Source organism: Grampus griseus, assembly GCF_964374135.1.
Source record: "Grampus griseus genome assembly, chromosome: 6".
NCBI lineage: Eukaryota > Metazoa > Chordata > Mammalia > Artiodactyla > Delphinidae > Grampus > Grampus griseus.
This window is the reverse complement of record NC_139000.1, coordinates 64149999-64262571: the sequence shown is the minus strand read 5'-3', so window position 1 is coordinate 64262571 and position 112573 is coordinate 64149999. Positions and strand designations below refer to the sequence as shown.

At 37.7% G+C, this 112573-nt stretch overlaps 2 protein-coding genes across 7 annotated transcripts; one reads left to right on the top strand and one right to left on the bottom strand.

Annotated features, from left to right (window-relative positions):
- Positions 1-2763: 2763 nt before the first annotated feature.
- Positions 2764-44270, top strand: PSIP1 (PC4 and SRSF1 interacting protein 1). Of its 5 annotated transcripts, XM_082656034.1 has the most exons (17): positions 2764-2877; positions 3410-3622; positions 6805-6881; positions 18606-18744; positions 20995-21099; positions 21883-21945; positions 26601-26697; positions 28093-28168; positions 32014-32242; positions 33180-33298; positions 36054-36109; positions 36708-36778; positions 36995-37096; positions 37201-37414; positions 38873-38984; positions 39796-39891; positions 44203-44270. In XM_082656034.1, the coding sequence occupies exons 2-16, from the start codon at positions 3551-3553 to the stop codon at positions 39854-39856; spliced, it is 1593 nt and encodes a 530-aa protein (XP_082512160.1). In that variant the 5' UTR covers positions 2764-2877; positions 3410-3550; the 3' UTR covers positions 39857-39891; positions 44203-44270. The 5 variants fall into 5 exon arrangements, with proteins under 5 accessions (XP_082512160.1, XP_082512159.1, XP_082512161.1 ...); XM_082656033.1 differs by lacking the exon at positions 44203-44270 and having other exon boundaries at positions 39796-41477; XM_082656035.1 differs by lacking the exons at positions 36054-36109; positions 36708-36778; positions 36995-37096; ... (2 more) ...; positions 39796-39891; positions 44203-44270 and adding an exon at positions 34750-35260.
- Positions 44271-44462: 192 nt separating this feature from the next.
- SNAPC3 (small nuclear RNA activating complex polypeptide 3) lies at positions 44463-88556 on the bottom strand. Of its 2 annotated transcripts, none has more exons than XM_082656038.1 (9): positions 88228-88556; positions 87480-87557; positions 79531-79615; positions 64240-64344; positions 62269-62418; positions 53675-53757; positions 52300-52464; positions 49344-49451; positions 44463-44797 (listed from the first exon to the last, which is right to left on the bottom strand). In XM_082656038.1, exons 1-9 carry the CDS (start codon positions 88545-88547, stop codon positions 44650-44652), a joined length of 1242 nt encoding a protein of 413 aa, XP_082512164.1. In that variant the 5' UTR covers positions 88548-88556; the 3' UTR covers positions 44463-44649. The 2 variants fall into 2 exon arrangements, with proteins under 2 accessions (XP_082512164.1, XP_082512165.1); XM_082656039.1 differs by having other exon boundaries at positions 44464-44797; positions 88453-88556.
- Between the last annotated feature and the right edge of the window lie 24017 nt (positions 88557-112573).

Here is a 112573-nt window from a genome sequence, read left to right as displayed (position 1 = left end):
TCAAGCTCCTCCCTCAATTCATTTAGATCTCCTTTCCCCCTCCCCCTTGCTTCAGTTGTTTTGGAAATTGTATTTTCTCCTTACAACTCCCTTCATTGCTCCTCTAATCTCTATCTTGCTATACTTTTCCTGGCATCCCCACTAAGAAGGCTGACTGTGGGGGAGGGGTGCTTCGAGCTTGGCTGGAGAAGAGCACAAGCTCACAGTAGTTCTGAAAAGCTCTCCAAGGGGCTCTGATGAGCCCAACACTGGCGCCTCCCTCTCCTCTCTCCTCTCCCCTCCCCCTCCGCTCTGGAACTGCTGCTCCCAGGGATCCTGGGCTTTTGTTCTCTAGAGGCTTAAACTACCACCTGTTTTGCTTTGACTTATTGTTTAAAGGGTATCGCCCATTGTCTACAAACTATCAAAAATAGAAACTGCCGAAGCTTAAAGATAGCAAGAGCTAAGTTTGTACTTTCTTTCTTTCTTTCTTTTAAAATACTAACACTAAAACATCAATGTTTTTTCATTTTCCCTCTATTTCCATTCCTTTTCTGAGGACCTCCCCACTCCCAATAATTTTACATGTTGGTACCATCATTAAGCACTAATAAAAAGTTATCTTTTAATATTAATTATAATTTATCTATTAATATATATCTGTCTTCCCTACTTGATTTTGAGTTCCTATGGCCTGTAGTATCTTGTACAGCAGTAGTTTCTCAAGCTTGAATATGCATAAGAATCATCTGGGGATCTTGTTAAAATGCAGATTCTGATTAGCAGTTCTGGCAAGGGGCTGCGTTTCTTCTAACAAGCTCCCAGGTGAAGCCCCTGGACCACACTTGGAGTTGCAAAGCCTTACTGGGTTTAGAACAAAGGAGGAACACAAGAAATGGTTGCTGGATGATGCCTTGGTCTCTCCTACTCAGTGCTTGGAATTTTCTTCAATACATCTTTTCCACTTTTTCCTGTGCACTATTTATGACTAACTGACAATTATTCCTTTGTGTACTTAGCTGTGCCCTTCCTTCTCCTTTTCATAGTCAACAGTCTCATCCAGAAACCAGTCACTTAAGGAGTACAACAGTAATCTCCAGCCTCTTTCTACTGTCATCTACTTTGTAGCAAGCAAGAATAACTTTTTAAAGAATCATCTTTACCTTTGTTGCTCAGCAACCTATAGTAGCTCTCTAGTATACATCGTATCAAATTCAAATTCACGATGAAAAGCTTCAAGACATTTCTCCAACCCTTCCCTCTCGCTTGCTAGTCAATTTCTCTTTTTGCAGCACTTGGAACTCTTTGCATATTGCTGAGGTATGAGTCAGTCTCCTTGCAAGACGTTTTGCATTGCGAATGTCTTCTTTCATTCTTTTTAAAGGCCTATGTGTATCTCTTTCAAAAAATTCTCAATTTTTATCTATTTAATGTTAAGTTTTGCTTGATTTATTTGTGAGTCCTTCGTTTAAAGGAGTATGAGCTACATACTATTATTTATTTTTATTTTTTTTTGCTTTTTTCATATTTTGGTTCAGTTTTAAATGGGAAGTGTCTGTGCTTGCTGTTCATGGTTGTATCCCTAGCACATAAGAGTGCTTGACACACTAGGTACTTTGGGAGGGGACTCAGTGAAGGATGAAACACAATTTAAGATCAGCTTTTATTACTTTTCAAAATGCTTTCTTTGCTACATTTATTGGGAAACTGGGTGAACGTTAATGGTTAAATAAGACAATTCTGGTGATATAATTCTGGTACAGTAAAAATATTAAAGGATCAATTCACATCAGAAGGCTAGTAATAACTACCAACACATTTAAAAATGTACTGGCTACAGGATAAAAAAATAATTTTAGAAATCCCTTGAAGATTATTTTGAGAGATAAACATTTGAGGTTTAGCAGCACTTTACACTGTACTACCTACAAGCTACCATTCTACTAGGGAAATAAAATTTAGATGCATTTAAAATACAGTATGGGCCCAAACCCACATCCTATCGAAAAGGCTTATGCTTTCCTATCATTGTTTTCTATACTGCACGTTTTGCATTCGTTAGGACTGCCTATTTCTTAATAGTTCTTGGTGCTTTAAATTTAAAAGAAAATAAATGGGGCTTTCTCATATTACAGTTTCAAGGAAAAGGAGACTGCAGGGCCCCTTCAGCAAGGTTTAAGAGGCCTACAAGCTGCACACCCGTGCAACCGCCTCATGCTCCGATTTCATCTATGGGTTTTTGTACAGTTCTTTTTTGGATGGTGCAAACCGCGCAAGTGCAGCATTAAAAACCTCTCCACCCTGGGAAACGATGCAAGAACATGCAGCTTAGGCTGCCAGATTGTCTCCAACACACAGCCAAGGGCTGGAGGCCCGTATACCCGCCCCCAAACCCCGTCCACAACAATCGTTTCCTCCCTCCCCGCCTTTTACATACAGTACACATACAAATACACACACGCAGAGCAGCCAGCAGGGGCGGGCCGGGCCCGACCACTCCGCAAACCGCAGGGGGGAGCCACAACGGGCCAAGCTGTTTGCTCCCCCTTCTTTGTTCCTTCTCACTCTTATCTCTCTCCATCAGGCTGCACCTGTTAGGAAAAAGCGAACTTGGGGATCTAGGATCTCCTGAAGTCCCGTTTCGAAGCCACATACCTTCAGCGGGTGTTGCGTTATCCCCCCTCCGTCGGCTGGCAGTTGGTCCCGCCCCAGTGCTAGCGGGCGCGGAGCGGGAGCCGCGCGGGAGCAGCGCAGCGACGGCGGCGGCAGCGGCGGCGCGGTTGATATTCGGAGACGTTGAGACGCCTCTGCGGCAGCTGGTGGCGCAGGTGGCTTGCGTGGACGCGGGCAGAGGCGGCCGGCCCGCCACCGCAGCCTCAGCGCCCGCGGCCCCGGCAGGTGAGCGGGCGGCGGGGACTCGCCCCGCCCCCCCCCCTCCGGTGGCCTCACTCCTGGCTGTAGCGGGGAAGTGGCCGCGGCCCGCCCGGGAGCAGAGGTTCGGCCCGGGGCTGCGATCGTAGGGAAGAAGGCTGGGGGAGAGGCGGTGTGTGGCTGGGAGGGGAACGTTCCCTTGCCTTTTGCCATCTTTTTCTTCCCCCCGACCCCCCACCCTCTTGGGGCTTAAGCTTGGGAGAAAAAAGCCAGAGGAAAGATGGGGCGGAAGAAAGGGGAATTCGGGGCTGAGAAGCATCTCTGCCTCAGGTGGTGGCGTCTTTTCGGTCGTCGAGCGGTGGACCTTGCGAAGCCTGGAGGGCTAGCTCTCGGGCTGCGGAGGCCGCGCACTGGCGCGGGAGGCGGGAGGCGGCTCTCCCCTCACTCTCCCACCCCCTCCCCACCCCTCCCCCTCCTCCTCCCCTTCCCCCGTCCCTCCCTTACGGCCCCTCCCTTCGGGTTTCTGAGCTTTAACCGCCCTCCATGCTCTCCCTCGCAGGCGCGTCGGGACACCCCGAGGCATCCTCCCCCTCCCGCCGCCGCGGGAGCCTCGGCTGCCGTCCGCCTTCCCGCATCCCCTCGCAGTCCGCACCGTCACACCTCCTCCCTGTGCTCGGACCCCCGGCCTCGGCCCCGAAACATGACTCGCGATTTCAAACCTGGGGACCTCATCTTCGCCAAGATGAAAGGTTACCCTCATTGGCCAGCTCGAGTAAGTGATTCTTAGCCTTCGCGTTTAGCGGTGCTACATTCCTCAGAGGCCTACTTCCTATACCCTCTTCTCTTAATTTTTTTTTCTCGTGTCCTTCTCTCCCTCGCTTTCACTTAGTCTCATTTGTAACCTGACCTTTTATTTTAGTTTTTTGCCCACTAATCTTCCATGTAATTTAAAAATTCAGGTGTTTATACATACTTAGGTATTTTCCTGTGGTTTGTTTTTGACAGACTTTGGCAGGTTTTCTTAATATGAAATATTTCAAGGTGATGCCATTAGTGTTCCATTGTAGGTGAAAATAATCAAGTATGGATTTTGTGTTTAAAAATTAAGGGAACAGACATTTTCTTAACTTTGAGTAAAATGCAAAATACCAGTGAAATCTATGCCAACTATTGGGTGTTAAAGAGTTCTACGTGATTAAATTAACATAGGTATTTCCTGTTTTATGGTTGATGAGACCTTCTGGATTGACTTGTTTAATACGATAGAGGACTGGATATTCTTGAAAATTTTACAATAAGGTAGCATCACGGAACGTCTAGAAAGTTTATTTTCACGTTTTTATTGGTGAAGTTTGCCTTATGACCTTGAAGAAGTTGTTTTACCTCTTTGATTGTTTCCCACAAGCAAAAGGAGGAGTAGACCCATATTCCTGGGTTCACATGTAGTGCAGAGAGGTGATTAAGGACTGAGGGTTTTTTGTAACATTTAGGAATTGAGACTGTCTAAAATATCTAAGTACCATTTTCAGAAAAAGATCTTTTAGGTTATGGTAGGACTCAGGTTCTAAGGTAGTGATAGAACCTAGCAAATGTTGAGCTCAATTAGATTAGTAAGCTCAAGGTCCTTCTTAAATATAAACATGAGGTAGTCTAAAGTTGTAATTTCCACTAATTTACTCTTCATTGAGGGCTGTATTTCTTAAAGATAATTAAATCCTGTAGTTTTAATTATGTCAGTTGGGAGGAAGAGTAACCATTGGTTACAGAGAATCATGGAGTGAGTTGCTGAGTGCTATCCAAGTATAAAATATTCACTGTTTCTTAATTTTTCCCATCCAGCTCTTTACAGACTCAGGTTTACTGGTTTCCTTCCCCAGCCTGGAAAGATTTTTTTTTTTCCCTAGTCTATTAAATCTACCTTTTCAGTGGAGTCTTATTGAAACAATCCTTAATCATAATTCGTCTGTATATTTGATACTTTATTTCCTTTGTGATAACCTTTTATTTTAACTCTTATGTGCATTCTTTGACCTCCAGGTAGTTTGTAAGCTTTTCCAGAGAAATAGATACAAACTGAATTTCCTTATTACACACCCTCCCAATCCTTAGTACATAAATCATACGCTAAAAAACACCTTACTTCATGTTTAAGTAAAGAGCATAGGGAAACTGAGCAGGTTTAAGGCCCCTGCAAAATACTTTTTTGTGGTTTTAGCATCATTTATTTTGAGGTGTTATAAAATCCGAGCATATGGGGTACATCTTTATTCAGATTTCTATGCGACAGTGCAGTTAAAAACCAAATGAAAATGTTTTAAAAATTATCTACTCTTCTAAATCATCTTCCCTACATGCTGCAGTCTGTTAGGTGACTAAGAATGCTAATAAAATCAAACCTAGAGTAGCCTTAGGAGGACCAGAGTATTTTCTTTCTTTCTTTAATAAATTCTATATTTAACATTTTAATTTGGATTGAAATGGGAAATTTTAGTCTCTTTCCTTTTCCCTTTTTTTCTTAGAAGCAGTTGAACTTAGTTTTGATATTGTCTGTGTCTAAGAATTATGTTCCTTTTTCTATCTTCTCTCCAATCTTACGAATTCTAAGTCTTTGCTTTAGAGAGTTTAAATATGTATTTAAGGTCTCAGCTGTGAAGGTGACAATCATTGTTCCAGTTTTGATTTTAATGCTTTCTGTCTGTGTATCCAGGCTTCATTACTTTTTAAGTCTTGCACATTCTTGTAATCCTGTACCAGTAGTAATTGTTTTTAAAGTCAACTTTAAAAAATTGCCTAGCATTTATTAAACTCTTTAGGTGCTAGATATTTGCATAAACTTTTAAAGCTGTTTGCTGGCAGAAAGCATATGAGCTGAGGTGACAAATATATCCCTTATCTTAAGGCCTCTAAGGATTTTCACAATTTAACAATTTGTCACAAAGCCGAAAAGACAGTATAATCTTCATATAGGTGGGGAAGTTAAGTTCCCAAGGGTGTTGGGTGCTAACGATTCTTATTGATGTCTGAAACTTTCAGATTGCCAACATCACCCTCATGGTCTTCTCTTAAACATGATAATGCGTGTGGAGCACCATAGGTCTGCTGGTGGTCTGTTCCCTTCTTAATAGTCAGCTGATTTTTTAAATTAAAGTGTCTTTGAAATTATGAAAGTTCTGAAATAGAAATATTATTATGAAGTTTAAATAAATAAATAATGAAGTAGAAATGTTAAATTCTGGCCAGATACTACTGCCTGATGGCCTTAACTCTAGTAAGCAAAAGTATCAAGTATTACAGATGTGTTAGACATAACAGTACCTGATACTTTCTTCCTTACTTAATTAGAAGTATTAAAGTATTAAAAGAGAAATGGAAAAGGAACAGGTAAGGTAACCTCATGTGATTCAGCCATGTAGGTCTAAGATCTTTTCAGAATATGTGTTTCAGACTTGGAGAAATACTCTTTTAAACTTGTTAATGTCTCCTATATTTGGATAGCCTCCCTGTGGAAATAGAATTTAAAATTTTTGAATAGGTTCAGACTCTTATCTGGAATTCTTAGGGCCAGATGTGTTTAAAAATTCAGAACTTCGGGATTTTAGAAAGGTAATGATGGTACATATGCCATATATCTTGCTCCTAGTAGGGTCTGGGATGGCACATGGTAATCTAACACGATATTTCTGTGGAGAAGCATCACTAGAAATGCTAGGTGGATAAAAGAAATGATGGAATAGCTTCAGTGTCAATCCAGGTTTTGCTACCAAATGAGTTTTGAGAGAAATAATTGGTTTTCAGAGCTTCTTGGGTTTCAGAACTGGAGGTAAGGGATTGTGGACCTGTAGAACTGGTCCATTTTATAGCAGATCCCTTTTGGATGTCCTGTTTTCAGTTTATTCTGATGTGTTTAGGTGCGTATGATTTAAAAGATTTTAATTTTTCTGATCTTTTTTTTAGGTAGATGAAGTTCCTGATGGAGCTGTAAAACCACCCACAAACAAACTACCCATTTTCTTTTTTGGAACTCATGAGACGTAAGTCCTTTTAGCTCTAAAAGCAAATCAGAGTTAATTTAGCACGTTCATTAGGCATATAATGAAAAACAAGTAGAGATTAATTCAGAGAGAAAATAAAGTTACAGGAGATGTTAAAATCATCTTTGAACTTGGAAAAAAATCTTCAAGTTTCCTTTTAAAATGTATTTTTATGGTAGAAAAATTAGACACTGTAGATTGAACTTTTATTGAAATGGATGTCCTTAATCATAAAAGAAAGATGTACATTGGTCCTCTCATCAATCAGAAGAATAACTGATGGATGAAAATATGTAAGGGAAGTTTTAACAACGCATTCAGTATTCATATTTAGTATAATTAGTGCTTTTCATGACAGTCTGGCACCCTATTTTAGGCTTTGATTTTAGCCACACAAATGGTATATTGTGGGAAAGGTGAGAAGAAATCTGGATAGTTCCTTCTGTGTGTATTTATATGGTCCTGAGAGCCACTGTTACTGCTCTGCTGCCCCTGGTGGATTTGTGGGCAGAGAACTGATTTGGTGAAGCAAATTAATTTTTCAAAAATTGCAAAAAAAAAAAAATTTCCAGTAGAATATTGAACTGTTACTTCTGGGTACAGAGGATTACTCCAGGGCCTATCTCATTAGTTTTGAAAAATAATATACTATGTGTCTGTATTTTAATAGCCTTACAAGTTGTATATAATCTCGTTGATTTTGAACTTTAAGTTTAGAATTTGCAATAATTTTGGTAAAGTAGACTTGTTTACCTGGGATCAGGTGAAATAAAACTGGGGGTACTCTAATTAGAATTATGTATTCCTTAGAATGTGTACAGTGGCAACATTGGTTTAATGTTGCTTAGCTACTGTATGAACTGTCACATAATTTTAAGAAATAGCTTTATTAATATGTACTTTACATCATAAAGTTCACTTGTTAAAGTATATAATTCAGTGGATTTTAGTATATTTATTTCCATAACCATTAGCAGTCACTCTTCATTCCCTCCCCCTCCAGCCCAGGATACCCACTAGTTCACTGTCTATTTTTGCCAATTCTGGACACTTCATATTAATTAATTAATTTATTTTTGTTGTGTTGGGTCTTCGTTTCTGTGCGAGGGCTTTCTCCAGTTGTGGCAAGCGGGGGCCACCCTTCGTCACAGTGCGCGGGCCTCTCACTATCGCGGCCTCTTTTTGCAGAGCACAGGCTCCAGACGCGCAGGCTCAGTAGTTGTGGCTCACGGGCCTAGTTGCCCCATTCATATTAATGATATCGTACAATGCCATGTAATTATCTGCTTTAAAATATAGTTTTGAGTCCAGAATTGTATTGGCCTTCACCGTAATTACTTTGAGTTGGATCCAGGTATATTCTCTGAATATAAAAATTCAATTTGTAAAAAAATGATGAGTTTCTGATTCTCTGGGATAATCTGTTTAAAACTCTTCCATAAATTTAATAGAGAAAGGTATCTTTTAATGAAAAACTGTGTACTCTCTATATGAGTAAGGGTTTTCAAAGTGTGGTACCAGGTCAAGCTGCACCCCATATGGGAACAGCACATGGGAACTTCAGATAGTAGGCATGCAAATTCTTCGACCTTACTTGAACCAGAAGCTGAGGTTTGGGGCCCAGCAGTCTGTTCTAACTAGCCTTCCAGATACTTCTGGTGCCCGTGAAGTTTGGGAACACTTTATCAGAGTAAAGTGAATAGACGTTCCCTAGAATTTTTATGTATGCTTATAGTACCATGGAACACATAGTTAATTTTTATGCTAAATTTAGAAGAATGATCATCCCTTCCCCAACATTTAAAAATGAGGATTTTTATGTTGTAAATATCTGTGAATTATACATCAGAACAGACTACACCAAATAATTAAATTTTCATAAGCATTGTTTGGTTAATAACAAAACAGTGGTATTAAGTGGTTAATGAAGACAGTGAATTACTAATATTCAAGAATTAGAATATATTCAGGAAATTAAAGTATAACTTTAAAATTAAGCTAATGGGGCTTCCCTGGTGGCACAGTGGTTAAGAATCCGCCTGCCAATGCAGGGACATGGATTCGAGCCCTGGTCTGGGAAGATCCCACATGCCACGGAACAACTAAGTCCGTGAGCCACAACTACTGAGCTTGCGCTCTAGAGCCGGCGCTCCGCGACAAGGGAGGCCACCGCAATGAGAAGCCGGTGCACCGCAGCAAAGAGTAGCCCCTGCTCGCCTCAACTAGAGAAAAACCCGGGTGCAGCAACAGAGACCCAGTGCAGCCAAAAATAAAAAATAAATTAAAAAAAAAATTAAGCTAATGATAGTAAATTTTCACTTCAAAATGCACTTGTAATTTTTGTGCATTAGTGATCTCATAAGTACACCATTACCTTTGGAAAGGCGGTGCTGTTGTATCTATTGGCCTGGTGACTTAACTTTTTGGTATTTAAGGTTGATTTTTAGAAACTAGATCTCACTGGTTATTTGCCTTTCCCCTCCCTCAAAAGTTGGGAGGGCAGTTTTGTGAACCTTTCAATTTGGAATTTGTTTAAATGGGAGTTTTTTCTAACAGCCTGTAGTTAGGGAGATGGGAAAGGAAGAACATAGAAGAAGAAATGGCAATTTAGAAAACTGTACTTATTCATAGCTTATTTATAGATTAAGTTTTTTAATTGTTAATTTGGAGCAGAATCCTTTTGTATGCATTCTTTTCCTGACTTGCAACCATCTGACTTTTCATAGTGTTTTATACCTTTCACAGTAAATTCATCCAGCCAAGTTTTGAATATTAGATAACAATGAGCCCTTATATATACCAAACATGATGGTCTACTAGGTATCTTAAAACTAATATATTCAAAACAGATTCTTAGTAAATGAGACAAGGATGCAGTGCTTTGCTGGAGGCAAAAATCGTGGTGTCATCCTTGATTTCCTATTACAGTCTTTTCCCTTTCTCCCCATATCTAGTCAGTTAGCAAGTCTTGTTCTTTTCCTTTAATGTGCATTCTGATCTTTTTTCCATCTCTTCTACTACCACTTAAGTTCATACTGCAGTTAGTTTCAGAAATAGTGTCCTACTCCTATCTTTTTTTTTTTAAATAAATTTATTTATTTATTTTTGGCTGCATTGGGTCTTTGTTGTTGTGCGCGGGCATTCTCTAGTTGCGGCAAGTGGGGGCTGCTCTTCATTGTGGTGCGCGGGCTTCTCATTGCAGTGGCTTCTCTCGTTGGCGGAGCATGGGCTCTAGGCACGCAGCCTTCAGCAGTTGTGGCGTGCGGGCTTCTGTAGTGTGGCTTTCGGGCTCTAGAGCGCAGGCTCAGTAGTTGTGGTGCACGGGCTTATTTGCTCCGCGGCATGTGGGATCTTCCCGGGGCAGGGCTCGAACCCGTGTCCCCTGCGTTGGCAGGCGGATTCTTAACCACTGCGCCACCAGGGAAACCCCCTAATCCTATCTTTGTCTCAGTTTTCACTCTTAATGTATAGTCAAAGTGAACTTGATATTCCAGTCAGATCATGTCATTTCTCTGTCCAAAACCCGTCAATGGCTGCCTTATTACAGACAAAACTCCGAAGTTTTGTCGACAAATGCTATTTATGAGACCCTGTATGAACTAGTCTGTGTTTACCTTTCCAACCTCATCACGTTTTTTCACCGTTACACAAATATATTTCATCTTGTCTCAAGTCCTTCTTGGCTGTTTTCTCTGTTGGGAAAGGTATGTCTTCAGATTTTCAGTCATTTAGATCTTAGCTCAAATCCTCCTTTTTGTGCTTTTTCTCCATTGCACTGATGACTGAAATTTTTTTCTTTTCCTTCACCCACAAGTGAAAAGCTTGGAGAGCAGGTACCTTGTCTATCTTGTTTGTCATCATTTGCTTAAGTGCCTGGCACATAGTAGCTGTTAAATAAATGTTTGGTGAGAGATTGACAGCTTTATGACCTAGATAAAATCATTTATGGATTATGAATTTGCTGTCCATTAGCTAGCATTTGTATAGTTTTTAAGACAACTGATCGTAAGGCTGTCTTTGAATCCTGCCATATATCTGCTGTATGACCTGCTGTATGGCAGGTTACCTAGCCTTGTGTCCTTCCCTTCCTTACTTGTAAAATGGGAATAATAAAATATTCGACCTCAGAATTTGAGGTGCAAACAAGATACTACATGAAAGATGCTTAGAACAGTGCTTGGCATGTATTAAACACTAAGCATATGTCAGCTATTAATAGTTAAAGGTAATGTTGCATATTATTTTTTCACGACTAATACTTGTGTTTATTAAATTGTTTGCAGTGCAGTTTGAGTTTTGCTGACTAATTACCATTGCTAATTGAGGGAATACTCTCATCTAAGGTCTATTTATTTCTCTAAAGTCAGAAAATTTTAAATGAAGATGGTGTTTTTGCCGCTTTTATCTCCTTACTGCTCTTGTCTTAATTCAAAGATGTTAGATGCACAGTTCTAGGAACCTTAAAAATATCCATCACAGGCTGTTTCAAAACCTGCCTAATGTACAGTTTTAGGAGTGAAGGTGAATGGGGGAGGTACTGCTTGTTGGTCGGTTTTTTGGTATAACCTGTCCACAAGAAAGGAATAAAGAAATGAATCATAAGGATAGGATTTTATTTTCTTCTACACTAGTTTTTCTATACAGTTTCTGTACTACAGACATCACTGTATGTGTTGGTGAGGGGCTTGTACGGTTTCTCATGAGCCTTATATAATGAGAGGAACTGTTTTTTCATCTCTATACTGTCAGGTTCGTGGCACATAGTAGATGTATCAGTTGTCTGTTGCATCATCTTCTATTATAAAATAGTGTGTGCTGTTATAAAATCTAGTTTAAAACAGTATGTTTCCTATTTTGTGATTAATAATAATAGAGAAATGAAACAGCAAGTTAGAATCAATGTTTTAAAAGGTAGACGTTTCTGTATTATAATATGACTTGGCAACAGTTAAATGAGTTTTGAGCTTCATGTCTTTAGCTCTGATAAGCATTCGCATGCCATTTTTTATATGCAACTTTGGTTTGCTTTAAAGGAAAGGTTCTAGGTATGTGATAACTGAGTTTTGTGAGACATATATGTGTATGTTTTCATGGGTATGTACATTGTTTCCAAAAAGTGACTTTAGAGAGAGAACTGCTTTTCTGTTTACTTACATTCTGTGAAAATTGGGATACACAGGAACACACTTACGGTCTTCAGGCATAGGCCACATAGGAAACACACTTGCAGGCTTTAAGTTGCTTGACAATTATAACATTAGTACTGTAGTTAATGGTTTGCTGTTTTCTTAGGACATTTTACATGAGCTTTGATCCTTGTGGGCTTTGACATTGGTATTTGGAATGAGTTCATACGTATAGGGATATAACATCAATAGTTTATTAGTAGATATTTCAAAGACTATATTACAGTGGTTATATGAAACCCTGAAACCTTTTTAAGGGAACATTGTACAGAGTGGAGGCTATGCTGTTTAATAGCTAGATAACCTTGCCTGTGTCAGTTAATCTTTCTGGCCTTCAGTTTTCTAATCTTTAAAAGGAGGATCTTGGTGATCCCTAAGTGTTCCTTTCAGCGCTGGAATTTGGTGGGTAATATACTTTGAATTAATGTATATCTTTTCATTGTAAAAATTTTAAAAACAATGTTAAAAGAGTTCTCTACAAAGGAAACAGTCATTTTTACTACTATTTTTTAGAAACAACCCCTAAACCTGTTACTGTCTTAGTATATTTTCTTTGAGATTTATATGTCATTTAAAAATGGAATGCTTTGAAGAATGAATCAGAGCCACAGCCACATAAGGTTGTGCCCTTGGGGACTAGTGCTGGCTGTTTAAAAACTAATCTGCGCCCTGTGTACCAAACCTGTGGGATTGCATCCCTGGGGAGGATTCTTTGTGTGTGTATGTGTTTTCTTCTTTTTTTAAATTGAAATGTAGTTGATATATATTGTATAAGTTTAAGGTGTGTTGATTTTGATACACTTATATATTGCAATATTACCACCATGATTTGATATATTTATATATTGCAATATGATTACCTGCCACCATAGCATTAGCTAACATTTCCATTAGGTCCCTTAATTAGTCATTTCTTTTTTTGTGGTGACAACATGAGAGGATTCTTTTTTCATCCACCATAGTTTTTTGAGTCTCATTAAGGAGCTCTGTAGTCTTGAGCATATCATTTGAGCCAGCAGTTCTAATTAGAATTTATTAGGAAGATACGTGAAAAGATTGAGCAATACATTATTTACTGTAGCTGCATTTTATAATAGAAAATTTGATACAGAAAATGGTCCAACAATAGATAAATTTTGGGAAAGCTATTCAATGAAATAATATTTAGCTGTTAAGTAATTGTTGACATGAAAACATGTTCATTATAATTTGAGAAAGTATTTATGGATGAGTATGCATCATATCCATTAAAATGACATGTTTATATCTGTATATATGCAACAAACAAGTGGGTGAAAACAGTGGCTATCTGTAGTTGGTAAAATTCTGGATCATTTTTGTTTTCTTTGATGGGATGTGGTATTCACTGAAAAATATTTTAACAGCTTTGTTGAGATGTAATTCATATCCCAAACAATTAATCCAGTTAAAACGTACAATTCAGTAGATCTTAGTATATCCAGAGAGTAGTGTAGACATTAGCACAGTTTTAGAACATCTCCATCATCCCAAAAACAGACCCTGTACGCATTAGCAGATACTTTGCATTTCTCCTTTCTCCCTCCTGTCTTGCCATACGGAACCACTAATCACTGCCTGTTCTGAGCATTTCATATAAATTGAACTATACAATATGAGGTCTTTAATGACCTTTTTTTCTTTTAACTTAGCATAATGTTTTTGTTTTTGTTTGCGGTACGCGGGCCTCTCACTGCTGTGGCCTCTCCCGCCACGGAGCACAGGCTCCGGACGTGCAGGCCCAGCGGCCACAGCTCACAGGCCCAGCCGCTCCGTGGCACGTGGGATCCTCCCGGACCGGGGCACGAACCCATGTCCCCTGCATCGGCAGGCGGACCCTCAACGACTGCGCCACCAGGGAAGCCCTAGCATAATGTTTTCAAGGTTCATCTATATTTTGTAGCATGTACTTTGTCTTTACAGTATTGCCAAATATTCCATTGTATTGGTCTGTATTTATCCATTCATCAGTTGATATTTGGATTGTTTTTACTTTGGACAAATATAAATAATGCTGCTATGAACATTTGTGAGCAAGTTTTTGTGTGGACATGTGTTTTCTGTAGGAGTGGAATTCCTGGGTCACATGGTAACTGTGTTTAATCTTTTGAGGAATTGCCTGGCTTTTTTTTTGTTTGTTTTTTGGTTTATTTGTTGGCTTTGCTAGCTCTTAGTTGCGGGACGTGGGATCTTTAATTGTGGCATGTGGGATCTAGTTCTCTGACCAAGGATCAAACCCAGGCCCCCTGCATTGGGAGTGTGGAGTCTTAGCCACTGGACCACCAGGGAAGTCCCTGCAAGACTTTTCAAATCAGCTGTGCACCATTTTATATTTCTGTTAGCTATGTGTGAAGATTCTAATTTCTCTATATCTTTGCCAAGACTTGTTATTGTCTTTTTTATTGGGTGTGAAGGTAGTATCTTATTCTGGTTTTGATTTACATTTCACTGATAGCTAATGACACTCAGCATCTTTTCATGTGTGAATTTTTTTTTTTTTTTTTTTTTTTTGCGGTACGCGGGCCTCTCACTGTTGTGGCCTCTCCCGTTGCGGAGCACAGGCTCTGGACGCGCAGGCTCAGCAGCCATGGCTCATGTGCCCAGCCGCTCTGCGGCATGTGGGATCTTCCCGGACTGGGGCACGAACCCGTGTCCCCTGCATTGGCAGGCAGACTCTCAACCACTGCGCCACCAGGGAAGCCCATGTGTGAATATTTTTTTAACCATCTATATATAACATGAATTATTCAGATTTGCAAAGGTCTTCTCTCAGTTGGAAAGGCATAGTTATTTAATTTTTGGTATATTGATAAGCATGTAAATTTAAGTATGACTTATAATATGAACATAATAGTAAAATAATAGAAAGTAGTGCTTGAAAACCTGACTGGAGGAGGAGCAGGGAGAGAAGTTTTTTAAAACCTATTCTGCAAAATTAAGAATAAAGGTTAACCAAGTGTAATAAAAATGTATGTGTAAAACAAGGTGGTATGAATAAGACCAAATATAAGTGACTACACTATGTGAATAGAATTCTCTGTTAAGACCTTTTGATTGGATTAATCCTATTAAACTACCTGTGTCGTATTTTCTGAGACAAGGCTCAAACAAGTCACGGCCAGGTAACAATATAATGTCACAAAGAAAGCAAGAATGGGACCATTGCTGTCTGATAAAAGTAGAATTTAAAGTCAAAGCATGAAGAGGAGAGAAGGATACAGGCATTCCTTAGCTTTGCATAGTTCTAGTATGTTTAAATTTTGGTCACCATGGTTTAGGTAAACAGCGCCAGTCCCCGCAACAATGTTTCAAATTTCACTTACTCTGGAATACTAACTGTAACTATGTAGACTACAAAATTTGTTGCTAGTTCTTCAGTCCACAAATCAAGATGTAAATAACAGATGCATAGCATGTCACTTTTTTTTGAAGTTTCTTGGTGATTGGTCAGTGTGCATCTGTTTCTCACTTCAAGCATATATAGCACAATGTGTAGTAGTGTTGTTGCCTCTTTGTCTTTCAATGATATACCCACCCAGGTTACATTTAAAGAAAAAACAAGATGGGGAATCGGCCAACAAAGAAACTGATAATGCCAGAAGTGAAATTTGAATTGAATGTAAATGCAGTTATAGAATAAATAGCCTTGTGAATAATAACCTTGTGAATGTAGATGTGCTGTATATAGGGAGACTAGATACACAGCCAGAGCAGCTTAGGGAAGGCAAGCTTATCAACATAAATGAGGAAAGTGGTTGTAATAAAAAGGATGAAGATGTCTCAGAGGAAGTGACACCAACAAAAAGCATTAAAGATATGCCATAACATTGAAAATACAAAAGACAAAATGTTAGAAACTGATCAGATTTAGAAAGGAGTGTGACACATTGCCTTAGGCATAGAAAATATGCTTACTCCGTGTCATAAGTTATGTGATCAGAAGGGGCAAGCACTGTTAAAACTATTAAGTTTTTTACAAAGACATGAAACACTTTAATCTCAGTGTTTCTAATGTTTTAAATTACAGTGTACTAAATAATTAGTATTAGTTTTACTATATTTAAAATTTCCTTACACACTGTCAGTAATAGTGCATTTAGTGTTTTGACAATTTTTGAAGGTTTTGGAACAATTGTAATTTTTCCCATTGTTCAGTAAGATTGCCTTGCACAGTCAATTTTGTGTTCTCTCATTGTCATACAAAGTGAGGACTGCCTATTTTGGGGAAGGAAAAATTATATAAATTGAACTGTCAAACCTTTATATGCTAAATAACATGGTAGAATCAGTTTTCTCTTTTGAATACTTTTTTTGTTTAGAATCATATCTAAAAATGACCCATGTTTGAAGTTTTACGACATTTTTCTGCAATTTTATTAAGTATTTAAGGTCCCTTCCACTTCTTCAAGTTCCTGATGCCACCAGTTTTGAACCCTTTGGGGATTTTGAACTATAAATTAGGGTACTGGCTCGCTTTCTTCTATATTGCTGTTTAGTATCCAACTTTCTTAGTCTTCCCAGCTTTCAAACCTGTTGATAATGCCCCTTGTCATCTTTAGCCTTATGAGTTATGGGGTTTTAGGAGAGAGAGTTGCTTTGCTCTAACTAGAAGTATGTTTTATTTTTGATGGTGTTTTTAACTCGAGTCATCTACTTGGAATTTGAAGCTGATTATGCAGGAGGAATTGCTTTACTGTTTTAACTAAATGTGTTAAATTTTCTAATTTTAGATTATGGGTAGGAATGAATGATGCCTAGTAAAAGTCTGAATTTTTAGATCAAATGCAGTCATATAGCAATGATGATTTAAATGTGCCTTAACTGATGTGCAGTTAAAATACATGGATACTTTGAGTATTTATAAATTGCAGAATTTAAATAATAAAGCTGACTTATATGCATTTGATTATATTTAAGTAGAGCCCTAAGTCTCTTTTTTATTGAAATTTTATCTTAAAGCCTTTTAAAATATTCTAAACTGGAATGTGAGCTATAGTCATTAGGTCCCTAATTCTTAAAGAATTTCAGCAGATATGGAATTTGTGATAGATAATTAGTAATTAATAATCTTAAATTGTAGCATATTTTAGAGGAAATGAGTAGTAATTTGATTTTCCTCTTGCTTTGGAGAATACATATATATCAGCCATTATAGCAAAAAACTGGTACATTCTCTGCATCTACCTTTATAGGATTGACAGACTTCTACAGAACTGACTGACATAGGGAGATATATAATGGGGCTGTTTTGGGGATTATATCTAAATATATATGTATATATACACACACAAAAATAGTTGTCATCATTCACGGGTTCCATATTTATTAATTTGCCTGCTCACTAAAATGTATTTATAATCCCAAATCAATACCTGTGGTGCCTTCATGGTCATGTCTGTGTGTGAAATGGCAAAAAATTTGAGTAACTTGATGCACACATTCCTAGCTGAGGCTGAACCAAGGCCATGCTTTACCTTGTTTCAGCTCTCATATTGTAAACAAGTGTCCTTTTTGCAGTCTGTGTAGTGCCACGGCTTTTGTATTTTTGTGCTTTTTCGTGGTCATTTTGCCGTTTATAATAGCACCCAAATGTAGTACTTGAAGTGCCATTTGGTGTTCCTAAGTGCAAGAAGCCTGTGCTTTGCCTTATGGAGAAAATATGTGTTATGTAAGCTGTTGGCTCTAAGTTCAGTGTTAATGAATTACCAGTGTATATTAAATAAGGTGTCTTTAAACAGAAACACATAAAACAATGTTATGTACTGATTGGTTGAAAAAATGTTGTGACCAGAGGAACCTACCCTGTATTTACCCTGGAGCAGTGGTACAGTATTCCTTAATTCAGTGTTCATGGTGTTCATCATTATAGAATATAATTACCATGAATACAAGAATTGACTCTAATATATATGTGTGTGTGTGTATATATATATATATATATATATAAATGAACAAAGCAGTTACAACATCTGATTCCCTCATTGAATAAAGTAAAAGTCTTAACATACTTATTTTCTAAAAATCTACATGTATGTATATACAAATATTAAAACATACATATAATATACCTTATTGACAATGTTTTGAGTTGTATATTCCAAACTACTTTGTAGTAAAACTATATTTAGAATGCATTTAAATGTATAGATTAATGCAGTCTTGTGACACTCTTTTTTCATTTTTATGCATTTTTATAGTAAAATCTGTAAAATTATAGCAAAATTTACCATTTTACCATTTTTAAGTGTGCAGTTTAGTGGCATTCAGTACATTGACATTGTCGTGCAATTTGTGTGTGTTTTTTTTTCAATTAGGATTATGGATCTAGGAGTTTGTGACTGAATTTAATAAAAGCATTTGGAATTAAATATTATTTGTGACTACCTTTAATTTATGTATGATTTTTAATGCGTTTTAGATTAAGAATTTTTGATAATTGCGTTCATAGGGTAGTGCTATTTAATCACTTATATTTGAGATTGCTTTACACTCACATTTCCCCCCCCCCCTCCTGTTTTAGTGCTTTTTTAGGCCCAAAGGACATATTTCCTTACTCAGAAAATAAGGAAAAGTACGGCAAACCAAATAAACGAAAAGGCTTTAATGAAGGTTTATGGGAGATAGATAACAATCCGAAAGTGAAATTTTCAAGTCAACAGGTGCGTCATATTACGTAAAATTTAGTTTAGTATTATTTACTCAGTTTTGGAGAATAATCACCATTCTAGCTACAGGAAAATGATTGAAGAGCCTTATAAATTTCAGATTAAATTGTTCTTATTTGTGAGGTTGAACCTTGGACTTTTGTATCTAGATAACTGATGAAATTCTTGCCTTCGTGGTCAAATAGATCTCAGAAAACTGGGAAACACTCAGTTATTTAAATCCTGATTGAGGGTTTATTTAATGTATTGAATTTAAAGTCACATGTACTGTTTCCTTAAATTCAGGTTTAATAACTTGAAGGGTGTGTTTTTTTCTCATTTTAATTTCTAAATCCATAAAATTTATTAGAATATGAACTTCATGTGGGTTAAATTAAATATGTGACAAAAATACTTATAGCACTATGCAAATTATACTTATTTTTGGTTTCTAGAAGAGCAACCTTTAAACTTTTTTTATTCTGTTCTGTGTGTGTGTGTGTGTGTGTGTGTGTGTGTGTGTCTCCAGACTTGAATTAGTAAAAACTAGGATGAGTATGAGTAAACCTAAAGAAGGAAATAACACACTGAAAATTTTGCAACTTTCTACCTTTAAATCTATATAATTTTTAGTTCTTTGCATGTACCATGCTTTTTTCTCGTGTTTGAGAACTCTTCAGATGCTGTTCTGTCTGGAACATTGAAATCTTTCATTGATGTTCCAGGGCTGCATTAGATGATCCTAAGTGCCTTCATTATCCACCCAAAAGTTATTTGTTACAGTATTCATCATATCACATCATAATTGCTTCTGTACTGTGTTGACTGCCACAGGCTTATTAGTTCCATAAACAAGGAAGTTGTATGTGTCCTGTGTGCTGTCATTCTTACACGTGTGGAAGGAATAGTTACCCACTAAATGTTGCACAAATGTAAGAATGGATGAATGGTTTCCCATCCTTATTGCCTTGGGAGTCCAAGGAGACTGAGTTGATTGTTTCCTGAAAATAACATTTTGTAACTTAACTTGGATCGTACATCCTATGATTGTGCTTTCAAGGTCGTTTTCATCCTCCAGATTGCCTAGCATAGTCACTTTATCCTTTGTTCCTATCTACCTACTTAATCTCCAGGTAGTTTTCACAGTACATACTTGGAATTTTCCATTTCACAGTGAAATTTTTCGTTGGTTGTGTGCATAAAACCCAACAATTTTCTGTTCTTAACAAAAGTATGAATGATTATGGTGGTGTGATGTACTCTGTGTTCCCAGCCCAGACATCCCCAGTGGCACATTCCTGTGGTTTGGTGCAAGCTTTGATGCCCAAGCCTATACAAAAGAAACAACAAAAAAAAATTGGCCATCATAATTTATAAATATTTCTATCATGCTATAAGTAATTTTGGGCACATTTTTACATTTTTTATATACCTTTATAATTTGTGGGTTATCAGCATTGCCTTTTTTTTACAGAAAAGGAAATGGGTTTACAGTTTAAAGACTTGCCGAAGGAAACAGCTAGAAAGGTGCACAGTTTGGATTGCAGTCCCTTCATCTTGTAGATTGGGAGCTTTACTCTCAGCTCCCAATGTATACTGTGTTGCCTCTGGTATTCATCATTTTGGTTAGTTTTATGAAAATCTAGGGACCCTAGGTTACATGCTTAAGTATCTCATATGGGGGTATTTTTAAAATTTAATGATTACTGGACTCTCCCACTCAGCGTCTGTTAAATCAGAATTCATTTAAGTTTGAGTCTCAGGAATCTGCATTTTAAATAAAACTAAGTTTGAGATATAGATCAATAAGAGTCCTTAAAGTTGTGATATATATATCCTTTGTTAAGGCTGTTCGTCTTAGAGTACATAGGTTAGCTTCTTTATCCAGAATATTTCAATAGTTGAGTACAGTGTAGGTCTGTGCTCCTCTAAATCACCTTACATTGTATCTTGTTGGGCATTTGCTGGTTAGAACATCAGAATGGTATTCTTTGTAATTGTACTTTTAATTTCTGCCTCACCATTTTATCTGCTGAGATTGTATGCATCAATTGCAGGAATATAGTTCCATGTAAGACTTTCCTAAATAAAATAGTAGCATTTAAAACTTTTCAAAATTGTGTATATTAAAAGTATCCTGTGCAACAGAAATGAGGGTACTTTTCTAGCTTTCTTACAAACAGGCTTTGATTTTTCATGGGTACAAAATTTTAAAGTTGGCGTAAAATATTATTTTGTGAAACTAATAGACTTGATTGTTTATAGGCATCAACTAAACAATCAAATGCGTCATCTGATGTTGAAGTTGAAGAAAAAGAAACTAGTGTTTCAAAGGAAGATACTGACCATGAAGAAAAAGCCAGCAACGAGGTGTGTTTAATTTCTCTTGCATTCTAAACCCATTTTGCTGTAAGGAAGAATTGTAAAATGAGTTGATTGTGGCACAGTAGAAAGCAATCTTTAAAGTAGTTGAGTAATGAATGGGAAAATATTAAAGGCTTATTTCCTTGTGTAAATATTAAACATAGTATTGTAAAATAATTTTTGCATCTTTAAGATGCATGGGTATTTTTATTTGAAGTTACGTTGCTGTGCAAAATATGAGGTACAACTGGGAGAGTCGCTTACTGTTTGTTAGGAATATTTTTAAAGTGAGGTATTGTTGGATGGATGTACGGGAAAGGATATTGAACCGAAGTTTTTAAAACCTAGATTTATTTCCAATTCTGTATTTGATTATCTGAGTGGGGATACTCATTTAGCCTTTCTAGGCTTCATGAAGTTGTTACTTGATCTCCAGAGTCCCGACCCTCTTAACATTCACAATCCTAAAACTGAGGATTCTACTGTAGAAAGAGTGTTTTGTAAATTTAAATAGACAAACCTCCCAGTGTACGAGCAAGTGTGACTTTTATATTTGATCTGGCAGAGGAAAGCTTTTTTTTTTTTAGGTGAATATACTGGTGATTACTTCCACTTTATAATGAATTAATGTTAAGACTTTTAATGTTTATAATTTCAAAGGTCAGAGAAGCAAAACAAGTTTCCATAGTACTTTTAGTGAAACGTGCTTGTGATTTTTAATTTAAGAAATTTTCTTTCAGTCGTGGCATAATTATCAATTTCATCTGTTGTGTTTTGTTTTTTTTTAAGGAGGTGACTAAAGCAGTTGACATAACCACTCCAAAAGCTGCCAGAAGAGGGAGAAAGAGAAAGGTAATTCTACTGCTTAACCACAGAGATCTTAAAAGAATTTTTATTTTAGTTGGATTGAGGGAGTGTAGATAATGAAACGGTACCATTTAATTTAGACTTAGCCCTTCACTCTAAGTCCTTTAATTTTTTTAAAGGATAGGTTATGTTGTTCACTTAACAAAGCTATGTTTCTTTTCTTAGTGATACAGCACCCTTAAGTTGAATGGTATACAAAATAAAATGCACCAATTTTCATTCCTTTTAATGATGCTGTCTCAAGTTTTCTCTATAAAATGGATAATATATATACTCATAAGACTGTTGAGAGAATTAATGAGTTAATACATGTAGAATATTTATAATAAATCCTGGTACATAGTGCTTTGTAAGTGTCCATTATTATGTTGTTATTACTTTACAGCATTGTTGCATGAAATGAGAGTATGTGACAGTTTAGGACAAAGTACCTCTTATGCTTTTAATTAGTGTTTCTTCTTCCCTATGTGAAGTTTTGTTCATCACACCTTTTTCTGACCTGTTTATGTCTCAGACTGTTATTATATGACAAAGCTACAAAGAAAACAAGAGTTCAGTCTTTAAAAAAATTTTTTTTGTAGTATTCTGAGTTCAGTGGCTTTCTATTCCCTGTGGGGTGTGTGTGAAGGGGCTATGATAACTTTAACAAGATTTTAAAAGATAGGCAGAATTTTAGGCAGATGAAGGAGGAGGAGAGGAGCATGTGAGGCAATTACAGGGGCATAGGGAGAATTTTGCTTCAAGCATTTCCAGTATTGCATTTCAGTATTATCAGACCATAAAGTTTGAGGGAAACAAGTACAAAAAAACCCAATGTGTTACCCTGAAGAACTTGAACTTAGAGAAGGGGTGGGAAGCCATTGAATCATTTTAAATTTCAGGTACTTCTCTTCTTAAAGCAGTGTGAATGATGGGGATTGGACTGGAGCAGTGAGACCAGTTCACTGATAAATTCATGCAGAATTTTGGTCCTCACTTCACTGGCCCAGACAGAAAATCAGCAGCAAATAAGGAAGATAAGGTCTCTGTACTTACTGAACTTATATTTTCGTTGAGACAGACAATAAATACATAAAACAAGAGAATTAAAATGGGGAGCTATGATTGGGACTTGGTAACTAAATTATGAAAGGCCTTTGTAAAGAGTTAGCATGACATTTTAGTGGTGTAGATGAGAGAATTTTAAGAGCACCTAAGGAGGTAAAGTTAATAGTTGATTGGAAGTGGGTGTGAAGTGAGGGGGAGGTATCTAGGATGACTCAGGGTGTCGGCTTGGATGACTAGATTATACACTGAGAATGTAGGAGATGTTTTGGGAGCAGAGGCATGAGGAGGAGGATGTGAAACACCTTTGAGAAGTAGACTGAAGATACATATTTCTCTGACATCAAAGGGGGGAAAGGTAGAAGTTACAGTTGCAGTCTCTGACATAAAGATAGGATTTAGATAGGTAGTCAAGGGAGAAAGTTTACTGAGAAGAACGCAGAAAACCAGAATCCTGAGAGATTATAATGGCGATGAAAGGCTGCCTTGTAAAATTATGGCTGAGAATGAACTGTCAGGAGAAAAATCTAAGAGAGGATATCAAGCTGAACAAGGGAGGAGAGAATTTTAAGAATGAGGGAGTGGTTAGTAGTATCCTGATGCAGAAGGGGTCCAATAATAATTGACAATTAGGATCCCCCAGGATACCTTAAGGTCAAATGGTAAGAACAGATGAAGTAGGTTAAAGAATAAAATGTTTAATGTTGAAATTACACTGTGCTTTTGAAATCTTTGAAGGGGAGGAGAGAGAATGCAGCAACAAGGATTTGCATGGTTAAGGGAGGGTGTTAAAAGTGGAAAAATATAATAGAGGCTTTAACACTTTTTCTTTGCGAGACCAGGAAAGATCAAAGATGTGGAAAGAGTATAAAATTACTGTAAGTTAAGAATAATGCTGGGTGAGAGAAAAGGGAGGACACATTTGAGGGAATTGACTTGATGGGAAAGAGATGGACATTTCACCTTTTTTCACATTGAAGGGAAGGATGGGCAAGACTATTACAAACTTCTAGGGAGACTTGGAAATTAAGGGAATCCCTTCCTGCTGGCCTCAGTCTCTCCCTTCTCCCTCACCAAATTCAAAGCGAGACTGCATGTGTGGTGTAAGGCAGAAAGAAAGGATTGAAAGTTTATGCTAGAGAGAGAAGGAAAGGGCATGACAAAAGACAGGGTAAAGGATTAATGGATGGCTTTGAGATCACAAATGAAGTTGCATAAAATGAATGCATGTTTGTATAATGTTTTTTCAGCAGGGCTCAGCAGCAGGGAATAATAGAGCAGGGAAGGTAGAGTTTTATAGTAACTCTCTGTTGGAGATTTGCGGGACAGGTGCAGCAAAACGAGAATGCAGATGAATAGTAGTTCCATGAGGTTTTTGAGGGATGGGGGGGGGCCTTTATGTAAAGTCACGAAGGGAGTAGAGCTAGAAAGTGAGGTAACAGATGGGGAGAAAATTTGTCAAAGTCTTAGAGGTCTCAGTGAGATAAAGTAAAATATGGAAGAAATTAATCTAGAGTCAATATTTGCATTTGAGATATTTAAATATATATGAAATAACTTAATAGTCCTTTCTCTAGATAAAATATTTCTTTGAGTTAATATTTTCACGAGGAATGGTTTTGACTTGCATGATTTTGCTGTAGTAGTCAAGAATATATGTCTATGGAAGGGCTGTATTTTTGCTTCGTATAGTGTTTATTTATGGCATTAGTTATTGATGACCTTGTTACCTCTTATTGGTATCTCAAAAAGATTCATACCTGTAATTCTTATGCGATGTCATGATTTATTTCCAAAAGTTGAAAGTGTAATTGAAGAGGGGATTTTTTTGCACTGAAGAGTTCATCAGTTTGATCTGAATTTTGGAGAACTTTTGCCCTCTTAACTGCTCACCCTCCTAACTCAATAGAAGAGCTCTCATACAGTCTTGGGTTCTCAACCTTTGGTATAAAAACAGATGCCCAGCTCCCTACTCCAGAGCTATCATCAAATCAGGATTGGGGTGGGGGGTGGTAGGTGGTCTGTAAGTTCCTAAAATTGGAAATACAACTTGAGCTAATGTTTTTGAAGCAATTTTTGTAATGTTCCTTGAGAACAATTCAAGGGTTACCTTAGATGAGTTTCTTGACTTTTAATAATGCTTTGAATATACATTATTATATTGCAATTACAAAGGCAAAAATAATGTTTAAAAACTAAGAAAGAAATGGATAAATTCTCAGAAGTGGGATTGCTGAGTCAGATTTGCATATTCTGTATTGCTGATATAATGATCAGAAATGTATTACCAGTTTATTGATTTGATCACCATTAATCAATATATGAGTAATTCTCCACATTCTTACCAAAATTGGGCATTACCTCTTAAGTGTTTGCAAATCAGATTGATTAAAAGATTAAAAAAATTTTTATCAGTAAGGTTGGATTATGCAAGTTTTGGCATGATGCTTTATTGCCTTTATTTTTATTGAGGTAGTTCAGGCTGAATTCTAAATAATTGGGTGTGGGGGAGCAGCTCATAGTAGTCCTCCCATTCTTCTCTTTGCTATTTATTTTCTCTTCTATTTTTTTTAGATGTTGGGGGTAGGAGTTTATTAATTAATTTATTTATTTTTGCTGTGTTGGGTCTTTGTTTCTGTGCGAGGGCTTTTTCTAGTTGTGGCAGGCGGGGGCCACTCTTCATCACGGTGCGCAGGCCTCTCACTATCGCGGCCTCTCTTGTTGCGGAGCACAGGCTCCAGATGCAGACGCACAGGCTCAGTAGTTATGGCTCACGGGCCTAGTTGCTCCGCGGCATGTGGGATCCTCCCAGACCAGGGCTCGAACCCGTGTCCCCTGCATTAGCAGGCAGATTCTCAACCACTGCACCACCAGGGAAGCCCTGTTTTCTCTTTTCGATTATGATGTTATGTTTGCATTTCCTTTCTAATTGGTGGTTATTAACCTTTGTTCTACTCTAATACTTGAATTGATTAAACTGATTCTCGTTTGGGGCTATTGTCTCATTACCTGGGGCATTATAGTTTGCAAAGGGTCATTGCGATTTCTTTACAGTAGTAAATCCTTCTTTATGGAAAATCAGAATAACTCCTAGGGAAGAACAGCAGATGTCTCAGTTCAAAAATAAAACATGTACATATTAACAAAGTTAAAGAATGGAAATATCAGCAACTGAATTTCTTGCCTTTTCTAACATTAATTTAGGTTGTACATCATAAGTACGCAATATAAAGTGTTAGCATTTTGAGATACTCAATGAAAGTACATTTATAAGCAGTGTGTGGGATATTACACTGTAATTACATTATACTTTAACATTTTACATCAAGAATATTCATTTTATTTTTATAAATGACTTTTTTAGGTTGAGAATATCTAAAAAGTGAGTTTTTGTTTCCTAGAATTACTTACTAGAATTATAAGCTAAATTTGAGGATATCACTCTGATGAGTTAACTGTTGAAAAATAATGAAGATCAATATATGTTATGCTTGTATTTGAACTTGTTATCCTGTAGTGGCACGTTTTTGCCATTGAACTAAATTTGGAATGCCTACTATGTGCTAAATAAGTTAATTTAAATCTTTGTGATTCAGGCAGAAAAACAAGTAGAAACCGAGGAGGCAGGAGTAGTGACTACAGCAACAGCATCTGTTAATCTAAAAGTGAGTCCTAAAAGAGGACGACCTGCAGGTAGGATTATTAATGTTTAAATAGCTGTCTTGTGATTAATATTCTAATCCATTAAAGTGTTGTACCTCAGCTACTTTGGAATAGGGGAATAGGTACTTGGTTATGTGTAATATATAAATTTCAAAGGAGATAAACATTAAGGTTTCTGCTCTTTGTAATAAAGTATTTAAATTTGAAATAACTGCTTGAGACTTTTTCATTTTCTGTTTTATCCCCATTACATTTTCCTTTAATAGCAGCAAATGAGGCTGTGGTGAGATTTAAAATCCATGAATGATGGGTTTATTTTACCTCTTACTTTAGAAATATTAAGCTTTCCAAATGGAATCATAATGAAAACAAGAGAAAAACAGCATTTGAATAATCAAAGCTATTAAATTATTGCATTCTTTCTTTATTAGGGCCTGTACAATATGCAGATGTCTTCAGCACTGCCTATTTAAAGTATTTTCCTAATTTGGCAAATAGGAAATAGTTTGGAAGGATCTGTCTCTAATACAAAGTAAAACAAAGAATATTAGCCAAGATAGAGCCAATTTTTTTTTCTACTTCATAACATAGTATTCTGTTTTCTTTCTTTTTCTTGGCTGCGTCTGGTCTTAGTTCGACACACGGGCTCTTCATTGCGGCACACGGGCTTCTCTCTAGTTGTGGTGTGCGGGTTTTCTCTCTCTAGCTGTGGCATGCAGGCTCCAGGGCTCCTCGGCTCTATAGTTTGCAGCACGTGGGCTCTCTTGTTGAGGTGTGCTAGCTCAGTAGTTGAGGCACGCAGTAGTTGCCCCGCAGCATGTGGGACCTTAGTTCCCTGACTGGGGATCGAACCCGCATCCCCTGCATTGGCAGGCGGATTCTTTACCACTGGACCACCAGGGAAGTGAAGTCCCATAACATAGGATTCTTAATGAAACAGGAATAAATGAGTAATACCCCAAAAGAAAAAAAACAATTTACCTAATTTTTACTTTGGAATTTAATAGTGTAATGGATCACATTAATGGTGTTGTTAGAAAATTCAGTGAATTCTGATAACAAATTTTCAAATATGTGAGCATACATATACAAATAATACTGTAATATGTATTTGAATATAAGTGCTGCTATCTACTATAAAGTTGAATTTTGTGACATTCCTATTAAACAACAATGAGGGATGTTCTTTTAAGCCCTCAGCCATACTAAGGACAGATTGAAAATACTCTTGATTCACCTTTGTAAATTTTCTGCTGTTAACTCATTTGAACCACTGGAGGGGATATGACTTTTAAAACCTAAAGTAATTGTTATCTGTAATAAACTAATATTCTTAGTATATATCATTTGTAACTTTTATATGTGAGATCTACATCTTAACGGGAAAGCTGGTAGTTACAAAATTTTTTTTCCTGTGAATGTCAGCTACAGAAGTCAAGATTCCAAAACCAAGAGGCAGACCCAAAATGGTAAAACAGCCCTGTCCTTCGGAGAGTGACATGTGAGTATAATTAGTTATGCAGTAAATGAGACATTTCACTTTCAATATGTATAAATTTCTTTGCATTTTTACCAGTTTTATTTACAGGGTGTTCGTTGCTATTACTATTTTGTATTTCTAAGAATTATGGGCAAAACAGTTGAAAAATAGTTTTCATTATGTAAAAAGTTAAAATTGATAGGGAATCAAGAAAAATCTGGTACGATTATCATTTCATTAATCTAAGACATTTTCTTGTATATTAGGATATAAGATACTTGGATAATGCAGGGTAAAATGTATAATAGTTCCCTTTGTTTAAGGGAATTTTTAGACAAAGTATTTTTGAAGCAATTTCCACAAATCTTGCTCCTCCAGAATAATCTTTATTTAAAAAATAATAACACTTAACATTATTTTTGTAAATTTAAAGTTTTAAAGTATTTTGGAATGATAACTAGTTATTAACAAAATAATCAGTTCTTTTTTTTCTTGCCATCTTTCTCTTCCATTATGGATCTTGTTTGTGTTGGATTTTCTGGGTAGAAACTTCACCAGCAGGAATATATATTTAGACAAAGAGGGCAAAACTTTGTAGCTATTGTGTTTAAAGATTTTATAGAAAAGGCTTAAGTGAGTATGTCATTTAAGAATGGATTTTACAGTGTTTTGAATGAAAATATTTTATTGGAAATTTCAGTTATAGAAGTGTTGGTACTTTTCAGCCAATATATGTTTAAAGAGTTTTATTTTACTGCCAAGCTAGCTGTTTAAATATTCTCGAAAATAGTGGCCAAAAATTACAACATGGTTTTTACTACTATAGTGAAATTAAGAAATTAGGTACATGCAGGTGAGTTTATGTTTTTAAACATACCAAGTAAATCTCACTTATCTCCTCCCTAAGATGTCTTCTCTAATAAGGGCATCAAGCATCAAGTCTAGGATTTTATGATCAACATAAGGCCTTGATCTAGAGACTTAGGAACTGAAACACAGATTATCTGCTCCCCTCTCCCTTTTATACATGCACATTGATCTGGGAGGGATAGGGAACCATAATAAATATTCCCAAGGAGAAGATTAAGAGGCACACAGCAGTCATTGTTCCCCAGGAAATCTGTTGGGAAAATACTGTGAGATCCCCGTTTTAGATAATAAGGAATATTTCCTTGATTAGGTCCGTCCCAATTTTCCCTGAGAGTATCTTCCTAGTCCATTTCTCTCCATGGCTTTTGGCTGATTCTTGGACTGGAAAGTATTAACCCTCCTTATTAGCTGAGCAGCTTTCTTATTCTGCTTTCATACTTTACAGAGTTGGGCCCAAGATTCCTTTTTAAATCTCCATTAGTTTCTCTTAATGCAGCCTAGCGTCCCTTTTGGTAGTAATAATACTTTATTGTTAGTGTGTGTCTGTTTAATTCTAGTCAGCTTTATGTGCTGTGGTCTCTCTCATAAGACTTCTCCAGACATGATTATCTTTTTATACTTAACTAAAAGCACTTTTGAGTTTATAGGTTTTCCTGAAAACCTACTCCCTGGTTTCTTTTTCATAGAACCATTTGTTCATCAGAAGGATCAAGGTATCCCAATTTGAATTCTTAAGGAAAGGCTGGCAACTTAACAACCTTGATTGGATCTTTGACTCCAGTCTTTGTCTGAATTTGAAAATCTTTTACTGGATGGAAGTGACTTTCAACACTGAAATGCATGGGATTTTTTTCTCCTTCCTCTGTTGTCCTATTATTTTTTAAACTTACCTCTTTCTTGAAGTACCCTATCAAATTTATGTTGATAACAATCAACTCAAAATGCCAATATTCTATTTTGAAACCTCTTCACCCAGAGCCACAAGTTCACTGAATAAGTTTTCTCTCCAGTTATCACAGATGACAGTTTTACCAATTGTATAATATATTAGGGTTTCAAATGCAAAGCAAGTGTCAAACGTTTTAGGTTTTGATGATGGACAACCCCAAAATACCAGTAGCTTACAATATTTATTTTTCACTTGTGCTATATGTAGGCTGGGCATTGGCTGTTATAGATACTGTCAGCTTTGTATCTGGGCAAAAACCCAGTGGAGTGTAGAGCAAAACTATATAAGCTCTTCTGAAACTTAAGCTCTCCACCATGAGAACAGCGTGTATCTGCTAGTGACAGCTTCTTTGCTGTGGGTCCTGAAATGACAAGACAGTGGATAAAGTCCAGAAGAGCTGAAACCATCTCATAATCCTCATGTGAAGTAAAAATATTTGTTATAAGCCACTGAGATATCTTGGGTTGTGTTTGCATTAATTTTTGCTATTAACATGTATTTATAATTTTCTTTATAACATTTTAATATGTTTCCTATTGTACCTTGACCTATTGAAAAGGGAATTACCACCATGAGGTCTGTTTTTCATGGAAGATGGTAAGGAGGGAGGGCCATTGGGAAAAGACTTAATTGCAGCAAGCAGTGACAGTTACGTTTACGGGAGTTCTCTGCTTTGACACTGTTTTAAAAACTTTGAAATAATAATCCCATTTCTTAAAAACTTAACGATACACTTAAATCTACCTTTAAAAAAGAAAAACAGCTGCATGGTATTCCACTGTGTATGTATCATAATTCTTAAAAGTTTATTTCTTGTATGGATACATTTTTTTAGACATTGTCATGTGTCGTTTTGTACATGTGCAAACGTATTGGTTAGAATACATTGCTAGAAGCAGATTTACTGGGTTAAAAGGATATTTTTATTTTTAATACCTGCCTCTTTGCATAGGGGGTAACATTTTGGGGGAGGCAGTTCATCAATATCTATTAAGAGCCATGGGAATGCCTTTTATATTTGATTCTCTATTCCCATCTCCACAAAACAATCATTATTAAAATATTTGCCCCCTTGTGGAAGTATTGAATAAAGTTAAGTGATTTTACTTGCCTGCTTTTTCTTCCATTGATTAAAAGTAAAGGATGAAACCTATATAACATTTAAAAATAAACATAGCCAATGGTAGTTACGTGACAAAAAATTTCTAAAGAAATAAAGTGATTTTTTTTTTCTTTTCCAATTTAATAATCTTAAGGGTTCAAGGAAGCAGTTGTCTGGTAGGTCAGTGGATTTGGAATTGAGATATTGGGCTATTTGACCTTTTGCACCATCATTTTCTCATTCGTTAAATGGAATGGGTTGGACTAAATGATCTGGGGTCCTTTCCAGCTTTCAAATCCATTGATGTAATTACATAATATGTGTAAGTCTCAATGAAATTCCTTGAACAATTTAATATTAAGGTTAATTGGCCATATATTTTACCATTATATGTGTCAGTTGGGAGCCTTTTACATTACAAAGCATATTTCTTTAAATTTTAAAATGACCCTATTTCACCATTACGCAGTTCGATTCTGCAATTGTATTTTTCCCAGCATGGCTACTTTTATAAATATGTAGAATATGAGCTCCATAAAATCTAGGCATCTTACACATCTTATACACGGCTGTTCCCCAAAGTCAAGAACGGTACCATGGCATATGAGATAGTACTCAATATTACTTTTAAGTGAATGAGGCACATTACAAAAAACATGGAAAACAAAGGGGAAAAAAATCACTTTTCTATTACCCTAATGCCACTGTAATTTTTCTATCTTCTAACTCATATTAAAAGGATGTTTTCCTTTTATGATTGGTTGATAATGACACTCCATTATATTTTACTTAAAGATATTTAAAATTTGTTTTTAAATAAAAAACAAACTGCATGTAGCTTATTGTTATCCAGAGTACTTACTCAGTTAACTCAGAGAGGTGGCTGAATGACAAGTACTAATGATACATAAAAGATTATTTTTCATTGTTGTGCCTGTGAAATAGGGTAACTGAAGAAGACAAAAGTAAGAAAAAGGGGCAAGAGGAAAAACAACCTAAAAAGCAGCTTAAAAAGGATGAAGAGGGCCAGAAGGAAGAAGATAAGCCAAGAAAAGAGCCAGATAAAAAAGAGGGGAAAAAAGAAGTTGAATCAAAAAGGAAAAATTTAGCTAAAACAGGGCTTACATCAACCTCTGATTCTGAAGAGGAAGGGGATGATCAAGAAGGTGAAAAGGTAGAACGTTTGCATATCAAATAAAATATTTGTTCTATTTTAGTTTCCTATGTAGTTCTTAATCTTTAGGAAAGTTTCAGTATCTTTATGAAAGTCTATAAATGTGATTAAAAGTTAAAATGAATTTCTTTACCTTTCTGAATAAACTTGAATTACCTGTGTTAAAAAGCATATTTGAAACTTTATTGTACATCCTAAGTTTATCTTACCTTTTCACAATTACATGGAAATTAAATGTCACATGATAAACTTCCAGTAACCCCACCTACCTATTGACAGAAAAGGTAGGAAAGTAGCGAATTAAGCCAGATAGGTTGTGACCAGTGAAGACAGATGTAAAAAGGTACATTTATACATAGATTTTTATTATTTACCTCAATGAAATTCTTAACACTTCAGGCCTATTTAGGGTACATTTTATTGGTGGTACTTTATTTGAATACAACAGTTGTTTAGGAATTTCATTAAAGCTGTACGTTCTTTTCTGTATAAAAACACAAGTTTTGTGTATAGCCTTGGAAATCTACAGACCCAGGTTGTACAGGCCTTTCATTTATGTTCATCTAATTTATTAGTACTTCAGGACCCCAAAACTAAATTCGGTAGGTTGAGCAGGTACTTGTCAGTAAACAGGTACTGAAGTCAAAGTCATAGTACAGAGGCAAATAGCCTGAGGTACTTCATTTTAACTCATCTTAACCAAAGCATATCATTCCTATAGCAGTGCAGTAAATAGATTATAAATCCCAAAATCATCAAGGGGAAAGTTAAATTTAGATAGCAACAACATGTAATTATGAGGGTTTTATTTAAATTAGTAATTTATTCATCCCTTAAGAAAACTAGTTGCTTCTTTTCTCCCAAGATTATAATCATAGAAGCATTAGTCACTGACTTGATAGTTAACTAAAAGCATCCTAATTCTCAAATAAAACAGAAGAGAAAAGGTGGAAGAAACTTTCAAACTGCTCATAGAAGGAATATGCTGAAAGGCCAACATGAGAAAGAAACAGCAGAAAGAAAACGCAAGCAAGAGGAACAAATGGAAACTGAGCAGTAAGTATTTTCTTTTTCTAAATTTCGATTTCTTTTTTTAAGCTAGCATGAAATGTTTAAACAATAGAATCTCGTTTTCCAGACTTTCTGAAGCCTTTTAAAGAAGTGACTTTTCCAGTGTGTTAGAAAAATGTCCTCAGTATATGATAATCATGTTTCAGGCTTCATTCTTTCCTGAGTAAAGAGGATGAAATTTACTGAGATAATCACCCTGTGAATTATTTTTAATTTAAACTGAAAGTGCAGATAGGGCTTAACTGTTATAGTGGCTTTGTAGAAAATGTCCTTATCCTCTACTATTTTCTTGTATAATATTAAATAGAGAAAGATAATAAATTGGTGGAGAAGGAATGAAAGAAATACCCATATTTGTCATACCACCAGCAGCCCTCCCCCAGAAGACCAGCAAAAATAACAAAAGCACAGTTGGAAACCCAAGAAGCCAGTAAAAGAAAATTTAAAGGCTGACAGGGTTTGCATTAGATGTGTGCAATATAAATCAAGTTCAAGCTAAGAAGTTTTGATACCTGGAGACAATATACTTACCATGGGGAATTTCTTTCCCCTTTAAGTTTATTCTATAAAATAATTTTATAAGAGAGAAAATAGCAATGCCAATGATGATTAGGCTTCATGTTTATTACATTTGTTTTCCTAGTTATCTTTAGACTGTCACTTCTGAGTTCTTTCTCTGAAAGGCCTTTCTTTCTTTGTGAAGCGTCTTGCATTATTCTGACTAAACTGTTTTTTTTGTTGTTTTAGTGAGGAGGTGATTTTAAAAACATGCTCTAGGTCACTAAGACAAACTTAATAAAAAACAGTGAAATTCTTAAAACTATTCTTAAGTAATTTTGTACTTTTTTTATATATAATCTGTAAGCCGAAAGTCTTTCTTGATAAGTATAGCATTTGACCATCTGCTTTCTTAGTTTTTTTGGAGGATATATAAGCAGTTTTAGCTACTTGAGGGAGTAATTTAAAAATTGATCTAAAGCTCAGAAATGTTACTCCCTTTAATGTTAAACTTTGACCATTTATGTAAATACTAGAGTTATTTTTTGTTACCTATCCTTTCCTGTCCTTTCACTGAAAAGTTGTTGGACTGTTTGTTGCTTTTAACTTTATTGTGCTCCCCAAATTAAGATATAAAAATAGCTGTTGCTTAGTAAATCTAGCCCAACCCTTCTTCAGTATCTCAGTTAATCTTTATGTGTTTCAATTTCTTTTTGAATGTCCTCCGAATGTAACTTTCTCAAATTCTAATATTTGTGTTTTCTTTCCTTCTCCTGTTATTACAAAACTTTGTACTTGGACAGTTTTGCTCTGTAAAGCATTTCAGATGCAGCTTGTATGAAATGCATTATGCAAAATAAAGTTTATTGTATTGTATTCCCAGCCAAACAACATGTAATCTACAGTAATAAAAAATATATCTCATTTTGGGCTCAAAGCATTAATCCAGTTACTGAAAAGAGAATACAAGTGGAGCAAACAAGAGATGAAGATCTTGAGACAGACTCATTGGACTGAATTTCCCCCTCCCCCCCCTTGATGGAAGAATGTTCCAGATTCTAAATTGAGGACTTCATTAATGGCATTATTACTGTGTTAATGATTGTTAAAAAACATTTCCTGTAAGATACACACTACATACTAAGGTCGGCCATCATTCCTGTTAAAAAAGTTTTTTACCAAGCTTAAAATGAAGCTTTGTGTTTGAAAGTTATAATAAGCTCAGATGAAGATGGTGGTTGTACATTATTTCATTTAGAAAATATAAAAATTCATTTTGTTTTGAAGCTAGGTGTTAAACTGGAGTAGCTACTATACCCCCAGAGAATGGGGCAGTTGTGCCCTTCCCCTTGACATTCCTTTGTTGTTCAGTTCTTTAGAAGATTAATCATTGTTTTTTAATCCTGAGAGATTAAACAGTAGACTTGTTAAGAAAACAAAAATGAAACTGTAACCAAAATTTTAAAATAAAGTTTTTTAAAAAAAATACCTGATTTTTAGATATTTTTTTGTTCTTGTCTATTTCAATTGGTTTATTATAATAGGGCCCGAACTCCCAAGTCAAGGTACTAGAAATTATTAAGAATTCATTTTTAAATAGTTATTTTTGTGATTTACAGTAAAATGGTACCTTTTCATTTGTGAAATGGTATGTAAATGTTAGTGAATGTCATTTAAGTTTGATATTTTGGCACAAAAAAAATCCCACACCATTTTAATCTAGTAGTATTATAAACAGTCTATTTAACCCTGAAACTAACTTTGAACCCCTCAAATTATCTACCCTTGGGAGATGTGGGAACAATTAAATCAGTCTATTTTGATGTGCTATTTTAAAAAATAATTGTGATGTAGAATTCATGAAACATAGGCATTCTCTTCCCACTATGGCCTGTTTATCCACTGACCCTAAAGTTGGTCTTTTAACATTTAACACAGTATTGTTGGAACAAAATTTCACCGAGGCAGCCATTAAAATTTATTTGTAATGCCACTGTAAAATTAAATTGTTAGATTACTTTAGCATGTTAATTTTTACGTTTTGAGTTTTGCTTATATTTATACTAATTAATACTAATGTGGCATTACCGAGTTCTAAAAATTACAGTCAATTCCTTGTGATCTAGGCCACTGACTATTTTAAATAAAAAAAATTTTAACTTTTACATAAGGGATTGTGGGCATTTGGTAACCAGTCACAAAGTTCCAATGTTTTTGAAATATTTGTGTTAACATTTGGTAGGCAGAATAAAGATGAAGGAAAGAAGCCAGAAGTTAAGAAAGTGGAGAAGAAGCGAGGTTAGTTATTTCACTTTCTAAGATGTATAAAATTGTATTCTACACAGAAAGGAAGTTTTACAGACACTTAACTGTATAGGTTTTGAAACTGGTCATTTTATGTTCTTATCCTCCAAGTACACATTTCACATCCCTAATGGATTCTATATACCTTGCATTGTTTTTAAGTGTTATCAGGTGAACTTGCTAAGGAGTCGTTTATTATTTTACTGCTCAATATATGATGAAGTCAGATTTTTATAACATGGCCTAAAGCTAGATGTTTTACAATTTCTGACAAATCTAGTTTCAGATGGATTTTTTAGTTTTGGTTAAATGTGTAAGGATGAAGCAGTGCCTTAAGGATTGCAGAAGAGGAGTTATTGGATGCAGACTGGTTTTTTTTAGCAACATGCAGCTAGATGGTGATTCTTTGCTTATATGATGAATGTTGGTTTCCTAAATACTAAAAATGGCAGATAACTTCTTAATGATGTAGGCAGATTACAAAGAACATTTTTATAAATTTACCAAATCTTTCCATTATACTTTGCTTAGATTATACAAAAATACTGGTTTTGGAAAATCTATTTACTGTGTTTCACATTTTAATTTATAGAAACATCAATGGATTCTCGACTTCAAAGGATACATGCTGAAATTAAAAATTCACTCAAAATTGATAATCTTGTAAGTGTTTAATACCTCATTTAAAAATACAGTGCTGCTTTTATAGCTTCATATTTTATTTTCTCACGATTTTATAAGTGTGTAAATTTGAGATAACAGACTATTACTGGTTATTTTGTACTGCCTTGTTATTTGAGATTTTAAAAGTAATCTCTAGAAATAGATTATATGGGTTGTGGTAATTAACAGTTACGAAATTACTATTTTGTCATGAAGGATGTGAACAGATGTATTGAGGCCTTGGATGAACTTGCTTCACTTCAGGTCACAATGCAGCAAGCTCAAAAACACACAGAGATGATTACAACACTGAAAAAAGTAAGTGATCTTGAGTCATGTGGATTTTTAAAATTTCCTCATTATCACCACTTCATTAAGTAACATTTAAAAAATTAAGAAAATTATATGTTTTGTTTTCTCAGATACGGCGATTCAAAGTTAGTCAGGTTATCATGGAAAAGTCTACAATGTTGTATAACAAGTTTAAGAACATGTTTTTGGTTGGCGAAGGAGATTCTGTGATCACACAAGTGCTGAATAAATCTCTTGCCGAACAAAGACAGCATGAGGAAGCAAATAAAACCAAAGATCAAGGGAAGAAAGGGCCAAACAAAAAGCTAGAAAAGGAACAAACAGGTATGTGGTAACTGTTCGCTGGAACTACTTTTAAAAAATGGCTTCAATATTTAATCCTATTAATACCTTATCTATACTGAATGATGAGAAAGTGTCATAACGCCCTTAGCAGAACATGATCAGCCTTAGCTTCTGGGTTTCTTTTTCATCAAGTTTAAATTAGTAGTAGTAGTCGTTGCTATTCTTTTTCCATTTAAATTAGGAAACATTTCTAACCTACACAGATAGTCGAGGGAAATGAACTTCCCATGTCCCCATCACTCAGCTTCTGCAGTTATCAATACATGAGCATTGCTTTTTTATATCCCCATCAAGTTTCTCTGTGACACCCCTGAAGATTACTTTGAAGCAAATTCCAGATACACTATTTCAATCATAAATATTTTAGGATGTATATATGACAGACGCCTAAAACAGAATCCATAGTTACAGGCATACCCCACAGGTTTGGTTCCAGACTACTGTAATAAAGTGAGTCACATGAGTTTTTTGGTTTCCCAGGGTGTATTAAAGTTTTTTACCCTATACTGTAATCTGTTAAGTGTGCAGTAGGATTATGTCTAAAAAAACAATGTACATACCTTAATAAAAAAAATACTTCGTTGCTAAGAAAATGTTAACAAATCTGAGCCTTCAGTGAGTCATGAGTCATAGTAGTAACATCAAATATCACTTGACCACAGATCACTATAACAAATATAACAAGAGTCAAAAAGTTTGAAATACTGTGAGAATTACCAAAATGTGACACAGAGAAGTGGAGTGATCAAATGCTGCTGGGAAAATGGTGCTGATAAACATGCTTGATGCAGGGTTACCACAAACGTTGAATTTGTAAAAAAAAAAAAAAATGCAGTATCTACGAAGCACAGCAAAGTGAAGCGCAATAAATCGAGGTCTGCCTGTACCATTAGCCACTTTCCCCAAAATTAGCAGCTTCCCCAATTCCACGGTACTAAAACATCTTAGCAGCAACTGCTTAAAGTAGAAAAAAAATGTTCCAAAGGAGTTGAATTTTGTTTACTCACTTATTAGGGAATGATATAGGTCTCCTTAGAGATTTGTTAATGAAATAATATTTACTGGGAAGCCCTCATCATTTTGTCATAAGAGACGAAATCATGTTAATTAACTACTTTGCCACGTTTTGTTGTTAAATACAAAATCTTACTGTGATTCACACTGCTTTTTCTAAGAACTAGAATAAATCATAATGCTCCAAAGAGTTGTACCACCCTTTCGTGTTCCTGATAACAGTAACAAATGGAATAATCAGATTAGTAACCTACTTCTTATATGGATAGATATATGTCATAACCCCATTTCTTATTGTGCCTTGTCTACCCAAAGGATTACAATGTAATTTCAAATAAAATACAGTATTAGAAACTTTGGGACTATGTTTTATTTTTGATTTTGGGTCTCTCTAACAGTTTTTCCATTGAAATCTTTATAAAGGTTCAAAGACTCTAAATGGAGGATCGGATGCTCAAGACAATAATCAACCACAACATAATGGAGACAGCAATGAAGAAAGCAAAGACAACCACGAGGCCAGCAGTAAGAAAAAGTGAGGACATGTTTTAGTGGGTTGTGATGTATGTTTTAATTTTTAAATCACATTGCTGTTCCAAGATTATTTGTGTAAGGGATTTATTTTCATCACTCACTTCCTGAATTCAGGATTCAAGACGCGAATTAAAATGGCCAAGCCGTAAAGAAACTTCGCTTGAAACTAATATGCCACTGTATTCAAGGGAATAGAGCAAGGCAGGACTCCTGTTAAAAAAAATAACTATTCCTTGGACTTCTTCCACTGATAGTACCTTTAATAATGACCCATGTCCATACTTCTTGAATTTTGACAGGATACAGAAATTAGATCTAGAATCATAGGCTGTGTTGTATTATCATACCCACTCTAAAATAACTAGGTATGTAACCGTAGTTATCCAAATCTTGGTTTGTCCACCGTACACTTTACGGACTTGGAATCAAGCATCCTTTAATTCTGAAATTCAGGGAAATCTTGTCCGTGTGTATATTACCCTCTCTTCTTAAGATGTATAATATGTTGGTATCACAGGTATAACACTTCCATGTTCTTTAAAGAGAATTCATTTTAAAGCTGGAAATGGTGGGAAAGGGCCTGGGCCATGATGCTTCCCTGAGTTATTTTGCTTGATGTGCGTATTACTTTGTGAAGAAGACACAACATGGTAAAATAAGATTTTGGACATAAAATAACAATTAATAATAAGTCACGGAAAAAATTCTTTCGGTGATTTTCAAAACAAATGCACAGACTTAATATCTTTTTTCCTCCTGAGGAAAAAATCCTAACCCTAGTTGTCACACCTTTCTTTCCCCCTTTTCTTTAGGCCATCCAGTGAAGAGAGAGAGACTGAAATATCTCTGAAGGATTCTACACTAGATAACTAGGTTGACATACCTGGAATATAAAGAACATTTGAGAAGTTTGTAATGGTTTTCATTCGAAATATTTAGACTGCTGAAAGTTTTAAATTTTTATAAGCATAGGTTTTGATGTTTAAAACTTGTTTTGAGGGAGGAATCTCCTTATCTTTGTTTAAAAGTGACTAAACATTGCTGATTGTACTTGTGCAGTATTAACAGCTACATTATACAGTAAATGTGAGGGAAAGTCCATTTTAGGAAATGTTAAACTGCTTTTCCAGACATTGGTTGTAGTATATTTTCAATTAGTGTGTGTATGTAATTGATAGTAGAAAAAGGTTACATTTTTAAAACTGCTACTTGTATAAACCTTTCCTCTTTTCCCAAATACTGTGGGTTTTGTGCATAGTTTTTACAAATCTTGGATTTACCAGACTGTCTTTTCATTGTTTGTGGGTTTTGTAGAAGTTAATCATTTTTACGGTAGATAAAATGTTACTTCTATACAAGTATTCACTCCCTCCCTTTTATCAAAAGTTAATTTTAATCGCAGTCTACATTGTGCTACATTATCCTGCTGCTTTGTAACAATGTGTGGTCTGTATGCCTTTTTGTATGACAACTAGATATCCAACTGACGTTGAACTGTTCTACGGGGTACAAAACTCATGTTAACTTTTGAAGGTAATTTAGTTTTGTGGCTGGGAATTCAGTGAAGTCACATGAGTTTCCTGCAGCGTGCAGGAGTATATATAGGAATGAATCTGGCTTTAGGGTTCAACCATTTAAGATCCTTTACAGGCACTAGTAGCTGAGACTGAAAACTAAATGATAAAAGTTTATTTTTGAGAAATGTCTCGAGTTTCTGAATTTTTTAAAAAGTCACACATTAAAGAAGTCACTAAGTATTTTTTTAATTGGAAAAAATGCAATCCATAATACTTTTGCAGTAAATAAAAGTAAATACTATATAAGGAAACTAACCCATTTGAAAACATGGCTATACCAGAAGGGAATTTTTATTTCTATGTCATACATGTGACAGGATTGCAAAAAGTGGAAACACAGTAGACAAAAGTAAAGGAGTTGTCTGTATATTCATGGATACGGACTAAATCAGGGTGAACCAAGGTTAACACAAAATTTAAGGGTAACTTAGCATTTCTAAGGTATTTTGAATACTAGGTCAGTTGGTGGTTTGCAGTAGCTTAAAAAGACACTTCTCATGTTTAGAAACTGAATATGGGGAAAAGGCTTAATTACCAGTGTTTGCATGTGACATGCATCTTATGCTTTGACCTCTCGAGTAATTGTTTTCATCTACAGATGAAAAGTTTGAAACATTTCAGTAATTGGGAGTTTTGCTTTTGAGAGGTCTTACAATGGAACTAGGACCCACTGTTTTGAGGGAACTCTTGCTATTTTATCTGTTTGGTCCTTAATACAATTTAAATTTGGACAGATTTATTCTAGTTAAGCCATAAGTGTCAACATGTAAACTTGTTTTGATTAAAGAATTTTTCTATCAAAGTCTACTAGTATATTACTTCTTTGCCATTTATAAAACTGTGCTGGAATTCTGGATTTGTTTCCAAGAGAGTATACTTGGTCATAGAAACTGTATTATTTGGGGACACAGGGTTACTAAAACATAAGCTCAAAATGCTAAAAATAAAGGAAATGTTATCTTTTGGTTTACCCTTCCTTTTTTTTCGGTGACCCAAAGGATCTATATAGTTTTACCAAGAAACCACAAACTATTCAAATGCTGGAGAGAAATATAGTAGCATTCTGATTATTTATGTCTGCTTTTATGGGCTGACCTTGCTCTAGCCAGTTGGTTCATGTAGCGTTAAAACACTGTTGCCTTCTCTTTACCCTCATTTCAAGAAAAAAATTTTTTGTCATAGGTTGATTCACAGATAACTACTATTCTCAGAACTCTTAAGAAAAAGTCATATAAACAGGTATCAATTTTCGGGAGCACTGGCTCAATTTAAATTTGTATTTGACCAAAACTACACAGCTGAACAAGCCAGTAAGAGATACTTTAAATGAGATAGCCAGCCCCAACCCAAACGTACTTTTTTTAATATATAAGCAACATCTCTTGTGATTTTTTTTTTTTTAACCATCAGATAACATTTAAAAGAGTAAGTTACACATGACTTGGCAGAATCAGTTGTTGCATGTTTTCTCAGCTGCTCTAGACAAATTTCAGCTGTATCATCTAAATTGGAGAACCTGAAATAGCTTGACTGGAATGATTTCAAATAGTAGGATGACAGATTTTATCCAGTTTTTGCTGACACATTGATTGTAGCGTACCCATACACACTTACCTGGTTAAAGACGTCAGGTCAAGATCAGGTCTGCCATCTAATCCTGTACAAGAGCAAAGGCTTTTACAGGGCTCTGTGAGGGCTTCACTAATACAACTTATCCAGAGAAAGGATCTATTGGAAATAGCAAACCCATAATTACATATTAAGAAATGGAGAAGCTGCTATATAGTCCAAAAATGTGTTTACATATTTATGCCGTGTAATTTTCCAACCTCAGAGATGACAGAGGCACTGAAATTTGATTGGGAGAAAGGTCAAATTATCCTTAAAGGATACTGAAGCCTAAAATAGGCATTGCTTTTCTAGGTAATCATTTTGTGCCTGTCCATCCACTAGTATATCAAAATTTCATTCATTTCTAACTACAGAGGACGTTGACTAATAAGTTCATAACATTTTCATATTTGGCTTCTTTAGATAAAATGTTGACTGTAGTTTGTCATGTGTTTAAAACTGAATTTTACAGCTACAAAATCCCTGATTCAAGACATCTTAAATATGCCTACTTCAAGTTAGGGGTTTCTTTTGAGCTCAACATAGTGGGAGACCTGTATAACTGATATGCAATACATTGGCAAGTTCTGAGAATAGTATGGTAGGCCTTTAGACCTCACCAGGAAATGATAATAGAAAGGTATCCGAGCCTTTGTAACTTTGGTGAAGAAGTTAACCTTAAGAACCAGCAGAAGAATAATCTCAAAGAAGAACAAAATAAGAATTTCAATAGCAGTAATGTTTTAACTGACAGCCTTCTTTGCCAGTAAAATAAATTGATTGGTGGGACGCATGGATTAATGCTGCTTTATGACAATCCACTTTCTGGAATTTGCTGTTTTGAGATATGAAATGATGAAAATAAAAGTAAACAGTCCCTTGCATACTAATGGAAGACCTATAAGGAATGCAGTTTAAAAATAAAGGAAGCAAAAATTCATTTTTACCTGTGGAACTTTAAAGAATTAGATAAATCTTTGGTTTTCCAGCAGGATTTTCAATCTGTTCTAATTCAGCATCATTGGAAACATGAAAGTAAACATGTAGGCAATAACAGCCAGCCAGCCATGGAGGGACCTCTTATTTCCTTATGCTGATTTTCTGGTGTATTGACTGAATCGGTGAATATGACCACCGCTAGAAACAGGTCCTCGTCTTCTACAAACCAATCGACTTAATTGACTTATGTGGCATTTAAGTCCATAAAACATTTCACTGTCAACCTTTTAAACACACAGTCTTTTAGGCTTCATCAGTTTTTGATTTATATAGTAAATGTTCTTAGCCATCCAGGGAAAGCGGAATCCAGCCGAATTTAAATATAACCTAGAAGAGAGAACGCGAAATTTAAGTGCAACACATTTAAAGTGTTTAATTCTGTTTAATATTTGTCCAGCATTCCTAAAAGTATTAAACAGAATTAAATTTTCCACCAATAAAGATTGCCAGAAAACGTTTCAATATAGGTAGCTACAATTTTCTCTCATGGATCTAGACCTCAGAATTTATCAAAGTTGCCCTTTGGTCCAGAATGAGAATAGGATAACTAGAGTATCATAACCAGAAGAATGAAGAGCTGGGATAGAAAAACAATTGTATTCTTGCATACAGGATGCTGTGTATTATTGCCTAAGAATCGTGATCCACAGCTAGCAATCCAAAGGATCTTGATTTCCCATGTCCATTCATTGGTCATATTAGATAAAATCTATTCCTTTAAATCATGAAAATGTTAAATTGACATACATTTTAAACTAATAGCATTTGTGATTCCAAAACTTCTGGTCAAGAAAGGAAGCTTCAGTTTAAGTGTTATTTCTGTAAGGTATGAGTGTATACTCAAGATCTTTATACATTCGTTATTCGTGTAGTGAGTCTTTCTGAAGTGTTAAGTGTGCCTAGTTTCTACCAAAACAAAACCTAACATTACAAAAGCGCTCAGTGTAAGATTAAATTACACAATAGCTACTCTTAATATTGTATTTATTAAATAAGCTGCTTTTATTAACTTCTCCCTCATTTTTATTACAGATATTTGGAGGATCTTTACCTTGGAAGCCTCATGGTACAAGGTGTAGCGCTCACATTCTTCAAAGAATTTTCAAAACACTTCCATCACTTGATGTATAATGATAGATGAGCAAAAAGCCCTCTGGACAAAGAGTGAATAGGCATACTACAGACTGGGAGAAAACCAGAATACTTGTATCTGACAAAGGATTTGTACGCAGGATACATAAAGCACTCCTACAAATCAATGAGACAACTCAAAAATGGGCAAAAAAGCACTGAATAAAAACTATGCTTTGGAATATTAAAATAATTTAATATATTTCAAAACATTTAAATACATTCAAGTTGCTTAATAAGACCTGTGATTTGAACTTTCTTTGCTGGGGTGGTAACTTCAGCTGATGGTCTCAGGTAGATCCTGCTCCTCGTGGCATTTCTTGGAAGTAAAGGGTACACATTTTGATATTAACTAAAGGTTCCAGGATCAACATAAGGATAAGCGAGGAATTCCCCCAGTTTGTTGCCTTCTGAATCATAGTGGAGCATTCGGAAGCAAACATCACAAAAGAAACATGGGTCCTCTGGTGCAAAACTGTCATTGTTCGTCACCCATCTGTAGTTAAAAAAGATGTATATTATTATAATCGACTTTTTCATGCTTTAATATGCTGCAGTAGTTATGACCTGTAATAATATGTATACATAACATTCCCACTATTGCCTTATTTTTGCTTATTTATATAGTACTTTATATAATTTTGTATACACATGTATACATAAGACATATCACTACCAATACCCTACAAGGCAAAAGGACAACTACATTCTGAAAGACTTCTCCTTAAAGGTAAGTGGAAAAGAATGTAAATTCATACTTGAAAGCATCACATACTTGCCATGACATACCTATCCTTCAAATAACTGTTAACATAAACACAAATGTTTTCTTCTAATAGGCCATCTTGAAAATGCATAATATTAGATATACTACAGGTTTGATAAACTTTTTGCTTAATCTTTCTAACTGGTAAATTAGTACTGGTTAACTTGAAAACTCCAGCTTTTATTTTTTTTAACATCTTTATTGGAGTATAATTGCTTTACAGTGGTGTGTTAGTTTCTGCTGAATAACAAAGTGAATCCGCTATACATATACATATATTCCCATATCCCCTCGCTCTTGGGTCTCCCTCGCACCCTCCCTATTCCACCCCTCTAGGTGGTCACAAAGCACCCAGATGATCTCCCTGTGCTATGCAGCTGCTTCCCACTAGCTAGCTATTTTACATTTGGTACAAATCAATGCCACTCTCTCACTTCGTCCCAGCTTACCCTTCCCCCTCCCCGTGTCCTCAAGTCCATTCTCTATGTCTGCGTCTTTATTCTTGTCCTGCCCTTAGGTTCTTCAGAACCATTTTTTATTTTTTAGATTCCATATATATGTGTTAACATACGGTATTTGTTTTTCTCTTTCTGACTTAGTTCACTATGTATGTCACACTCTAGGTCCATCCACCTCACTACAAATTTCGTTTCTTTTAATGGCTGAGTAATATTCCATTGTATATATGTGCCACATCTTCTTTATCCATTCATTGTCGATGGACACTTAGGTTGCTTCCATGTCCTGGCTATTGTAAATAGTGCTGCAATGAACACTGGTACATGTTTCTTTCTGAATTATGGTTTTCTCAGGGTATATGCCCAGTAGGAGGACTGCTGGGTCGTATGGCAGTTCTGTTTTTAGTTTTTTAAGGAACCTCCATACTCTTGTCTATAGTGGCTGTATCAATTTACATTCCCAACAAGAGTGCAAGAGGGTTCCCTTTTCTCCACACCCTCTCCAGCATTTATTGTCTGTAGATTTTTTGATGATGGCCATTCTGACTGGTGTTAACTCATTGTAAAAACTCCAGGTTTTTAACCTAGAATTTAGGATTAAAATGTGACAGAGTGTATACAAATGGGAATATGGGCAACATTATTCAAATGAGATTTTGGTTTTTGACCTGAAATGTCACATTAAGTGAAAATGACATTTTTCAGTCTATCTGAATTCTGCATCCCATGGAATGTTTTGACATCCCCTGATTTCCATTTCGATCTGATAACTGATCTATCATGTTTTCCTATTGATCATTTAGAAAAGCATACTGTGAATATATGCAAATCAATCAATGTGATACACCATATTAACAAACTGAAGGATGAAAACCATACGATCATATCAATAGATGCAGAAAAGGCTTTCAACAAAATTCAACACCTATTTATAATAAAAACCCTCCAGAAAGTAGGCATAGAGGGAACTTACCTCAACATAATGAAGGCCATATATGATAAACCCACAGCCAACATCGTCCTCAATGGTGAAAAACTCAAACCATTTCCACTAAAATCAGGAACAAGACAAGGTTGCCCACTCTCACCACTATTATTCAACATAGTTTTGCAAGTTTTAGCCACAGCAATCAGAGAAGAAAAAGAAATAAAAGGAATCCAAATTGGAAAAGAAGTAAAGCTGTCACTGTTTGCAGATGACATGATACTATACATAGAGAATCCTAAAGATGCTACCAGAAAACTACTAGAGCTAATCAATGAATTCAGTAAAGTTGCAGGATACAAAATTAATGCACAGAAATCTCTTGCATTCCTTTACACTAATGATGAAAAATCTGAAAGAGAAATTAAGGAAACACTCTCATTTACCACTGCAACAAGAAGAATAAAATACCTAGGAATAAACCTACCTAAGGAGACAGAAGACCTGTATGCAGAAAACTATAAGACAATGATGAAAGAAATTAAAGATGATACAAACAGATGGAGCAATATACTATGTTCTTGGACTGGAAGAACCAACATTGTGAAAATGACTATACTACCCAAAGCAATCTACAGATTCAATGCAATCCCTATCAAACTACCAATGGCATTTTTCACAGAACTAGAACAAAATATTTAACAATTTGCATGGAAACACAAGACCCCGAATAGCCAAAGCAATCTTGAGAAAGAAAAACGGAGCTGGAGGAATCAGGCTCCCAGACTTCAGACTATACTACAAGGCTACAGTAATCAAGACAGTATGGTACTGGCACAAAAATAGAAATATAAATCAATGGAAAAGAATAGAAAGCCCAGAGATAAACCCATGCACATTTGGTCACCTTATTTTTGATAAAGGAGGCAAGAACATACAATGGAGAAAAGACAGCCTCTTCAATAAGTGGTGCTGGGAAAACTGGACAGCTACATGTGAAAGAATGAAATTAGAACACTCCCTAACACCATACACAAAAATAAAACTCAAAATGGATTAAAGACCTAAATGTAAGGCCAGACACTATCAAACTCTTAGAGGAAAACAAAGGCAGAACATTCTATGACATAAATCACAGCAAGATTCTTTTTGACCCACCTCCTAGAGAAATGGAAATAAAAACAAAAATAAACAAATGGGACCTAATGAAACTTCAAAGCTTTTGTACAGCAAAGGAAACCATAAACAAGACGAAAAGACAACCCTCAGAATGGGAGAAAATATTTGCAAATGAAGCAACTGACAAAGGATTAATCTCCAAAATTTACAAGCAGCTCATGCAGCTCAATATCAAAAAAAAAAAAAAAAAAAAACCCAATCCAAAAGTGGGCAGAAGACCTAAATAGACATTTCTCCAAAGAAGGTATACAGATAGCCAACAAACACATGAAAGGATGCTCAACATCACTAATCACTAGAGAACTGCAAATCAAAACTACAATGAGGTATCACCTCACATCGGTCAGAATGGCCATCACCAAAAAATTTACAGACAATAAATGCTGGAGGGGGTGTGGAGAAAAGGGAACCCTCTTGCACTGTTGGTGGGAATGTAAATTGATTCAGCCACTATGGAGAACACTATGGAGGTTCCTTAAAAAACTAAAGACAGAACTACCATACGACCAAGCAATCCCACTACTGGGCACAGACCCTGAGAAAACCATAATTCAAAAAGCATCATGTACCACAATGTTCATTGCAGCTCTATTTACAACAGCCAGGACATGGAAGCAGCCTAAGTGTCCATCAACAGATGAACGGATAAAGAAGATGTGGCACATATATACATGGAATATTACTCAGCCATAAAAAGAAACGAAACTGAATTATTTGTAGTGAGGTGGTTGGACCTAGAGTCTGACATACAGAGTGAACTAAGTCAGAAAGAGAAAAACAAATACCGTATGCTAACATATATATGGAATCTAAAAAGAAAAAAAAAAAAAGGTTCTGAAGAACCTAGGGGCAGGACAGAAATAAAGACGCAGACATAGAGAATGGACTTGAGGGGGAGGGGGAAGGGTAAGCTGGGACGAAGTTAAGAGAGTGGCCTGGACATATATATACACTAACAAATGTAAAATAGATAGCTAGTGGGAAGCAGCTGCATAGACCAGGGAGACCAGCTCGGTGCTTTGTGACCACCTAGAGGGGTGGGATAGGGAGGGTGGGAGGGAGATGCAAGAGGGAGGAGATATGGGGATATATATACATATAGCTGATTCAGTTTGTTATACAGCAGAAACTAACACACCACTGTAAAGCAATTATACTCCAATAAAGATGTTTAAAAAAAAAAAACATACTGTGGTGGGGAACCCAAAACAAACTTATGATACTAAATTCTTCCCTTTTCATCTAAATGGCTTTTGACTCTGAGCCACAGTTAAATAAAATCTAAACATGCAAAACCACAACATTTTATGCAACCATATTCTGACCTCATTAAAAATGAGATGCAGTGTTATTTTTATCATCGAGAAGCTGTGGATGAAGCCAACTTTGTAAACTGCTAACAAGAGGCAGAAAGAATATGGCTCCCTGATGACATACATCACCCAGCATAAATTATCAACCAAACTAAAGTTTGACCTAATCCCTAGACTTCCATTATACATGATTCCTTATTGTCTAAAACATGGCTCTAACCTACTAAACTGATTTGTACTACTGTTTGTACTGCTTTCCTACTAGATAAAACCCTGTATATTATTTATATTCCGGAGTGTAAATCCTCAATTCAAAACAGAAAAAAACTGAAGTACCAAAAATCTAAAGTACTTGACTGTTAAAAACCAATACTTTTCAAGGAAAAATGAGAATCACTTACCTAGCTGTGTACATTTTACAAACAAAACATTTTCTGGTCCACAGCCAATGCTTCTTGATAAGAAGGGGATAGAGTGTCTTATCCAGGCAGTCATTATGATGCACAAGCCTTTTGTACATGAAAAAATAAATGATATTGTAGTGCAAATTTTTGTGATCCGTAATGAAATATATCCTTACCTCAAAATTAAGAACACAGTAGGTATATTTTTCAATTTATTGTGTTCCACAAAACACTTTCTCCAAAAGAGCATTTGGGATTAAACAATGTTTTCTTTCCTGTGAAACTTCCCAAATCCCTTTTTGGCCATGTGCACTATGACTCTTAAGAGGGAAATACGGTAGGCAGCATTTCTTGAATGTATTCCTTCAGAGAATCCTTGCTTTGCTCAACACGTAGTACACAGTCTGAGCAAGTGTACTCAGTACTATTTTACCTAGATTAAGTGGTTTTGTGTTACAAACATGGCTCTTTTTTTGCTAAAAGAGCTCTCATTAAAATCCAAATCTGGCTTCTGTTATAATGTGAATTGGTAGGACTTTAGTTTTAGGTGTCAGAATTCAGAAATTTTAAGTGGGAGTCAGTTCTCACTATGCCACTAATCAGCTTAGTGGGTTTGGATAAATCCATTAACCATGCTGGACCCCAGATTCTTCATCTGAAAAATGAATGGAATGCACAACAGTATTTTAAAGGCCCCTGATAATTATAAAATTTGATTTTTTTTTTAGTAAGAAAGGGTAGCAATACATTAACTTCACCATCAGAAAATGATTAATAAACTTTTAATAGTTTACCAACTATTAAACTATGGAATGGCACTGAATGATTAAATCCTCCTGTAAGACAAAAATTACTTGCAGTCAGTTACATTAAAAAACTCCTTAGGAAAGCCCTACAGTGCACATGCTTAACAAGTGTAAATTGTTTTTCCAAGTTGCCTTGAATTTAAGGAATGACACTACAGCAATATGCCTACACTGTAAGAAATGTAAGGAAACTCAGATCACCAGAAAAAAGTCGACTGTCTTCCATCTTATGCTTATACTGAGGCACACTCCCCCTCATTTGAGTGAAGAGCAAGAACATTTTATAAAAACTTAAAGAACACTTTATCAAAGAAGTAAACCCATATAATTTTTTTTTTTTTTTTTTTTTTGAGGTACGCAGGCCTCTCACTGCTGTGGTCTCTCCCGTTGCGGAGCACAGGCTCCAGATGCGCTGGCTCAGCGGCCATGGCTCACGGGCCCAGCTGCTCCGCAGCATGTGGGATCTTCCCGGATCGGGGCACGAACCCACATCCCGTGCATCGGCAGGTGGACTCTCAACCACTCTCAGCCACCAGGGAAGCCCCCATATAATTTTAAGTCATATAAATCTATGAGGTTTATGAGCTCTCCTGGCTCTTGCTTCATTAATTCTTCCGTAGAGGCAACTGTTTTCTATTCTTTTAACTGCCTCTTTTTAATTTAGCTCAACATCCCTCTGCAGAACTACGAAACTTTGGTTAACTAGATATTTAATGTTTAAATTATGACAAATGAATTAAACATCCCCCTAAACCACAGAATTGACTATAGGTTCATTTTACTGTGTAACACTTTTGTTTTCTAGCTACTAATTCTCTCGTTCGCATTTGCTTAGGTTTCAGTGTACCTGTCACTAATTCAGTTCCTTATTTGCTGACAGAATGGTAAAAATGCTTTCCAAATGGACTACACACCAATGGGAGGTCTAGCAGTCTCAGGACATGCTTCCTTTGTCCCCTGTCCTGCTCCAATCTCTGGACTAAGCTGTTCTCTAGGTCTGTTCTACAGCCATCATTCTGGGAGTTTGCTTTCCCATCATTCTGAGAGTTCCTTTTATGTCTTTCTTATCTATTCTGCTTTGCATTCCATGTTTTCTTTTTTCAAGGTTTACTCTTTGTGTAAAGTACTTCTGGTAGCTTCCTGAGAATGAGGGCATGGGAGGTAAATTTTTAGAGACCAGTCACTAAAACCCCAAAAAAGTGGAAGCAGGGACTTTCTAAAACCATCAGAATGAGTATATCATTGCTCCATAAAACAATCTGAATCGTCTCTCAGAAGAAATCAAGCCTAGGATAGAGCAGGGCTTATTCCTATATAATGGTCCTTCATAAACTGAGAGTTCCTAAATAAGGAAATGAATAGCCTTATTCATTAGAGGTACCAGCTATACAAAATTTATAACTAATCCCTAAATCTCATTTTAGACTATTTCATTCCTGACCACTCTAAATCTTTATCAAAGCATTAAAGCCTTCACATTTGTCAAATATTAGAATTACTCTTCTCTTTCCCCAGTTACCTTTTACCTCCTTCAAATTTGGGCAAAAAGAGAAGAAACCTAGAAATATAGCTGCAGATTTGCAAAGCAAAGGGCCTATCTGATATACAAAGTGGATGACTATTACCTGAATAATAGCTGTCCAATATACAAAGATACTTACTTTTATTTACAGATTTTTAACCCTTTAATAAACAGTAAAGTATTTCTTTTTTTATAATAAATATCCAGCTTGTATTGTTTGTCTTTATACCAGCACTGTCATAAAATATAATTTTTAAATATTTTTTAATGGAGGAAGGGGCCCATGGAGACTCACAGAAGTCATACACTGTCCTCGGGCAAAAGAGAAGCTTCAGTTATTTTTCTTTATTTTTGGCATATTCTACCATTACAAATGGCTCACACTGGTTAGTCACTAAAGTAATTATTACAGATTTCCCAAAAGACAAACAATAGAAGACGCAAATGGATGCAGAGTTGGTCACTGCATAGCAAGCAGTTATTTTTGCTGCTCCTGAACGAAGCTGCAGTGATTACCTTTATTCCTCTTATTTCAAACAAACAAAACTACCTGTGCTTTTATACTGTGAAATAAAGAAAAGGAAAACAGGACAAATAACAAAATGTTCTGAGTTCTACCACTTACCTTATGTCAGTAATGACAACAATGTGTTCACAGTCTCCCTGGTGACAGTATAAGTAAGGAAAACCCAGTTTAATACACAAGTCATTGAAAGTGAAATCTTCCATCTTAGCAGTCTGAAACTTTCCATACCCTCTATCATGGGACTCTGACCACTCAATGATGGTTCTGAGGAGGAAAACGGCAAGGATGTATCACTGCTCCAAGCGGTTTGCAACTGCATATTTCACAAAAGCCAGCTCACCGAATTAACTGGACAGCTACCAACTTGAAATGAAAACCAGAGTGGATGATACATGTTGCAAGTAGGAAGGAACTCTGAATTTTTCTGTATCCATTAGAGCAGCAGTTCTCAAAGTAAGGTCCTGAGACTCCCACAGAGGTTTGTGAGGTCAAAATTATCTTTACGGTAATCTTAAAACTCTTTTCAATTCTTATTCTCTCATAAACGCCAGTTATCTGGAGGCTATGTGATGTGTGTTATCACTTCAGATTGAATGGAAAATGTATAACGTCACTCTTCTCACTATTTTATTTTGTTCTGGAAAAGTTATTTTTCACAAAATTGTTATTAATGGTAACTGGAAAATTTAAATTAGTTAATAAAGTATTTCTTAGTTTCAATTTCTAATACAACTTACAGCTATAACCCACATAAACAAAAGCTCTTTGGAGTCAATTATTTACAGTATAAAGGAGTACGGAGACCAAGTCTGAGAACTGCTGCATTAGAATATAGATACAGATGGCTATAATGAAAGAGTTTACATAAACACTCAGAAAAAATATACATATGTACTCTATTTGCCAGGATACCAATAATAAAAGTATGGTAATACTTTTATGTAGATAACATGATGTCAGACATAGATTTTTCATGTTATGTACATAAGCAACCTTACATACACATATCCACTCCAAACAGTATACACTGGACAAGCAGAAAAAATAGTGAAAGATTAATTTACTATCACCTAAACATGAAGAACAGAGATTAATAAAGTGTTTAAGTGGGATTTAATCTTTTTTTTCAGATGTATCTAAGGCTCAACACAAGATTTACTATAATTTCTGGAGGAAGAAATAATTCTAGATAGCTGGCAAAGATCTTGAAATGGTCTATGTATGTCTTTGGTAAGAAAATTTTCTTCTTGGGGTAAAAATTTGATTAACTTACTATAACCTAGGCCAACCAGATAACTTTGAAAATATTTTAAAAATTCAGAGACACTTTTTAACCCCAAAACAAACAAAAAACAATCTAACAAAATAATTCCTTGGCAAAGATTCTTAAGAGACCAACAACAGAATTTGTGGTGATAACCCTATTTTGACAACGGGAAACAGGAAAGACTTTAGGATTTTTGGAAAGTTATACCTGCTCAAATCTCTGCATTCAGGGAATCTTTTATCATTGTAAAATGTTCCTTCAAAATAAAAGAAGGCTGATTTATATAGGTCCTGAAAGAGAACAGATGGTATTGAGAGAAAGTACAGTATTAACAATTATAAAATTGCTCTAAGTATTAATTCCACATTTGTGTGTCATAAAATCACACTAATATGTTTTACAATAATGTCATGCAACTTCATAGAATATGTTCAGTTCATTAATTTATTATTTAACAGGAACCTCCTATGTGGGAAGTATTATGTTGGTTACCAGGGATAAAGATATAAAGACACAATCCTTGCTGCTATTTTCAATTTTATCCTTCTGTAGTTTTAATCACTAGGTTTGATTTAAATTTGTACATTGAGATTCATGAAAGGAACCCAATTAGAAATGAAATAAACTTTAACATTATTTTATTATATGCATACACGGCAGTGACAGTTATTTTGGATACCAGAACTAAAAACTAAACAAAGCCACATCTTTGATGTTTCCCCAGTGTTAATGACAATGATCGTGGAGCTATGTTGTTCTGTCCTCTTTTGTATTTTCAATGGGCTTTTATAAAAATTCCCCCTATACATTTTCAGTAACTCTTAGGCAGGCAGAATGTGAATATCTATTCTTATTCAAGCAATCTTGCCCAAAGTACCATAGAATCCTCAGGTTTCAACTTTCAGACTACCAGACTTTCCATCAGAGGGGTGGTCTCTTAATCCTGACCTTATAACAGAATCATAAAAATACCACGGACCAAGTCTCACCTCAGATCCATTAAGTGAGACTCTCTGATGATGTGGCTCAGGCACCAATATTTTCCCAACCCCCTCAGGAGATTCAGATGTGCAACCAGCGCTAAGAACCACTCTGTTAGACTCGTCCTTCACCATTTGCTTAGAATTAGACCCCTGGGTGAGAGTCAGAAGACCTATGTCTTTTTCCTACACTTACTCCTCAGACCTCAGTTTCCTCACCTGTACAGTACCTGCCATGCTATGCTATCTTATAGGATTGTGGTGAGAATCAAAAGCAGTTTATGAACTATAAAAGATATATAAGTTTCAGGCATTAAAATAATATCACCCTAAGATAGCCTAATTTCCCTCCTTCGAAGCTTCGATTTTTCTTTCTTATTTTTCTTCATTCCCCCACTTACAGACACCTGGCACTGGTATCAGACACCCTTCTAAGACTGGCTACGCTATTTCTTCTCAGACTACTCAACTGAACCTCCTGACCCTTTGTTTCCCCGTGTAAAATCTGAGTAAAGCCAATACGTTCTTCCCATGTGGTTGCAGAGGTAAAAGGATATAACGTACTATAATGCCATGCCTAGCTGCTGTAACACAAAATACACCACTTACTATACTTCTAAACCTTCAAACAGGTAAGCTAGGGTCCAAAATAAAGATTCTGAAAGAATCACTACTGCCTTATTTTGGAAACAAAACAAAGTTTAGTGTATATAAAAATATGTTCATATAGAACTTCATCTCTTAAGTGATTCAGGCAGCTTAAACCCTTTGGTGTAATTATTAATTAGAATGGGGACTCTAAAAGAACAATCTTTTCATTATATCTTTTTATTATATCATTATATAAATGGCTAGAAAAGAAGATGTGAGTAATCTCACTATCAGTTACTTTTCATTTTCAATGGTAACCAGGGATCCTCAACTAACTAGTTTCCCTATTTGTCAGCTAGTTTAGCTGACCAAGTTGCAAGGGAGGGAAATAACCAACTGACTTGGAAAAACTATAAGAAGTATAAGAAGTTACTTCTGTTATTAATCTAATGTAACCTAAAGGTCTACCTGTTACTATTTCAAATTTATAAACAAAGTAACTATGGATAACTAGTATGATCATTTGAACGAAGTCATTATCTATATGTCATTTTAAGCATCTAATAATCATGTACTCTCTTGCTATCATTCAAGTCAGCTGCGTTAGAAGCTCAGCAACATTCCTAAGATTTGCTGTGAGAAAAATAGTAATGGGGGAAAAGAAGTGTCAGAGAAGGCTGGGTAAGAAAATTTTTACAACTTAAATTTATGTTACCATTTTTCCTATACCCAGGCTTTACTTATAATAAGTAACAATAATGTGTGTGTAAAGTATTTTCTCAGAGTTCCTCTAAGTAAGACCCTTAAGAGACTATTGACAAAAAGAGATTGACTAATCTGAGCTATGTTAAAAAGATTGACAGATCAGACATTAAAACCTGAAGGACCATTAAAAACAGACAAACAAAAACAAACCTGAGCAGAAAATACTGACACTGATTTTATACATATATTTTAAAAATGTACTTCATTCTTGAACTACTATAGTCGAAAACAAACATTAGCAAAACATTATTTTAGACATGGCTTTTCAAAGAGATTTAAATACACTGGCCCAATTCTCCTAGTCCTCTCACACACCAAATTCATCAAAGAAAGTATTTTGTTCAAATTTTGTTTATTGGCTGGAAATAAGATTCTCATTTCCTCAGCTACAAGAGCTGCAAGTCACTAATTTGTTCCAGATTACCAGTGAAATACATGCCAAATGTCTCCCTGTCAAAAAAACCATTATAATAACTTAAGGACCTATTTTCAGTTTGTTAGGTGTAAAAATGGCATGGGGTAAACAGATGAAATAATTCTGGCAAAATGCTGAGAACTGTAATGGATACATAAGGGCTCCTTATACTATTCTCTTTTACATGTGTATGTTTAAAATTGTCCAAAGCAAAACTTTTTTTTTTTAAAACACTGTAAAATACAAATGCCAATCATTGAAATAAAAATCTTTCCACAGGTCAAACAACTATGAGTTCACCTTTCTAAAACATAGCTTAGAAAAAGGAGGCAAATGAAACAGGTCCCTGAACAGGCAAAGATTCCACAAAGCCCATGTACTAGAATCTTGCCGTTAATCACAGCACAGCTCAAGTTTTCACTCAGTGCTTGTTCACCAAATAAATAAAAGGGTAGGGAAAGATGTCTAAAGCCAAGCATAGTACCAACATGGCAAAGAACGTACATGGGGCTTTGAAGGCAAGCTGGCAATGGTCTGAATCCAGCCTCTACCACTGCTTACTGAACACAGGTAACTCATGACAATGCTTTGACCCATCTTTTTCTTACCTGTAAAATGGTGATAATTCTTTCCAAAGATCCTGTACTATCAACTAGTGTACTATACAACTGGCACACGGTAAGTGCTAAATAATCAGAGGATATTATTTTAATACATGGAAGAGGCAGAAACAATAAAACAGCAGATGGATAAATGGGACTATGGGTCATTTAGTCCCCTGCTTAGAAAGCTGCTGAAGGCATGAGCACTGATGTACAAACACAATAAACTAAACAAGTCTGGTTAAAAACACTCTCCAGGATTCCTGGAGCTAAGACTGATTCCCAGATCTGACGCATCGCTGTGAGCGGTCATGACATGGTCAGAATAAGTAGGGTGAATTCAGATTTTTCTTCTTAAATTGATCTTATAAACTTATAGCTACACCTTGTTATTCTTTTTTCCCCCAGAGTGGAGAAACTTTGCAGAAGACTGCTTCTCCTTTAAAAGATAAATCTTCTATTTCCTGGTGTGCATACAGCCTTGAGATTCCACTTGTTTCTCTTTAATGTTTACCTTCAAAAGCGCCAAGCTGGCAAACCTGAAGAACCCAAATATCTTAAAACCACTTTCAATATAACTCAAAAACTATGCTGGTCTCCATGCCAGTCACCCAAAAGACTGGAATACAGCCAGCCTTGTGGGGCAGACAAACATATCAAATGGTATCAGCATATTATTATAAAGCACTATAATGGACAAACGAAATGGGGCCAGAGTGGCAAACAGAGGACAGTCAAGAAGAACCTCATATAATAAGTGAGAGAAAGGGCTTCCCACCCATGTTCAAACACTCAGAGGCATAAAAAAGTATGGTACGCTTGAGCCAGATAATTTCATTGTGGCTGAAAGATAAGGTGTAAAAGCAGGGGGTGAACAATATAGAAAGTTAACTTGAGAATCACCATTACAAAAGGCCTTATATGTCAGCCTAAGGAGCTTGGACCACAGGCAACAGAGAACCACTGAGACTTTTAGATTGGAGAATGACAAGATCAATTAAAAAAAAAAAGTTTTCAAAAAGAACAGACTTATTCTTTTAGAGCAGTTTTACGTTTATCATAAAATAGGGAGGTACAGAGGCCTCCCATACACCCCCTACCCACCCCACACGCACAACCTGCCCATTATCAACACCACTCACCAGAGTGGTACATTTGCTACCAAGGAGGAACCTAAACTGACACATCATAATCACCCAAAGTCCACAGCTTACTTTACAGTTCACTCCTGGTGCTCGATTTGTTTTTGAAAGACATCTTCAGTGGCAGGTATGGGACAATCTAAAGGTGGGGAAACCAGTTAAGAAGTCTCTGTAATAGTTCCAGGAGAAGATGCTGAGGGCCCAAACTAAAGCATACGGCAGTGGAAAAAAAAAGTCTGGAGCTATTATGGCAGGATAAACAGCAACGGAAAGGGAGAGTTTCATCTGAAGAAAAAGGGAGATGGTAGAATAATGAGTTTAAGACTAATTGAGCTTGAGGTATCTGGGTTCATTTATTCAGCAAAGACTCGGGCACTTCCTCTGTGTCAGACATCATCACAGGAATACATCATTGAACAAAACACAGTCCCTGCCCTCATGATTCAAGGGAAGGAAGACAGATAAATATATAACATGATGTTAGGTAGTGATGAGTGTTCTTAGCATGTCAGGGGAAGAGAATACTAATACAGGGAAAGACCTCTCTGTCGACGCAACATCTAAAAGAAGAAGAAATGAGGGAGTGAGCCATCTGAATACCTGGTGAAGAACACTCCAGGGTGAGGGAACATAAGATACAAAGGCTCTGAGCAGGACCCTGCTTAGCATACATGAGAAAGAGCAAGAATGGCAGGTTGTTTGAAGGCAACAAGTGACAAAGAGGGTGTTAGGATATGAAGTTGGGAGGCAGACAGGACCAGATAATGGACCACAGTAAGGACTTTGTATTTTATTCTAGATATGAGAGAAAGCCACTATAGACTTTCAAGCTGAAAAGCAGCGGGATCTGACTGATACTTTACAGTATCATCTGGCTGGTACAAAGGATAAACAGAAGTGTGGAAAGGGGCAGGAGGAACAGTCACTAGGCTACTGCAAAAGTCCAGGCAAGAGATGATGATTTAACCAGCCTGGTCCTGTGAAGGAGCAAAGACATGGGCAGATCCTAAACATGATTTGAAAGTAGAGCCAAAGCACTTGCTGATGCCTTCAATGTGGGATGAAAAGGAAGCAAAGATGATTCCAAGGTTTTTAGCTAAGTCACCAGGTGTAGAATGAGTGTATTTACTGAGATGGGAACACTGGGGAAAGTACAGATTTGAGGAAGAAGGGAGAACTAGAGTCTGTTTTTGAACAAATTAAGTTTGAAACGGCTATTAGACATTCAGTAATTGTCAAGGAGGCAGTTGGATAAAATAAGTCTGGAGTTCAGAGAAGATGTTGGGATTGGAGATAAAAATCTGGGCTAGGAATCTGGATGAGATCGCCTAGGGAGTATACACAGAGGAGAGGTCTGAGGATTGATTCAAAGGGCTCAATAACATTTACAAGTCACAAGGATGAGAAGCATCCAACAGAAGAATTAAAAGTCAGATAGGAAGAAAATTAGGTGGGTGTTAACATCTTTTTTTTTTAAATAAATAAATTTATTTTTGGCTGCACTGGGTCTTCCTTGCTGCGCACAGGCTTTCTCTAGTTGTGGTGAGTGGGGGCTACCCTTCGTTGCGGTGCGCAGCCTTCTCATTGCAGTGGCTTCTCTTGTCGCGGAGCATGGGCTCCAGGTCCATGGACTTCAGTAGTTGTGGCACACGGGCTCAGTAGTTGTGGCTCACGGGCCCTAGAGCACAGGCTTCAGTAGTCGTGGCACACGGGTTTAGGTGCTCCGCGGAATGTGGGATCTTCCCGGACCAGGGATCGAACCCGTGTCCCCTGCATTGGCAGGCAGATTCTTAATCAGTGCACCACCAGGGAAGTCTCGGTGGCTGTAACATCTTAAAAGCCAAGTAAAGAAAGTGTTTCAAGTAAGAAGGAATATTCAATTGTGTCACGTGCTGATGAGAGGTCAAATAAGATGAGAACTAAGTCTATGGTGGCATCAGTAAAGTGATTTTGGTGGAGTGGTGATGAATAAAAGTGAGTGTAAGACAAAGTGGGGGGAGAAAAAGAGAAACAATGAATTGAGGTACTATTATTAATTCTTCTTCTTCTTAACTCATTAACTCTTGAGACAGTTTACTGAGAAGAAAGCAAAAAGATGAGATGGTAGCTAGAGGAAGATACAGGGTCAAGAACAGGTTTAGAATGGGAGATGGGAGATATTACAGCCCACTTGTGTACTGATGGGACAGCCAACAGAATGGAAAAAACTGATGATGCAGGGAAGAGAAGGGATAAATACAAGAACAAAGTCCTTGGTTATGCAATGGCGAATGGAATCCAGTAGACACCTAGATTGGCTTTTGATAGCAGCAGGTTTAGCCCATCCATTGTAACAGGTGCGAAGGCAGAATGCATGGGCAAATGGGTAAATGTGGGTAAAAGACAATGGAAAATTCTTTTCTGATAACTTATTTTCTCAGTGAAATTAACAGCAAGGTTTTCAGCTGAAGGTAAGCCACAAGGAAAGGATGTTGGCAGTTTCAGAAGGAATAAAACAGTTACCTTGAAAAGTGGCAGAGTGTATCGACTATAGAGAGGTGGTAAAAATGCCGGGCAGCACTGAGGCTAAGTGAGAATGCCCAGTGACGCTTACAAATAATGGGTTTGGAAACCAAGAGAGAAAGAGATTTACAAAGATTGGAGTACACTTAAAACCATGAAAACTGCGGGGAAAGCCCAGAAGAACAATTTAGAATAAGAATTAAGATGGGGCTTCCCTGATGGCGCAGTGGTTAAGAATCCGCCTGCCAATGCAAGGGACACGGGTTTGAGCCCTGGTCCGGGAAGATCCCATATGCCACGGAGCAACTAAGCCCATGCGCCACAACTACTGAGCCTGCGCTCTACAGCCCGCGAGCCACAACTACTGAAGTCTGTGTGCCTAGCGCCTGTGCTCCACAACAAAAGAAGCCACCACAACGAGACGCCCATGCACCACAACAAAGAGTAGCCCCCACTCACTTTAACTACAGAAAGCACGCGTGCAGCAACGAAGACCCAGTGCAGCCAAAATAAATAAATGAAATTTATATGTAAAAAAAAGGCTGATCCTGCATTTATTTAAAAAAAAAAGAATTAAGATGTAACCTAAGTTATAATAACACCTATATGGCTGGTGATAAAGGAATGAGCCAAAAGAAGAGATTGTGATGGTTCTTGTCCAAACTCTTATCTCCATTCTAGTTGTTCCAAACATGCTGCCCGTCTTAAGTATGCCAGTAAATCTGAGGTCCTCTGCCAGAGTTGTACCAGGTAACAGAATTAGGTCAAGCTTGCTCTATGATGAAATTCAGAAGGATCAAAGCCCTACTGTTATTGAGTAAGCAATCCCTTCTGGAAACTGTAGGTGGCCAGTCTGTCACTTGGGTCCTTTCTATCCTGATCCAATGAGTATGCAGGGTTTCTCTGTCCTTTTGAGAGCAGCACCCTGGGAAACACCAGCAAGGATCATCACCAGATATTATATCCCTGTATGCTTCGATCCTTGAACTAACAGGTTCTTCTATGGGCACTGATGCTCTCGGGTGGACTCCAACGCTTTGCTGGGGGCAGTTATGACAGACAAACTCATAGAGTTTGAAAGAGAAGGGTGAACAGCAACTTCCAATGCTACAGTGATGTCAAAGTGTATGAACATGGAATAGAGACCTATTGGTTAGACAATTAGGTGGCCTATGACCTTAGAAAGAAGAGTGTACAGAAAATGGTTGAGAAATAAATGGGAAATGAAGAAATCAAAACTGAATATAGCCTCATCTTTAAAAAGGTCTTGATGACAAAAAGAAGGGAGAGGGACTTCCCTGATGACGCAGTGGTTAAGAATCCGCCCACCAATGCAGGGGACACAGGTTCGAGCCCTGGTCCAGGAAGATCCCACATGCCACAGAGCAAATAAGCCCATGCGGCACAACTACTGAGCCTGCACTCTAGAGCCCACGAGCCACAACTCCTGAGCCCACGTGCCACAACTACTGAAGTCCATGCACCTAGAGCCCATGCGAAGCAACAAAAGAGAAGCCACCGCAATGAGAAGCCCGCACACTGCAATGAAGAGTGGCACCCGCGCGCCATAAATGGAGAAAGCCTGCACGTAGCAATGAAGACCCAACACAGCCAAAAATCAATCAATCAATAAATAAATTTAAAAAAAATAGAAGGGAAGAGATAAGCTTGATGGAATGGCATAGAAGAAGAAAGCATTTACCAGAATGTTTATGAGCCTGTTCACCTAAAAATCACTATTTCCTTAGCTTATTATTATTATTTCCACTTGTTTTATGAGTGTTAGAAAAAAAAATCACCTTACTTTGCTGATGTGTTCAGGGGCTTGGTCAGGAGTGTTGCTGAATTCCCCACCAATCTGGAGGTCACTGACACAGCAAATTGAATCCCTCAGTTCCGTGAGCTTTTGACTGCCCAGTACCAGCATCGTCTGGTATGGTTTGTGTTCTTTGTGCTACGAGTCAGACAGTAAATAAATCAGTGTTCACTTAGAGACAAAGCAATTAAACTACAAATCCTGTCACGACCAGATCTAAATTAAGTTACTAGTTTTCTTACTTTAAGTTATTCCCATAATACGGTGTCCTGTGTTTTCTTAGATTCTGCATTTGTCTACTCAGCATCGATTAATTATAGCTCCAAACTAATCGCCAAAGTTGTTTACATCTCACCTGTGATCCAGAGCCCATACTCTAAAACCATCTCTTTTATCTAACTCTCATATACCAAGTCGATATTTCCCCTGTCCTAAGTCAATCCAGAGCCAGGTACCAGAAACCAGGGACAGCCTGATAGCCCAGAGCCCACTGGAATTATTCAAGATAGTCAACCCTAAACTGTTTACTCTGCCCTGCCATGTCTTTCCCATGGAAACCCAATAAAGGCTGTGGCCTATGCTTTTCCCTTGCCTCCTGAGTGATACTGGCGCTTCCCCCTGTGGCACTGCATGATGTGGCATACCCTTTCCCCTCAGGAAATGTAAACAATAAAAATCTTTCAATGGCACTGGCCTCTAGTGCTGTCACTCAGTCACCTCCATAAATTAAAATTCTATGAGTACAATTGAGATACTTGGTGCTGTGGTCTGACTGCTCATGTTTGTCCAAAATTCACACATTGGAATCCTAAGACCCAATGTGATGGTGTTAGGAGGTGGGGCCTTTGAGGGTGATTAGGTCATGAGGGTGGAACCCTCATGAATGGGATTAGTGCCCTTATAAGACAGAAGTATGTAACCCAGAAGAGGACCCTCACCAGATGCTGGCATGCTGATCTTAGACTTCCAGCCTCTAGAACTGTGAGAAACAAGTTTCTGTTGCTTATAAGGTACCCAGTCTGTGCTATTTTGTTATAGCAGCCAGAAAGGACTAATACACTTGGCAATAAAACTTTTTTTAGTTTAAGCTGAATTTTATAATCAAGATGCTACTAAAGTGACACTGACATGAAGAGCCTTTGGAATATAACTTCACTATCTTTTAAATTTTCCTGGAAGTTACCTCATTGAAGTCAAGCAATCTATACACTACCCGCATGTTATAAATGCAGAGGTTTGGTTTTATTGGTTTTGTTTTGCTTTGTTTTGATTGATAATTTGAGGTCTTAATCAAACAAGGTAATTAGTACTATTTCCCAGATAATTCATAAAAGTCTATTCACAAGTGCAATTTATGTAGAGTAATATTTCAATGAAACCTTTCAAAGTTTATGATACATGTATTTGGAGAATCAAGAATATATACACTCTGGGCTGAGATAGAGTTCTCTTTATTAGAGACTCCTAAGGAATTCCTGGATACCCCTGACCTGTTAACTTTCTGCATTTTCATCTAAGAAGAGCTGAATTTAGCTAGTTCAATAACTTCCCAAAAATTTTGAATTGGTGAAAAAAAAAAACCCACCCCCCTTCCTTCACCAGTTTTTCTGCAAAAAAAAACAAAAAAACCCCCGATCCTCAAGAATTCATATTTTCAGAATCACTGTGGATTTACATACCCTTCCAGTTGCTACTAATACAGAAATCAGGTATACATTCCAACAGTGTAACTGTAATCCTATTACTCAAGAGATAATTTGAAATCTGACCTAATTTACCATATTCCTTATATAAACAAGAACCCAAGAATATAGACAGAATGTCATATGAGACAGCATATGCTTGCATTTATTTTGGTTCAAATAAGGTTCACATAATTAAACTTCAAATAATTAAATTCTTTGACAAAAGTCAAAGTCACTCACATTATCTGTGAATCCAAAAGGTTTTACTACTGACCTTATGAAATATAACAGGGTACAAGATATTCACAGATAGGATAAGCTCTCCTTCTTCAATCATGTCTGCTGGATTTTCAGGCTTTTTTCCTATGGCATGTGACTCCTGAAGAAGGAAAATAAGTTAATAAGACATTAAAATCAGACACTGTGACCCAGATCAGAGGCAGTGTAGAATAAGGGTTATAAGCAAGGGCTTGAGTCAGCCCTGGGTTTGACTCCTAATTCCACTTCAAGAAAATTGTTAAAAACCTCTGTAAGCTTTAGTTTCATCATCTATAAAAAACAGAAAATACTTATTTTACAGAATGGATGCTGGAAATGTATAATAAAGCATCTAATAAGACATTTGGCACTAAGTGCTTAGCAACTGATGATAAGACAGGAGTATCACCTAATGTTGGTATAATACTGGCAGTTACTAACACTTTTACATGCCTCCTCTCATATTATCATGAAAGCTACTTGATGGATGAAGCTTAGGTTCACCAATTTACCCAAGGTAAATCAGAGTTAGAATGCAAAAACAAATCTGTTTGACTCTAAAACCCGTTTTTTACTACACTGTCACATCTTTAATCCATCAATACATCACACTCTCTTTTATATGTGCTTAATAACTATAAAATAGAGGCCAGCAGGGAGGACTGGTTAAGAAGTAAAGGTGCAAAAGATGTTTTAAAAACAGGTGGTAGTGACATTGTGCAAAATGGCACAGCAGGAAGCTCTAGGGGATCAGTCCCTGCAGCAAAGCAACCATTAAGATGGAAAGAGACTGGAATCAACTATTTTGGCACTCTGGAACCTCATCAGACACTTGTATCAACCAGGTAAGTGCCTGATGAAGGAGCAAGCTGCTGATCTTTCCTAGGTAAGCAGAGGGTGTAAACTAACTACAATGGGCTAAAAACTACCATCATTGAGCCCTGTTGCAGACGTGGACACAGCAGCCTGTGGTCTTGGAAAAGGTGGCCGACACCAGGACGAGCAGTGGGATCTTGTTCTCCCAAAGCTGGGAGTAGTGTGTTTTGGTTGGTCTGGCAATGCCCTGAGGGCCTGGTACAGATACTTGCTTTCAGTTTTACCAGCAGTGGCTTCCCCCAGCAGCATCTACTGGAAAATTTAAAGACACAGGACCCTTTGTGAAGTCAGATATTTAAGGAAATCTTGGTCAGGTCACTGGCTGACCAAAGTGATAATTAATCAGAAATATCAGTGACCACACGGGCACACCTTGGAGATATCAGAGGGTCACCTCCAGACCACCGCAGTAACAAATACTGCAATAAAGTGAATCATATGAATTTTTTGGTTTCCCAATGCACGTAAGTTATATTTACACTACACTGTACTCTATTAAGTGTGCAATAGCATTATTATGCCCCCCCAAAACAATGTACAGACCGTAATTTAAAAAACTTTTTGCTAAAAAATGCTATCTTCTGAGCCTCAACAAGTTGTAGTAATAATGTCAATGTTCACTGATCACAGATCACCAAAATAAATATAATAATGAAAAAGTTTGAAATATTGTGGGAATTACCAAAATGTGACAGAGACATCAAGTGAGCAAATGCTGTTGGAAAAATGGTGCCAACAGACTTGCTCAATGGAGGGTTACCACAAACATTCATTTTGTAAAAAAACGCAATATCTGTGAAGTATAATCAAGTAAAGTGCAATAAAATACAGTATGCCTGTACACAAGGACTACACATTGGAAAAATAGTTTGGAAATGTCACAAACAGGTCCAGCTCTCAACAAGTAAAAAACACACTCAGAATGTCTAGTTCTCAACAAAAACTTATGAGATACACAAAGAAACAGGAAAATATTGCCCATTCACAAGAAAAAAAAGAATTTGACAGAAACTACCATTGAGGAAGCCCAAACACTGAAATTACTAGTCTAAGATGTTAAATCAGCTGTCTTAAATGCACTCAATTAGCTAAAGGAAACCATAAACAAAAGAACTAAAGGAAATCAGGTTCCTCAATAAGATTAAACATGATTTCTCGGGACTTCCCCAGTGGTCCAGTGGGTAAGACTCCATGCTCCCAATGCAGGGGGCCTGGGTTGGATCCCTGGTCAGGGAACTAGATCCCACAGGGATGCCACAACTAGAAAGTCCACATGCCACAACTAAGATGTCCACATGCCGCAACTAAGGATCCGCATGTCGCAACTAAGAGTCCGCATGTCGCAACTAAGTTTCCGCATGTCGCACCCGGCACAGCCAAAAATAATAAACAAACAAACAAACATTGTTTTAAAAAAGATGGTCTCTCACCAGTAACCATGTAGATAATAAGGCAGTGCAATGATATATTTAAAGTTGTGAAAAAAAAACAAAACAGTCAACCAAGAATTCTACACCCTGCAAAACTAGCCTTCAGGAACAAAGAAGAAACTAAGCCATTTTCAGATAAACAAAAGCTAAGGGAGTTCACTACCAGTAGACCTGCCCTATAAGAAATGTTAAAGAGAACTCTTCAGCCTGAGATAAAGACACTAGACAGTAACTTGAAACTATAAGAAATAAGGAATACCGGTAAAGGTAAAAACATAAGTAAATATAAAAGTCAGAATTACTGTACTTTTGGTTTGTAACTTCTTTTTTTCCCTATGTGATTTCAAAAGCAAATGCCTAAAACAATATTTATAAATTATGTTAACAGACACAAAATATATAACGATGTTATCTGTGACAATCACAATATAAAGGGAAGAAACGGAGAAATATAGAACAATATGTGTATATATATATATACACACACACACACACTACTGAAAAAGTTGGTATTACTAAAACTAGGTTGTTCTATATTTAAGATGTTAATTTTAATCTGCAAGGTAACCACTAAGAAAATAAGAACACATACAGAAGGAAACAGAACGGAATCAAAAGGACACACCACAAAAATTCAGTTAAATACAAACTGAATGGAAGTAATGGAAGAACTGAAGAACAAAAACCATATATGACATACAAATAGCTAAATAGCAGAGGTAAATCGTCATCAGTAACTACTCTAAATGTAAATGGACTAAACTCTCCTATTAAAAAGGCAGAAGAGATCAGGGAAGATGGCGGAAGAGTTAAGACGCAGAGATCACCTTCCTCCCCACAGATACACCAGAAATACATCTACACATGGAACAACTCCTACAGAACACCTACTGAATGCAGGCAGAAGACCTCAGACCTCCCAAAAGGCAAGAAAGTCCCCATGTACCTGGGTAGGGCAAAAGAAAAAAGAACAGAGACAAAAGGATAGGGACGGGACCTGCTCCAGTGGGAGGGAGCTGTGAAAGAGGAAAGGTTTCCACACACTAGGAAGCCCCTTCGCGGCAGAGACTGTGGGTGGCGGAGGAGGAAGCTTCGGAGCCACAGAGGAGAGCACAGCAACAGGGGTACGGAGGGCAAAGGGGAGAGATTCCCGCACAGAGGATCGGTGCCGACTGGCACTCACCAGCCCGAGAGGCCTGTCTGCTCACCCGCCAGGGTGGCCAGAGCTGGGAGCTGAGGCTCGGGCTTTGGTTGGAGCACAGGGAGAGGACTGGGGCTGGCGGCATGAACACAGCCTGCAGGGGGTTACTGCACCACGGCTAGCCAGCAGGGAGCCCAGGGAAAAGTCTGGACCTGCCGAAGAGGCAAGTGACTTTTTCTTCCCTCTTTGTTTCCTGGTGCACGAGGAGAGGGGATTAAGAGCGCTGCTTAAAGGAGCTCCAGAGACGGGCGCGGGCCGCACCTAAAAGTGCGGACCCCAGAGACAGACATGAGATGCTAAGACTGCTGCTGCCACCACCAAGAAGCCTGTGTGCGAGCACAGGTCACTCTCCATACCTCCCCTCCTAGGAGCCTGTGCAGCCCGCCACTGCCAGGGTCCCGTGATCCAGGCACAACTTCCCTGGGAGAACGCACGGCGCGCCTCAGGCTGGTGCGACGTCCTTTTGGCCTCTGCCGCCGCAGGCTCGGCCCACATCCGTACCCCTTCTTCCCCCCCAGGCCTGAGTGTGCCGGAGCCAGTGAATCAGCGGCTCCTTTAACCCCATCCTGTCTGAGCGAAGAACAGATGCCCTCCGGCGACCTACACGCAGAGGTGGGGCCAAATCCAAAGCTGAACCCCGGGAGCTGTGCGAACAAAGAAGAGAAAGGGAAATCCCTCCCAGCAGCCTCAGAGGCAGCGGATTAAAGCTCCACAATCAACTTGATGTAACCTGCATCTGTGGGATACATGAATAGACAACGAATCATCCCAAATTGAGGAGGTGGACTTTGAGAGCAAGATTTATGGTTTTTTTCCCCTTTTCCTCTTTTTGTGAGTGTGTATGTGTATGCTTCTGTGTGAGATTTTGTCTGTATAGCTTTGCTTCCACCATTTGTCCTAGGATTCTATCTGTCCGTTTTTGTTTATTTCCTTAAAAAAATTTTTTTTCTTAATAATTATTTTTTATTTTAATAACTTTATTTTATTTTATCTTCTTTCTTTCTTTCTTCTTTCCTTCTTTCCTCCCTCCCTCCCTCCTTCCCTCTTTCCCTCCCTCCCGCCCTCCCTTCTTTCTTCCTTCCTTTCTTTTTCTCCCTTTTATTCTGAGCCGTGTGGATGAAAGGCTCTTGGTGCTGCAGCCAAGAGTCAGTGCTGTGCCTCTGAGGTGAGAGAGCCAACTTCAGGACACTGGTCCACAAGAGACCTCCCAGCTCCACGTAATATCAAACGGCGAAAATCTCCCAGAGATCTCCATCTCAACACCAGCACCCAGCTTCACTCAACGACCAGCAAGCTACAGTGCTGGACACCCTAACGAACACAACCCCACCAATTAGCAGAGAGGCTGCCTAAAATCATAATAAGTCCACAGACACCCCAAAACACACCACCGGACGTGGACCTGCCCACCAGAGAGACAAGATCCAGCCTCATCCAACAGAACACATGCACTAGTCCCCTCAACCAGGAAGCCTACACAACGGGAACTACGAACCTGCAGGCTGCAAAACGGAGACCCAAAACACAGTAAGATAAGCAAAATGAGAAGAGAGAAAAACACACAGCAGATGAAGGAGCAAGATAAAAACCCACAAGACCTAACAAATGAAGAGGAAATAGGCAGTCTACCTGAAAAAGAATTCAGAATAATGATAATAAAGATGATCCAAAATCTTGGAAATAGAATAGACAAAATGCAAGAAACATTTAACAAGGACCTAGAAGAACTAAAGAGGAAACAAGCAACGATGAACAACACAATAAATGAAATGAAAAATACTCTAGATGGGATCAATAGCAGAATAACTGAGGCAGAAGAACAGATAAGTGACCTGGAAGATAAAATAGTGGAACTAACTACTGCAGAGCAGAATAAAGAAAAAAGAATGAAAAGAACTGAGGACAGTCTCAAGAGACCTCTGGGACAACATTAAACGCACCAACATTCGAATTATAGGGGTTCCAAAAGAAGAAGAGAAAAAGAAAGGGACTAAGAAAATATTTGAAGAGATTAGAGTTGAAAACTTCCCTAATATGGGAAAGGAAATAGTTAATCAAGTCCAGGAAGCACAGAGAGTCCCATACAGGATAAATCCAAGGAGAAACATTCCAAGAAACATATTAATCAAACTGTCAAAAATTAAATACAAAGAAAACATCTTAAAAGCAGCAAGGGAAAAGCAACAAATAACATACAAGGGAATCCCCATAAGGTTAACAGCTGATCTTTCAGCAGAAACTCTGCAAGTCAGAAGGGAGTGGCAGGACATATTTAAAGTGATGAAGGAGAAAAACCTACAACCAAGATTACTCTACCCAGCAAGGATCTCATTCAGATTTGATGGAGAAATTAAAACCTTTACAGACAGGCAAAAGCTGAGAGAGTTCAGCACCACCAAACCAGCTTTACAACAAATGCTAAAGGAACTTCTCTAGGCAGAAACACAAGAGAAGGAAACGACCTACAAAAACAAACCCAAAACAATTAAGAAAATGGGAATAGGAACATACATATCGATAATTACCTTAAATGTAAATGGATTAAATGCTCCCACCAAAAGACACAAACTGGCTGAATGATACAAAAACAAGAGCCATATATATGCTGTCCTCAAGAGACCCACTTCAGACCTAGAGACACATACAGACTGAAAGTGAGGGGATGGAAAAAGATATTCCATGCAAACGGAAACCAAAAGAAAGGTGGAGTAGTAATTCTCATATCACACAAAATAGACTTTAAAATAAAGACTATTAGAAGAGACAAAGAAGGACACTACATAATGATCAAGGGATCGATCCAAGAAGAAGATACAACAATTGTAAATATTTATGCACCCAACATAGGAGCACCTCAATACATAAGGCAAATACTAACAGCCAAAAAGGGGAAATCGACAGTAACACATCCATAGTAGGGGACTTCAACACCCCAATCTCACCAACGGACAGATCATCCAAAATGAAAATAAATAAGGAAACACAAGCTTTAAACGATACATTAAACAAGATGGACTTAATAATTGATATTTATAGGACATTCCATCCAAAAACAACAGAATACACATTTTTCTCAAGTGCTCATGGAACATTCTCCAGGATAGATCATATCTTGGGTCACAAATCAAGCCTTGGTAAATTTAAGAAAATTGATATTGTATCAAGTATCTTTTCCAACCACAACACTATGAGACTAGATATCAATTACAGGAAAAGATCTGTAAAAAATACAAACACACGGAGGCTAAACAATACACTACTTAATAACAAAGTGATCATTGAAGAAATCAAAGAGGAAATTTAAAAATACCTAGAAACAAATGACAATGGAAACACGACGACCCAAAACCTATGGGATGCAGCAAAAGCAGTTCTAAGAGGGAAGTTTATAGCAATACAAGCCTACCTTAAGAAACAGGAAACATCTCGAATAAACAACCTAAACTTGCACCTAAAGCAATCAGAGAAAGAAGAACAAAAAACCTCCAAAGTTAGCAGAAGGAAAGAAATCATAAATATCAGATCACAAATAAATGAAAAAGAAATGAAGGAAACGATAGCAAAGATCAATAAAACTAAAAGCTGGTTCTTTGAGAAGATAAACAAAATTGATAAACCATTAGCCAGACTCATCAAGAAAAAAAGGGAGAAGACTCAAATCAATAGAATTAGAAATGAAAAAGAAGTAACACCTGACACTGCAGAACTACAAAAGATCATGAGAGATTACTACAAGCAACTCTATGCCAATAAAATGGACAATCTGGAAGAAATGGACAAATTCTTAGAAATGCACAACCTGCCAAGACAAAATCAGGAAGAAATAGAAAATATGAACAGACCAATCACAAGCACTGAAATTGAAACTGTGATTAAAAATCTTCCAAGAAACAAAAGCCCAGGACCAGATGGCTTCACAGGTGAATTCTATCAACATTTAGAGAAGAGCTAACACCTATCCTTCTCAAACTCTTCCAAAATATAGCAGAGGGAGGAACACTCCCAAACTCATTCTATGTGGCCACCATCACCCTGATACCAAAACCAGACAAGGATGTCACAAAGAAAGAAAACTACAGGCCAATATCACTGATGAACATAGATGCAAAAACCCTCAACAAAATACTAGCAAACAGAATCCAACAGCACATTAAAAGGATCATACACCATGATCCAGTGGGGTTTATTCCAGGAATGCGAGGATTCTTCAATATATGCAAATCAATCAACGTGATACACCATATTAACAAATTGAAGGAGAAAAACCATATGGTCATCTCAAGAGATGCAGAGAAAGATTTCAACAAAATTCAACACTCATTTATGATAAAAACCCTCCAAAAAGTTGGCATAGAGAGAACTTTCCTCAACATAATGAAGGCCACATACGACAAACCCAAAGCCAACATCCTCCTCAATGTTGAAAAACTGAAAGCATTTCCACTAAGATCAGGAACAAGACAAGGATGTCCACTCTCACCACTCTTATTCAACATAGTTTTGCGAGTTTTAGCCACAGCCATCAGAGAAGAAAAGGAAATAAAAGGAATCCAAATCGGAAAAGAAGAAGTAAAGCTGTCACAGTCTGCAGATGACATGATACTATACATAGAGAATCCTAAAGATGCTACCAGAAAACTACTAGAGCTAATCAATGAATTTGGTAAAGTAGCAGGATACAAAATTAATGCCCAGAAGTCTCTGTCATTCCTATACACTAATGATGAAAAATCTGAAAGTGAAATTAAGGAAACACTCCCATTTACCATTGCAACAAAAAGAATAAAATATCTAGGTATAAACCTTCCTAAGGAGACAAAAGACCTGTATGCAGAAAATTATAAGACACTGATGAAAGAAATTAAAGATGATACAAATAGATGAAGAGATATACCATGTTCTCGGATTAGAAGAACCAACATTGTGAAAATGACTCTACTACCCAAAGCAATCTACAGATTCAATGCAATCCCTATCAAAATACCAATGGCATTTTTCACAGAAGTAGAACAAAAAATTTCACAATGTGTATGGAAACACAAAAGACCCCAAATAGCCAAAGCAACCTTGAGAACTAAAAACGGAGCTGGAGGAATCAGGCTCCCTGACTTCAGACTATACTACAAAGCTACAGTAATCAAGACAGTATGGTACTGGCACAAAAACAGAAAGACAGCTCAACGGAACAGGATAGAAAGCCCAGAGATAAACCCACGCACATATGGTCATCTCATCTTTGATAAAGGAAGCAGGAATGTACAGTGGAGAAAGGACAGCCTCTTCAATAAGTGATGCTGGGAAAACTGGACAGGTAGATGTAAAAGTATGAGATTAGATCACTCCCTAACACCATACACAAAAATAAGCTCAAAATGGATTAAAGACCTAAATGTAAGGCCAGAAACTATCAAACTCTTAGAGGAAAACATAGGCAGAACATTCTATGACATAAATCACAGCAAGATCCTTTTTGACCCACCTCCTAGAGAAATGGAAATAAAAACAAAAATAAACAAATGGGACCTAATGAAACTTCAAAGCTTTTGCACAGCAAAGGAAACCATAAACAAGACCAAAAGACAACCCTCAGAATGGGAGAAAATATTTGCAAATGAAGCAACTGACAAAGGATTAATCTCCAAAATTTATAAGCAGCTCATACAGCTCAATAACAAAAAAACAAACAATCCAATCCAAAAATGGGCAGAAGACCTAAACAGACATTTCTCCAAAGAAGATATTCAGACTGCCAACAAACACATGACAGAATGCTCAACATCATTAATCATTAGAGAAATGCAAATCAAAACTACAATGAGATATCACCTCACACCAGTCAGAATGGCCATCATCAAAAAATCTACAAACAATAAATGCTGGAGAGGGTGTGGAGAAAAGGGAACACTCTTGCACTGCTGGTGGGAATGTGAATTGGTACAGCCACTATGGAGAACAGTATGGAGGTTCCTTAAAAAACTACAAATAGAACTACCATATGACCCAGCAATCCCACTACTGGGCATGTACCCTGAGAAAACCGTAGTTCAAAAAGAGTCATGTACCAAAATGTTCATTGCAGCTCTATTTACAATAGCCCAGAGATGGAAACAACCTAAGTGTCCATCATTGGATGAATGGATAAAGAAGATGTGGCACATATATACAATGGCCATAAAAAGAAACGAAATTGAGGTTTTATTAGTGAGGTGGATGGACCTACAGTCTGTCATACAGAGTGAAGTAAGTCAGAAAGAGAAAGACAAATACTGCATGCTAACACATATATATGGAATTTAAGAGAAAAAAAAATGTCATGAAGAACCTAGGGATAAGACAAGAATAAAGACACAGACCAACTAGAGAATGGACTTGAGGACATGAGGAGGGGGAAGTGTAAGCTGTGACAAAGTGAGAGAGTGGCATGGACATATATACACTACCAAACGTAAAATAGATAGCTAGTGGGAAGCAGCCACATAGCACAGGGAGATCAGCTCGGTGCTCTGTGACCACCTAGAGGGGTGGGAGGGAGGGAGACACAAGAGGGAAGAGATCTGGGAACATATGTATATCTATAACTGATTCACTTTGTTATAAAGCAGAAACTAACACTCCATTGTAAACCAATTATACTCCAATAAAGATGTAAAAAAAAAAAAAGGCAGAAGATTGGCAGGTTGGATAAAACTAGATCCATCTATGCACTCTCTACAACAGACTCACTTTAGATATGAAGACACAAAGAGACTGAAAGTAAAAGATGGAAAAATATATTCCATACAAATATTAACTGAAAGAAAGCCGAGGGGGCTATATTACTGTCAGGCAGAATAGACTTTAAGTCAAAAAGAGACAAAGAAGGGCATTATATATTGATAAAAGATACAATCCAGCAAGATACAATACTTATAAACATATGCAGCTAACAGTAGAACTTCACAAGATATAAAGGAAAACTGACAGAATTGAGGGGAAAACAGATGGTTTCTACAATAATACTTGGAGATTTCAATACCTCACTCTCAACAATAAGTAGAACATTCATATGGAAAATTAATAAGGAGATAGAAGACTTGAACAACACTAGAATCCAGTTAGAACTAACAGACATATATAGAACACTCTTCCAACAACAGCCGAATATACATTCTTTTCAAGGGCACAGGGACCATTCTCTAGGATAGACCACCAAGTCTTAATAAATTTAAAAAATTAAAATCATTAAAAGTATCATTTCTGGGACCTCCCTGGTGGCACAGTGGATAAGAATCCACCTGCCAATGCAGGGGACACAGGTTCGAGCCCTGGTCCAGGAAGATCCCACATGCCATGGAGCAACAAAGCCCATGCGCCACAACTACTGACCCTGAGCCCTAGAGCCTGCAAGCCACAACTACTGAGCCCATGTGCCACAACTACTGAAGCCCAAGGGCCTAGAGACTGTGCTCTGCAACAAGAGAAGCCACCACAACGAAAAGCCTGCACGCCGCAACAAAGAGTAGCCCCAGCTCGCCGCAACTAGAGAAAGCCCGCATGCAGCAACGAAGACCCAATGCAGCCAAAAATAAATAAATAAATTTTTTTAAAGAGTATCATTTTTGATCACAAGGGAATGAAACTAGAAATCAGTAACAGGAGGAAAACTGAAAAATTTCCATGTAGAAATTAAACAGCATACTTTTAAACAAGCAATGGGTCAAGAAAGAAATCACAAGGGAAATTACAAAATACTTTGAAACAAATGAAACAAAAACACAACATGAGAAACTTACGGGATGCAGCAAAAGGAGTACAAAGAGGGAAACTTACAGCTCTAAACATCTACGTTAGAAAAGAACAATCTCAAATCAATAAACCTGAGGAACCAGAAAAAGAAAACTAAACCCAAAGCTAGCAGAAGGAAGGAAATAATCAAAACTAACTCAAGAAGAAAGGGAAAATATGAATAGACCTGTAACAAGTAAGAAAATTAAATCAGAAATTAAAAACCTCCTAACAAAGAAAAGCCCAGGACCAGATGGCTTCACTGGTGAATTTATCAATACTTCCTGAAGTCCTCCAAAAAATCTGAAGAGGAGAGAATACTTCCTAATTCATTCTATGAGATCAGCATACTCTGATACCAAAGTCAGACAAAGACACTATGAGAAAACTACAGGCCAACATCCCTTATAAGTATAAATATAAAAATTCTCAACAAAATACTAGCAAAACAAGTCCAACAGCATATAAAAGGGATCACATATCACAACCAAGGGGGATTCATCCTCAGGATGCAAGGGTAGTTCAACAAATGCAAATCAATGCAATATACCACACTAATAGAATGATGGAAAAAAACACATCATCTCAATTGATGCAGAAAAAACATTTGACAAAATCCAATACCCTTTCTTAAAACATTAAATAATGTTAAATAATTTTTTAAAACATTAAATAATACCCTTTCTTAAAACATTAAATAATGATAAAAACATTAAATAAATAGGAATCGAAGGGAACTTACTCCATATGATAAATGTCATATATGGAAAACCCACAGCTAAACTAATACTCAATAGTTAAAGATTGATAAGGATGTACACTTCTGCCACTTCTATTCAACAAAGTACTAGAGAAATTCTAGCCAGAGAAACTAGAGGGAAAAGGAAGGAAGGAAGGGAGGGAGGGAGGAAGGGATGGAGGGAGGGATGGAGGAAGGAAGGAAAATAGGTCAAGTGAGCAACCAAATTGGAAAAGAATAAAGTTATCTCTGCCGATGACATGCATGATCTTCGATGTAAAAAATCCTAAAGAACTCACACACACACAAAAATCCTGTTAGAGCTAATAAATTTAGCAAAGTTGCAGGATATAAAACCAACACAAATATCAGTTGTATTGGGCTTCCCTGGTGGCGCAGTGGTTGAGAGTCCACCTGCCAATGCAGGGGACACAGGTTTGTGCCTCGGTCCGGGAAGATCCCACATGCCGCGGAGCGGCTGGGCCCGTGAGCCATGGCCGCTGAGCCTGCGCGTCCGGAGCCTGTGCTCCGCAACGGGAGAGGCCACAACAGTGAGAGGCCCGCGTACCGCAAAAAAAAAAAAATAATCAGTTGTATTTCTATACAATAGCAATGAACAGTTTGAAAAGAATATTAAGAAAACAATTCCATTTAAAATAGCAAGGAAGGGCTTCCCTGGTGGCGCAGTGGTTGAGAGTTCGCCTGCCGATGCAGGGGACACGGGTTCGTGGCCCAGTCCAGGAAGATCCCACATGCCGCGGATCGGCTAGGCCTGTGAGCCATGGCTGCTGAGCCTGCGCATCCGGAGCCTGTGCCCCGCAACGGGAGAGGCCACAACAGTGAGAGGCCCGCATACCGCAAAAAAAAAAAAGTAGCAAGGAAAAAAATAAAATACTTAATAAACAATGTAACAAAGGAGATGAAAGACTTGTACATACAAAAAAACTACAAAATGTTGCCAAACAAAATTAAACACAACCTAAACAAACTGGAAAACATCTTTTGTTCATGGACTGGAAGACAATATCGTTAAGATAACAATGCTACCCAAAACAATATAAAGATTTGATGCAACACCTATCAAAACCTCAATGCTTTTTTTGTTCTTATTACAGAAATAGAAAAACTCATCCTAAAATTCATATGGAATTTCAAGGGACCATGAATAATGAAAACAATTCTGAAAAAGAACAAAACTGGAAGACTAACATTTCCAAATTTCAAAACTGACCGCAAAGCCACAGTAATCAAAACAATGTGGTACCAGGATATGGACAGACATACAGACCAGTGAAATAGAATAGAGAACTCAGAAATAAACCTTATTTGGTCAACTGACTTTTAACAAAGGTACCAAAACCACTCAATAGGGAAAGGACAGTCTTTTGTGCTGGGAAAACTGAATATCCCCATGCAGAAGAATGAAGTTGGACCTTTACCCTATACCATACATAAAAATTAACCAAAAATGGATCAACAACTTAAGAGCTAAAACTATAAAACTCTTATAGAAAACAGGGTAAAATAAAAAATCTTCATGACGTTGGATTTGGCGATTGTTTCTTAAGTATAACACCAAAAGCACAAATAACGAAAGAAAAAGAACAGATAAATTGTATTTTATCCAATTTTAAAACTTTTGTACATCAAAGGACTCTATCAAGAGAGTAAAAAGACAATCCACAGAATGGAAGAAAATATTTTAAAGTTATACATATGGTAAGCATCTAATATCCAGAACATACAAAGAACTCACAACTCAAAAACAAAGAGACAAACAAGCCAATTTAAATACTGGCAAAGGACTCAAAGGACTTTAATAGAACTTTCTCCAAAGAAAATATACGAATGGCCAAAAAGCACATGAAAAGCAGTCCAACATCAATAATCATTAGGGAAATGTAAATCAAAACCATAATGAATACCACTTCACACCCATTAATATGGCTATTATCAAAGCCTAGAAAATAACAAATGTTGACAAGAATGTGGAGAAACTGAAACACTCCTGCATTGCTGGTGGGAATATAAAATAATTCAACCCCTGTGGAAAACAGTTTCGTAGTTCCTCAAAATGTTAAACCTAGAATTACCATATGACCAAGCAATTCCACTCCTTGGTATATACTGAAAAGAGCTTAAAATGGACTCAAACAGATACTTGAACACTAATGTTCATTATAGCATTATTTACGATAGCCAAAAGGCAGCAATTACCCAAATGTCCAACAACAGATGAATGAATAAACAAAATGTGGTATATCCATACAATGGAATATTACTCAGCCATGAAAAGGAATGAAGTTCTCATGCATGCTACAGCATGGAGGAACCATTTAAACATTATAGTAAGTAAAATAGGCCAGATACAAAAGAACAAATACTGCATGATTCTACTTATATGAAATATTTATAATAGGCAAATCCACAGAAATGGAAAGTAGAACAGAGGTTACCAGGGGCTGGGGGAAGAGAGAATGGGGAGTTGGTGTTAATGGGTATAGAATTTCTGTTTGGGATGATGAAAAAGTTCAGAAAATAGTGGTGATGCTTACACAGCATTGTGAATGTACTTAATGCCACTTAAATGAGCATTTAAAATGGTTAAAATGTTAAATTTTATGTTATATAAAATTTACCACAATTATAAAAATGAGTGAGAGAGAAAACAGGTGCCCTTCTGCACTATTAAGTGCCTAAAACAGCATTTGGCTCGTAATAAGTTGTCAAGAACATGTACTGAATGAACCTATCATGTCTACTAACACTTAATTCCTCATTATTCACCATCTTAAATTATTCTGAGGGTTTTAGCTAAGAAATAATGGATTAGAAAAGAATATAGTTAAACCAAAATCAGGAGCAGAACAAAAATATCAGAAAGAGGGTGGTGAAAGGCATGAAATTAGCCTAATACAGAGGGCAAGACCAAAGTAAAAGCAAAAATAAAGGCCAAGATCTGACAGGAAAATGTGCCATCACTTGAATTTCTTTTCTTTCTTTTTTTTTTTTTTTTTTTTGGCTGCACTGCATGGCTTGCAAGATCTTAGTTCCCTGACCAGGGATCGATTCTGCGCCCTTGGCAGTGAAAGTGGAGTCCTAACCATTGGACTGTCAGGGAATTCCCCATCACTTGAATTTTATCGGTCTTTTTCTCCTACTAGTTCCCAGTCCCAGTGAAGTTTCTCTAATTTGTTTCCAACTAAGCACATCCAATATAAAGCCCCCATACAGTCATCACTAACATCAATGAGAGTTTGTTTCATGGGAAGAGGTGGAAAAGATAAGACTTTTTACCATCTCATAAGCAAATGTTTCTTGTCTGCAGACCCGGTCTATCGTTATGGTTTCTTCCCGGTGTTCCAGAAGTCTCTTTCTAACCCTGTTACAAGAAAAATCAAACTTCAACATTCTTTACTGGGGCTTCAAAAATATCTTTAATATTTAGCTTTTTATTCTGAACTAATTTTAGACTTAAAGAAAGGCTGAAAAAATAGTACAAAGAATTCCCTTACATCTCTTACCTGGCTTTCCCTGTTAACATCTTACATGTTCATAGAATAATTATCAAGACCAGGAAATTAACATTAATACAGTATTATTAACTAAAGAACTTTTTTGAATTTCACAAATTTTTAACTTTCGTGCCTTTTTTGTCCCAGGATCCTATTCAGACACCACATTGCATTTCTTATTTCTCCTTTCCCCTCCAGTCTTCTACAGTTCCTCAGTCTCTGTCTTTCATGAGCTTGACACTTTCAAAAAGCCCTTATCAGTGTTTTTATAGAAAGTCCTTCAATTTGGGTTTAATTGCTGTTGCCTCATAATTGGAGTAAGCTTATAAACTTTTGACAAGAATACCTCAAGAATGATGTTTTCCTTCTCACTGTATCATCCTGACGTTCATAATGTTAATATTAGTATGTCTTATTCCTGTAGATATTTACCTTGGTTAAGCTCCTGTCTGCCAGGTTCCTACACTAGAAAGATATTTTCTTTTCCTTTGTCCCTGATAAGTGTTTGCGGGGAGATACTTTGAGACTATGCAAATCTTGTTTCTCCTCAAACTTTCATCCAGGAATTTTAGCACTCACCAGTAGATTTTGTCTACAACACTTATTAACTGTGGTTTATACCTAACAGTGATTCTCTATTTTCCTCCTTTAACATTTATTCTTTGGTATTATGAGGAAGACCTGCCTCTTTCTTCCTATTTATTTATTTGGTTATTTATATTTTTAGTATGAACTCATAAATATTTACTTTATTCTACAGGTTAAAATCTAATACTACTGTTATTCTGTTGCTCAAATTATTCTAGTTTTGGCCACTAGGAGCTCCTTCAATTTGGCTCTGTTCTTTCAACAAGCCATCTTTTTTTTTTTTCTTGTTAAGTATTTCCTTGCTTTCTGGCACCACAGAAGATGCTCAAGGCTCACCCTGTATTTTCGTGTCTCAGCCCTGGAATCAACCACTTCTAGGAGCCCTAGTTCCTCTACTGGAGAGAGGTTTAGACACCTGTACCTGAGCATGAGGTGTTCTCATTGTTACTGCAGTCACTGCTTCCAGGACTCTCAGCAGAGAGAGGTACGAAACATACATATATATACTAAACCACACATGTACAAATATCTGTGTTTCTGTATTTTTCTGTTTATATATTTTTTAACTTCAATAATGTAGTTTATTTAACCCAATACTCTGTTATATATTTTTAAAGGCATTGAGTTTATACTAATACTTCTAATCCCAAACTAAAATCAGGATTCATTTTAGCCTTCAGCCTTTCCTTGTTTATAACTTTTCTCTACAAGAAACCCAGCTCCCTTTATCTATATTCACTTACACATTCAGTTCTTTAAAAAACATGGTTTCAGAATTGCTAACCTACACCCCTGTGAAAAACACTAAAAATTAATAGTTCTTTTTGTCTTCAGCCTTACAACACTGAATCCAAGTACACTTTTATACAGAATCAGATTAGATCTTTCTTACTAATTCTCTTCAGTGTTGTGATGCTATTCATTTGTAACACAATTAGACTCATTTGTTAGTTTCACATTCTATTTTGGGTCTTCCCCTACATCTTGGCTGGTTTTAATTGTCTGATTACTTTTGGGTTGTGTAAAAGATATGGGAAACACTACTATGATTCTAAGAGTTATAAAAGGTATACATATTCAGAAAAGTATCATTCCCTCTTGGTCCCGACCACTAACCTGTACCTATTTCCTCCTTTCTTTCCACCCCTGTCCTACCCACCCACCGCAGGCCACCAATCTCTACGGTTCTGGTTTACCCTCTCCATTTCTTTTGTTCAAACACACAGATACCTATGTATTTTCTTATATTCCTTTTTGTGTCAGTCTGAGTTCAATTAGGAGAAAAAAACTAAACAGTAATTTGAACAAAGTTTAATCTAAAGAATTATTAACTTTTAACAGAGGACTGGAGTAATGAGAGACTGGCAAGTAAGAAGTAGAGAACGCTAGAGAACAAAGGAATAGCATACAAGGAACCCTACTCCTTGCGCTAAGAAAGAATACCCAAGGAAGGCTCCCTTTTCTTCCCCCAGGACTGACAGCCAGACCTTATTGGAGAGGGAATGGCTGTGACTCGCTGAATGGCAGAGAAGTTGCTAGGGTGCATCAGTGGAACCTGCTGGAAATCTGCCCTCAAGGGTGACAGGAAAAGCTTTTCCAGGGAGGTTTCAAGGGGAGTGGAGCAGCAGGGAAAGCTCTGTGCTACTGACTGCCGGGTACTGCGGGAGCTGGATGCTGGGGAAGCTGTGTGTGCTGCAGGACCCTGCTGAGCCAGCACATGGCACCAAGAAGCAGAACTCCTTCCTCATGCAAAGTCTCTCCTGTGCCCTTTACTGACACAGCTTAATACTGTGCCAGTTGGGAAAGGAAATATATTTAAAGAGCTGAGACTCATTTTTACAGAGCAGGCAAAAAGGGTACACTTTTAGATGAGAGCCAATAAACTGATACCCAATGAAACTTCGTTTTTACAAGAAGGGTAACGTATGCTTCTGGGCTTTGCTTTTGTCACGTAACAGTATTTCCTAGAAATCTATTGGTTCATCCTTCCTTATCCTTTAGCACAGCTACACAATACTGCACTGTGTGGATGTCCTATAATTTCTTCAACACTCTCCTATGTATGTATATTTAGGATATTTCAAATATTTGCTATTACAAACAATGCTGCAACGAATAACCTTATGCATAATAAATTTTCATATTGTTGGAGGTATATCTTCAGTAGAGATTGCTAGAAGTGGGACTGCTAAGTGCCTATGTAATTTTGTGTTGGGCATTACCAAATCTCCCTAGAGGAGGGCTGCTATCAATTTACGTTTCCATCAGGAATGTCTGAAAATGCCTGCTTCCCTCAGCCTCATCAAAAGAATGTATATTTTAAAATTTGTGCCAGTCTGATAGGAGAAAAAAGGTATCTGTCACTTTAACTTGCATTTCTCTAATAATGAATCTGCATGAACATTTCTTCATGTTTGTGAGTTATTTTTATATCTTTTTTGTGTGTGAGTTATTGGTTCATATCTTTTCCCCATTTTCCCTTTGGGTTTTTGGTCTTTGTCCCTCAACTTTTAAGGTATTATATATTTGGGTTACCAGCTCTTTGTGTATATGTTATATTTTCTCCAAGTCTGGCAGCTGTCTTTTGACTTTGTTTATGGTGTTTTTTGTCATGCAAATTTTAAATTTTTATATGTAGTCCATTTTATCAATCTTTTCCTTTTATTACCTCTGGATTTAAATCATAGTTAGAAAGCCTTTCACTACACCAAGGTAGGCATGTTTCATTTTCTACATTTTGATCCCACTCCCTCTGGAGTTTATTCTTGTGTATAGCGTCATACTAAATTTCCATATGCATTTGAATCTAACTGGACTTTCTCTTCTATTCCACTGGTCTATCTGTCTATTCATGAGCTAGTACCCACTGTTTTAATTATAAAGGCTTTGTAGTATATTTTAATATATGGTAAAATTACCAGGCACTCACAATTTTCTCCTCCTCACCCAGTTTTTTCCTAGTTACTCTTGAATATATTCCATATGAACTTTATTATCAACTGTCTAACTCCATAAAATAACCAATACTTTTAGCATTTTTATTGGGATTGCACTTAATCTGTAAATTAACTTAGAAACAACTAACAGCATTATAATGCTTAGTATTCCTATTCAAGAACAGAGGATATCTTTCAATGTTTTCAAGATTTTTTCTGAGTCTTTCAGGAGGGTTTAAAATTTTCCCTTACCTCAGTTTTACACATTTCTTGTTAAATTTATTCTTAAGTATTTAACCTTTTTGACTATTGTAAATGGGATTTTCCTCCATTATGTCCTCTAATTGTTTACTGTTTGTATCTACGAAGGCCATTTTTTTTATTTATCAATTTTGTATCCTGCTCTTACACTAAATTCTTTTTTGGTTTTTGTCTGTTTTAGCATTGATTTCTTTTCCAGGTAATACCATTAAATCATTCACAAATAGAGCTAGTTTTTCTTCTTTATCTACCCTTATGCTTCTAATTGATTCCTCTTGTCAAACTGCATGGCTAATCCTGTAATACAATGCTGCAAAGCAGTGAGATACTAGGCATGCTTGCTTATTCCAGATCTTAGCAGAAATATATGTACTGCTTCCTTATTAAATAAGATACTAGCTTTACAACTAAGGTATATATATTTTACCATGTTGTAACAGTAGCCCTGTTAGAACAGTTCCATGTTAGAATGGCCTGATTTTTGTTTTTGTTAGTAAATTCTAGTTTTATTATGTTGTGATCAGAGAGTGCTGTTTGTTTTATTTCTACTCAATGGATGTTATGATGTTTCCTCTGTGACCTAATATATAACCAACTTTTGTGAATGTGCCACACAGTCTCTAACACAGGGTTATAAATTTTATGTATATATATGTATCTCCATAAGACATACCCTACTGATTATGTTGTTTAGGGCTCTTACCTCCTCACTTTTTTTAGCCAGTTGATCTGTCTTGTGCTGAGATTGGTATATTAAAGTGCCCTATTGTTAGTGTGTTTCTAGCTATGTTTCCTTGTATCCCCTATAGTTTTGTTTTATAAAGTTGGCTGCTATATTCTTTGGGGTATATATAAGTATTCTATCTTAACTGTGGTTTGTGGCCTTTAGCACTAAAATGTGTCCTTTGTCATATTTAATGTTTGGGGACTTGAATTTTATTAGTCTGTTATCAGGACCATTACATCTGCTCAATTTTTCTTTCCATTTATCTGGTATACTTTTGTCCCACCATTTATTTTTAACCTCTCTGAATTACTTTATTTTAGATGTGTCTGTTGTCTCTGCAAGGTTTTTGTTTTGTGAGCCTAATCTAAACCCTTTTATGAGACTGTAGAAAAACTGATGCCTTTGGCCTCAATTCTATTACATTTTCTAATTGTATGTATTTTGTTATATTAGCTGTTTTTTTCATTATGAGACATGTCTTTCTGCTTGTCTACTTTTTTAGAAATTGCAGAGGGAAGTTTGGTATTTGCATTTTTGTTCCAGTGGTTACCTTTGCATTTATATATTTTTAAATGCCCCTTGTTACCCATTTTCTCTCTGAAATATAATTGTTTTACTAGGATACATCTCAGAGTTGATAATTCTGAGTTAATTTTCCCAGGTAACCAGTGAGCCCTTTTAATTTGTTCAGGTTTTCTTCCCCATTCTGGAAATTTTTCTTAGATTATATTCTTAAATATTCTATCTATAAGCTATTGTACTAAAAACAATGTTGCTTAATCTTTGGAGAAAAGAAGTGCTAGAAATGTATTTTATGCCACAATAAAGGGATCATGTACTTAGGTTTTGTTTTTACTTTACGTTTTTAAGTTATTGGTAGGGAAAAGAAAGGAAGGTTTAGTGAAAGAGAAAGCAGAGAGAGACAGATTTTTGGCTTTTGGCACAAGCCTAATTCACTTGTCGTACTGTTAAGATTAAGATTAGTCTTATTTTAAATATAATAGTTTTAAAGTACATCAAAATAATCCCAGCTAAGGAATGCTGCACTAACTCCTTTCACATTAGATTATACATATAATTCTACTCACATTTCCTATGGAAGGGACTAGAAGACAACCAAGGAGATCCAGTTGATCTAGTAACAGAAAATAGCCAGGGGAAGCACTGTGTAAAGCAGTCTGAAAATTACTATTTCACATAGCTCAATAACATCATTATAAGCCAATTAGCATGTAATTAACTATAGAAAAAAAAAGTCTGCTTTATAAATATCAACTTTCTTCTTTTAGCCAATCTCTAAAAAATCGCTTCCTTAGGTTTATGCAAGTTTCATTTATTCCACTCATTCTACAAGTATCTACTGACTCCCTATTATTATATGCCAAAATTCTAGGAATGAGGGACATGGCAGTGGGTGTGACAGACACAGCTTATGGAACTTTTAAGTCTAGCTAGAAAACAGAAAATTAAATAAGTACAGTATAAGTGTGAAGAGTATTTCAATTAGAGAAGTATCGCCAGCTACACGAGCATAAAAGGGGAGCTAGATATCTAGTCCTTAGTCCTTCAGCTAAAACTTGAAAGATGAGTAGAAGTCAGCCAGACCGGGGGATAAGGAAGTGTGAGTGTTCTAGGCAAAGGCCTAGGATGAGAGAGCACATTCTAGGAACTGAAAAACAGTGTAACACGGCTGGAGCACTGCAGCGATGTAGGGCCGAAAAGACCAGCAAGATCCATTCTATAGAGAACCTTGTGATCCATTTAAGAACTCAGGACTATGCCTAAGAACGACTGAAAGATTTTATGTAAGAGAGTGAGACAATCAGATGTGCATTTTAGAAAAAAATCCAAATAATCAATCAACAATAGTTAAAGGGTACCAAATGGAGTAAAGCAGTCCGACAGGCTTAAGCGCAATTCACAGATGATGGAGCTTGGACTCTCAATGAACCTTCAAGGACTTTAGAAGTGTTAGAAGAATTCTAGACATTACAAGTGTGTCTATTTCCAAAGGTAGATAGATGGGTTGTAGAGATGTGGAAATGAATGTTAGGGACTCAAAGACTGGTTAGGTTAGGGTTCAGTTGGGAGAGGGGCCATGTGCATCCTGAGGCACTGAAAGAGAAAATGGTTGAAAACAAGTCAAGAAAGGCAGATTTGGGCTATGTGGAAGGTTTCAAATGTCTAAGTAAAAAATTCTGAAATTTGCCCATAGAGGAGAGGTTGAGCCATTGACGATTTCTCAGCAAATGAGCATGCTTAGGTGATAGCAGGATGGATAAGTCAGGAGAAAACACAGGACCTAGGAAAGACAGGAACCTTTTATAGTGCTCCAAGTGTTGCTAATGTAAGTGTTAGCAACAGGGATAAGAGAAACAGATTCGGCAATTACAAAAATAAGCCAACAATAAGGTAGGGTCGAAACGCCTGCAGGATAAAGTATGACAACATAGCTGATGCAAAGTAAACGGGCTACAAACTGGAAATTACAAATTTCACTATCACATGCAGTTTCTCTATAATAGTATTATCATAGAGCGGCCTTTCTCAAAATGTGGTTGGCAGACCGGAATTGATCTATGAGCTATTTGTAATCCAATCAGTACAGACAATGAGAGTAAGCATTTAGAAATGTTCACACCTATATGACAGTAATATTACTGTTGAATTTAATGATAAAAAACTTGGAGTTTTATTATGTTTGCCTTTTAATTTCATTTTTCTAGTAATTCATTTTTATCCTATTTTACAGAAGTATGGATCTGACAGAAAATTTTCAAAAACGAGTCCTTTACCACACTATCAGAGTATTTAGCTTGCCACCCCAAAATCTAAGCAGATTAACTGTACCTTTGTAAACACTTAAAAATAAACACAAATTTGAATATGGACTGGATATTAGAGATAATGCTGTTACTGTTAATTTTCTTAGGTATAATAATACCACTCTGATTAAGTAATAGGATCATACTTTTAGAAGCTATACGCTGATGTACTTAGCGGTAAATTATCATGATGTCTGCAACTTACTGAACAGTTCAGCCATAGAAAAAGACACACACGAGGTATCTCAAACACATACAGCTAAAGCCAATACGGCCACATGTCAACAATGGTTGAATTTAGGAGGTGGGACAACAATACCATACTCTCAACTTTCGAATAATATAATGTTGAAAAAAATATTTAAATAAGTAACAAAAGCAAAGTCCTCCATACCCCAAAGTCACTAGGTCAGTATTTTCTGGGATGACTTCTGGATCCTCCCCTTCCTCAAGGCACTTCAGTTTATCAAGACTAAAACAAAAACAAACAAAGTAATCACCACATCCTGTCCTTAGCAAGCAGGAGTTGTGTCCTAAATACATCACTGAATAATTAAGCATCAGATAACCAGAATTAAAGGCGAATTCTGTGCCAATATTCTATAAAGAAAGGGATATACGCCTGGTTGAAGGCGGCCAATACTGTTAAATGGAGAAATAGATTGTTATTTTAATATTTTCATTTAAAATAAATCACTTTGAGGAATATCTCAATAACAGTATACCCAGGAGGTCCCCAAAAGAGACCAGAGATAATCAAGGTTTTGACACTGCTGTGGTTAAATATCCTTCCAGCCTCATCATAAACTAAGGTTCCTCCGTCGTCAAAGTGTCTTGTCAAAGACATACACGTCGCTGTTACTCTGATTGCTTTCCTACATTAATAAACACTTTAAAAACTAGTGAATAGAAAAATTAATCTTTCATGCGGCTCTCTCGTCCCTTCAACCCCACTAGCAGAAATTGTGCATTCCCATCACGGGACTTCTCCCGTTGTTCCGGGAAAGCTTTGATAGGGCGGCCCTTCTACCCCGGGGAGTAAACCACAGGCCCGCCCCCATGATGAGGCCCAGGGGCGCGCAGGAGCAAGGCTGCACCCGGCTTGACTCCAAGCCGCAAGAGCCCCTCGGCCCCGCACTCACCCGCACACCGCCCTCAGCTCGGCTGCCGCTTCCAGGCTGCAGCCCAGATCCCGGGCCACGGCCTCATCCTCCCGGCCGGAGTCTGCAACCCCTCGGCCCCCGGGCAGCGCCGGTGCCGGCGGCTCCTTCAGCGACAAGTCCCCTTCCCCGCGCAGCCGGCCAAGCCACAACTCCCCGAAAGCGGCCACATGGAAAACGCGCGTATTCGACTCAGGAAGCTCGTACTCTGGGAAGTTGCAGCCGCCACTGCTGGGAACCGGGTTCTGCCTGCCGCCCTCCCCGCCGCCGCACGTTGAGCCGCCCCTGCTGCCTTCAGCCATGTTCGCCCCTCTCCCTTCCCGGCGAAAAGCGGCTGATCAAGGCCTCGCGGGGCTTGCTGGGACTTGTAGTTGCGCGGAGCCCGGGCCGGCGAGCAACTGAGCTGCACTGGCACAGCTTTAGACACTACGTTTCCCGTCAGGCCGCGAGTTGGGCCCGCCCCCGGGCGTGGCACCCCGAGCCTCCGCGTGCAGGGCTTGAACTCATTGTTCTCTAGTCTCGGCTCACAGGAGAGTGGCTGCGGCTTTCTTTTCACCGCAGCTTGTCTGGGGTAGTTCTCAGCCCGCTCGGTTACGCAGCATCGCTCTACGCGGGATAGGGCGGTTTTGGCACGCCCCTTGGTCCCCCTCGTTGTTTTCCTCTCGGCCCTGAGGTGCGGAACTTCTCCTTGACTCCAGGGTTCGAGAGCTGCGCTGCTGCCTCACTGACCCAAAGCCTGAGAGACTTGAGGGTCGAAGGCTGAGACCCGGGGCATGACTGGCCCTCCAGGTCCGGTTCGTTTAGAACCTCCTCAACGGCCCCATGTATATACGTGTATATATATACACGTATATACACGCGCAGAATAATGTTTATTGAGCGCCTTCTGTGTATCAGACGCTGTACAGTATTATCCCTAACGTATATTTTTAAAAATCACAACAGCTTTTCCAGGCAGGTATTATCATCCCACTTTTGCTGTTGAGGAAGGAGTTAACTGCTAGGAAATAGAAGCAAGGTCGGAACTCTGGGATTTTATCTGTAAACTAAGAAACTCTCCCTCCAATCTGAGGACCTGAGGATGTGCCCTTAGACATAGCTTGTGTCAGACTGTGGAAGGGTTCGAAGGAAAAAAGCCAAGAGTTTAAATAAGCAAAGGCAGAAAACAGAGAAGTCACAGTGACTTGGAATAGTGGGGCTGAGGCCATCTTCTCCCCTAGACTTGCCATTATGTAAGCCAGTAATTTCTTTTATCTTTAGATAGTTTGAGTTGAATTCTCACAACCTGAACACAATTAGTCTTCACAGTGCCTGTAAACCTTGCTCTAAATCCCTTAACAGGGGAGCTCTCACTCCAGAGAATGAAGTCATGTTTCAGATGTAAGAACTCTAACATGTATCTGGAGATTGAGTAACATTGTCTTCAGGAGTGGAGACCACAATGGTTCCTGAGAAGCAGTGGGAAGGGGCAGGACCAGAAAGAACACAGCAAGGGAAGGTGGTTCACTATGAGGTGTGGCATTTCAGAACAGCATCTTTAGATGTGTGGATCGCAGGGATCAGGGGGGAAAGAAGGGTTAGTGGTCGGCACCAGCGGAACTCCTTTGAGTCTTAGCGTCAGCGGCCACTCTTTGGAATAAGTCTAAAGAGGTCCAGAATAACCACTGCAGCATAAAAATTATTTTGAGCTGAAGGCATTTGAGAATTGGCTTTTTTTCCTGAACTCCATTATCTTCCTAAATGTGGAGCCTCCCCAAAGAACTCAATTGTCATAAATCCCCTCCCACAACTAGAGAAGATTGACTAGAAGTGGGCATCACACTTACACATTGTCACAAAGCTGTATCTCCCATCTGTTCTCCTAAAGACCTATTTATCTTTCCTGAAAGTCATTTGTTTTCCAGTAAGTGCCCTTTCTCCCCCTCCCCTATTAAGAAGTCATTTGTTTTCCTGTAAGTGCTGCGCTCCCCTTCCCCTTATCTCATTAAGATAGTACATAAGCCCAAATTCTAACCGCCTCCTTGAGTCAGCTTTTTCTGTGAACTCCCATTAATCTGTCTTTTGTCAGTTTAATTCACAGTTCCCAAATGACAATATAAGAGCGTAGAGGAAGTTTCTCCTCTTCAGCCATGGCAAAGGAAGCTTCTGGCCCTGTTGCAAGTTTGGCAGAAAATGGGAGCATTTTTAGACCTGGAACTAGGACCAGACAACAACAGAGAAGAGATAGAAAGATTCTAAGATCCCAGGATAGATATAGTCCTTGTAATTCTGGGTGAGTTTTGTATGATTCCTGAGGGAGGAAAAAAAACAAAAACAAAGGTTTCCCAATTGTGGATGTTGGAACCAACCACTGGGTTGAGGTCGTGGCATTAATTTAGAGACAGGATTCTGAGTAGTTGCACAAACCAAGCTTATGACTCTTGATTGGAGAGTAGGAATAGGGAGACATGAGCTCTCAAAGTTTGCCTCTGAGCATTAGTTTCCTCACTTGACACGCTTACATGAGCTCATCAGGTGATGAAAACTGGCTTGCTGGGGGGAGCCGTGGCAAACTGGGGAGTACCAGCCTCTGTCTACAAAGCTACCATGGCTGCCATGTAGGAATGCAGGATTTCTCCACCAGAGCTTCCAACATTTCTAAAGAAGTCAGATATTTAACTTTTTAACAACAACAACAACAAAAGTGAAATCTCCTGATCTTCAAATGTGGGCAATTAATTTTGTTAAATTACTTAAACAAGTTGGCCATTAGATTGAGGTGGCTCTAATTCAATGGCAACCTGCCTCAGAAAACCGAAGTCTAAGTCTGTAAATGCCTCAAGGTTACAAAATCAAAATGCTAAGGACAACCAATCGCAAACAGCCAACTAGACTTCAAGCTATAACCATTCAATAATTGCTTTGCTTCTGCCTTTTCTCTATAAGATTCTCTCCCCAGGCTCCGGTCAGTGGAGTTCTCCTAACCACTTCCTGTTTGGTGCTGCCCTATTTGAATTGATTTTTGCTCAAAGAGAGTCAAAAATTTTAACATGCCTCAGTTTATCCTTTAACAGTTCATATAACATTTAAAAACAGTATTCAAACCAAACACAATACACATAGGCATCTGGCCAGTGGCCTACCTGTTTGTGATCTCTGATCTACTGTATCTCTAAAATTCACCCAGCTCCCAATTTATGTAATTCCAAAAGTGAACTTCTTTCGTCTTGGTTTCCAAAGTAATTCTACCACTGCCCCAAGGCCTCCTTTCTCAGAATTAGACTACAGGTAACTGGGAGTCTCACTTGGGGTTGAAACCATGTTTCCCACATTTCAATAGTAACTGTCCAAGTTGTATTTCCATCTAGTTCTCTCTGATGTCTAAATCTTTCCTACAGCAAAGTCATTTATTTTATTCTTCTCCTCTGGCTTTGGCTTTTTTCCCTCTGAGTGGACAACTGGTCTGGATTTTTTAAAATAATTTTTGAATAAGCACATAATTTTAAAGGTAGAAATATCAACTGTATTATTATTGACTATATTCCAATATAGTCAATAACAATGTAATATCTTTGTATGGTGAGAGATGGTAACTACACTTATGGTGATCATTGTGTAATGTATAGAAATATCATATCGCTATGTTGTGCACCAGGAACTAACATAGTGTTGTAGGTCAATGATACTTCAAAAAGAAACTCGTAGAAAAAGAGATCAGACTGTGGTTACCAGGGGCAAGGGGTGGAGAGAGGGAGACTGGATGAAAGTGGTCAAAAAGTAGAAACTTACAGTTATAAGATAAATGAGTACAAGGGATGTAATGTACAACATGATTAACATAATTATTGCTGCTATATATTATATATGAAAGTTAAGAGAGTGTATCCTAAGAGTTCTCATCACAAGGAAGAAAATAGTTTTTTTCTTTTTCTTTTACTTTGTATCTATATAAGATGATGGATATTCCCTAAACTTATTGTGATAATCGCTTCATTGATGTATGTAATCATTATGCTGTACACCTTAAACTTATACAGTGCTGTATGTCAATTATATCTCAATAAAAGTGGAAGAACAAAAAGATACAAACATCATGCAGTGAAAGTCTCCCTTTCTATCTTTCCCCCAGTCATGTACAGCCCCTTCCTAGATTTCTGGAGGCAACCATAACCTCCAGTTAGCAATTTCTTGTGTATCTTTCCAGAGAAATCATGTATTTTATATAAATATATATGTATGTATGTATACATATTGCACACACACATATGTATGCATGTACACACATTTTGCATACAATACATGCTGTTCTATATTCTATACCTCATGTTTTTCATGTGAGGTTATATCTTAAGACATCCTTTTATATAAATATAAAGAGCATCCTATTTCTTCCACTGTATCTGTCAAATTTCTTTAACTAGTTCTCCCTTGAAGTACATTTAGGCTGTTTGTAGTCTTCTGCTTGTACAATTAATGCAGCAATGAAAAATCTTACAGGCAGTCATTTTGCTGATTACTATCTGTCCTCAGGCCCCAATTAAAAACTCTATTTAAAAATTATTCTTTTGCACTCTCTTGGATTACTCACCCTGGGGGAAGCTGGCTGCATGTCATGAGGACACTCAGATGTCACTATGGAGAGGCTGATATAATGAGGAACTGAGAAGAGGCCTCTTACCGTTGATCAGCACTAACCTGTCAGGTAGTTGAGGGAACCACCTTGGAAGCAGACCCTCCAGCCCAGTCAAGCCTAAGAGAATTGCATTCCTGCCAACACTAACTCATTTGTTCCCAGATTCCTAACCCACAGAAATTGTGTGAGATAATAAATATTTAAGCTGCCACATTTTGGGGTAAACTGTTACACAGCAATAGATAACTAATAGAGGGAGTGAGGTGAATACAGCCATGTATTAAGAGGTTAAATCGGGGCTTCCCCGGTGGCGCAGTGGTTGAGAGTCCGCCTGCTAATGCAGGGGACATGGGTTCGTGACCCGGTCCGGGAAGATCCCACATGCTGCGGAGCGGCTGGGCCCATGAGCCATGGCCGCTGAGCCTGCGCATCCGGAGCCTGTGCTGTGCAACGGGAGAGGCCACAGCAGTAAGAGGCCTGCGAACCGCAAAAAAAAAAAAAAAAAAAGAGGTTAAATCTATACAAGGGACCTTGCCAGAGAGGCAAGAAGTAGGGAAATAATTAAGGAAACATTTGTAATAATCCAGTTAAGAGGCAATGGAGGGTCTATGAAAAGAGACAAGGATGGGCTCATCCAGCCCTGGAGAAACAACCTGAGTTTGTACATTAATGATGATATCCTATAATAGCAATTTTAGTACATTAATGATGTTATCGACAACAGCAATTTTAGTCATCTGACTCTGGTTGATTAGAGTTCAGTTGGCACAGAATTGAGGTCAGAGGGGACAAGAAAGGGAATAAAGTTTTGGATAGAGCGATTAATCACAAAGTAAGGGAACTTGGTTTTAGGGGGACTTGGTTTCGATAATAAAAATGCATGAAGATTCATCTACTTGAACAGCAATATTTCTAAAAATGACTGATTCTGAGAGTATTAAATGCTATTGCACCCACTGAAATCACCTTTCAACTGTGACCTTGGTCAGGCTCCTCGTATTGAATGGTGACTTCCTTCTCCTAGTCATCTTCTTTTGACTCTCTGTTGATCCTATCTTGTTGAATAGCATTTCCAATTGTGGGACACCCTTTGGGGAACATTCTTGCCTTGAGGTGCTGACATCTTGTTTGGGAAAAATCTGGATAATCAAGATTATGTCCTGTTTTGTCTGTTCTTTCCTTTGCTTTTACCGTTGTGAAATACACACACACAGACACATACACATATAAAGGATTCTTTTGGTTAAGCGTTGTTTGTGTTTCAAAGCACTGATGAGTTTTATCTAAAAATAGAAATGATGCCTCTAAATTTACAAATACTCTTTTGCAATCCAACCGTCATCTTGACTAAGCATAAATCTCTACTGATCAATTACCAAAGCTACACTGCTGTGGCCATATTCTAAACCAATTGATTTTTCAATTGGGCTGGGCTCAGTCATTTACATGTGACCCATGATTAGCAGGGAGCATACCTAAATTTAAGTGGCAATTACAGCATGCTGGATCTTTCTTAGTTTCGGGTTCTGTGGGGCAGGCATTCCCAAAAGGTTCAAAGAAAGGCCCTGCAAGAGCAACCGTGGAACAGCTTCGGCTACAGCCACGTCTTCTTTGGTACTTCTACTGAGAGGGGTAGGGCCAAATGCCCAATTCTCATTCACCCCTTAGGCACCGAGAGGCTTTAGGAAAATAAGAACTAGCCAGCTCTTTCCACAACACAGTTGAGGACACCTTGAAGATACCAAAAGGAGAAAATCTTTTGCTTTGTGCTGTTCCTGGATTCTCTGCTTCAACAGATTACATGTTCATGTGGAGGACTGCTTTCCTGAAGCCAGGGGACCATGTGGGAGTTTATCTCTGCCAAAGAAAGGAGTAGCAGAAGGACGGAAAGGGAATGTGTGACGGGAAAGACAGCTGAAGTACCCTTAGTCGTAAAGGCAGTTGGTAGAATAATAACAATAATTTAGTGAGAAGTAAGATTTATAACCTTTCAGAGGCCTGATATGAATTATAAGGAATTTTAACAACCGAGGTGGAAAACCTGAATTGAGTGTCCTCTTCAATTCTAAGCAATGATCCTTTTCAAAGCTGAATGACTGTTAATAGATATATATTTCCATAATGAATTTTTTAAAATAATCATTGTTTTTTTTTTTTTTTTTGGCTGCGTTGGGTCTTTGGTGCTGTGCGCGGGTTTTCTCTAGCTGCGGTAAGCAGGGGCTACTCTTCGTTGCGGTGCACGGGCTTCTCATTGTGGTGGCTTCTCTTGTTGCGGAGCATAGGCTCTAGGGGTGCAGGCTTCAGTAGTTGTGGCACAAGGGCTCAGTAGTTGTGGCTCACGGGCCCTAGAGCACAGGCTCAGTAGTTGTGGCGCACAAGCTTAGTTGCTCCGAGGCATGTGGCATCTTCCCGGACCAGGGATTGAACCCGTGTCCCCTGCACTGGCAGGCGGATTCTTAACCACTGAGCCACTAGGGAAATCCTGCATGATTTTTTTTTTAATTCTCTAAATTGTCTCCAACTAATTGTTTTAGGATACCTCTATTGTTTGCTGTTCTCCCACCATCCCCACCTCTGTTCCACTGATAAGTACAAATTAGGCAATTAGCTTTTTCCAAGAACAATGCCAAATTTATTGGAAGGTATTTAAAATCTTGGATTAACAAAGAGAGTGAGAGAGTCTACTGGTAGAAAATAATAGAATCAGAGAAAAGAAGTATCAGAAAACATTTTAGTCCCTTTTGATGATAGGGACTGTGGACATGGAGAGATGTGGAAGAAGCTGTCATTTTTTGGAGGGAGGCTTGAACCAGGACATTGTCTGACTCCCATGATGTGAGGTTGGTATCATCCTAAGATTCTGCAACCAAGCATACTTTTTTAAAATCTGTTGAAGTTCACCTATTACCTCTATGAGACACATTCACTGATGTAAGAGGAAAAGATCCTGGAAATGGTATAAAATGATTGAAGGTTAGAAGCTGTGGGACCAGGTAATGAAATACTCTCTGATATTAGATTTTGCCCTTATCTCAGAAGGAAAGCATCTTTCCACTGTAAAGTTTCTTTCTTTCCATACTCCTTGGAAGCAAGTCACTAAGCACAGTTCATACTCATGGGGGTGTGGAGTGGGGAAGGAGTGGGAATTAAGTTTCATCTTCTGGAGCAGGAGGTAGTTACATATTGATAAGTTATTTGAAATCCTATAAGGGAGATTTGTCTCTTCTCCTTCACTTATTTAATTATTCAATCTTTTATTTATATCAGTGTGGACTCATGGATATTTATTTTATGTTTTGGACTATATCATCCATCACTATGTATTAATCACGTGCTTCAGATGCTTTGACATCGGGGTCTTGCTGAGCCTGGAGAGACTGCCGCTCCCAGGGAGAGCCCATTTCTAGAGATAGTAAAGGATTCTCCTTTGAGTGTGCCTTTCAAATGCAAACCAATCTACCCAGAATGGGCACCCCGCCCCCCCCCTCACCTCCTCTATCAGGTTCTCACTCTCAAGGTTACTATTCCTCTGCCCTAATTAGCCAGGTCCAGGTACCAGCCAACTACAGGCAGCCCCTATGCCCCAGAACCACTGAAATTATTTAAATCAGCCAATCCTAAACCTGCTTACCTTGCCTCACCTGTTTCTTCCTGCAGAAACTACAATAAGGGCTCTTGCCCACATTTCCCTCTTGCTCCCTCTGCCTCCTGATCAATCCTGGCGCTTCCTCCTGTGGCCCCCTGCTGTGTGGCATGCCCCCTCTTAGGAACCGTGAGTAACAAACCATCTTTACACTGGCAGTCATCTCTTAATCTGCTAGCCTTCACCATAGATGAATAATAATAAAACCTACATTTTAAAGCTACTTATTTATTTTATTGCTCACATTGTTCCAGCTCTGGTTATTGAGAGCTATTTCAGATCGGCTCCTGTGTCCCTTTCACATCCACCCTGTCCTCTTGTTTTTTGAGCACTTCCTTACTTTCCGGGGCAACAAGATGCTTCTGACTCATATACTCCCTGCCCAATGCCTAGAATCAGCCATTTCTCCAAGAAACCATGGTTCTTTTTATTGGAGAATGGTATCACCATTGATTTTTGTAAATAAAGTTTTATTTACATGAACACAGTCATGTTTATTCAATTTCTCATTGTTTATGACTGGTTTTGCATTACAACAGCAGAGTTTAGTAGTTACAAGAGACTGAATGGCCTGAAAATCCTGAAATATTTGCTACCTGGCCCTTTACGGATGTTAACTAGACTGTGTGACCATTTCACAATACATACAAATATTGAATCATTATGTTGTACATCTGAAACTAACATAATGTTACATGTCAATTATACCTCAATAAAAAAAATATGTAATTATAGTAAAAAAATGTTTGCTGACTCCTTTTTTAGATGAAGGTGACGTGCTTTCTTTCTCTTTAAAATTTATTTTATTGAAGTATAGTTGTTTTACAAGGTTGTGTTAATTTCTGCTGTACAGCAAAGTGATTCAGTTATACGTATGTATATTCTTTTCTCGTATTCTTTTCTATTATAGTTTATCACAGGATTTTTTTTTTTTTTTTTTTTTTTTTTGCTGTACGTGGGCCTCTCACTGTTGTGGCCTCTCCCGTTGCGGAGCACAGGCTCCGGACCCACAGGCTCAGGGGCCATGGCTCACGGGCCCAGCTGCTCCGCGGCATGTGGGATCTTCCCGGACCAGGGCACGAACCCGTGTCCCCGCATCGGCAGGTGGACTCTCAACCACTGCGCCACCAGGGAAGCCCTATCACAGGATATTGAATATAGTTCTCTGTGCTATACAGTAGGGCCTTGTTGTTTATCCAATCTATATATAATAGTTTGCATCTGCTAATCCCAAACTCCCAATCCATCCCTCCCCTATCCCCTTGGCAACCACAAGTCTGTTCTCTATGTTGCTTATTTCTATAAGAATAGAGAGAGGTCTTATGGAAGTCCAAAAACTGAAGTGTTCATGAGATCTGACACCAGGAATCAACAGTACATTTTCTTCCATGGCTTTCTGGCTTCCATTGTGCATTTCCCCTCCATTCCTTTCCTCTCTATCAGGTAGTTCTTACTGGCCCCTTATGTAGGCTGCTAAGCTGCGGTGCGGGGAAACTCCCCTTCTAGCTAGGTTAGAAGGGAGGAGCTGGTAAAGAGGAATTTAATTAGAGTTGGCACCACCTTCTAGGATGGTAAAGAGAGCCACGTACACCTCTGGTCATGTAAGCTAGGCCCAGGGAGAAAAAGAAAAAAAGCAATTCCTTCCAACACAATTATGCTTTTGTAACTTGTCGAATTAATGCCATTTTCACATACATTTTCCTTGTATATGATTAGACACTGTAGCTGAGAAAAAAAACTACTCACCTTGGAGAGTGTTCCCTGCTTTTTAGGAACATTTCTAAAGATGTCAAGCACATCAAACGCTAGGGATTATCCTCGTGCTTCCAGAGTCAGCAGTGACTAAGCAAAGCAGAGCGTCTCAGGTGCTCGAGTTTGCAACTCCCTGCAAAAGACAGAGAGGAGGACTGTCCTCTTCCTCCAAGGAGGGCAGGGGTTTACTGAGGGAGTGGGCAGGCATGGGGGCACCTTGCTGGAGGCTTCAAAGAGAGGCTACATAGGTGGAGAGGGGTTGAAGAGAGGGAACATTTATATTAGACTCCCTGCTTTTGAAGACCTAGTCTGGAAGGCATTTGCTGGTGTCTAGCAGAATAAAAAATAAAGTCCAACACCATTACAAGCCTAATCCTGGGTGATGAACATCTGTAGCTCATTCATAATACAGTGTGTATCTGGTCAGGGGAGACTGAGCAGCAAAGCTTCTCGGGAAGGAGCAGTAAGTGCTCTCTGATGGCTTAGTCGTGCTCCAGCAATGAGAGGGCAGGAGACACGCCTGCAGCATCGGGGCAGTGTCTCGCAGCACCAGAGACAGTCAGACTGCCTTTTCCCTTAAGGCAGAGAAGAAGAGATCTGTACTGCTTTGCCCCACATGCTTCATATTCGCGTGCTGCGTAAGGACACCTGATAAGGTTGCCAGATTTAGCAAATGAAAAGTGCGGGACATCCACTTACATTTGAATTTCAGATATACATAATGAATGAATAACTTTTTAGTATAAGTATATCCCATGCACTATCTGGGATATACTTTTACGAAAAAACGTTTTGTTGTTTTTGTTGATCTGAAATTCAAATTCAACTACTCTTTATTTTATCTGGCAACGCTATGCCTGGGTCTACTTCATAACCTTTCAGATCAGCTCATGGAGCTGCCAGAAACTTCCCTCTAGATCTTTTGAGGGAGAGAGCAAAAGCTAGAGGCAGAAAGAGGACAGGACTGGCCCAGTTTTTCCTGTTTTGGAAAAGCCCTGCGTACCAGGCCGTGCTAGGCCATTGGTCAGCATTCAAATGGCCCTGTCCTGTGTCCACTTCCAGTCTAACTAGTGTGGCCATGGTCATGGCTGTTGGGAGGTGTGGCGGCCCATACAGAGTTTGTTTACATAGGTAGAAGGCAGTTAGGCATATCATTATGTCCAGGGCACTTATGTCTGCCAGCAGGTTCCTTCACTCCAGCCCCCCTCTTCCCCCACTTCTCTACCTCACGCCAGAAGAGGCTCCTTTTCTAGAACCCGTAACCTGAACTCAGTGCTGGCCCCTCTCCTCCCTTAGTCTGAAGACTCTCACATATGACTCCGATGTTTTTTGACCTGCTTAACTGCCTCCTGACACTCACTCACTCTTGCCCCCATCAGGTTGACCTTCCAGCCTGCTTCTTTTCCTGCACTATTTTCCTCTGTTCATCCAGATCATTTAAGGCTCAACTAAAATCACTCAGTTCTGTGAAGGCTTTCCCACTCCAATCTGTACTGTTCTGTCCAAACTTTATACATTGTCCTGGATCATCTCAGAAGTTTAATTGGCCTATGTTTGTTTCCTTTCTTTTAAATTGAAAATCAAAATCACAGAACTAAAAACGTTTTAAGCACTCATAATGCCAACAATCCCAACCTAAAATGACTTTTTAAAAATTTTGTAATATGCATATATCATTTATATGGCTGCCTGCTGTCCCATATTTACATCTTTCAGCTTTTGTGATCTGAGAGGTAAGACTCCTTGTCACCCAGCTCCAAATAGCAACAACCCAAGAGGATGATTAATCCACCTTAGAGCACATGCCCACCACATAGGCTGTGGCTAGAGAAATGACCTGTTATGTTTGGCTAGATCTAGATCACCCTGTGGCCACGGGATTAGGTACTATGATTGACAGAGTTCGCAAGTAGATGGGAGAACAGTACTCCAAAGGAAGGAACGTAATCACGGGTAGACAGAAATAAGAGCTGTCTACAAAAACCAAGATTCTTCTAAGTTTTGGTAGAATGACCCAATCCCCTCAAATCTGGTCATCCTTTGGTGAATTGAAAACAAAATTTTTGCAACTATTACATTGAGGACTGAACTCTCAGGCAATGGTATGTGTCAGAGGACACTCTAATTTGAGAGACACTGATTTTACTTAATTATACCTTCTTTCCTTTGAGTGTCTGAATAAATTTTATAATAATCAGATGGTATGGAATGTCTAAGGAGGATTATTGTTCTCCTTCTTTTAAAGAGGAGGGCACTGAGTCTTGAAAGAAAGGAAAAAATTTAAAAGGCCTGTCTAACGACATACCCTGGCCCGTTGCCTGAGGTAAGTCAGAACTTTTCAGCCTTGTACCTTATACCCTCCATGAGGGAGGCTCCTGAAGTTAAAAATATCAGTGGATTTTTTTTAAACTGGAAGATGACTTTAGGGTATGCATTTTTATTTGTTTCCTCCCCCGCCAAAAGTGTTTTAAATGAAAATCCTTCACCTCCTTTCAGGAATAAGGCAGAAGGAATGTTGTTTAAATTACACCCACATCATAAAAGTTCTGTTTCCAAATCTATCTGGTTGGTTTTCCTGTTGACAACATTTTGGTTTCACACAAGCCAAAAATTTCCTCTAACGTCTGTGTTTTTAAAGGTGCCTAGTCTCACATTATGTAATTGCTGTGAACAGTTAGCTATTAGAATATTACTACCCACATAAGAGGGAGGTGAAGCAAAACATTCTTCCCTTATTTTCTTTTGCCAGCCAGTTGCTGGCTCATAGAGCAGTTTTAAAAAACTGTGTTGTCTTCTGAGCCCTGTGTCTAACTTTGGTATTTGCTTGCAATGTATTTTTTGAAAATCTGTTTACAGTGTTGAATAGATAACATTTTCACTTTGTTCAAAACTAAAAAATGTTCAGTGAAAAGTCTCACTCTCACCTCTTTCACTGCCTTTTCAGTTCTTACTGCCCCATACGCAATGGTAACCAATTTTATCAGATGTATATAACTTGTACAGCTTTTTAATATAAATGTGAACAAGTATGAATATATATATATATATATATATATTCTCATTTTACCCCACTTAAAACAAAGGGCAGTATTGTTCTAAACATTGCTTTTTTTACTTAGCATTGTATCTTTTTTTTCTTTTAACATCTTTATTGGAGTATAATTGCTTTACAATGGTGTGTTAGTTTCTGCTGTATAACAAAGTGAATCAGCTATACATATACATATATCCCCATATCTCCTCCCTCTTGCAACTCCCTCTCCCACCCTTCCTATCCCACCCCTCTAGGTGGTCACAAAGCACTGAGCTGATCTCCCTGTGCTATGTGGCTGCTTCCCACCAGCTATCTATTTTACATTTGGTAGTATATATAAGTCCATGCCAATCTCTCACTTCATCCCAGTTTACCCTTCCCCCTCCCTGGGTCCTCAAAGCCATTCTCTACATCTGCATCTTTATTCCTGTCCTGCCCCTATGTTCTTCAGAATTAGCATTGTATCTTAAAGATCTTTCATATTGGTAAATAGAGAACTTTCTCAGTCTTTTTAAAGTTGCATAGTCTTCCATTAAATGGATACGCCATATTTATTTAATCAGTGCTCATTAATTTACACGTTTTTTTTTTCAGTCTCTTACAAAAAATGCTGCAATGATTAATCTTATACATAAGTCATTTGTTACATGTACAAATACATCTGTAGGACAAATCTCAGAAATAAGATTGCAAGGTTGAATAGTTAACGAATTGTCATTCTTGCAGTTTTCCTAAAGCAGTCCTACCATTCTTCCCTTCATGAATTCATCCTTATTCTCCAAAACTCATCTTAAACTTTAGCTACTCTGCAAAGACTTTCTGATCCCCTTTCTAAAGATTGTCATTTGCTTCCACGTCAGTGCTCTCACTGCCTCATATTTGTACCCTCATTATAGCACTTAGATTTTGTACTGAGATTATCTATTGGTATGGCAGTTATTTTCACTGGTCTATGACGTTCAAAAGCAGGGATGCTGCCTGTACATTTTTGTAACTCTAGGACCATGGACAGTGCCTAGTGTGCAGTAGATGCTCAATACAGATGGATGGATGCATATATTGATGAATAAATAAATATGACCAAAGAAATTACTATTACTGGAAAAAGTTCCAAAAATTATCCTGTAGAGAACCTAGGACAAATATCAATGTTAAATACAAGTGTGCATGATTATGCATTAAGATTTGGCTTGGCTAGGTGAGTTGACTGAAAGAGAGGTTCTGAACCAGGAGCAGGATACATTGAGCTCAGATAAGTAGTCAACAATTGAGATCTGGGGCTTCCCTGGTGGCGCAGTGGTTGAGAATCCGCCTGCTGATGCAGGGGACATGGGTTCGTGCCCCGGTCCGGGAAGATCCCACATGCTGCGGAGCGGCTGGGCCCATGAGCCATGGCTGCTGAGCCTGCGCGTCCGGAGCCTGTGCTCCGCAACGGGAGAGGCCACAATAGTGAGAGGCCCACGTACCGCCAAAAAAAAAAAAAAACCAACAATTGAGATCTGTACTGGGTAATGTTCCTATGGATGCAAGAACCAGAAACAGATCTTCTACCACTTAAGCAAAAATTAGATTTATTGTGGAAGTTTACAATAGAAGGCAGAGCTATTGTAAACAGCCAAGCCTCAGGAAGGGTTGGTAACAGGGTCAGTCCTTTAGAAACAAGAAGAGCTTGTGGGTTTCTCTCCTGAACATTGCCAGAGATGACTCAGCTCTTATCACTTTCTGTCTCTGTTTAAGTTCTCAAAGTTCCCAGGAAAGTACCGGAGGGGTCAGGAGTCTCTTCCCTTGGATCATTCAGGCATAACTAAAGGACAGAATGGGTAACACAGGCATAGCCTTTTGGGAAACCATTATGAGTCAGGCCGCCATTGTAATTCTTGACTACAGAGGAACCAAGGTGACGAGGTGTGGGTTTCTTATCAGGTGTGTATGTCAGAATGACAAGGAAGCCAGGGAAACCTAGAAACCAGGTCAGTGGGGTAAGGAATAGGATAGGAGAGCAAACAGAAGCCTAGACATCAAGACTAGGGCAATAGGTCAGAAGGGGACTGACAGGCAGCCAAATGTGGAGTTGGAGTCATCTGAGCACATCTGGCCCCAGGTCAGGATTGGCTCTGGGAACTAGAAGAGGCCAAGCCTGCCCTTGGGAAATGAGTTGGGGAGCCAGTAGGAAGGATGTGCAGGCTGGGCCTGGCATGGACCATTCCTTGACGCAGAATTTGGAGCAGAGCTCTTCATTCATACGTACTTCCCTTCACTCATTGGCCAGCTGGCAGTGTGAAGGACTGGCCCAGCATGCCTCAATCCCAACAAAGTGTACCAATAACAATGCTCATGTAGGTCACTGTCTCTCGGTTATTGGTGTTTATTGGTTTTTTTCTAGTTGTTGCTATTTGGCCTTGAATCCAACTTATATGCTGGTGTGACTGAGAAAAGGGAGGACGTTAGTGTTCATTTTGTGTCTACTATGTTCTAGACATAGTGATAGAGATCTCATATGCATTATTACATTTTAAAAGTATCCTCAAAATAGCTCTTTGAGGGAAGGATTAGGCCCCTTTTTATAGATAAATTAACTGAGGCAAGGAATGTGTCTTTGTCTGTTCAGGCTGCTATAATGAAGTACCACAGACTGGGCAGCTTATAAACCACAAATATTTATTTTTTACAGTTCTAGAGGCTTGGAAGTCCAAGATCATGGCCCTGGCAACTTTGGTGTCTGGTAAGGGCCCACTTCGTAGATAGCTATTTTTTGTTGTAATTTCACATGGCAGAAGGGCTATGAGGCTCTGAGGCTTTGAGGCTCAGGCTATGAGGCTCTGAGGCTTTCTCTCTGAGGCTTCTCTTAAAAGAGCACTAATCCCACTCCTAAGGGCTCTGTTTTCAAGACCTAGTCACCTTCCAGAGGCCCTGTCACCTCATACAATCACCTGGGAGGTTACGTTTCAACATATGAATACTGGGGGAACACAAACATTCAGACCAGAGCAGAAGGTCTAATAACTTGAACAAAGTTCTCTCAGACCCCAATGCTCATATTTCCTTCTTCACAGCACTCTCTAGACTCTTTAGGGCCTCCTCACATGCACACTGGGACCTGTTTTCTTGATAGTGACTGTATGACAGCCACACTGCCACAGGCAATGGAACGTACTTGGAATCAGGAAACCTCAACTCTGGGCTCAGCTGTGTTATCAATTAGGTGGTGGCTTAGTTTTCTCATCTGTAAAGTGAGCGGGTTGAACTAGCCGACATCAAGGCCCTTTTACTGCTCTAAAAATGCCGTGCCTCTGGTTTCATAGCCTTTGAGGCAATTAAAGATCACTTCTGCTTTAGAGAACTTTAATTTGGTCTGTAGCTATATGCCATGCTGGTGCCACGTTTTGTTAGCCTCTGCAAAGATATGTTGTATTCTTGACATTTTTCTTTATTCCTTTGCTAATTTTTTCCATGTGATATCATATATGATTCAGGAAAGCAGACTTGTACACCACAGCAGTGTGCTCTGGCATTCCCAAGGAGTCTTTGAACTTACCTATATAGTTTCTCAGGGATAAGTACGTTGCCATTTTCACTTTCAGGATTGGCCCATAAAAGTTATTTTAAAACTTTCTCCCCCATTTTTAGTGGTGAAAATTGTTTTTCAAATGTAATTCTTATTTAGAACTCCAAACTGTAAAGCAAATGTAACTGAATGTGAAAAAAAAAGTTATTACATCAACAGCTGAGAAAAAAAAATCCTGCTGGGGGAAAAGTGGTTTTTGGATTGGAAAAGACTTCTATGTAAAGAAAGTGAGACAAACTTTTGAGCACTAGAAGTGAACGGAAATTTGGAGGTGGAAGGATTGTACAAAAGAGTAGAGAAAGGGCCCGGCCGTACAGTGGTAGGCTGGAACTCAAGGCCCCTGAAACTGATGGAAGGATCTTTTCTAGGAGTGGGGTGTGTCTAATATTCAATTTTTAATTCTTAGGTTTCTGTGATGGAAATCTGAGTGTAAGTGCCTGACATTAAGCTTTTGATTGCCGAGGCATCCATTTCGAAGATATCCATCTTGAATAAACATACTGCCAGCACTGTGCTTTATAAGGTTGATAGATAGTCAAATCATAGAAAGTAGTAGAACATAGCAGTTAAGAGCACAGGTCTGATTTCTTAGTGTAGACACATCCTGGCTATATGAAACCAGGCTACTTATCTGTGTTTTCATTGTCTCCCCTACAAAACGAAGCTAGTTTTATTGCTTTATACAGCTGCACTTTCATTTTTGACCTAAACTGAATCACCCCACTTTGTCATTGATTTTTTTTTCTCCAGACTTGGATCTTAATGATTTTTAGTTTATCCCAAATACATGAAAATCTTCATAAAATAAAAGGGATAATTACAGATAAAACAACAACTAATAAACAAACTTCTGAAAGCAAGTCTATTGTAGAAATTTTAAACTACATCTAGTAATAGTATCTAATTGAGCATAGAGTTTCCCATGAAGGTAATTTTTAGTGGGATGGTATAACTTTATCATTATCTCAAGTACTATAAAATAGGAGAAATCACACACACCTTCCACTTGTGGGCATGTGGATCTGCACAGGTGAGACCCCAGTGTGACACCCACAGAAAGATGGCCAAAGATGAGTCCCCTGGTAATTCGCATGGGCACAGTAGGAATAGGCCACAAAAGATTAGGGTTGACCAAGTTTAGAGATGTGGTTCTTATTTTCCCTAATAACTAAATCCTTACAGATACCCAACATTCCCAGAGGCTGGGTGTCTTTGTCCTTTTGTCACCCACCCCCACCCACCCTGTCTACTATCTATTTAGCTCTACCTGTGATGTTTCTTAATTCTTTTGGAATTTGCCAATAGGCTGCCTCTTCCCAGCTTAGATGCCCTGGACCATCCTCCTATTTGGATATTAGCCAGCAGCATTCAAGTCCTGTCTCTTGTTTCTATAATAACCAATCACCAGATTCAGGTTTCCCTAAATTAACTGACCCCTAGCTTTGTTCCTAAGTTCATATCCAGACTTCATTGGTTTGGCTCAGTCAGATAGCATCCAGGATCCAGTTAAAACACAAAGAACCTATATTCTAGAGCCTGCAGGTAGAGCAAATTAAACAAAACGTGAATAGAAGGAAAGAACTAATAAAAGAGAAGTGAGAAAGGTAAGTCACAGAAGTAGTATATTAAATTATTAAAACAAACAGTGGATTATTTGAAAATATTAATGGAATTGAGGAGGAGTGATAAAGAAAAAAACAGGAGAGGCAAAATTATAAATATCAAGAACAAAAGAGTCTCTTTAGACAGTGGTGCTGGGAAAGTTGGACAGCTGCATGTAAATTAATGAAGCTAGAACACGCTCTCACAGCATACACAAAAATAAACTCAAAATGGCTTAAAGACTTAAATGTAAGACATGACACCATAAAACTCCTAGAACAGAACATTGGCAAAACATTCTCTGACATAAATCATACCAATGTTTTCTTAGTGACCTAAAAAAAACCATCTACCAAGGCAATAGAAATAAAAGCAAAAATAAACAAATGGGACCTAATCAAACTTATAAGCTTTTACACAGCAAAGGAAACAATCAACAAAATGAAAAGACAACCTACACCCTGGGAGAAAATATTTGCAAATGATGTGACTGACAAGGGCTTAATTTCTGAAATGTACAACAGCTCATACAACTCAATAACAAAAAAACAAACAACCCAATCAAAAAATGGGCAGAAGACCTAAACAGACATTTCTCCAAAGAAGACATACAGATGGCTACTGGGCCCATGAAAAGATGTTCAACGTCACTGATTATTAGAGAAATGCAAATCAAAACTACAATGTGGTACACCTCACACTGGTCAGAATGGCCATCATTAATAGTCTACAAATAATAAAGGCTGGAGAGGGTGTGGAGAAAAGGGAACCCTTCTACACTATTGGTGGGAATGTAAATTGGTGCAGCCACTATGGAGAACAGTATGGAGGTCCCTGAAAAAAGTAAAAATAGAGTTGCATATGATCCAGAAATTCCATTCTTGGGCATATATCTGGACAAAACTGTAATTAAAAAAGACAGAGTCAAGGGCTTCCCTGGTGGCGCAGTGGTTGAGAGTCTGCCTGCCGATGCAGGGGACACAGGTTTGTGCCCCGGTCCGGGAAGATCCCACATGCCGCGGAGCAGCTGGGCCCGTGAGCCATGGCCGCTGAGCCTGCGCGTCTGGAGCCTGTGCTCCACAATGAGAGAGGCCACAACAGTGAGAGGCCCGCATACCACAAAAAAACAAAACAAAACAAAACAAACAATAGTTAAAAAATAGGTGGAAGACCTAAATAGACATTTCAACAAGGAAGACATACAGATGGCCAAGAGGCACATGAAAAGATGCTCAACATCACTAATTATTAGAGAAATGCAAATCAAAACTATAATGAGGTATCACCTCACAACAGGCAGAATGGCTATTATCAAAAAAGCTAGAAACGATAAATGCTGTAAAGGGTGTAGTGAAAAGGGAACCCTCCTACACTGTTGGTGGGAATGTAAATTGATACAACCACTATGGAAAACAGTATGGAGGTTCCTCAAAAAACTAAAAATAGAACTACCATTTGACCGAGCAATCCCACTACTGGGCATATACCCTGAGAAAACCATAATTCAAAAAGAGTCATGTACCACAATGTTCACTGCAGCACTATTTACAATAGCCAGGACATGGAACCAACCTGAACGTCCATCAACAGATGCATGGATAAAGAAGATGTGGTACATATATACAATGGAATATTACTCAGCCAGAAAAAGAAATGAAATTGAGTTATTTGTAGTGAGGTGGATGGACCTAGAGACTGTCATACAGAGTGAAGTAAGTCAGAAAGAGAAAAACAAATACTGTATGCTAACACATATATATGGAATCTAAAAAAAAAATAAACGGTACTGATGAACCTAGTTCAGGGCAGGAATAAAGAGGTAGACATACAGAATGGACTTGATGACATGGGGTGGGAGGCCGAAGTTGGGGTGAAGTGAAAGTAGCAACGACATATATACACTACCAAATGTAAAATAGTTGGCTGGTGGGAAGCAGTAGTATAGCACTGGTAGATCGGCTCGGTGCTTTGCGATGACCTAGCGGGGTGGGATAGGGAGAGTGGGAGGGAGGCTCAAGAGGGAGGGGATATGGGGACATGTGTATGCGTATGGCTGATTTGCTTTGTTGTGCAACAGAAACTAACATGGTATTGTGAAGCAATTACACTCCAATAAAGATGTATTAAAAAAAAAGATACATGCACCCTTATGTTCATAGTAGCACTATTTACAATAGCCAAGACGTGGAAACAACCTAAATGTCCATCGACAGAAGAATGGATAAAAATGTGGTATATATATACAATGGACTATTACTCAGCCATAAAAAGAATGAAATAATGCCATTTGCAGCAACATGAATGGACATAGAGATTATCATACTAGTGAAGTAAGTCAGAAAGAGAAAGACAAATGCCATATGACATCACTTACATGTGGAATCTAAAATACGACACAAATGAACTTATCTACAAGACAGAAATAGACTCACAGACATAGAGAACAGATTTGTGGTTGCCAAGGGGGAGGAGGGGTGGGGGAGGGATGGATTGGGAGTTTGGGATTAGCAGATGCAAACTATTGTATATAGAATGGAGAAACAACAAGGTCCTACTGTATAGCACAGGGAAATATATTCAATATCCTGTAATAAACCATAATGGAAAAGAATAGGAAAAAGATATGAATATATATAATATATTCTCTGAATCACTTTGCTGACACCAGAAACTAACACATTATAAATCAACTATATTTCAATTTTAAAAAAAGAATAAAAAATGAGGGCTATCACTATAAATCCTATAAAAAGAAGGATAATTAAGGAATATTATGATCAGCTTTATGTCAATGAATTTGACAAATTAGATAAAACATACAAATTCTTGGAAAAACCTAACTTACCAAAACCAATACAAAGAAATAAAATACCTGTATAACCCTATAACTGCTAAATAAATTGTATTTGCAATTTAAAAAACCTTCTCAAGAGGAAAACTCAGGCCCAGATGATTTTATTTGTGATTCTATCAAAAATTTTAAAAAGAAATAATATCAATCATACACAAACTCAGGAAAAGGGAAGATACAACACTTCCAGATTGTTTTATGAGGCCAAAAAAACCTGACATGATTATCACAAGAAACAGAAACCACAGAGTAGTATCTCTCATGAACAGAGACACAAAAACCTTAACTAAATATTAGGAAATTGAATCAAGAAATATATATATGAGGATAATACATCATGACCATGCAGAATTTATCTACGAATGAAAGTTTGATTGGCTTAACATTCAAAAATCAATCAGTATAATTCATTGCATTAACAGAATAAAGGTAAAAACTGTTATAGCATCTCAATAGATACAGAAAAAGCATTCCACAAAACTCAACATCCACGTATGAAAAATTTCAGCAGACTACAAAAAGAAGGGAATTTCCTTAATCTGATAAAGATCACCTACAAAAAATTATAGCTAACTTTATACTTAATGATGAAAGACAATGCTTTCCCCCTAAGGCTGTGAACAAGGCAAGGATGCTGTTATGGACTGAATGTTTGTCTCCCCTCAAAATCATATGTTGAAACCTTACCCTCCAATGTGATGGTATTAGGAGGTGAGGCCTTTGGAAGGTAATTAGGATCGATGAGGTCATGAGGGTCGAGTCCCCATGAATGGGATTAGTGTCCTTATAAGAGTCATGAGAGAGCTTGCTTTCTCTTTCTTTCTGCCATGTGAGGACACAAAATGTCAGTCATCTGCCACACAAAAGTGGGCTTTCACCAGAACCCAACCATGCTGGCACCATGATCTTGGACTTCTAGCCTCCAGAACAGTGAGAAATAAGCTTCTGTTGTTGATAAGCCATCCAGCTTATGGTATTTTGGTATAGCAGCTCAAACTGACTAAGCCAGATGTCTACTCCTACCACTTTCATTTGATACTGTATTGGAGGTCCAAGCTAGTTTAATAAAGCAAGAAAAAGGAATAAAAAATATAAAGAGTGGAACAGAAGAAGTAAAAATGTCACAAACAACATGACAGTCTACATAGGAATTGCTACAGAAACTGTGAAAAATCTACTAGAAATAATAAATGAGTTAGCAAGATTGTAGGACACAAGATGAATAATAAAAAATAAACTGTGTTTCTGTATTACAGCACAGAACAATTGGAAGTTAAAATCAAAAATCAATATGATTTAAAATGTCATTAAAATCTGAAACACTCAGGGATGAATTTAATGAAATAACTGTACACTGAAAACTACAAAACAATACTGAGAGAAATTTAAGAACACCTATTTAGGAGATGTATACATGTTCAGGGATTGGTAGACTCAATATTATTAAAATGTTAATCCCACCCCCTCAAATTATCTGTGGATTGAATGAAATCCTAATCAAAACCCCCACAGTTTTTTTTTGTAGACAATAATCACCTGATTCTCCAATTTATAGAGAAATGCAAAGGACCTAGAATAGCCAAAGTAAACCTGAAAAAGCAGGAAAAAATTGGAGGACTTGTACTTCCTGATTTAAAGGCTTACAATTCACCTGCCATGTAATATTTATAAAATGGTAGCAATTGAATAGAATATCAAGTTCAGAAATAGACCCACACATATATGGCCACTGATTTTTAACAAAGGTGCCAAGGTTCAATGCAGGAAAGCATAGTCTTAAGGGTGTTGGATCAACATGAAAATATATATGTATGAAAAAAAAAACCTAGAACTTTACCTCACATCCTTTATAAGAATTATCTTGAAATTCATCATAGATATAAACATAAGAGCCCAAACTGTAACGTTTATACATGAAAATAAAGGAGAAAATCTTTGTGGTGTTGGGTTAGGCAACGGTTTCTTAGGTAGGGAACAAAAGCATAACCATAAAAGAAAAATTAATAAACTTGACTTCATCAAAATGAAAAATTTTGCTCTTCCAAAGACACTATTAAGAAAATTAATGGCAAGCCATGTAGGGAACATATTTGCAAAATTCATATCTTATTAAAAACATGTATCTAAAATATATACTTTACAATAATAAGCAATGCAGTTAAAAATGGGCAAAAGAGTAGAATTGACATTTCACTGAAGAATATTTTAAAAACTGGCAAATAAGCACATGAAAAGATGCTGAACATCATTATTCACTAGAGAAATGTAAATTAAAACCACAATAAGACAACACTACAAACCACTGGAATGATAAAATTCAATAAATGACAATTTTTGGCAAGGATATGAAGCAACTGCTACTCCGAAAAACAGTTGGACTTTTAAAAAAAAAAGTTAAAATACACTTACCATACATCCCAGCAATCTTGCTAAATATTTTCCCAAGAGATATGAAAACATTTGTCCACTCAAAACTTCTACTCAGATGTTCATAGCAGCTTTATTCACAATAGCAAAAACTGGAAATAATCCGAATGTCCAGCAACTGTGGAATGGATAAACATATCGTAATGTTACAAAATAATCACGAAAACCAATTCGATTCTATACAATGAAATATTACTCATCAATAAGATGGAATAGACTGCTGATATACACCAACACAGAGATAAATCTCAAAGGATTATGCTGAATAAAGGAATTTCTATTTCTAAAATCACTGTGACAGAAAATTGACTGGTTTTTGCCTGGGCCTGAGAGTTGCAGGAGGGGAATGACTGCAAACTGGCATGGGTCACTTTTTGGGGCTATGGAATGTTCTGTATCTTGTTTGGGGTCATGATTATAGGACTGTCTACATTTGTCAAAACTTATCAAACTCCACTTAAAATGTGTGAATTTTATTGCATGTAAGTTACATCTCAGTAAAACTCAATTTTAGGAAAAAAATATTGCCTTTACAGAAAGGAGTAATTTTATTTACTTATTAAATCAAGTAAAGCCCTTATAGCTTTCCTTAAAGTATAGCAATTGAATAGAATATCAAGTTCAGAAGCTTCAATTTGTGTTTAATAATACTGAGAGTGGGGCTTCCCTGGTGGCGCAGTAGTTGAGAGTCCGCCTGCTCATGCAGGGGACACGGGTTCGTGCCCCGGTCCGGGAAGATCCCACATGCCGCCGAGCGGTTGGGCCCGTGAGCCATGGCCGCTGAGCCTGCGCGTCCCGAGCCTGTGCTCCGCAACGGGAGAGGCCACAACAGTGAGAGGCCC

What these genes read in the sequence shown, in the direction of transcription:
- PSIP1 (XM_082656034.1), top strand. Translation starts at nt 3,551, where the DNA reads ATGACTCGCGATTTCAAACCTGGGGACCTCATCTTCGCCAAGATGAAA. An exon ending in AAGAAAAAGCCAGCAACGAG is followed by an intron (nt 21,100 to 21,882) that starts GTGTGTTTAATT and finishes TTTTTTTTTAAG; the next exon opens with GAGGTGACTAAAGCAGTTGA. An exon ending in GAGGCCAGCAGTAAGAAAAA is followed by an intron (nt 38,985 to 39,795) that starts GTGAGGACATGT and finishes CCTTTTCTTTAG; the next exon opens with GCCATCCAGTGAAGAGAGAG.
- SNAPC3 (XM_082656038.1), bottom strand. Translation starts at nt 88,547, where the DNA reads ATGGCTGAAGGCAGCAGGGGCGGCTCAACGTGCGGCGGCGGGGAGGGC. An exon ending in AAACATTTGCTTATGAGATG is followed by an intron (nt 64,345 to 79,530) that starts GTAAAAAGTCTT and finishes TTCCTTCTTCAG; the next exon opens with GAGTCACATGCCATAGGAAA. An exon ending in GTTGTCATTACTGACATAAG is followed by an intron (nt 49,452 to 52,299) that starts GTAAGTGGTAGA and finishes CATGTACAAAAG; the next exon opens with GCTTGTGCATCATAATGACT.